A 143,435-nucleotide genomic window follows, 5' to 3' on the forward strand; every position below is an offset into this window, starting at 1 on the left:
CCGATCTGAGAGTCACGGAAGTAGAGACTCCAAAATGTGCCACAGAGCTTCTACTAGGTCCCATCTCGCCATCGTGCCACGATCTATTTAGTTATTATCACAAGCCTGCATTCAGATATTCTCTCTCTGTCTCGTGACCTGTGAGTCGTCTCGTGCCCGCCACCACACCTCTGGCTTTCGGCCCCCGTCAAATCGTTGCCTAGTCATTCCCGTGAAGCAGTTCGTCACTCTTACGTCTGCATTGCCAATTAAGGCTTAAGGTGGTGCTGGTTTTTCGAGTCTGGCACAGGTTTCGAAGGTATTTTGAAGCGCCATTGGAGCTGGGATGTGCACCTTCATTTTTTGGGTCTCCATTTTCGAAATCCGAGCGCCATTCCTTGCCCAGCCAATAAGGAGATGACATCGCTTTGGACTAAACTGCCTTGAATGAGGAAAACGGGTTCTGATCTTCATCTCCCAGCCAATCCAAAGATGCCAGCTCTTAGATGAGAGCTCCCTCCAACGAGTCAGACCTCGAGTTCAACACCTCTGTCTCTTATTAAATGCTTGACTCTCCTTCACCATTTCAGCGTGTGAACGAAATCTCCTTGTGGCACCAGAGGCGCATTACCTGCTCGTGTGCACTAACTCTAAGCAGACTCGGTTGCCTCCACAATTAAGAGAGCTCTCTCTCTCTCTCTCTCTCTCTCTCCATCCACAGTGCAAGCATGCGCGCACACACTCTCTCTTTCAAACTGATTGCGATAATTAGAATAAGTTTGGGCCTTATCTACAATATACACACGTCTAATAAGTAGCGCTCCATTTTTATAGCAAATGAAGGTTCACATGTACGTACGTACCTTTCAAGTCTCATTTCACATGTGCTATGAAAGGTATATAGCATTAGGTAGTGGCTCATTGAATCTCACATTTGCACTCCATATGAGGAATATTCTAGCTTCATTGCATCTTACAATCGCTTCTCTCACATGGATTATCCACTAGCCTTAAGTCTCTTTCATCATTCTTATAAGGGTGTGCATCTTGTCTAGATGTATAATCTAGCATGGATCTTCTTGAAAGCACTCAAGTAAGGTACATAATGAGCTTTCAAGAGTAAATTGTGTGGCCATGCAAACAAGAAGCTCAACAATTCCTTGTGAATCATTTGGAATTAGTCGTCCATTCAATAGCATATTATATTGTTTGTATATTTGTATTATTGCTACAAAAATATATATGTATACACACACACACACACACACATATCTATGTTTATGTATATATTCTCCCATTATATTTATTTTATGACAAGAGATAGTCATTACCAATGTCACATATTAAAATAAAATGTTCTACCTTTCATGGAAACATTTTTTTCAAGGCTAGACACTAAATGCTTTTCCTTTTAGGATCCATAATAATGATTATGTTTTATGATGATGGTATCCATTCATTTCATCCACTATGATGAGAAAGTGACATTATATTTAGCACCATTATGACTTCCATCTATGGATGTATAGTTTTTGTATAAGTGGGCTCTTGGAACTATTTCCTTGAGACAATTCACTAAAATGGCCACTATTAGCTCATTTGTTATATGATATGACAAGGTATTTCCTAATCAATGTGATACATATTTTACCCATTATTGACTTGTGAAGTTTTCAACATATTTATGATTGAATCATGGTTAAGTGCACAATTCTTTGCATTTTATTATATGGTTCGCCAATGTCAAAAGAGCCCTAAACATAGTTTTAATAACCATGTACTTTTATTTTCTTGTTCAATTATGATATATATTATTTTGATAGGAGGAGGAATTATTTATGTTAGTTACATGAATATATAAAGATACTATCATTGAAAGTATATTTTTTCCATTCACTTACCCAGTGCTAATCTAATTATCTGGCTATGAGTGGACTTCATCGCAATGAGATCTATATTTTCATAATTTAGGCTAGATCAACAAGCTGTTAGTAAATAAGCACCAAAATAGCAAACATATCAGTTGTAAGAAAATTTGGTTAACGAAGGATTCCAATTATGTATTTGTAAGATAACCAATTTATGCACTCATAGACGGGAAAGATAAATAATCAACAATAGATGGGAAAGACAAATAATTAACAATGATCTAAGTAACAAAATATAAAAATAATTCATACATGGATCCAATTGATACAACATGCATTAACTACCTCATCAGCTTATAAATGGGAGAGGAAATAGATGTATATATCCCACATATAAATAAAGCAAACGGATGCCAATGAAAATTAAACACAAAAGCAAAATGTGATGAGTTTCTGCCCTTCCAATCATGTCCAGAAGCCCGCATTTGGAGTTATACGCGAAATGGAAAGAATCAACCTCCCTTTTCTTGCTGGCTAGAAGTTCTGACTTTCCTATCAATCCTACCATAAATTCCCATCAATATCAAGGTGGGAATCCCAACAATAAATTTTATATATAATGACGTGTGTTTTTGCTTGGTTCAGCGGAATGCTCCTATGTGGTACAAACCCTGATGGAATATTGCAAAGTAGGAATAATGCTTCATCTCATTTTATTAATACTTATTATTATCTATAGAATAGAAATAGAAACATTAATAGTATATAGGTTAGTATGTAACGCTAGTGCATATTTGGAATCCTACAATGTTCATAAATACATTTCCTGTAAATGATATTGCTCTCCACACGACAAAAGGTATAACTAAAAAAAGAGTTGATTAGTCCATATTCCAATGATCGTTAATGTCTAGTATGAGAAAGTAGCCCATGGAATACACCATCTATCTTGAACTATGGACGAAGTAGTATTATGTTGATGTGTATCAAGAAAGACAGCTGTATATAGTGTGTAGTAAGTGAGCATGCAAATTTGCATATCGGTTAGAGGGTAGAATTGAAGGAAAATAGATCAATTGCAAGGAGAAAGCATAGTAGATTAAATCGCATCTCCCTAATAAAAAACGTAGCAACATATAAGGTTGGTGGAATTGTAATGGAACCTTGTAGGTGGGAGAACCAAATCAATGAAGTTATAAAACAAGGTATGAAGAGCAATAGAATCGACATAGAAAACCAAAACGTAGTCTTTCCAAATAGGAACTACATAGACACCATCAATTTTCTCATGAATGCCACCTCATGCTCACTAGCCTTCTTGGAGCTCACAATCGACATCTGTAGAAGAAATGTCTCTTACAATACATCGTTCCAAAACCAAGCAGCATTAAGCTTGCTGTAGAGAACAGACTCATAGAAGATGATTGCTTCATTCTCTAGATTCATTTTTATTTGCTTAAATGCTAAAAGATTGAATAATATTGGTGATTGATTCCTAGGTTTCTTATGCTTGAAATATTTGCATTATTGATTGATGTTGTGAATTGAGGGAAAGAGTAACTAATTGGGCGATGGCTGTTGGCGGTAAGCATGATTCGCCATAATTTTGTGCACATAAGGCACAACCAGTGATGCAGGGAATAAACATGGCTTACTTCAAAAAGCCTAGTTTTTGAAATTACAAATGCTCATGTACATATTTTAAATTTTTGGAAGATTAGAGGCTTAGCCTAAGCATATTAACTAAAGTGGGAAAAGCAAACTCTATTTCTAGAAAAGGCAAGGTATTTGGGAGACTGTGTGCGTGGCTTATCTCCAATTCGTGCATGGAGGAGATGTAAGCTTGTATCAGTTGTTGCTCACTGAATCAATCAAATACATAGGAAGTGGAAGACGAGCACCACTCCTATGGGGGAAGATTGCACCCAGTGCGCTTGTTATCTTTTCCTTTTGTGAGTTTTGAAAGATCATGCATAAATTTGTGTATAGTTTTCATTGTGTTTTTTATGATTTGCAGGTTCCGTGAGCGATTCCCGTTGTAGCTGAAAAAGTCCTATCTTTGAGTGAATCTCCTCATGTGGAAGTGTTGCTTTTGGAGACAAAAAAATTAGTGAGGGTTCTTGTTGATAAGACCTCGATAACACATGGAAAAGTCTATGGATACAAGTGAACTAATAAGGTTTGAAATTCGTGCCATTGATTTGCCAATGGTAAGGTTCCTCAAAGATCCTTGAGTTATAGCATTCCATTCATAAGAATTAGAGTGATTTGAAAGCATTCAATCCAATTGAGGTGTTGTTGGGTCCCAGTCTAGAGAGGTATATTAGTACTAACATCCCATCTTTAATGTTTTTTCAACAATATGTTGTTAATGAAAGGATTTTTTATGTCATTGTACCATCATGCTCAAGCACCAAGTTTAAGTTTGCTCTGATGACCTTGTATTGCCTTTGCCTTTTTAACTTGATGCTTGATGGTAATTCATGAGCTTTGAATAATGAAATTGAGGGGAACTAGCACCTTCAACCCATATGCAAGTCAAAAAGATGTGTGTATTGTGACGTTACAATACTGAGGATTGTTCATAGTAAGCTAAATGAACAATAAGGCAAATGAAGTGTCCCGAGAAGATGTGGAATATAAGAAGCAAGTTTGAGTTGCCTAAAGCATAAACACAAGACATAGGTCAAGGAGATTCAAATGGAGGTGAAAGCTCATGCACCAAGCTAAAGAATTGCACTAATTGAGGTGAACGCTCTCGATAACATGACCAAGAGAAAGAGTTGCCTTAAAGATTTGAGGGAAAAGAAGATTGAAGTGCTTGTTCAATCAGAAAAAGGGTAATAGAAATTAGAATGCAAATCATGGTAGGAGCATGCCAAGTTGCTTTGCAGTAGTAGTGAATGACATGACTTAGATCCCAATGCTAACCACCATGTTGGAAAATAGGTGAATTGGAAAGATTAAAAGGATGTAATAGCCGAAATTGTAATTGACATGCCATGCCCACCAAGTGAGCAACCATCATTAGAGCCTATCCACATCATGGACTCGAGCCTTATTTGTCTAGTAGTGAAATATGTTTTTCTCGAGAATAAATCGAGCTAAGGAAATTTTTCCTAGAGATATCCAAACTAAGAATGCTTTTGGTAAGAGATGCCAAGCTCGTCTAATAGTGGCAATGTCAGATTATGCCCAAAACAAAAATAAGAATTGGCTCAATTTCTTTAAGTAGGGCTATGGTGAAAGAAGAGATCGCTTTGCTTGGAGCATAGCCAAGTTTCTCTATGAGAATATAATTTTTTGATTTTGTTAGCCCACTGAGTTTATCAATAGGACATATTTCATGAACAAAGTGTTCCCAATACTAGCTCAAGAGTTTGTGCTGTTGATGCTGTTGATGCAAAGAGTAGCCAATAGCTACTCGAGATGAACCAAGTAAGCTAACAAGACATTAGAGGCACTCATAGAAATTACAGCCAATCAATGCTGAGAGGATGGATTTGGACTTTACACTATATGCAACATAGGGCCTCTAGGATTGGTTGCAAGGTGACCTATTCGCATAACCTTTTCACCCGTTTTGTTTAAAGTAATGGTCAGCTTATTTTATGAACTTCTTGATTCTTGTACCTTGTTCAACCCCTCCCATCATGACAAGAACTTGGTAGTTAAACTATAAAGTCTAGTATTTGAATGTGTCTTGGTAGTCAAACCATAAAGTCTAGTTTTTTAATGTATCTTGGGATTGAATGTATAGCATATACTTCTTGAGAGCATGTTGTGTTTTTGGGAATACGAATTGTACTTGAGTCCATAGCCTAAATGTGAGACCTGTAGGAGAGTCTTTCTTGGATCCCTCATTGGAAGTTGAGTTGGAACATCCTTTTGTTACCGTCACATCCTGTGTCAATGTGAGGTGACCCTAGTTGATCATGATGGATAAACATTTAAAACATCTTCTCCATTGAGGCCAAGATATCACGTGCAATCATATTCACCTTCATTTACTTCATCTCGTCCATCTGCTCTACTTTTTCTTCATGCAATTATACTCCAACTCCTTACTTTCAACTCCATTACTTTATTAACCTTGTATGTCCCATGGAGATAAAATTTGTGTCTTATCATACCACACACTTTGAATGGGTGGGGAAAGGCAAGATGTGAGACTCCTTTGGGTAGGACATGATTGGGTCAAGGACACAACAAGCCTATTCATTCTAGCTTGCTCTCTAAGAGCAATACATGCCATCACTAGAAGCATACTTTTATAAAAAAGAAGGTCTAGATGGCCTGTGGGCCATTCTCACTCACTCAATACACAGCTTATAAATTTGCACGTGATACTTTACTCTTGGTAGAACGTCTCCTTTTTACTTAATAGTTAAAGAAGCAAATTCTCCCTTGAATTACAACCAATCCTTACTTTCAGTACATACACATTTAACTTTTCATCTAATAATATACTTCAACCAATCCTTACTTTACCTGGACATTTAGCTTTTTAAACATTTGTGTAACACCAATACTCTTACAATAGTATAAAGGGGTTACTTTCACGACCTCAAGATTTGATTGGTTGAGCATGTAGTATCAAAATCACTTGGCATATTCGGGAAGCTAATAAAGGCATATTTATCAAGAGCCCCCAAATATATATTTCACACACACGCACACACACACACGCGTGCACGGGCAGGTCTAATAGTGATACGAATCATATTCAAAATATAATCACATCTACCTTGAAATGGAGTCAATAAGCAATGTGAATGTTTAGATGGTGGGATGTCAAAGGAGAAAGAGAAACGTGAAGAACTGTTTACACACTATAACCAAATTGTAGATCATATCACGACCCATGAGCAAGGTCAACAACCCTAGAAGGTGTTAACAACAAAAAACATTTAGTAGAGCTAGGCACTAATCTCCCCCTCACAAAAATCAATCTCCTCCTCACAAAACAATTAATCGTCACTAAGATACTCATTGCACCATATTATTTGTCATAGCATCTCATTGGTGAAGAATCTAAGCTAAAATTGAGGTGGCCACTACCCACTATTAAACAAATACAAGCATTACATTTGCGATTCAAATACATTCAAATTCTTTCAATAGTACATTAGAAAAATTGTTACTTTTGTTTCATATGTCAAAAAATTGCATGTCCCTAAAATTTGCAATTCATGAAAACCTTCTCTTTTTATTTTTTAAGGTCAATTCTCAAAATTTGTCATTCATTGACATTAAACCTCAATTTTTCATGAACACTTTGCCCATGTTAAATTTATCTCATGGTGATCCCTAGATACATGATCAGGATCTTTGTATAACATAGAGCCATAGATTAGCAAATTTGGTTCTTCACCAATGATTAGTTTAGTTTAAAGAGATCACACTTCATCATACAACAAGTATACTTTAGAAATATGAGTATTGCAAGTAGACATGAGAGATGGATCAACAAATATGAGAAGAGTGCGGAGGGCATCAGATGTGGAGAGGTAAGGGTTGGAGAAGAGGCATTGTTTTTTTTTTTTCTTTGGGTTCTGTTGAGCTCACACACATGATACTGACACAATAAGGAAGGAGGTGGGTGCAACTCTAGAAACAGGTTTGATTGTAAATATTCTTCAACATGGAAATAGGTCTGATTGTAACATTCCTCAAGGGATTCAAAAGGGCCAAAGCTACTTGAGGGTGGAGACACACTACCCACCACTGCCCACTACCCACCACTAAGAGAAGGGGTGGGTAGTGTATGCTTACACACATAGTGCCCATATGTGGATTGGGGGGGGGGGGGGATAGTGAACAAAAGAAGTTGCCCCACTTGGTTAAGGAACAATCCTTCCCAATGACAGCACAGGGCATCAAACCCAATGTTAGCGTGATTTTAGGATTGGAAGGACTTGGGTAGGGGTTGAGGTTGCCCACATTGATGGGTGTTGGCCTTTTTGTGCAGCTAGTGTAAGGATGTTGAGTGGCAGCCATGTCAAGGATGCCGTGCTAACCATCCTTGGGCGCTTGGTTTGTAAAGATCCTTAGGGAGGGTACAGATCGAGGAGGCAACAAAGGAGACCTTGGAAGGACTTTTGTTGCTATGTGGTGTTCACACAAGGGTGATAGAGACATGAGCATTTATTGCATGAATCTAGACTTGTTTGGTTATTCACTGTTTTGCGAAACAACTGTAGCTTGTTAAAGTCTCCAGTTGTTTCTACACCTCTTAACATTTGCTTGGGTGGGGGTGCGGGACCAATTACATGGTCCAATGAATGCCCCTTTTGCAAGTTCGATGTCCACCTCGTCTGAACCTAGCCTAAGTTGCAAGGATGAGTCCTTAATCGAAAACTATATTCTATTAAGGGGGTGGTAAACGCTGAGAAAAGACTGGTACAGTCTATAAGTAGGGCTTGATGCCCACGGCCTATGTTGCACATAGCTAGCATATCCCTTAACCTACGTAGTGCCACACCCCAATCTCGGCAAACCTTTCTCACTACTAAGATCTTGGAGGTTGCCCTTAATGAATAGGTTGGCGTGAACGAGGGCTAAGAGTGCTCTATTTGTGAAGCCCATGTGAATGTGCTGTTGAGAAACAAAAAGTTAGGGATGAATGTGATTGGAAGCCAGAAAAAATACAATAAAGTACTGTGCAAGCATAAAGTACAACGACACTCTTCTCTTCGCTTAGATAAATGAGATGCCACGTAAAGCACCGTTCTCCTTTTGCGTTGCTTTGCTTTACATTGAATCACGAACAAAAGTACAACGTCCCCAAAGTCGAAAAAAACAAAACTCTGTTCTTTTTCTCTCTCTCTCTCTCCTTTCTTCGTTTTTCCCCAGCACTCCTAGTCTTCTCTTTTCCCAGCTTCAGCTCCTCCCCCCCTTCATCCTCCATTCATTCATCCCACAATTCATTCCTCCTCTCTCTACCAGTAATCTTACATCTTACATTCCTTTGCTTCTTCTGCCTCACCTCTTCTTTCAACCTTTTGCATTTTGCTTCTCCTCTCCTCCGCCACCTCTCCTCTGCAACTTTTCGTCATCCTCCACCGATTCTTTGCTTAGTTGCACTGCCGTCGGCTGTTTTATCAAACAGATGACCCCGCAATTTGTGGAAGCTGGTTCCCTCTTCTAACAGGCCACCATGAAGCAGCACTTGGTCTCGTCGGCAGAAGGCAGCGGTCGCACTTTCGACCTCAACGCGATCGCAGCTGGAGCAAATGGAGCTCAGGTAACTCAATTAGCCCAAAATGTCCCCTCAATGGCTGTACTAACATCACTCGTTACCGTTGCTATCCCCAGTATTTATGGACACAACTTTTCATACCTCGTCGCGATAGTTTGGTAGCAATTCTTCGGAATGCCAAAGACGTTGGTTCAGGTTTCTGAAAGGGTTTGGGACCTCCAAAGTTCGTGAGCTTTAGAGACCCTTTCCAATCGAAAGTATCACTTGGATCCTGTTTCTCCAGCTACCCGTGCCTTTACGCTAATCGTGATCTGCACGAAACAGAAACTGCTTAAGCACGTTGCCAGAATAATTGCATAGACGCGATTCTCTTTACTCCAGCTGGTAATTCTTTTTTTACAGGCGTAATTTTTTTCACTCCAGCTAATTTCCACAGGTGATTTTTACAAGCACACTGTAAGAAAATCAACGGAGGCTGTTGCGCTTTGGCAGGAACAAAAATGCTGATCGGAACATTTGGATATACTTAGGATGCAGTCACGTAATTATTGTATGGTTACTCGCTGAATTTTTTTTTGAGCATTTCGTTGTGTGCGTAGGTCACGAACACAGAAAGAGCATGCCGGGTTACAGTGACGATCGACGCAGTCAGAATTTTGCAGAGGAAAATTACAGGTTCAATATTGAAGGATCCGAAAGTTAAAGTGACAGTGGGGGGAGAGTCTAGAAAATCCTCGGAGGTAAATTTGTGTTTCATGCCATTTCGTCAGCGTTTCAATCAAAAGACAGTCCCGCGAGCTATTAGAACAAGTTTTGCTCAAGAATCTGTTATCGTTTGCACTCGCGATGCCACTAAACCTTCCCCGCCCCCCCCACAAATGGTTGTTAGTGAGAGTTCGTAATTTAAAGCAGGCAATAAAAGAAACCTCAGAAACATAACTAAGCAAAAGAGAGAGAGTCGCAATCAAATACGAAACTAGGACTGAGATCTGTTAAGAGGGTAATCTGAAAGAAGCAACATAACCAAGCCTCCTCATACCTACAGGTCTTGTTGGAGGGTTACATGACAAGCAACCTATCGGATAGTCACAACGGCAACGAGCCATAACAATCAACAAGTAGACACAGATGCTAGTAGCCAGCCACGGGCTGATTAAAGTGTGAAGCCAGCCGATAGTGAGAAGATCTCGCCTGAAATGAAGGACCACAAACCACCAAAAGTGATCCAGCTAACAAAGCCTGCATGCATGCATTGCCACGTGCTCATCTGACCCATTGACTGTAGTTTTATTGACCCTGACAAAGTTTGCTCTTCTCAACACCCCGTCCTCAAACTGAAGGTAGGGGCTAACACACAAATTGATTAAAATGTTGCTACCGGAAAAACATAGCTGTAAGGCATGTTAAGACACAACACGTTAGACAAAATTCAGACGGGTGTCTAAAGTGTCTTAAATATAAGATACTTAAGACGAGTCATTTTATTGATAATTAAAAATATTAATGAAAAAAAAGCGTACTATATATGGCTTTGGACCTTGGTTACAACTTTCTAGCATAGCTCGCTGCTACAAGTGTGGTTAAGAGTCAAGACTCAACCTTAACAGCTAAAAATTAGAACAACAAAAATCTGAATTGTATGATTGGATATATTCAAGTCTTACAAAGGTATATTTTTCTATCACCTTAGTGGGCATGCAAATTCTTGGGATTTTCGTCCAAGTGGTAATCAGCTGTTCAACTATATTGAAACATCTTATGCGGGTGCAGAAGCCCCGACTGCTAAAAGTTCGAACAAAAAAATCTGAATTTGTAGAATTGGATATATTCTAGTTCTTACATGCCTGGAAAGCTAAAAAATCGAACAACAAAAATTATAGACTTACAAAGGTATATATATATATATATATATATATATATTATAGTCTTACAAAGGTATATATATATATATCAACCTTAAACTGGTTTGCAAGCTCAAAGTCCAATTTCCAATTTGAGATTTATTGCAAGCGTGTCTAGCTTGTATTCAGCAACTGAGCAATTCCCAATTTACGGGGCAATCAAATAGCTGACAGGCCCGCCAAAAGGCCAGCTCTCTCAGCCAAACAAATGGCCAGAAAGTCCAGCTGGTCTGGCCGACCAGATCTGGCCAACCAGTTGGCCGACCAGCTGGCAGGCCCACCGACCAGCTGGCAGGCCCAACCGACCAGCTGGCCGACCAGCTGGCAGGCCCACCGACCAGCTGGCCGACCAGCTAGGTCTGGCCTATAAGAGGCCTCTGCCCTCACACTTCCTGTACTGGACAGGACCTGCAGCTGCTCCTCATCTCCTCCATCTTTTGCTGCAGGCCCGCCTGCTCCATATACCTCTCCTCTCCACTTCTGCCTCCTCTGCTGCCTCCTCTTCTGCCTTTCCTTCATGCCTCCTGGCTGCTCCATCCTCTCCTCCAGATCTGTCACAACTTCTGCTCCTCTGCTCAGATCTGCTTCTCTACTTCAGCTCAGCTCCTTCTACTCCAGATCTGTCCCATCCTGCTCCAGATCTGTCCCCTTCTGCTCCTCTTCTCCAGATCAGATCTTTCTACTCCAGATCTGTCCCATACTGCTCCAGATCTGTCCCCTTCTGCTCCTCTACTTCAGCTCAGCTCCTTCTGCTCCAGATCTGTCCCATCCTACTCCAGATCTGTCCCCTTCTGCTCCTCTGCTACAGAACAGCTCCTTCTGACCCAGATCAGCTCCTTTTCTTCATCATATTGCTATTCCAGATAGCCTGAAGGTTCCTTCCTCAGAGCATGCTGGTTTCAGCCATTTCCTAGGGCAGCTCCAGCTCCCATCATCCTCGTCATCATTGAGCTACATGGAGGACTGCGTTACGCTCCCTCTGCTGCTATCTTTTCTACTGTCTCTCTACATGGAATCATCTTTCTGATTCACCTCAGCCACGGTCCTTCAGACACGACGGCTTGAGGTTCTTGTATTCAGTTTTTCATATTACCGACAGGCACTATGTTTTCTGAGTTCCGTTCTTCAGTTGTATCTGAGTATTGTCTATTTTCTGATCGCTCCACTGCAAACCCTATGGTTTCTCTATCGTTTCTCTATATGGTATCAGAGCCATGGTGATCTAAAGACCCCAGATCTCAGGTGATCTAAAGATCCTGCTTCTTCATGGAGGCCATAGGTACAGGGAGCATCACTCCTATGAACATATCAGTTTCCTCTTCATTCCGCTGCGCACTAAGGGAGAGAACTCCATCTTCTACTCCCATCCCTCCCTCCCTTTCAGAACTCCATCTTCTACTGCCATCCCTCCCTCCCTTTCTTACCTCCATCTTCTACTACCATCCCTCCCTCCTTTTCTAGGTTTCTGGCTTGACACTTCCCATTCCTTCGAAAGAGGGGGTCATGACACTTCACCTCTACCTCCATCAGCATCGACTTCCAGGATCTACAAGTTCTCCCTAGGCGGGACCCTTTCTGTTCACATGTGTCTAGATGTCTGTTGTTTCGAATCTTCTACCTGCATGGAGGCGGGGATAGACTCCTCTCTCCCGAGGTCCAAGATCGGACACACACTGGCTCACTGTTCAGCTCCGATCTCTTTGGATTATCAGTACTGCTACGACAAATTTGTTCTTTCCCTTTGCACTTTCCTCCACCTTTTCGGCGGTGAGAGGGGGTGGCTTATTCTCTCAAGCTTCACAGTGTTCTTATTTCTATCTGGTATCATACGTGTAACTACGACACTTGAGGAAGTGAACAATTCCTTTGCAAGGGCACTCCTCTTGTGATCTTCTAGTGGGCATTTCACAGGAATAGCCAGCACCACCATCGACATCCCTACACGAAGCTCCAAGCACACAATGTTTGCCCCTCAAAATTGGCAATTGAGAGGGGGTATTCAGCAACTGAGCAATTCCCAATTTACGGGGCAATCAAATAGCTCACAGGCCAGCCAAAAGGCCAGCTCTCTCAGCCAAACAAATGGCCAGAAAGTCCAGCTGGTCTGGCCGACCAGATCTGGCCGACCAGTTGGCCGACCAGCTGGCAGGCCCACCGACCAGCTGGCCGACCAGCTGGCAGGCCCACCGACCAGCTGGCCGACCAGCTAGGTCTGGCCTATAAGAGGCCTCTGCCCTCACACTTCCTGTACTGGACAGGACCTGCAGCTGCTCCTCATCTCCTCCATCTTTTGCTGCAGGCCCGCCTGCTCCATCTACCTCTCCTCTCCACTTCTGCCTCCTCTGCTGCCTCCTCTTCTGCCTTTCCTTCATGCCTCCTGGCTGCTCCATCCTCTCCTCCAGATCTGTCACAACTTCTGCTCCTCTGCTCAGATCTGCTTCTCTACTTCAGCTCAGCTCCTTCTACTCCAGATCTGTCCCATCCTGCTCCAGATCTGTCCCCTTCTGCTCCTCTTCTCCAGATCAGATCTTTCTACTCCAGATCTGTCCCATACTGCTCCAGATCTGTCCCCTTCTGCTCCTCTACTTCAGCTCAGCTCCTTCTGCTCCAGATCTGTCCCATCCTACTCCAGATCTGTCCCCTTCTGCTCCTCTGCTACAGAACAGCTCCTTCTGACCCAGATCAGCTCCTTTTCTTCATCATATTGCTATTCCAGATAACCTGAAGGTTCCTTCCTCAGAGCATGCTGGTTTCAGCCATTTCCTAGGGCAGCTCCAGCTCCCATCATCCTCGTCATCATTGAGCTACATGGAGGACTGCGTTACGCTCCCTCTGCTGCTATCTTTTCTACTGTCTCTCTACATGGAATCATCTTTCTGATTCACCTCAGCCACGGTCCTTCAGACACGACGGCTTGAGGTTCTTGTATTCAGTTTTTCATATTACCGACAGGCACTATGTTTTCTAGGTTCCGTTCTTCAGTTGTATCTGAGTATTGTCTATTTTCTGATCGCTCCACTGCAAACCCTATGGTTTCTCTATCGTTTCTCTATAGCTTGTCTTACAAGAGAGAGTGTGTCTTAAGTGTCTAATGTGTCTTAACGGTAGACACACGAATCTTAACGACCCTATTCAAAATAGTGAAGACACAAGGCAAAGAGTCTCACTTTACAAAAAGTTGAAATAGCGTGTCGTAATGATATAACCCTTAAAGAAATCGCCCTCACAACAACAGAGGCAATCACAAATAAAAATACTCTAACTTTGTAAACAGCAGTCTGGTTTGCCGAGACTTGAAGAGCTGAAGATGGACCGGATTTACACAAAAAACACCAAACCTAAACTACTGAGTATTAGACTATTTCGAAAGCGTAGTCATCATCACACGTGTCAGGTCTTGCGACACTAAGTCGGCATAGTCGCTCGTCACCATATTTGGTTTCTTAGTATCATTTCTCCTCTTGAAATAATAGTCTTCCATATGACTCGTCTTCCCACAGTGCTGGCACCTGAATTGCTCTCAGTTTTCCTTCTTGATGAATTTATTCTGACCAGTAGAAATCTTGCTGATACAAGCACGCTCACAACCTTCATAAGTCAGTTGATTGATGTCACTCCTCGTCCAATAGAGTTGATATCATCTCATTTCAACTACCCTCGTTGCTGACTCGCAATATCTTCACAATCTCTTGATAGGTAGGGGGTAGGACCGGGATAGTAGCACAGCCTTAAAATCGTCTTCTTCAGCCTGCACTCCAAGATCAGTCAGCTGCTTTGTGACTTAATGAAGTTTGCTTAAATGTTCACCAAAAGTCATATTCTCAGACATCTTTAAGGCAAACAACTATTGCTTGAGCATGACTTTAAATTTCTTTAATCTTGACCTGAACAAAGTGTCGATTGTAATCCAATTCTCACTTGCAAGCTTTGATAGATCAAGATGCTGGTTATCCTTACTTCCAAGAGCTCTACCAAGAATTCCAAGAGCTTTCTCATATTTCGATTCCACCGTGAGATCTTCTCCGAGCAGTGGCTATTGCCCAGCTCTTTCTCAGATCTAGTGACGACATACCACAGGCCTTTCTCCATTAGACAGAGTAGAAGCCTGAGCTGCCATGCAGGAACGTTGGAGGCGGTAAACTCCTCATCATGCATAGGATCCATTAAAGCGGTTCTGTTACCATATGTTGTTGAGAGTTCGTAATCCATGCAATAAAAGAAACCTCAGAAACATAGCAAAGAGAGAGGGAGTCACAATCACGCATGAAACTAGTACTACGATCTCTATTTAGAGGATAATCTGAAAGAAGCAACAAAACCAAGCCTTCTTAGACCTACGGTTCTTGTTGGAGGGCTACGTGATAAACAACCTATTTGATACAATGGCAACAAGCCATAACTGATATAGATGCTAATAGCCAGCCACGGGCCGATGAAGCATGAAGCCAGTTGATAGTCAAGAAGATCTGGCCTCAAATGAAAGACCACAAACCACCACAATGATCCAGCTAACAGAGCTGGTGTCCCCTCGTATCTTCCATGCATGCATGCATGTGGAACAGTGAGGGGTAACCAGCCTATTTATTTATACCCTTAGCGGCCCCACATGGCTCATTAAATGGTCTGCCAAGGAGTACGTCATCTGGCTGACCCTCCCGACCTATGCCTGGACAGTATGAACGACTAGTGCCAAATGATCATACCCCTTGCTTAACCGAAAAGTTGGTCGTTTGACCAACCTAAATGGGGACCAACAGGTGCATGTGAGTAGGCCTCAATGGTTCCGCAACCTGCCGAAACATCCCTGTCGGAGTTGTGCCCTGGATCTCAGCCCTCTCTTCAGTGCCTTCATAAGCACGTTGGACCATTGATTTTGGATGAGTTTTAACCTGCATGGGATGTGATGTATGATGTTTCCCGCCTCAACTGTGAGAAATAGGTTTAGTCCTTTGTTTGTTTGTGTGTGGCTGTTCCATTGGCCTTAGCATCCTGAATGCTCCCCGGTTCCTGAATCTTCTCAATTTGAATTAGCTTGCCATGTTGGTATGTCTCGCTAGTTATTCGACTCTTGAAGTTGTCTGGGTTTGCTGCAAAGAGTTGTCCAACTGGTACCATCATCTACTCTAAACTTCATCACCCATGTATTATTCCTGTGGTACATCTTCTCCTCTGCACACGATCTCTGCTGCACCGGATTATCCATGACCCCTGTCACCATCACAAGACGTGACTTTGCAGTATGTGCCAGATGACCTCTCTAATTGGCACTTTTCCTTGCCAGGCAATTCCTTTCTACAATGTATGACATAATGCTGCATTCTTATTTTTGCAATATAAACACTTTCCTTTCTTTGCGCTATGTTTCTTGATACCCCAATAATTGCATGAGCTATATGACCTGGAGTAACCACATATTTTTCATTCTGGGCAACATCACTGTCAAAAGAACTTAAAGACATGCAATGGAGTACTTGGGTCTACTTTCCTTGGCTTTGTTTTGTTGTTAGCCTGATCCTTGCCCTTTGATATTGTCGCTCTTGTAGAACCTGAGCCTCAGACCTATTGCTGAAGCAACCTAACACTGATCTCTTCAAACATTGCCAGTCCTCCAGTCTGAGTACAAGAGGTTTTGCAGGAATAGATTCTTTCCCTCGAGTAGTCCTCATTATAACTTCCATCCACCAGTGAACAACTCTTCTTCTTGTTCCACGATGAGTAATTTTCACCATTCAACTTCCCAGCCTCTCCAAAGTTTGGAAAGGGCAAGCTATGTGAAATGAAGTAGAATTCAGGTCAATGTTTGAGCTTTCTGAAAATCTTCTCGGATTAGGCTGATATAACATCAATGAATATGCTTAAAACAGCACATGAGTGTGTACGGGATGTGGATGTGAATGTTGAACAGATATCAAACGCTGCCCACCTAATGCTTCACTTGCTTACTCCTGGAGGATGACTTGTGGCCATCTGACTGGCTATATATAGGCTGCTGGCACCAGTAAATGGCAGCCATACTCAGGATAGATAGGCAACCAACTAAGGGCTGCCATGTGGCTGCAATTGCAGCCAACAGTGACAACAAAAGAGGATATTCGTGATGCGTGAGGTGGGAGCAAAGGTCTCTTCAAAATCAATGCCATGTTGCTATGCGTAACTCTTTGCAACAAGACGAGCTTTGAAGCAGCAACACTACCATCAACTTTCCATTTGACCTTGTAAACCCATTTTGTACCTATAGCACGCTTGCCTGCAGGCAAGTCACACAACTCCCAACTGCCATTTGCATGAATGGACTCAAGTTCAGCATTCATAGCATCCATCCATTCTCTGTTGTCAAAAGCATCCTTATGACATAGTGGCTCTTCATTACTGTACAGGCAGTGGCAATCAAAGCTACAGCCAAAAAATTGCCTTGCATTTGTTTGTGCACACCTCTAGGGCAGGCAAGCAAAGGCTCAGCATGCTTACTGTCCCTAACTATCCAAAAGCCAACGAGGGACTGATTTTTGTTGTCTCATGACAGCCCTCTCCACTTGAGCTGCTAGCTCGATAGCATGGCCATCTGGCGGTTGAAAATCAAGCTGAGCAGGAGTAACGGGAGGAGGATTGGAGCTGCTGGAAGCATGTGGCATGGTGATCTGTACTGTGTCGTTTGTATCTGTGAAAGGCGGAATAAAATCAAACACATCAGAGGCTTCCATTGAAGGCTCTATTTTACAGTCCAACCAAGGTAAAGGGGCATGCAATCACCACATCCCTACTGACAATCACCTTACCTGTGCTAGGCTGAAACAAGTTGTAACCTTTGCTTTGTGAACTGTAGCCAATGAAGATGCATTTGACAGCCTTATCATCAAGCTTATGCCTCAAGTGAGAGAGTACATGCACATACGCAAGAGACCCAAACACCCACATGTGAGAAATGATAGTTGTTAAAAAAACAGGTTTCTAGCGACAAAATGAGGCACTGGATTGAGCTGGAGCAAATTGGCAGGTAGGAGCAATGGCTGAGTACGAGGGGAGGACACCATTGTTGGGTGCGGGGAGCAATGGAGTGGAATGCAAAGGGAGCAAACAAGCTGAAGCAAACGTGAGTACTTGCAAATGGATAATGAGAAAGTACAAAGGGGTGGCCTCTATGGCCACGAAGTCAACCATATGGTTGACCAATGAAGTCAACCTCAGGTTTGACTGAGTCCTAAGACTAGCCTACAAGGCCATACCAGAGCTAAGTGCTAACAACAGATTCTTGTACAAAGACATGGAGACAACAAAAATATAGGATGGGACAAGAGAGGGGCTCAAGTGGATGGAGTGATGGGGTTACATGCTATGGATATCCCAAAGCATGAAGGGGGAAATGTGAGAGCTAGTCATGCAGAAATGGTTACAGAAATATGGCAAGACCTAGGAACAAGAATGGAATTCTACAAGTCCAATGGAGAAGTAAGAAATGTAGGAATATGTCAGCGAAGATATTTCAGTGTTCAAAAGACGTATAATTTGCAGAAGAAGAACCTGCTCCCATGATTTACAAGTGCAAGGTAGATGTGCTAACCGAGGCTTCCAAGGAAGGTGAGAATCTGTAAAATCCACCCGATAGGGGCAGAGAAAATGAAGAGCACACACTCCTCACTGAAGAGCATACGTGTATATGAGGGAAAGGTACATGGAAAAGTATAGTAGCAATGCCCTCAGCCTAAGAGCTCTTTTGAGTCAACCATCCAAGCAACTCGGTGCATACTTCAAGGAAAATTTGGGACACACTGCAATAAATTTTGGACATGGCCAACCGGCTGGCCAAGCACAGCTTTAGTGCCTAGTTCTTCTGTTATGAATCTCTATTGTACCCTTTCCTCTCTACCCTTTCCTCTCTCTTCCATTCCTCCTCGGCAAGTCTTGGGGCCCAAGTTTGACGTTTACAAAGAATCATTGTTTGTGCCAATGTATTATATAAGGAGTTTCTCATCTCCCAATTCCATGTGCTTTCATTCCTCCTAGAATTCTTCTTTTCGAGCAGGCATTCTATTTGTAGTTTTCTGTGAATTCCAGGCCTTAGTACTCATATCACTAAACCATGTCAAATACTCTACCCTCAAATGTGAATGACTTTGTTCACATTATGTCCCAATGATATGATGGTATTTGAGTCTGCTTGAGGCCTTGCAAGCCTATGGGACTAGAAACCACTATAAAAACCCTCGTAGCTCTTTACATCCGTCGGATATAGTTTCGTGAAAAATCCAAAGTTATTAGTATGTGACTCCCTTCCCCTTTTCCTAGTAGAGACACATTCATTCTTTTGTTTCAGCTGATGGATACCCTTTGTGGCAAGGCATTAGAAGCAACCAAACACGGGGGTTGGTACATGACATGAATTGAATGATGAAATATTGGGGGAAAGACTCGTCAAATTTTATTGTATATTGCCATCAAAGACCTTGCAACACAGAAATGCTCAGCCAAGGAATGGCATGAACCAAAGGAGAAGATGACCTCCCATAATCTCAAATGCACGTCTTATGGTAAGAGGCATTAGAGGCGTGGGGGGGTTCCTCTTACCCATAAGGGTGCTTAAAAACAATAGGGGTTGTGGTGGATGGGTTGTTGGGATATGAGGGGAGGTTATTGCTATTGGTAAGTTGTATTTACCAGTCATAAGAACGCAAGACCTAACATAGTAGACTCTTCTAATGTTCTAAACATGCACACTACCCGTACATTGATGTGCTTATGCTCTTAGCCTCTCTCTCTCTCTCTCTCTCTCTCTCTCTCTCTCTTTCTCCCATGGCATCTCCATCACTCCAAGGCATCTCCATTGGTCAAGGCTGTGGTCTCCTACTTAATATTCATCCATGGTCAATGTCTCATGCTCATCCATGCTCAAGTTCCCAATTTATTTGACGAGTTATGAGTCATATCATATGAGATTTATCAACTTTTAATTGTATTCAGACTTGTTATATGTATTGAGTGTTAACCTTCTTTCACCTTTATCAATGTTGTAGGGACATACTCGCTCAACTCAACTTTATTCCTTTTTGTTTTGGCCCATGGAGACTAATTAACGTATGTTTGTCCATGGTGTATATTTTATGCATAGGTTAATCTTTTAAGCTTATGTGGAAGAGCGGTGCACATTATATTTGTGGGGATTCGAACCCATAATCTTTTATTTCATACACTTGGGCACCACCACTAAGCTATAGAGTAGTATAGCATCCTTAAAGATAAATATAATATTATAAATGATCCTCCTCCCCTCCATGTCCCTTTCTCTTTAATGCCCCCTTCATAAGTGGTCCCTCCTCCTCTCCCCAATCTCACCTCACATGGCTCCTTCTTTAATGCCCCTCACCTCCATTATTCTTTCATTGAGACTCCTTCCCTCCCCCCTTCTATCCCTTAGTTTAATCATGGCCTTGCCATCTTTCTTCACCCCACAACTTATTAATAGGAATTTCCAAATTTTCAACATCTTGGTGCCACACTCACCTTAATCCTCATGGATCAAGACAATTTACATTTCTATACTACTAGCTGATAAATCATGGGTATGTTTCCTACGATTACATATACATGCCTTGTGAATCTGTATTAATTTTCTTATACCTTGTGAATCTGTAATAAATTTTAAGTATATACCCCCCCCTCCCCCGATCCCTTTTTTTTTTTGAAAAACTTAAAATCAAAACATGACTAATGCTTCTTACGCATCTAAATTTAAGAGTCTTGTACCTTGACCTGCCTCTTACAACATGCCTCCTACACCTCTTACCACTATGCACCTATAATATGAACCCTGAATCAATCCAATGCTTGTGTATGAATAACTATCGTATCTCAACAACAATATCTTTTTTTTTCAAGGATTTCTAATATGAAATTAAGGATCAGCTCTCATGAACTTGAGATTGGAACAAATAAGAGGATAGACTTTGTAGATTATGCCAATCAAAAGATGCTGAGTTAAACACCATACACTTCGTATGTGGGGGCCCAACACATCAGAGAGAAAAAGTTCCTCATCCAAGAGTCTGCATGGGTTTTTGGGCAGCCGTAGATATGATAGGGTTTTAGATAAAATAAAACATTAAACACCATAGTAAAGGTCTTAGACAAGGCACACATCTTAGTGAGATTGGTCATGAGCTCACACATGAAACTTCTTTCCCATAAATCCTTTATCCTATTTTACTAGCAGAGAGAAGGTCCAAGGATGATATGTCTCGAAGGGGACGCAATGTGCCAATACATGATTTACCTCAACAAGATTCAAAAGATGGAGGCAAACACGATCCCACATAGGGAAATGGAGGCCACAAAAACCACGGGATGGCATAGAGAAGGGATCAAATGGATGGAGCTGTGATCTTTGAATGGATGATCAAAAATAGCACCAAAGGCTTTACAAGGCTCAATATATATACATAAATTAAAAAATAATAGCCAATAAGGCTTTACAATGAGATGAGCAAAAATAAAACTATGATCCATCATTAACAATTACATTGTGTCCACTAAAACTCTGACTCTAATGTGTCATCTGTCATCTAAAACTTTGCTCATAGGGTTGTGTTGTGAGTGTGAAACTGCATGTGAACGTAGGACTGATGCTAATTAGGAACTAGTCAGGAATTTTTGAGCATGGATTTGATTGGTTGTTTTGGAGTTCTCTCCTCTGGATAAACTAATCTATGCTAATCTAAGCTATACCAACCATCGAATCGAAGAAAATGCAAGAAATAATTTCTTTTTCATATTCATTTTAATAGGTTACCTGCAAGACAAGAGTTATAAACAAATTTTGATTCTTTTCACATATAATTAAAGTATATTTAATTTAACAAAATATTTTAAACTAAATTAAATATACATTTAATGTAAAATGAATTAAAAATTAAAGATTAAATACAAATTACAAACTCATGAAATAGAGAGTAAGTAAACACATAAATTATAAACTAAGTTAAAATAATTAAAAATAAAATCATGAAATGATAGACATAAAAAAAATCCTTCATTTTTTTTCTCTTATATATATATATATATATATATATCTTAGATAATGTATTTATATTTCTAATTTTTAATTCATTTTACATTAAATGTATATATAGCAAAATGTATATATAGCAAAATGTATTTATATTTCTAATTTTTAATTCATTTTACATTAAATGTATATATAATTTAGTTTAAATATATATACATTTTGCTATATATAATTTAGTTTAAATATATATACATTTAATGTAAAATGAATTAAAAATTAAACTAAATTATATATACATTTAATGTAAAATGAATTAAAAATTAGAAATATAAATACATTATCTAAGATAAACTTAAATTCAAAAATACAAAAAAAAATTAAATTCATTAATTTTGATTTAAATAAAAATGATATACAAACTAATGAGATTAAAATTATGAAATGGTAGATCTCCCTCTCCACTGGACCGGGTCCTAAAATGGAGTTCTACAAGTGGAAAATCAAATTAATGGACAAATATGGAATCCAACAGTACCTTAGGGAGGGAACTATGGTCAACATGTTGACTTCGGTTAATCAAGGTTTTTGATTGCGCATTGGTTTGCATGGGGATACCCGCATAGACTATGATTAGCCTAAGTATTTTATTTGCATACGAAAGGCTAACAATAAATGGGTGCCATGGTTGTGCACTTTCAATTAATTGTTATGGGTTTTGAGAGTGGTTTTTTGTCCCAATTTTAACGGGGTCAGTGCCATCTTCAGGGCAAGTTCACCCTTGTGTGTGACCGAAGGCTAGGAAGACATCAAAAGTTGCCTACTTATGGCATGTAACTATGCTTAGTTTTAGAATGTGTTGCAAAGATGCAATTGCCAATTCAAGCACTGGGTTTTCAAACTACACGCAGTAGCTAAGGCTATGGAATCTTGTCTTAAAATTTTTCTTTGAGCAATAACAAATCCCTACGAGGGGTCCAATTGTTGGTTTTGGGCCCTAGTGTCATGCACCTTGCTCTCCTCTGGCCCAATCTTCACTGAGTTGCCAATTCAAGCACAGTTTTCGAACTCTCATCACATGCAAGAGCTAAGGCTGTGGAATCTTGTATTAAAATTTTACTTCGAGCAATAACAAATTCCTACGGGGGGTCCAGTCATTGGTTTTGGGCCCTAGTGTCATACCCCTGCTCTCCTTTGGCTTGATCTTCACGATGAGACCGGCGACGCAGACTCGTTTGAGTAGAGGCTACGCGTCACTTGCGCGATTGGAGAGACAGTGCTTCCACTCACATTTTCATGACCCTTAGACCAACTCTCCTATTTGACTCCTTGGTTTGAACAACGGGCATGTATGGCAGTCCTTGTTGGGGGCCAGACCTCTCAGACACAGAGTTGGCTCGAGTAGAGCGATTACAGATCCTCTTGCTCTCGCGGATGATCTGGGGCAAGCCATCAGTGCCGCACCATATCATCCAGGCCAGAGCCATCCCTCTGCACAGCTAGATGTCACCTTCCAGACTATCACCTATCTCCATCGAGTCAAATAGTATGGATGTTGCACATCGAAATGATGTAGGTTACCATGGCTGGCTCTGGCATCATCCAGGAGTCTCGTAGATGGAGGAGACAAAAGGGATTGATATGCTTAAACACGTAGGTGGTTCGAGAGACTGAGACTCCACATTGACAGGTTGCCTCCTTTCTATTACAGCTTAGATGCTCCATCCACCCCACTTGGGTACCACAAGGTGAATGAGGTCATTCGAGAGGACCTCCTGTAGCTACACACACTTTCAGGACTTGGTTGGAACCAAGGGAGCTTTCAGTGAAGCTAAGCTTCTACAAGGATCACTGCATCCACTTCTCGAAGAAGGGGGTTTCATTGCCCTCCCAGAGTACATGCAGATCCATCTACCACACTCATTGAGGAGCGCCATCGCACCGACTTCGTATCGAGAGTGGACAAGCTGAGTGGATCCCCAAGGAGGGCCGCATATGCACGTTGTGTGATCGACAAGAGATCGAGTCTAAGGATTCAGATTCCCCATTTACTATGAGATCCGTTGGCCGATATCACTGCCTCTTCAGGGACGGTTTTGGGCTCCTCACCAAGCTCTTTACATACCCAGAGCAGAGGTGTCTTGCTACCTTCCTTCACGAGGCACTTTGGCATAGAGAGCTTCTACTCAGGGCACGGAGGCCGGCTTCCGACACACAGTCCAATCTCTCTCGGAGCAGGATTATTGAGTTTTTCCATCTAGACAGTATGCACCACACAACCCCTACCAGGAGACGTAGTAGAGACCCAGAGACTGAGACGCGCCACACTCGACAATGGATGGACATGCAGATTACACTTGGCGACCTCCCCTCCTTGTTCAAACCTGGAGCATGACCCACAAGAGCTACAATATCCTTGGTCAGGAGCAGGGTCATCGTCAGGAGATCGAGACGGCCTGCACCGAGAGAGAGCCTCCAGTGCTCCATCACGAGTTACACATCATCACGATCTCGCCCTTCTCCCAAGTCCCCCTTGACACCTACACCATCATGAGGTTACATTGTACTTATGAGAACGATGTTGATGACCCACTGATGCTATATGCTATGTATTTCTAGGACTAAACGTTCAACATGGATGATGATGCTCACTTAGTAGCTCCACCCTTTTCCTTGTTTGTATCAGGCTTTTTATCAGTCTCATAGTCCAATCGGTACAGCCGTTTGACGGCTCAAATCATATTTTGAGGTGTCCCATGATGGCCATTAAGGTCATGACACCTTATCAAGAAAGGTTTGGTCGTAAGATTGATGTGAGCTTTTTCTGTACATTCGGTTGTGTAGCTTATGCACATGGGCCTCAAGAATTACATGGCAAACTTGATGACAAGGAGAAAAGTGCATCTATGTTGGCTACAGCAGTGAAAGCAAGGATATAGAGTATATTCCTGTGACCAAGAAGGTATCACTAGTCGGGACATTATATTTGCTGAAAACGCAAATCGACCCTTTGCTGGTTTTCATAGAAATCAGGGTTCTTTTGAACCCTCTGACAGGCTGCTGCCCATTTTCTTTGATACTGCACCTGATATGCCATTGGTGGAAAATCAGAATTTGCAGCAAGATACTCCAGTAGGTCATGCCTCAGTTCAGCAAATGGGTGATCCTGTTTCTCAGGAAGAGATTGATGATGCCATACCATGTGAAAGCAGGAAGCAAGATCAATACCTCGTTGGCTGCCCCGCACTCTTGAGGACAGCAAGCGTTCTACACCTCTTTCTAGCTGTGCACGGAGTGGCACTAGAGACATTGAGGATGCCCATTACTGTGAGTCTGCATGGGTCAGCAGCATACTTGTATACACGAGACAATGTGTATTGGATGCAGGCAATGCAAGCGGAGAATGACTCCATTAAGAAAAACCACCCTTGTGTGTTGGTGGTCTTGCCTGTTGGCAAAGAAGGCGATTGGCACGAAGTGGGTATACAACTCAGAAGAAAATCAGATTGGTCCATAGATAGGTATAAAGCTTGCCTCGTGACAAAGGGCTATGCACAATAGGAAGGCATAGATTTTGATGACACCTTTGCCACCGCTTCTTGTATGACCACTGTTAGGTGTGTGGTTGCATTTCTTGTGTTTCATGGATAGAAGATCCATCAACTAGACACCAAAACTGCATTTGGAATGGGGACCTTCAAGAGGAGTTCTATGTTTCTCACATAGTTGCAAGAAACGGCGTTTCGGCTGTCAGACTTCCATTTCCCTGATTTTTTAGGAAACCCTTATTGCGGGTTTTTGCACCGTTTTTGCACCTGCTACCTCTACCCTCTACCTGCCTGCTGCAGCCTGCTCTACCCTCCACTCTCCTCTACCCTCCTCTATCCTACTCTCCTACTCTCCTCTACCCTCCACTCTCCTACCTCTCCTCCACCCTCCACTCTCTTTTACCGTCTCCAATGCTGTCTACTCTCTTCTACCCTCTTTACTCTCCTCCTCCTCCTCCTCATACTCCCTCCGACGTCCTCGAGGAGTCCTCTCTCTACCCTCACTCTCCTCCTCCTACTCCTCATACTCCCACTGACTGAGTCCTCCTCTACCCTCCGTCTCTCCCCTCTTTAAGCACTATATTCATAATTGTATTATGTATAAAAAATTAATTTTTACACATAAATTGTACTATATTGCCGTTTCTTGCTTCCTCGTTTTGGCTCGGGCCGAAAACTCCGTTTCTGGCATTTTTGCCGTTTCCATCTCAGCTGGCAACTATGGTTTCTCAGCCCATTGGATTTGTGGAACTTGGCAAGGAAGATAAAGTATGCAAGCTAAGAAAGGCTTTGTATGGTCTAAAGCAAGTTGAGCTTGGTATGCAAAGATAGATGCCTTTTTATCTTGCGAGGGAATGCAGAATAGTCCGCATGAGAGCACCCTCTATGTCAGTCAGGAAGGAAGGCACTTGCTATCATATTCTCTATCGATGACATGCTTCTCACCAGTACTAATGCTGCAAAAATTGCAGATTTCAAGGATGAATTACAGCAGATATTTGAGATGTCAGATTTGGGGTTGCTTTACTACTATTTGGGCATCCAGTTTCTACAACATGAAAGAGGTATTTTGCTGTTGCAATGCAAGAATATTGGTAAGCTCTTGGAACGGTTCAGATTTCAGCATTGCAAGCTCAATCTCTACTCCTATGGAGCCGGGGCTTAAGTTGTCCATTCACATGGCCAGTGAACCTTTTGATGTCTCTATTGATAGCCAGGCTATGGGATGCTTGATTTATTTATGTGACATACGTCCTGACATTCAATATGCAGTGTCCTTACTGAAAAGTTTTATGCAGAGCCCCAAGACTTCACATTGGCAAGTTGTGAAGTGTGTATTCCGTTATTTGCAGGGCATCCGATCTTTGATTTGCTCTTTCTTGGGGGGTGGGGTTTGTTATACAGAGATCATGCAAGACCAGCTATGTCTAGTCACTTTGTCGGGCAATGACATGGTCACAAGAATGACACAAGTCATGGCGATGACATGGTCACAAGAATGATACAAGTCATGGCAATGACATGGTCACAAGAATGATACAAGTCATGGTGATGACATGGTCACAAGAATGACACAAGTCATGGAGGTGACATGGTCACAGGATGATACAAGTCATGGAGAGGACATGGTCAACGGGATGGCAAAAGTCACATGGGGACATGGTCATCATGAGGACATATCACCCAAGCACATGGCCATGCGTCAAGGGTCTTCATGTCATGAAGTCGCGCTTTGTCAGCCTCTGCAGACCTGACTCATAGGTGCCATAGATGTTTCATCCGGCAGCGCCTTATCAGATACAGGGTGGCTGTAGGTGGTACACATGGAGTAGTTACAACGCACCAACTCGGCACAAGCTGGCCATTGCAGAGGACATGAAGAGACTCAATGGCGGGATGGCTAAGGATGAGGGGACAACCAATAGGAGAGATCGAGGGGATTTTCCACCCGGAAGGCGAGGGTGAAGAGGCTCGCGTTATGCTCTTGTCTACTGCTTTCTCCGTTATCTGTCATCAGCGTTGTTTCTTCTTATCTCCTTTCTGGGTTCGTTCTTCTTGTTCCGATTCCAGCACCCAGCACTCCATAGCACCTTCGACTAGCGTTTTGTCATAGGTTGATGCATCACGCAGTATAGTGCAGTCGAGGTAGAGTTGTGTCATAGGTCTATGCATCACCCACTTCACGCTTCTCACATCAGTGGCCTTAAGCCTCCGATCGACGGTAACACCTCCGAAGTGAGCTTACCTCCCCCTCAGACAGGGTTCGTTGGTTAACTTTCATTTACGTACTAGTCAACTACCGAGTATCAAAATCACCAACCCAATCTGAATCATTGCAACTATAATTTTTTTCTTTCTTGGCCACTCATGCATTTCTTGGTAAAGCAAGAAACAGTCTACAATGGCCACCTCATCATGTGAGGCTGAGTACAGGGCAGCCTTAAGGACCACAATTGAGTGTATTTCGTTGAGTCGTTTACTGGGTGATCTTCATGCATCACATCGGAGAAGCCTACTTCGATTCTCATTGACAATCAGAATGCCATTGCCGTGGTGCAAAATCCTTTGTTTCATGCTTGTTCAAAACACATTAAAATTCATTATCATTATGTCAAGGAGCGGCTATATAACAGGACCTCAAGCGTCGTCAACTTGGTCTTTTACCCCACACAACAGAATGTGGCAGATCTCTTCACCAAAGCACTCCCTTGTCCAAAGTTTGAGGCTTTTTGCAACGCTTTAAACTTATATCTGTTTGGTGATTGAAATTTATCTTGTACATTGTGACATTGTCACTGGAGGGGGTCGTTATATTTTTTTAAATTTCCTAAGGCAGTAACCAATGTTACGTAATAAGGGGCAAGGGACACTTTTTTTCTTTATTAAGGTTTTCCATACCTAACCTCAGTTAGAAAGAAAGAAAGAAAAAAAGTCTATTAACGTCCATTGGAGATTCAAAGGTCTATGGGACAGCAAGAAACCCTCTAGTACATCTGCTTTAGGGACAGCACATGGCAGCTCCTAAGGAGTGCAAAAGCAACCCACATTATTTAGAGTACCTACATAATAGTATGAAAGAGTAAACAGCCATACATCAGTTTAAGACTGAGAGTCTTTTGGTTTTGATTTAAACTCTCTAATTAGGGCTAAGCCTTCACGGTAAACTGCCCATTTTCCATCCTTTCTGGCAACCCTGACTTTAGCTAATTCAATTGCCTTATTCTTGAGTTGAGGTTGTGTAAGCTCCTCAGCTATCCATACTTTGGTACCCTTCAGCTTGTAAGATTGTTGAAGAAGCTTGATCCGCATATCTTTTGACTTCAGTGTAAGGATTGCATGACCTTTATAGTGCATAATAAGCTAGCCTGGAGTCGTCGTCATCCTAATCATCATCATCCACCCATTCAATGTTGAGCAAGCTTTCTTGGATCTTTGTCAATATTTCACTATATGTGTCCTTCTCTTTGTACCAATCTTCTAGGAGCCCCCCTATGTCTAATCTTCAGCACATTATTACATCTAGCTTCGTGTTCTTTAATCTCTGCTTGAATATCAGACTTACTTGCTTTGGTGTCCACTTCCACAATCACTTCCTTCTTAGCAGTTTGTACTTTAATGTGAACAAGATCTTTGACTGTAGAGACTAGCTGCGGGGTAGGGGGGGAATCCTTACAAGATTTTACAACCTCATCAATTACTGCCTACTTACTAGGCCCTTCCAGAATGTGAAGTCGACCCTTTACTTCTACCAGTTCCAATCGTAGCTCTCTCGCTGCCTATTGCAGATAAAAAATATGATCCTGTTGCCCAAGGCTGGGTCGTTTTGAGCCTTCTTGTTGGTAATTCCGTGCATATGGAGAGGGTGTCATGGCTGCAACTAAAGAGTACCGAGTCCTGATGGGGGTTGAAGGAGTTGAGGGCGGCTTGGAGAAGAGGGTAGGCCAATCCATAATTGGCTGTCTGTTGAACCCCCTAGTTGAACCTAACCCCTGGGAGATCATACTTAAGTACCTCTAATTAGTTTCTTTATTGAAAAACATTCCAGAAGGGGGTTGTCAAATATCAAGATCATAAACTTTTTTCTTTCCATTCTTTTTTTATTGATCAAAGAAAGGGTTCCATTCGGGAGGGTCACAATACCTTCTAATGTGGGTGTAGAACATACCTGCATACATTCAGTCCGTGTCATCATATAGTAAGTGCTTCACCGGCATCTTGCTATTGGCACTTTGTGTAACAGAAATTGTCTTCCCTCCTCTAAGGATCTTTGATGGTCTCACCTGAGTATCACTTGTGTCCAAATGGACTGAACTTTCTAAAGATGGTTGCCATTCAATACTTCTTGGGGGTGCGGATTGTGTAGGTTGCAAGTTCCTGCTCCTTCCAAAACCTCCTCTCGTCTGCTGAAATCTGCCTCCTCGTCTTGAGGATCCTGCTCCTCTAGGGCTACTAAATTCGATGCCTCTGATTATTTTTTCCCATACAAATATCCACCTGAGGATGGGTGGGGAAGTAATGGCATAGAAGGGCTCCTAGCCAAATTATTCACTGCTGTAAGCATCAGTTCTCTGATATGCATGAAATTGATTGAAGCTTTTCCAAATATTGCCATGTCTGGTGTCTTCATAAACAGCAGGAAAGAGTTAAATGCAGCTTTCAGTGGTCTCCCTGGAAAAAAGGCTGTGAGGTTATTCACAATGTACCAAATTGCATGGTCAAACCATAGTGGTCGAGCCTTGCAATCCATCTTCTCTTCGTTACATCTGCATTTTACATTTTGTTGGTCCTCTTCTCTGTCTCAGATATCTTGCTCTTGCATCTTCCAAATACCCCCATGGGTGACGGGCATCTGCCTGATGCAAATAATGACATTGGTGGAAAAGCTGCTAGTGTATGGCTGTACATGATGGGGATGTCGAAATCCTGTGCTGTCTTCTTTGCTTCCGCTTTTACTGTTTTTGCAGCTTGTACCACTGTCCATTAAGAAGAGCCAAGTGTCCACGTGAAAGGGTGCAAGGAGGTTCATGTCATGCAATTCCCATACCTTGTTGTCATGGGCCATTAACTCTGCCTCCAATACCCTCGGTGGGAAGTACAGGTTTGTATACGTCAGGCCGGAGTTCTTCTTCATGTTGCAAGTGGGAATAACCATGACATCCGAGAACACCTTCTCTTGATCATCCTAGGATAGTCCTTCCAGGTTGCAGAAACTATGCTGAGGGGTGGAAGCCATGCTGTGTGGGGGGTTAAAGCACTTCAAGCCCATGTTTTCCACTGAAGCTGGGCTGATCGGGGGTGTAAGATTGTGACTCATGAAGAGGTTCTGCATGATTCCTGGGAATTTTCTGCAAAGTCAAGTAGAGCTTTGAGTATATTTATAGATGCATACTAGCCTTATGAAGGTATGTATATAAGTATGTATTGATGAGTTTTATGGATGCAGTCTGTCAGTATTTTGCATACGCTCAATAATAACTTTGGTATGGCATCTGAATCTGTCACTCTGTGCATGTAATGTCTAAGTGCCTTCATGTTCACAATGTTGAATCATGCAGATAAAAGCAAAGGCAGATGAACATGGTATTCTGAATATCAACCAAAGCTTTACATTTGATTTCAAAGATGTCAAGGTAATTTGAATAGTTCATCTTTGATCTCAAAGATATCAAGGTAGTAAAATAGTTCATCTTTCAAAACTAAACTGCTTTGTTGTTTGAAAGGATTCCAGTGCAGCCTGGCAACCATTAGCTCACTTTCGTTTTGCTGAGCAGAATTCAGTCTTGTCAGTGCATGTGTCTGCAAAAGGCTGGTTGGGAATGGAGTCACTTGGACAGTGCAAAGATATTGCAGTTGCAGATTTGTTGCAAGAACCTAAAGGTATGAGAACTTTAAAGAATATATTATATGGGAGCACATTTTTCACCCTAGAGAATGCAAATATTTTCTAATCTCAAATCCTTGAAATACTGTTGATCATAGCTGATTAACCAGCAAGCAGATTGCCCTGAGAAAATCTCCAATGTAAAACTTTCTTGCATGGAAGTATGCACTTCACTTGTATCTAATGTCGCCCACATATTTTTTCTTTTCAGAAGGGGTAGTTGATATTAATTCAAAATCTGAGTGGTATGAACTTTATTCAAGAGATGGGAAAAAAAAGTTTCCAGCAAAGGTATGCTATCCAAATATCCATGTTGAACCATTCGATACTCTGTTTAACTTGATGCCACCGGTTCTAATACTTCTTGAGCTGCTGATTTTATCCAATGTTACAACTCACGTGGCATTGCTATGCCAGGTCTTGATGCAAATTATGGCAGGAATGGCAAAGCCAGAGCAAAAGATACATGTTTTTGTTGGTACTTGGAATGTAGGAAGTGCTAGACCGGTGTGTTGTCAATTCCTTCCCCCTTTGGAGAATTATCTTATGCATGAATTAAGATATCTTCAAAAATTTCAAGTGAACTAATACTGACTTACCTCATATGCTGTCTTTCGCCTGTTGTTTTTGTATGGATAATGCATGGATTCCCTGGTCCTACTCCACTTGAGCTTACATTCTCATACTAGAAGCTATTATGACGACTTCTTAGTTATGACGACTTCTTAGTGATGCTATTTTCAGGCAGGATCAACACAGTCTACTGGATGAGGGATATTTGCACGAGTCCACACGTATAAACACCCTCATTCTTAGGAGCGCCTCTGTGGTCTGCTCAAAAAACATATCTGCATTTTCTATTTGCTAAATAGAAAGTTTGCTACAGTTTCTCAAGCTCAATCTTAACCAGATCTCTCTCTAACTTCTGTGATGAAGGGAACACCCTGCCTCTATTTACATGAAATCATTTTCTGATGGGGAAATGGCCCACAACAATCTAAACATTCTGCAGAATGTCTTCTTGAAATTTGTCAAAGATTTTATCTTTCCTATGACCTGAAAAGGACACAATGTCGGTTGAAAAGAGGCTGCAATCTCAGGAAATGCTCAAAAATACTAAAAAGATGATTCTGCAGTATAACATAAAATTGTGAAATGAGAGCAGCTGAATGTGGTCAGGTTATCAGACTGAAAGTCACACATTTCAATATATATCCGGCAGGAAATATTGCCAAGTGAATTTTAGGTTGCTCACCTATACACTTCCTGATGCATTGTGTAGTAAAGAGAGTCAAACCTCATTCCTCCAAATATGAATGAGCCTATAGACCATCAGAGAGCCTGAACATGTTAAAATGAAAATAAATATATATATATATATACTCATCTCTCTGTGTGTGTAGGTAGAGAGAGTATGATAAATGCTGAATATGCATGGACTGCCTTTACTCCTATGCAGTATGTAATTTGTTACTATGGGAAGAACTGCATGCACAGTACGGAGGATGTTGCCAAGGCTAAAAACATAGTCAGGTTTTGACAGAAACTAGTCACTTAGGGATTTATCTCCTATGGAGGGTGCTCGTCTATGTCATGACAGCTAGGCATCTTTACAATGGAATGATCACAAGAAAATCGGAAAATGAGAAACCAAGGCCAGGCAAAGAGCTTTTTCAGATAACGGCTGCTCGTCTAAGGAACTTTAAAAAGCCTGCATCATAAAAGACATTGTGACAACACAGGCCGGGTTAAAAATGCTGATGGTAACTGGACCATCTCATAGGCACAGCTAGCCAAGGCCTGCGTGAGCCACTATGCCAATCAGTTTGGGCATGTTGCTTTCCTGTCACCAGATGTATTGTTGGCAAAACGGGGGATTCTTGGGCATGTGTGTCCAATTATGTCTCACGATTAGGCCATGCAGCTTGAGGCACCTTTGGAGAGATGCAATAAGGTCATGTGGCAAATGGAGGTCTCTGGGCTGGGATTTAAAAATCAATGATGGATTGCTGCTGATGCACAGCATGTCTACGTCCATCCCTCCTCATTTGTAGTCCCCGTGAAGTAACCCACCATGTGACTAGTGCTTAAGACTGTATGTGGACAAATTGTAGGTAACCCTTGTCGCCATTTGCATGTGTGAGCGTACCAGTTCCTATGAACCCCTTTGCTTCCAATGCCATAGCTGAAGTCAAGGCTAGCCATAGTGGGTTACTTATTATAGTAGCCACCCATGGTGCTTAAGCCACCGGTTCCTCCCAGAGGCTACCCTCATCCGTCTACAATCTTAAGCCTACAAACTGTCAAATGGCGACAAGGGTAGCCTCTGGGGAGACCTGGTGGCTTCTCATTCCAAATACTGATACTAGAGACTCTATCTCCTGACCATTGTCCTATAGGAAAAACAAGATGCCATCGAGCAGGCGAAGTTGCATCCTATACCTTGGTATGGAAGACCCTCTGTCCTTGGATCTTGTAAGCTGGGGTGATCATGTTAATGGAGAAGGGGTGGCATCCCTCTGTTAGTAGGGTTGCCATACTCCATTTAAAGTCCTATTGCATCCTCTACGTGCAAGCCACTATTTGGAGGGTCCCCTGCCAAATCCTTTTGTGCTGCTCGGCAGCTCCAAAGATAGTGTGGAATCATCTCAAGGTCTCTATCCATGTAGCGATTGCACTCTTCATCAACACGGATTCTAAGGGGTCGTTGGGTAGACCCCCATGGGAAAATATCTAGAAGAAAAGTAATCTTTTGTGGTCGGCAGCTAGCCCACAAGTGCGACCAATATCTAGAAATGACCTCTTGGGGCACATGCTGCTCAACCCACTGCCCTCTCGCAAAGGGGTCCAAGAGGCTGCCTCCAATTGGAGGCGGCGGTTGATTCGTGTTGTGTACAAGAAAAAGACAACTCTGCATCTCTCTTTGAGTACTCTAGATGGCCAAAATCGCTCATCCCAATCCCATTAAACCTCTCAAAGGGGCCTATCTTTCACAACCAGAGGCACCATTATGACCCATCCTAGTTCTTTCGGAGGTTGGAGTCATCTTCTCACTAAGACTTAGGCATTGAGCGAGAGCCCTCTCCCACCTAAGGGAGGAAAGCACATGGATGCTAGACATAGACTCCACTATCTCTGAGTCTGAAAGGATGTACTTCATAGACCCTTAGCTCCCCCGCATTGGTATGGGTAGTTCTCCAGAAAAGAGGTGCCCCTAAGGATATAGTATCTACATCGAGCCCTAAGATCCTTCAGCTCTAGGATTATAGAGTTGGACTAGGGGGCTTCTCCATCCAATGTTATGGAGACCTAAATATGCATGGACATAGACTTGCTTTGAGTGGCACGGGATCAGAGAAGTTGGATGCTTGGGCAAGGATTGGACAATCGATCCAACATCAGTCACTTCAAAGTGGCCGGGCCATTGTCCCACTGCGCCCAGTTGCAGATATGCTTCCATTTTCCGAGCATGAGGTCCTCATGATCTCGAACCTCCGAATGCCAAAGATCTCGGACCTCCGAATGCCAAAGAAAGGGCTGGTGCAAAGGATTAGAGAAGTTGGCAACTTGAGCAAGGATTGAACAATTGACCCAGAACTAGTAACTTCATAGCGGTCAGCACGCCACTATCCTACCGTCGATATGCTTACGTTGTCCTAGCATGAGGTCCTCCTAATCCCGAACCTCAATATGCCAAAGAAGGGGCTGGTGCTCAAACTGCTCTCGGCACGGAGGGCTGATTCAAACGAGTCGTCCAGACAACCCACACCACAGCCTATGTAGATGCGTCATTAAGAGTGAGCCCTTCCGATGGGGGAGGGGGGCGGGGCTCTAAAAAGAGCCACTAATGAGATTGGTGCCACTGACCACCTATGCGGGGGATGTTCTTGAGAAGCCCTCATTGAAGATCCTCTAGGGCTCCAAAGGCTGGATTGAGCCCGTGCACTACTAGCTTGCCTAAAAGGCCTCCAAGCCTAGAGTGAGTCCACACACTACTAGCTTGTCTAAAAGGGCTTTGCTTTGCATATATGGGTTGATAATGCCAAGTCCTCCCTCTTCATGGGGTAGGATCACTGTTTCTAGGCAACTATGGCTCTAGTGTTCGTCATGCCATCCGATCTTGCCCACAAAAAATTGTGCACCAACACAAGGCTATGTACCAGACTCTGGCCAAAATGGCCTTGTTAGCCACGAGGTCTTGCCCTCCTAAGGACAATTTGGCGGAGCTCCAATACAAAAGTTTGCACTGCACACTCTCTAGCACAGGAGCACTCTACTGCTCCTAATGTTAATGCCCACTTGACAACCTAAGTACCTCACTACCTGACCTTGTGGGGTCCACTCTGGAAACCAAGAGTGACCCCGAAGTCCACGATCTCTTGAACCTCCTAGTCACTGAAGGGCCCTGAAGGGGGAATGAGAGCAAGAGGGAGATAGTGAGAGAGAGAGAACTCCAAGATGTGCGGGTGTGAAGTGATGAGCCACACCACAAACTCAGTTGTGTTTTATTAGGATTAGGTTTACCCTATGACTGTCTTAAGACAGTCATAGGTGTCCTATCTTTTAATGAAGGGTTGGCAATGTGCCTTTACCCCAACAGTCACCACAAGGAAGCCAACTAATTTGGTCTAGTTGAACTTGGCCCCAGATGCCTGGTGATACACATGAAGGACACCTTGACTCCCTCCCTCCACAAAAAGGACAATGTTGTTTGTAAACTTTGAGTCTAGAAGCTCCTCTTCCTGGCAAATTGGTAAGCGCATCCTAGTGAGGCCAGCGAGAAAGTATCTTAAAGCGTTTTCCATGAAAAGAAAGAGAAGTAGAGCTAGAGGGAAGCATTGTCTAATTGAGCAGAAGAGAGAGAGGGCCCTCCTGTGGCCTCAGATAAGCATTTGGCTGGCACTCCTCGTGTATAGGGCTGCAACTCCCTAAGTCTAGTGCTCTGAGAGGCCCATCCTCCTCATGGTGCCCTTCACAAAAGGCCATTCCACCATGCCCTACACCGTCTCAAAATCCAAGAGGATTGCAAAAGGCTGAGACTCCTCGCGTGTCGAAACACCTTCTCCCAAAAGGTGAAGATGTTGTCTAGGGTGTTGTGCTCGTGAACAAAACCTGAGTGTCATGATGATGTCAGCAAGATAGGGTTGCAACTGCAAGGTCAAGACCTTGGCTACGGTCTTGTAAGCGGTATGCAAAAGGTTGATCGGGCACCACTGCTTGATATCAGGTTGGTCTCCTCCTTTCGTGATCAGGAAAATCCAACCTCGGTTGAGCAGCTGGGAGAGCAAACCAGAATTGAAAATCTCTTGGAAGGCTAACTGCAAGAGAGCATGGCTGCACACCCAAAAGCACCCAAAGAAAGCCAAGGTCAAGCCATCCTCTCCCAGGCACGTCTAGGGTGGAACGGTCTTGAGGCCTATAGGTCCCACAGTATGTGGTAGTCGATAGAATAGAGTCCATGTCCATGGTGTTAAAAACCCCTTTGCTCTAGGCAGGAAAAGCTGACACACAAGACAAACATTTATTACAAATCTTTTGGAGGACATCCCGGGCAGAGGACCCCAAACAAAAAACTGAGTTAGAGGAATCCTCCCTCGCTTGGACCAGTGTCGCTGACGAGATGCATTTTACGACAATGCTTCCATGCGCTGTTCAACTTGCGGTCCGTGCGCAAATAATGACAATTCGGCCAAAGGAAAGCATGTTGAATTTTAGGATGATGAAGCTGCAAAATACTAAGGCAAGGCATGTTTCCAATCTCTAATTTCAGTTTTCAAAACTGAAAGACCATAGGTGCAGCCACTGAAAACAGGCATGTCTTTCTCATAACAAAAATGCAGTGCAGTATAGGGCCCGAGCAAATCCCGCAACTCTACAAAAAATTGTGTCTCTCTTCCACCGAGCAAGCTGCTTGAGGAGCTGCCAGTGCCTTCACTTGTTATATGCTTAACGTCATCATTACAACCCACTGTTGGAGATACCCATTTTGATAGTTCAGGGAGTTGCCTTTGAAATGATGAAACTGGTCTTTTTGTCTTGGGGCGAGCCCCAAGACATGAATATATCAAAACGATATTCTTGAACCATGGGCTGCCCCCGCCAGTCTTTCCCCTTCTCTTTTCTGCCATTTCTCCTTCCCTCCTGTTCTGTTTTTACCCTCTTCTGCCCAACGAAATCCTGCTCTCCTTCGCCCCCTTTTCCACCTCTTGTGTGGTGGGCTGCTGCCCACAACAGCCCTTCATGGAATGTCTTCTCCTCCTTGGCCTTTTCAAAGGCCCTCTCACGCCAAGAGCTATCTTACACAGTCCATCTTGGCCTTATTGACCTTTGTGGACTGCTGCTTAGCCCAATGGGCTTCTCCTCGTATCCCCTTCCCTTATCCTAACCTCTTGCTCCCTTCTGTGGCAGCCCCTTCTTTCCTCTCAAGGGCGCCCTTCCCTTTCATTTCCTTTCCTGTTAGTGGCTTCCCTCTTTTTCCTTCCACTCGTCCCTCTTGCCTTTGCCCTTTATATTTTCTCTCTCCAGATTTTGCTCCTACCCTTCTGCTTCCTTTCTTTTGGAGCTAGCCAATTTGCGCCTTAGTGTTTTCATAGTGGATAAGGTGACCCTTTCAGCTGTGGCCAGGTGAGCTCAAAATGGCAGCACCTTGGACTCAACCACAGTATGCTTTCACCTGAGGACATGAAGTAGGTCGAGCATGTAGTACAGGAGCTTAATAACAAAGCAACCACTAGGCATCTTGTCTAGCAAGAGATGCTTGGGGTGACCCCTCATCCAATAGACTCCCCTTGATGATTGGGCTAATTGTCTAGCATGAACGCCCCACTCAGGAGTCTTCTACATGGACTATTACATTTGTCAGCCGTACTTGGTCTTTTACAACATTCGCTAAGGAGGCTTGCTGCAGCTAGAGTTAGAGCTGGGAGACAGAGACCCAATGGATGATGGAGCCTTGGATTCACAAGAGTGACAAAGGATCAGAGTGGTTGGGTGGGCCATTGGAGAGGAGATACAGGCTATCAATCCTAGACCTTAAAGAGGTGGGCTTACTTAGTGGCGGTTATGGTTGTGGGAGGATTGACTGCTCCGGGAGATTTAACGGGACCCAAGGAGTGGTTTAGGCTGTTCATGATCAAGCATTCAAAGAGGATAGAGAAGCTGGGATATGTTTTTACACAAAAAAAGTACCATCTATTAGAAGATTTGGAAAAATATAACAGGTGGCATTCTTCTCGTACACTACATGCATCGGTAGACAGCTGCAGCAGGTGGCCTCGTGTTGGAGCAGCTATGATGTGGAGGATCCATTGGGTTTTCATGTGGGCATGGTGGCTTGGCTGACAGAGGGAAGGCATGCTTTCTCCATAGAAATGACCTCGCTGGCCTATTTGATAGAGGGAAAGCCCCAGTTATCAGCTAAGGTATTCATGGGGTATTCCCCTTGACTCATCAGCACCCTAAGCTCTCATTGAAGGAGAGCTTTTGGGAGACGGTTGCTAGCAGCAGATTCGACCTGCAGCTACCCTCGTCAATATCTGGCATGATATTGTTTACACCCCCGAAAGCAATATGGGAGTAGGGCAGAGAGAGCTCTAGGAAGACCGCTGAAAGGAGAGAGTACTTTTTGCAAGGCATCGCCTGTATGTATCTTCATGGATCGAGGTATCCGCTGGCTATAATCTCCACACTGGCTGTTGGCGCTTGCATCTGGGGTGCCCTAGGCAGTGAGCTGGGACCCTAAGAGGCTGGCTGCAGGACAGCCAGCTCTCTTTTCAGCGCCTTACGGGTTGCTCATTTTATGTATTCTTTTCAAATCTTCTAATAGATGGTACTTTTTCCTGGAAAATGGAAAGCTAGGAGAGACAGAAATATGTAAAGAAGAAGCAACATGCTGACCTCATCTGATGTGGACCAGGCTCGGGTGGGGCATTTGGGCCTGGCATCTGGACCTTCCAATTGGTAAGGGTGGATGATTTATGAAGCATCCAAGGGCTCATAGGTTAACCTCCTAGTAGGGGAGTCCTACAGACTGATCAGTATTGTTAATAATGAATGCAACGTTTGCACTTCTTATAAACGCTTTTTGGTCCTGTCTTTTGACCCCTAAATCAGGAACATTTCGTAGATTTTCAGACTCCTACAGTATTGTTAATAGTGAATGCAATGTTTGCACTTCTCATAAATGCTTTTTGGTCTGTCTTTTGACCCCTAAATCAGGAACATTTCGTAGATTTTCAAAGTGTATCCAGCTTAGCTTTGGTAATCTCAGCTTATAAGTTATGAAATAGATATACTTCAGGCTTGACCAGCTTGCATCGAACGCAAAGCTGAAGAAGATAGATGAAAGGGAACCTAAGGCTAAATTGAGGGGTTGCTTTGGAGAACAGAAAATAATAAGAGTCGATCTATAGATGAACTGCTTTCTCAGGTCTCTTTTTAGATTTTGTTTTGGCATAGGTTCTGCATATCATATATATGTGCTACCTTAGCCCTCAGGCAGATTCTCTCACGGTCACTAATTATTGCTTTTATGTGCTGAGATTATCGTCTGTCTAATATGATCAGGCTGCTACAGAAGCAATTTCATCAGATGATCAGATTAAACTCCATGACTTACTAGAACATCATTCACCTATGTGCAGGGGGATAACTTGTCTTCATGGCTACAAATATCAACAAGTCCTTTGTACGATATTGTTGCTATTGGAACTCAGGCATAATCTTGAACCGCAGTACTATTTTTAAATTTTACTACAGACTTAATAATTTCACTCAGTGTTTTACCCCCAGAAAGTTTATTTATTTCATTGGAGATATGCCTCTTACTCAATACTGAAAGGAAGGTGACTCATGTGATTGCGAAATTTCATAGGAATGTGACTATCAGGCCCGGGGCCCATACACTGACTGTTTGAAAGATTGGATGGCTACCCTGAAGTATGGATCCATCTTCCATGGCTTTGCTATAGTCAGTTGGTAAAGCTATTGATAGTATTGCAGTAGCAGTTTAAGTCATATTTTAAAAGCTGAGATTTTGGAAGGGTTATTAATGACTCAGCTATTCATTGTATTGCCACTTGAGTTTTTGTAGATCTGTGCTTGGCTCTTATTACAAAGTCATTCATGGCTTTTCAAGGGGTCATATGCGGATGGTTGTTTTTGTTCGTATTGATGCTGAGGCAAGTACTCGAGAGTCTGGGGTTGAAAAGTTTTATTCTCACTGGAACTAAAAAGAAATCTGAAATGAATGCACATGGGTCCATGGCTTTTACCATCTCATTTCTTTTGAACTTCTGCAGAAGGCAATATCTGATGTCCACACTGGGAGTGAAGCGACAGGTGTTGGCCATGTGATGCCAAACAAAGGAGGACTTTGTATTGCTCTTAAGGTTGGATGTGATCTAATTTGCTCTTCTTAAACAGATGTAGGATTCAAAATTTTAAGTATGGAAGCTCAAAATTGATTCATTTTTTGCTATTCAGCAAAAATCCTCGTTTCATACATGTCTGCTCCTCCCCTAAAACTGACTTGAAGTTGGTGCCAGTTTTGGGACACATCTCTGTGTTTTGTGAACTGCCATTTTGCTGCTCATGTCGGGCAATGCGAGGCTAGAAATGGAAACTATAGAGGTACGTCATTGAAGTGCTCTATCTCTATCACCAGTAGATTATCCCTGAAGTGAGAAAATGATGTGTGAAAATCGGATTCCTGAGACAGGCTTTTGTGAAGAGCACACTCTGTGCTGTTAAAGATTTACAATGTATACTTTTTTCCTTGCTGGATTGTTGATAAATTTCTGCAAAATGTTATCTTTTCTAAGGGAGAGCTCAGAACCCTCAAGTGTAAGGATATAGAATAAAAATGAACTCTTCCCCTTTAGCTTGAAGCAACAAATTTCACAATGTTCTCTTTTCAATAAGGGAGGGCACAGAAACCTTAAGTGTAAGGATACAGAATTAAAATGAACACTTCCCCTTTAAGCTTAAAGCAAAACATTTCATTGGAGAATGTCATATCATTCATTTAATTGAGTACTGAAGGTTGACATGACAGGCACGTCATCTGCTTGTCATTCATCCTTGTTTGAGTTGGGCTAGATTACATCATGTTCTGCCAAAGGATCGGTTTGTAGAATCTTTGACCAAGTATTCTTGTGCGTTACAACTTGCAAACTTCTTCCCAAGGCAATTGTGGAGCTTGCATTTTTTATGTCTCAAGACATTTGTTAGGGAGCAGAGGGGAAAACTTCAATTAATCTAGTCTAAGAATCAATTTAATGTGTTGTGATTACTGTGAATATCAAATTGGCTTTCAGCAATGTTGGCAAAGGAGTCCAGAGGAAAAGTAGAATCACTCCTTTGCATTTGAAGGTCATGCATGTTCCCTGCTTTGGATGTTAATCAATTTACAACACAATGAAAGAAATACGAGCACACAAAACAGTGGAGGCAAACAAAATCATTGTAAAGCAGACAGAGGGCACACGCACAATCCAAGCTGAAACACTACAATTGAGTTTATATGTTCAACCTTAGACCAACTCTAAAAACTTAGAAAGGGGGGGGGAGGGGGGGGGGGCTTGTGGGCTATCAATCACTTTCTTAAGTCCACGACAAGACCTTGGCAAAGGCTACCAGCCTCTAGCTACAACCTTTTCTTCCTAATTTGGTTTTAACACCTAGTCTGGTTTTGTTTAGGACTAATATTATCACCTTTTGGGAGGCCATGGCTTGGGCCTTATACATTTGTCAATATCTTACTATTTTGTTTCTGGATTTTCAACAAATCCTATGACAAGGTGGATTGGGAAATAGTTATATGTACGTGCGTGTGTGTGTGAGAGGGGGGAGAGGGGATCGGGGGCGAGGATTAGAGGTGTTCTGTCCTTGTACACCTCTGCTAGTGTAACGAAGGGGGAAAGTACTCTAGTGAAAGTTAGAGGGGATCGTGAAGGGGACTATATAAGTCCAAACTCACCACTCTTGTATCATTTTTGAATGTGAGCTCTAATCGTATCACCTGCTCTCCACATTCGTACTTATCAAGGATAACACAATCTCTATGGTCAAAAACCTTAAAAAACAGTAGCTGAAGCCTGGCAGACAATACAGAGCACCTATGTGTTAGAAAATAGAGATGGAAGTTGCTTGCTGTAGCCAACACTTCCACAAAATGGAAGATTGTTAAAATGTTTTCCTAGAAATCACGCATTGCTAACTCAAATCTCACTATTCTGTACACAATTGACTATAGATTGATGCAAACAGTTAATGAACCATGCACATGATGTTGCTCCAAAGATGGACAAAACCTTGCATCAGTGTGCACAGTGTGCTACCATCTAGTGTGTTAATAGCTTCTAGACTTGTAGGACAATTTTGTCAGCATCCTCCCACTTTAACTCAGCTACATGGTTGCCTCATCATTTAGGAAACCCGAAGGCAAAGCAAGAAGTTAGGTGGGCTAAAAACAACCTTTATGGCTAAAAACAAAAAACCAAATTGGAAATCCCTTAGCAGTCCTAAACAAAAGCATAACTTTACTTCTCAATGTCAAAATGATAAAAAAGATCATCATGATCACAATGACATAAAGAGGACCTTGCTTTTACTATGGGAAGCCTGGCCACTTTGCTTCCAAGTGTTGGAAGAAAATGACGGATATGGCTAAACGTGGTCTAAACCTAGTACTAAAGAACCACTAATGTAGCCATGTGCTAGACCAGTGATTTTGAGAAAGCCTTAAATATCTCAAGAGTCAAAACCAAATAAGTTTGGGCCAGGATGATGACTCATGGATCATTGATTCTGGAGCCTCCAGTTACTTCACTCCAGACACTCCCTTAGAGAATAGTGATAATGTTCATGTAGAAATACGGGACTCCAAACTTAATCAAATCGAGGGTCTTGGTAATGTATCAATACAGATGCTGAATAATGATATATGGGACATACATAACGTTTTATATTTCCAGGCCTGAAGAAAAAACTTCCATCTATTAGTGCCATTACTACACATAACAACAAGGTGAAATTTGATGAAGGGGAATGTCTCATTCGAGACAAGGCCAATGATTTCAAAATCACCAAGGGACTTGAGAAAGAAGGCCATTATAAAATGACATCATATATGCCTGACTTCAAGGCTTACATCTCTCAATTAAACAAGAAAAAAACAATGTGGCACGAAGGTTTGCCACCTGAACATGCAAAGCCTTGTTCTCATGAGGAAAGGTTTTGTGAATGCCTTCCCTCATCTTCATCTAGATAAGATGATTTGCAAAGGATGTATCATGGAAAAGCACCGCCGTCGAAAGTTGGCAGGGATGTACGCTTTGATGGAGGAACTGGTTATACTTGACAACAAGACACATCGTTCTATCCTATCACTGCACAAGTGGTGAATGGAGATTTTGCTGTTGAAAAACCTTCATCAGATACTCGTGAGGTTGAACTTGAGTTGAGAATAGAACTGAGATGGTTTTATGAAACCATCGAAGATAGTCATGTTATTGATGAACCATCAACTAGTAAGGAAGGACTTAGAAGATGTACAAGGATCCAAAGGGCACCCAGTAGGTCCAATGCCAGTCATGCATTAATGACCAATATGGAACATATAGCTGAATGAGGAAACGTATAAAGCCTGTTTGCGAACGGTTGAAGGCATTAACTATGATGAAACCTTTATGCCACTAGTCACACATAACGCTATTAGATCGATAGTAGTCCTTGCCACCCATTTACAGCTGGCCTCCTCTATCACATGGATGTCAAAACCACTTTCCTAAATGTTGATTTGAAAGAGGTCTATATGGACAACGACGTGGGTTTGAGGTTAAAGGCAAGGAGAAAAAGGTATGTAAAGTATGGTTTGAAACAAGGACCTTATGCTTGGTATTCAAAAATTGATGAATGTTTCAATGAGAAGGCATTCAATAAGAGTTAATTAGATTATAGCTTTTATACAAAGCATGAAAATAAACATAATAACGTTATATAGTTCTCATGTCTTATATGATGATGACATCAGCCAGGGTATGGACTGTACAGACAGCCACGTCAACATGTACAGACAGTTTTGGTGCAGGCCTGTGGGCTGTAGGCAGTGCAACAGCAGGAAGAGAGGCGGAACAGTCACATCAAATTTTGGCAGGGTTTGGGGCAGCATAAGGCCCCTAGCCTTGGCTGGTATAGCCTAGGCCAGTGGCTGGATGCCATATGGCTAGGCGGGCCAGCAAGAGCCTCCAAATGGGATGCTAGTAGGCATTTATAGGCCTCCCCCTCCAGTTGGCTGGTAGGGGGGATTCTAGTCGGCCCATTAGGGAGCTGGTCGGTTTTTTGAAGGGGGCCTTGAGCCCTATAAAAGGGGGCCATTTGGCTCGTACTTGGCATCACTTGGAGCAGCAGATCTAGAGCAGAAAGAAGCAGCAGCAGGGCTTCCCTTGCGCCTACATTCAGGAGGTGAAGGAGGCATCCAAAAGGCTGCATACTTAGCTCAAGAGAGGCTTCCCACCTAGGCTGACTACCCGGGCAGTAAGGTGGAGGGATCACTGGACAAAGAGTCTACATAAGCTCAAAGGATCACATGGGCTCAGAGATCTAGAGGTGCCAGGCAGATAGTAGTAGAACTTCCGGTAAGATCAGAGGACCACAGTTTGGTGGGACTCTAAATCTTTTTGTATTGTGCCCGGTTTTGGATAGACGGAAATATATAACTGTCTATTTACTGGCTTGCGCACACATATAAGGTTGTGAAGTACACACAAGTAAAGTAGTGAAACAATTCCGAGTGGTATTCCTGGCGACGCTCTACCAGTCTTCCGTTGTGGGATACCCTCTGGTGAGATTTTATTTCAGAAGACTACCGAGGTTGGTACTAGAGCATCTATACGACCAGCTGAGAGGAGGGTTATCATTGCCCGGTACACATGCACGTCTCGATGGTTTCACATCCAGGGTATTCAGATGGACCGTCTCCCCCTTTCAGTACAGCTTGGATGCCCTTGATCCCTTGCTCCCACGGGGTGAGATCACGGTATTATATGGTTTGACCTGCTATAGCTCTATACGCCATGGACTTGGGGGAGGGACTAAAAGTTCCCACCAAGATCCAGTTCTACCGTTATCACTTCTTGAGATTATTGGAGGATGGAGTGATTATCAGACCCCGGTATCTGGAGGACAGGCGAGTCTCACACGCCTTGAGGATTGCCACTGGACAGATGCAGGTCTCGTCCCATCAGCTGAGGATGGAGGCAACGAGAGCCACAAGTATGCCTAGAGAGCAACGGATATGTAGACTACACGTTGGGGGAGGTGAAAGATAGAGGAGCACTTTATGTGTACTTGCCCATGAGATTTGAGGATGATACCATTGTCTCTATCAAGAAGGGCATGGTTCTGGGCCTCTCTCTTGGCTCACTTCCAGGACCAGGTTTGTATTGGCCTCGATGTAACTGAGATGCGACGACATAGAGAGACTCTATTGCATCAGATCAGATAGCAGGAGAGGATATCACCATAGGAGACAAAAATGGATCAAGCTCAGTGACACATCACAGATTTCCACGCATTTGAGTCTTGCCCCAGATATGGCGGAGTAGAGGAGGAGATAGATGATATGAGGGCAGCATGGGTCCCTATGATGAGATGACGACGAGGATGGATGCAGCCAGAAATGCAAGGACCACACATGTTACAGAGACAGACCAGAGCACGCACGATGGAGGTTCAGCCCAGAGAGGGGATCGCCGCGAGGTGTCACTCTCGACATCCTACCCCCCACCCATAGAGAGAGACGATCCTGCAGACTCATATACAAGATATTTTTGCAGCTCACAGGAGAGCCACCAGGGCACTCAGTTATGTATTTTGACTCGGAGAAAGAGTACTAGTTTTGAGCTTTGAGCTTAGTCTAGTATAGTACTTAGCAAAGGGCCTTAGTGTGCCCTTTGCTTCAGCCCACAATGGCTTGTATGAGTTACTCTGTGATTATTCTTTGTCTCATAGGCCCCCGAGGCCTTCCGAAGACAGTAACACATCTTTCTTTCTTTCTAGCGCAGCCAGTCAGATGTGGCACAGACATTCACTCACCATCTCTCTCACTCTAGGGCAGCCAATCAGATACAAGTATTGCATCTAGTGCATGTGTTTGGTGCATTCTGATTGGACACTCTATGTTAGTGTGCCACAAGGATGTAGAAGCCATTTGGAATTTTCTCAGGAAGCTTCTCCCCCCTCACCTCAAACTTCTCAGGAAGCTTCTCCCCTCTCACCTCCTCAGCTCCACACCTCCTCAGTACAGTTTGCTATATTTGGGGTTTATTGTGTGTCTGCAGCTTAGTTGCTGCACATGCAGTTGTATGCTTTCATTCAAGCCAGTGCTGGCATTCCAGTTTGCAGCAATTCATGTGTGCATGTCCATCTATTCCCACCTGTGTGTGGAGGGCACTGCAGTCTAGCAGCCTCCTGTTTCTGTTTTCTTTCAGCAGCTGCCTGATGCATCACAAAACTTGTAGATATCATTTGATGCGATAGGAAAGCAGTTTTTTGGGGCTGGATCGGGGATTGTGCAACTTGTAGAAATTGTTTGATACAATAGGAAAGCAGTCTCTTTGCGACAAAGTGCTCCAAAACTGATTTGAAGCAGCAGCTATGCAAAATTTGGAGCCACTGGTGTGGGGAGTTGGAGGGAGGACGAGCTACTGTGATACCAAATGAAGGCAAAAAAAGTACACCAAATCAGAAAACTAAGAGCGCACAAAGTAATGAATGAAGAACAGAAGATGAAGATAGGGCATATGATGTGCAGTCTTCAAAGACAAGCAGCCGACTGAAGGCAAAACTCATACCGGGTTTACTTGCTCAATCCTAGAAGCTAGCACAAACAATGAATGACATCAAGAGCTAGTTGCCAATAACAACTTAACCATGTGTGCGTACATGTAATTAACATGACATATGCCTTGACACCTAATTACTAAAAAGTATGCACTACTGTCTTAGAGAAACTTGATTGCCATTTTACCAAATAACGTCTTTTAGCTGTCTACTTATATTATTGTGAAGAAACTGATCACTTCACAAGTTGATTGGCACCATATTTTCAAAGAGGTTGTCTGATAATTGTTTTTTGAATGCTCACAGAAATTGTTGCGAATTTACGCATTAGTGTTCAGAACATGGATATACTGAATCAGTTCCACCATGTGTTTTGGATGGGTGATTTGAATTATAGACTTGACTTTGGAGCACCTGAGGACAAGCAAATGACTCCGGAGTAATATACAGAACATCTTTCTCTTGTTATGCGAGAAAACTGTTCAAGAATGTTACATTGACTCAATACGTGTGATAGGAACATAAAAACTAGCTATGATGCTTCTCTCTGTTTCTATCTTTTAATCGAGTATCAAACAGCAGGACAACTTTATGGAACACAGTAGTTGAGCAGATTCAACAGCGACATTTCCATACTTTACTCCAGTCTGATGAGGTAAGGTTCTCAACATCAATGTCAAAGGGATTTTCTTTCTCCTCCTATGGAAAACTATGGAGAGCAAAAAAATTTCCTATAGAAGCCAAAAGGGAACACCTGAGAATAAACAGCGATACACTGAGGATTTGAATGCTCACAGCTCCGTAAAGAACAAACTGCAGGAAGGGTCCTCCATTCATTTAAAGAGGGTGAGATAACGTTCCCTCCAACATTCAAGGTAATGATTCCATCTTGGTGTTCTCGTATGTCTTAACTAGCTCTGCTGAATATTCAAAAATCTGAACAGTAACTGTAATCATAACGTTCTTCACTGTGGCTTTATAACATCTTGGAAGATGAAAAGGGACTCAGAAGATGAATATGATATGCAACGAATCCCAGCATGGTGTGATCGTATTCTTTGGTCATCACTCCCTGGTTGCAATGTAGACCTGCTCTCCTATACATCAGCTCCCAGCATTTTAACCAGGTAAGTTGTGTTTTTCTGAAGAATTTCTGGCTCTTGTTAACGTTAAGTACTAAATGTATATCCGGTCGTGACAGTGATCACAAGCCTGTAGCAGCAACATTCACATTAACAGCCTATGCTCTGCCCTGCAATTCATTGGACCCATTGGATGAGGATGACAAAAGGTGGCATGTTCGAGTAAGTCTTATAACAGATTTCAGAAGCATTACATGGATGATTTCTTGCACGAGCATTGAATAGTGTGCTAAGTTGTCTATCTGTAACTTCAAAAATAACTGCAGGACAAGAAGTACAAAAGCCTCAGTTTAGCTAGCATAACATCTCATGCTGTAGTCTTGTTCCTCTATATTTGCATTATAGGTCTACTGCTTATATCTTCCATATTCTAATCAGCTGGAAGCATTATGCTGTATTATGATTTCTGTGTTCAACTTGTTGGCCACAGTTTACAGCTTTGCGAGCAAAAAACTTGCGTGCATCTGATATGAGTGGATATTCTGATCCGTAAGTCATTCTAACATTAATGACCTCTTGAGATTTTGAGAAAAGAACTAAAAAAGGAATATATGATTCTGTTGTAGCAGATTTACCAAAGTATTTTAGTACGTTTTGGGATCCCTGCTTGAGTACTTCTTGAGTACTTTGTTGGGTGCTCCTTGGTGTATAGGTACTCATGACCTCCCTAATAAATTATATTAGAAATGGACAACATCACAGCACATAAAAACCCGGATATTTAAAGAGCCACGCTAGGCCATGTATATATTATAATATGATTCTGAAGGTCAAGCAGGAACTTCAGTTTAAATGTGCCCACTCGCATCACACACCTTCTCAATAACAAAGGAGGAGAGTGAAGAATCAGTGTGTTTATTTGCACCCAATTGGCTGAGGCATCCAACATGCGTGTGTCCTGCATGCAGGGCTGCTTTCTGGAGAACTGAACGAGCAAAGATACAAACTTAGAGCTGAGTCAGTGACCAGTCACAAGCAGGACAAAGAAATTTCTCTTTTAGCAGAAGCATTGAAGCTGCTTTGCAGTTGACTTCCTAGCATCTTGAGTCTTTCACCATCTGAAAATTCTGACAAGGAAAAGCTTAACATTGAGGCTGTAAGGTGCTCCTCACTCATTGCCTTGGGCTGCCATCACCCACCTCCCTTGTGCCCCCAAACTTTCCCCATTCGTGGCCAGAGATTATATAAGTTCACGCTCATCCTACTCTTCCCTTGCCACATGTGATTTTCACTTTGTTTTGGCTCCTGCAGTTTTTATGTCTTCCCGCCAGGAGTATTACCTTGAGTTAAAATCCTCTGACTGCTCAAATCTCAGATAGATGCAAGTAACACAAAGAATACTAACCCCTTAGGGTCAAATTAGCGAATGTGCCGCTCAGCAATAGTTTCTCTATCTCAAACAACCCCTGACCGTGAGGCCTAGTGTTAGAAGTCACTGACCCACCTGTGAGCCCCCAAATGAGGAGGACAATGGATCAGTAGAGTGTAGGGGGTTGAAGTTTACCTGAACCAGATGATTGCATAGCAGCCTGATCTGTTTGGAGGACTGTCTGCATGGAGAAAGGACCCTAGATCTGCCGTGATGAACGAGGACAGTCTGCATTGCAGTTGGACAGACGGACATCATATATTGGCCACTGCCAGGATCTATTTATAGGCCTGGCCGTGGGTGTGGCAGTCTGCAACAAGGAGGTGGGTTTCACAGACTGGGATTAGGGCAAAGCTGGTCGGTGCATCCTGCAGTTCCAGTCGCGTATCCAGTCGGTTATCCAGGGCTATTTCTCAGCCTATATAAACCCCCTCACTTCTCCACATTGAGTACAACATTCGCTGAAGCCTTCTTGCTGGCAGCATGGACTCGGGAAGAGTGTGGAGTCATCTATTTGAGCGTTCTCAGCAGTGCAATCACCTGGATTGCTGTTTTGTGCCCAGCCCCTTTGCTGCTCTTTTGTGAGCTGTTTTTCCTCATCAGTGGATGCATAAAGTCCGAGTTATCTCTCTCTTCTTCTCTTCTATCTGCTGTCTGCTTTCTGCAGTGAGGCTGGAGGTGGTCAATAAAGGTAATTCAGCCACCAAAAAGAGAGTTCATATCAGATGCTTTAGAGGAAGATAAGAGGAGGAACATCAAGCTTTGAGTGTACATGCCATAGGGCTGGCAGTGGGCAACACCCCAATGGGGGATGCTGAAGCTTTGGTTAACAAAATGGGCATGTAGGCCATTCTATGGGCTATCCATAGGTGCCACTCATTCCTTGGTATGTGCCTTGTAGGCCTAGTTACAGTCAGTTAGGTCAGTTGGTACAGTTAGTACATGTACCACTTAGAACACTTCGAATACTTAGTCCAGTTAGGTTTTTGTGCAAGAAATTTGCATTTTGGAGCACTTGCTTCGAAGGAGGACCATTTTGGGGGCATTTATTGCTGCTGCAGTACAAGCCGCCTCACACATGTGGTTCCATACAGCCGTACGGACTGTACAGACCATTTGTGCCTGCATTTAATGCTCATTGGGGGCTGTATAGACCTGCTGTACTGCATTTAAGACCTGTACGGAGGTGTACGGGACAGTTTACAGCACTCCTCATTCACACGTGTGGTCCGTACAACAGGCCAATTTCCTGCTGTACAGACTTGTTGCTGCTGATTTTTGACCTTTCAGAGCTGTTTCGGTGCATTTATGACCTTCCAGACCTGCTTCAATATTCGTGCCAGCTTGTTCGGAGCTGTTCATGTTGTCTCGTGCTGCGTGCCGGTCTTTCAAGACTTTTGGAGCTTGTTGCTGGAATCCAGAGGCCTCTCCTTGAGCCCATTCCTTCTCATTTGGCTTCCCTTTGCCTCGGGCTGCAAGTTTCTGTCCATTGGATCAGTCTCCTTTCATTTGGAAGTGCTCTCCTCCTTGTGGGAGCTCTTTCTCTTGCTGTAACTCTCATTTCCAGCCTTCTCTTCCTGTCAAAATCAAAAGGCAAAATTCTACTCAAGCTTCAAAGCTTTTCACTACAAAAGACTTTGTTGTCTCAAGGTATACCAGCAAAGAAAAGACTGTTTTGCAGAAAATGGAAAGAACCAATGCAACAGTGGCTTACCCAATGATGTGGCCCAAAAATACAGTAGGGAAAATGCTTCAAATGTAAGCAGAGAGATTCAACCTTGAAGGAGAGGTGAAAGGACAGCAAATGGCAATGTGAGATGCCAAGTTGCCCTTCTCTCATTTGCTTTGCCAGTTGGTGCTTTTGCCTTGAATTTCAGCACTATGGCTAGCAACAAGGCTGATTTGTTTGGGATGCTTGGGGCTGAGGACAAGCTTGACGGCACAAACTACCCCATGTGGGCATAAATGAATGGACATGTTTTGGTTGTGATTCCAAAGCACATGCCTTGATTGCTCTTTCAGTTAAAAGGGTCATTATCTCTCATATCCGGTCTTGCAAGACAGCAAAGCAAGTGTGGGATCAGCTTGCATCCTTATATCAAGTGCGGAATGAGGCGAGGGTTGCCTATCTCTGCAAGTAGTTAAAGGACGCGAAGCTTGAAGAGGATGGTAATATGGATGCCTATCTTAGTGTGAAGGATTTGAAAGAATAGTTAGCTAACATTGATGAGGAGGTGCCTGATTCTCAACTTGTTTCTATTACCCTTGATGGGTTACTTGACTCCTACCAAGGTTTTGCTATTACATTGAGGTTGGTTGCACATGGCAGTGCCAACCATTATTCCTTTGACCAGCTAGTTGCCCTCTTACTACGGGAGGAACAAAGCTGTGCAAATAGAAATGCTTCTATGGCTAGTGATCGAGCCTTTGCTACCAAGCTTAAAAACAAAGGCAAAGGCAAGGTTTCAGCTGGTAAACCCCCTCAATTACATGCTGGTCACTCCCATGATGTCTCTTCTTCTAGGAAGAAGAAGAAGAAAAAGAGATGCAACTATTGCAAGAAATGTGGGCATGACATTTCTAAATGCAGGAAGAGAATTGCATTTGAGAAGAAGAAGAACAGTCTCGTCTTGCAGTATCTAGTTCTTCTAGTCCAGATGATCGACATGAGTCAGCTAATTTTGCACATGACCAGCATTGGGCTTTTCTTGTTACATGTTAGTATAACCTTGATGTTCATGATGTCCATGATACATGCATGACAGTTTCTGATGTAATCTAATGCCTGGTTCTTTGATAGTGGTGCTAGCAAGCACATTACTTCTTGCCGGAAGTTACTCAACTCACTTGAGCATGCATCTAAGGGGGGGACAGTTACAAGTGCCAATAATGCATCATATACAATGAAAGGCATTGGGCAAGTTGCCATTACTTCTATTTCTAGTGGTTTAGTCACTCTAGACAATGTGCTTTATGTTCTAGGCATTCCCAAGAACCTCATCTCTGTTTCAGCCATAGCTACTTGTGGCTATCAAGTTCTCTTTGATGGTGTTCGGGGTGCAGTCTATGATGCTACACATGCCTTTACCATGGTGTTGACTGAGGCATTGACTAGAGGGCTGTATAGACTTGATGCCTATGACAGATGCTTGGATGATGCTGGAGTTGCAGATGCAGATGCAGAGGCAGATGCCTATGCTGTTGATTTCTCTCTCTCTCACTCTCTTGCCAAGCGTCCTTTCTCTCTATGTCCCTCTTATGATTGGTCGAGAGCCTTATTTTCTAAACCCTAAAAGGCCCCAAAATGAGCTCCCTTTTTTTCTAATGGCCCATCACCCGCCTAGCCCTACGTCAATGCCTCCGTCACGTAGCGTAGCCCTCGACTATGCCGTCTCGCCTAGCCCTTCGTCAATGCCCGTCACTCGTCACCCGTTGCTGAGTCGCCCATCACCTGCCCTCAACCATGCTGGCTGCACCTCCACATCCCCCTGCACGCCTCCATTGCTCCCCCATTGCGCCTCCCGCCTAGCCCTCTGCCATCGCATGCACTTATTTCTACCGCCTGCGTGTGGGATCTTCTCCGCCTGTGCCAATTTCATCGCCCCTTGCTTCCTTGCAGAACTTTAGATTAGCTGGTTGGTTAGGTTTAGTGACCTTGGGTCAAATTAGTTAGTTGAGGTTAGGTTGGGTCAACCTAACTAAGGTTAGACTAAGTCATGGTTAGGTAAGGTTAGACTAACTAAGTGTCCTAACTGTCCTAGAGGTCTTTAGGTCAATGAACTAACTGTCCTAGGTGAGTTAGGCTACCCCCCCTCCCAAAAAAAAAGAAGGGAGCCCCTTTAACACCCCCTTTTGAAGGCCTTCCACAGCCCCATTTGGGCTCAATCGGGCACCGTTTCGAAACCTCTTTGACGACCTTCCTCCCAAGCTTCTCCATCGACATTCTCAGTGATTCTCAGCTGCTCATTACAACAGGATAACAGGAGTCAGTTTTCGAAATGGAAAAGGGGAGAAAGACAAAGACAAAGACCAAAACAAGAAAGAAGACAAAAACCAGCAAATACAATTAAAGCTCGAGGATGTGAATGCTTAAGCACTTCAACCGAAGTGGACTCGGAGTGGATAGCAAAGCAATTCATAAGACGGGATCTACCTTAGCTTTAGCTTCAGCTCCAACCTCAGCCATAGCCACGTCTACAATCACACCCACTCCAACTACTTCTTCAACTATAGATATACCCATGACAAGAGGCGACATCGACCGCCTCCCCCTCTCCCGCGACAAAGGGGTCGACACCGATTTCCTCCCTCTCTCCTTCTCCCGCTTCAATTATAGTCTCCTCATCCGTTTCATTGCCTATGTCACCTACATCGCAGGTGTCATACAATGTCCCACAGTACTCCTCGACTTTTCTTTATCCACTCCCTCTCAGCCAGCCATCTCTCCCACACCCAACTGGTATCATTCCACTCATGCCTTAGTCATCCCCATATCTCACCCAACTAGCCTAGTCGTCGCCCACCATTTTGCCCAATTCTCCTAGTTTTGTACCACAGCCTTTTCAGTTTCAGCTTGGGCAAGGACTAGCTGACCCACCACCAAATGCCTGAGAGTCTCTGGTCATGGAGGTACACATCATTCGTGTACACGAGGTGGATTTGAACCGCTTTGCACAGGAGCAAGCCCGCTTTACCCAAGGGCAGGCTCGTGCCATACAAGAGCAGGCTGGCCTCATCCAGGGGCTCAGACAAGACATCTTGCTGCTCCGACAAGAGGTCGCAACCATCCATGCAACCCTAAGGAGTACACTAGTGATCAAGGCACAGATTACAAGCATGCAATCTGTAATCGAGGAGACATCCAGATGGGTAGATGTGGCCAAACAGGAACCTATGAAGGCAACTGGTTTCGCGACTCTCATGGAGCAGCAGCAAAGAGCCCATAAGGCTCTCAACATCAAAGTCTGTGCATTCCACACACCGAGGCTACACTGATGAGCGATGCGAAGGCATTTGTGGCCACTATTCTTGGGGCAACTGAGCATAGGATTGAGAGGGCATGGCGGGTGGAGACAGACCCCAATCAAGAGCAGCCCCTTATCATAGGATTCCATGATGCTCACACACGACTCTCAGCTTTACGGCCTAGATCAGTCTTACGAGACCAGCCATCGATATCCATGGATGAAGATCTCACCCCCTTACAGTTTGAGGAGAGGCGCACTCTGATACAACAGCGGGATCAGGCCCGCAAAGATGGGAAGTGTGCAGTAGTTAGAGACAGACGACTCCTTAAAAGTCCCCGTCGGGCATCTGCACCACCTCCTCCCACATAGGGAGGTGGGGTATATGAGACTCAGCCTACCGAGACCCTGTCCGGTACCATTTGGGGACTGTAATGGTAGCTTATGGTCAAAACCAGGGAACTTCTCAGAATCTTATACAAGTCGTGACATAGTCTTTTATACAGACACATCAGAGTCGAGAGTGCCCACTACCAGTAGTCAGCGGGTACACATGGGAGTCTACTTACAGAGATGTGACGAGGGACACAAGGGGAGTACGAGGATCAGGAGTAGTAGTTCTTTACAGGTCCGTCATTTTGGGGACCATCTCAGTAGAGCAGAGAGATACACACTCCAGATTTCTCTAGATCCGGGTCTGACACAGAGACAGTCAGGATTTGTTCGTTGCAACAGAGGGTTTATTGCTACTTCGTGGACTTCCACAAAGCCTTTGATACAGCTCCGAGAGCCCACCTCATCAGGCGTCTGCAAGACTCGGGTTATGACCAGAAAATTATTTAGACTGTCATGGCACTTTACAAGAGGATCTCAAGCAGAGTTCGAATAGGGTCTGGATGGACAGATTAGATCACAAGTACTATTGGGATCAAACAAGGGTGTTCTTTATCACCAACCTTGTTTGGCCTATACATTGATGAGCTTGAGACAGTTACGCAGACACTGGGGGGGATCTTAATGGCACTTTGATTAAGATCTTGTTATACACAGATGACGTGGCACTCTTATCTTCCTCGGCAGAGGGTCTCCAGAGACACCTAGATGCACAACAGTCCTTTTGTGATTCCCATGATTTGAAGGTCAACCTTGGTAAAACCAAGGTCATGATCTTCAACACATCCAGAGCCGCTATGCACCCGGAGCAGTTCACTTTCGAAGGGTCGCCAGTTGAGGTTGTTTCATCATATAATATATAGGGGTTCTCTTCTCTGGACCTATCTTTACTATGAGACCGGCGATGCAGGCAGGGCTGAGCAAAGGATACGCTTCATTGGCCAGATTAGAGAGACAATGCTTCCACTCACATTTTCAAGACCCACGAACCAAGGGCTTACATTTTGACTCCTTGGTCCGCCCAGCAGGGATGTATGGCAGCCCTAGTTGGGGGTCGGATCTGGACATGGGGGGTGAATATATGTCAAAGGAATTTGCTGATTTTTTGGCCTCACGTGGCATACATCATCAGTACACTGTGCCTTGCACTCCTCAGCAGAATCCCATGGCTGAGAGAAAAAATAGATCAGTAATGGAGATGGCCAAGCATATGTTGAAAGGCAAGCACTTGCCTAACAAGTTATTGTTGGATGCCATTATGTGTGCGAATTACATTTTGAACAGATGTCCCACAAAGGCATTGAAGACCATCACACCTTATGAGGCTTGGACAGGTCATAAGCCCAGAATTTCTCATATGAGGACTTTTGGATGCTTGGCATATGCACATGCGCCTTCTCAGACGCGCACGAATTTGGATGATAAAGCTGTCAAATGCATTTTTATTGGGTATAGCTCAAAGAGCAAGGGCTACAAGCTCTGCTAGCCTCACACGGGCAAGGCTTTTGTCAGTAGGGATGTTGTGTTTGATGAATCTTCCTCTATGCCTTTGCTGGATTGTCAACAACAGCCCATTGTTGATGCTCCAGATCTCTTTGACAGCTCGATGCCTTTGTTTCCATCAGATTCTCATGATGATATCACATCTGAGGTTGCTCCTCCATCTGTTGGTCATTTGCAGCCACATGTGCAGCCTGAAATTCAGCATGATTTACAGCCAGATATGCCTCAACTTGATCAGGATATTGTGCATAGGGCTCTTGACCAGGAGAGAGCTGAAATACAGGATCCCAAAACGGTCCCCCTTCTGCTCCTTGACAGATTAAAAGACAGGAAACACAATACTCCCCTGCCTGCCCGTACTAGAGCAGCTGTTCGAAAAGAGCATGCTAATTTGGTTGCGAGTGCATTGGTTGCTACAGCATGCAATGAAGAACCATTATGCCATAAGGATGCCTTTCAGAATGAATGTTGGTTGAAAGCTATGCAAGCTGAGTTGGATTCTACCTATCAGAATAGCACTTGGGAGTTATGTGACTTGCCTCCTTGCAAGAATGCCATTGGAACTAAGTGGGTTTATAAGATTAAACGGAAAGCTGATGGTTCAGTGGACCGTTACAAAGCCCGTCTTGTTGCTAAGGGCTATGCTCAGCAGCAAGGCATTGACTTTTAGGAGACCTTTGCCCCCACTTCCAAGATCACTTCAAGATTGTTATTGCCTTTGCTGCCCATTTTCATTGGGAGGTACATCAGCTTGATATTAAGACAGCTAGGACAGATTTGCTGATTCTAGTACTCTATGTGGTTGACATGCTTTGTGACTGGGACACATGCTGAGCAAATTGCAGCTTTTAAGCTCGACTTGCAGAAGACATTTGCTATGTTTGATCTTGGTCTTTTGCATTACTATCTGGGCATTCAATTTGCTAGCAGCGAGGGGAGCATTTTGATGTCACAATCCAAGTATAGTGGACAGCTTTTGCAGCATTTTCAAGTATCCACACCATTCGACCCTGGTTTTCACTTCTCATCTGAGGATGGCAGCAGTGCATGTGATGTCACTCTCTATCAGTAGGCAGTTGGTTGTTTGATTTATTTATGCCATACTAGACCCGATCTTCAGTATGCTGTCTCACAGTTGAGCAGATATATGCACAGTCCCTCTACCATTGACAGGCCGTGAAGTGTGCCTTCCTTTATGAGGATGATTCTTCACTTGTTATGCATCAGTTCACCGATAGTGATTGGGATGGCTGTTCGGACATCTGTGTGTCACATAGTGGCAATTGTTTCATGCTTGGTACTTCATGCGTCTCTTGGTTCAGCAAGAAGCAAACTATAGTTGCTACTTCTAGCTGTGAAGCTGAGTACAAAGCAGCTTTTACAGCTACAGTGGAGTGTGTTTGGCTCCGGAAGCTACTGCAGATCTTCATGCATGTTAGACTACTCCTACTGTCATCTTCACTGATAGTCAAAGTGCTTTGGTTGTTGCACGGAATCCAGTTTTCCATGCCCGCACAAAGCATATTGAGGTTTACCATCACTATGTCAAAGAGAGATTATCAACAGGTGATATTCAATCGTCTTATATTCCCGATGAAGACAACTTGGCATATCTTTTTACGAAGGCTATTCCTTGACCTAAGTTTGAAGCTTTCGGGCAAGCTTTAAAGTTAGTACCTTTTGTGACTTGACCTGTTGTACTTTGTACAGTCATAGGTTGTACAGTCATAGGTTGCTATATCCCTACAGGATGAACATGTGTAACCATGACATTTAATATTTAGGTATTCTAAGAGGTGTCCAAGATACTTCAGCCCATACCATGGAGGAGGGTTTGTAGGCCATTCATTCTATGGCCTATCCATAGGTGCCACTCATTCCTTGGTATGTGCCTTGTAGGCCTAGTTACAATCAATTAGGTCAATTGGTACAGTTAGTACATGTACTACTTAGGACACTTAGTCTAGTTAGGGCACTTTGACCTAGGGTTTTGTTATATTGACTCTCTCTTGCACTTTCACTTAGTTTTGCAGCAATTCATTACAGCAGCTCCTTTTTGCCTCCATTCCTTGCATTCTTGAGCTTTCCTTGCTTGCCCTAGTCTACAAGGCATAAATCTGACTTTCGAGGCAGCTTGGAGAGTAGGCAAGGCTGACGCACCAGCAAGGCCAATGGTCAAATTCAGAATTGCAGCAAAGAGAACCTTTCATGGGAATGGGGGCGACTAGGGCATACCTAGATGATGACCTCACACTCTTGCAACAAGAGCACATAAGGGAGGGAAATGGGCTGCATACAGAGAACGTAAGGTGATCATCCAAGAAAAACGAAAGAGGAAGGGAAGGGATAAAACAGCACGACAGTGTTGAGACACGTGAAGACCCCTGAGAGAGGGCTTACCCATAGTGACGTACACCTGGGAGTCGACCCACAGGAAGGAGATGAGGAGAGATAGCAAGGTACGAGGTTCTAGGGTGTAGTAGCTCTTTTCAGGGACACCTAAGGCCGCTCATATTTGTGCTGGGAAAAGAGGAGCATGCACGACACATGTGGATACGAGTTCAGATCTTGACGTCTTCGAAAGGCCTCCCAGGCCTATGAGACAAAGTACAAGCAAAATAGTCTTCATACAAGCCACCATGGGCTAAAGCAGGGCTCACTAGGGCCCTTGTTGAGTGCTATACTAAAAAAAAGGGCCCAACTAGAACTCAAAACTCAAAATCTCGGTGGAGAAGTAGGAGATATGATCTGGTGCGGTGGCAGTCCTTCGATGGGATATGAGGGTATCTTGTATCTGCCTCTGTCGGATCATCTCAAGCTATAGTAGGGGGCGAGGCCTCTGTGATCTCTATATCTGGTGGGCATCTCAAGAGTGATACCATGGCTCTAATGGTCTCCTCTAAGTAGGACCGAGATGAGCCAATCCTCCATCGTGCGTGCTCTAGCATGTCTCTGCTCTGTGCATGGTCTCTGTGGCTCTAGCTCCATAACTCTCGTCGTATCTTTCCATTAATCCATGCTGCCCTCATATCAGCTACCTACTCTTCCACACCACTATGTCATGGTGCCGACTCAAATGTGTGGAAGTCTATTACATATCGCTATGTCTGACCTAGCTTAGTCTCCCGTGTCACCATCATGTCTCACTGTCTCGTTTGTCGAGCACAGTCTCTCTGTGTCGTTGCATCTCGATTAAGCAGAGATCGGTGCAAACCTGATTATGAAAGTGGGTGAGCTGAGAAATTGGTCTGAACCCTTGTCCCTCTTGGAAAATGCAATTATCTCGTCCATGGATCTCATAGTAGACAAGCATGTACATAGCAAGTGCCCCTTTGTCTTTATCTCCAATGTGTATATCCTACAGATCATGGTTGTAAGACACGTTAAGACACGACACGTTAGACATGCTTCAGACACGAGTGTCTAAAGTGTCTTAAAGATAAGACACGTAAGACACACCATTGTGATTATAATAATAAATATTTAATTAATATATGTATAAGTATACAAATGTACAACTTGCTAGCATAGCTCGCTACTAGATTCTAGAAGTACAATAAGCTACACTTAAACAATGCAAGAAGGCACTTGTACAATGTAGTTAAGAGTCAAGACTCGTCACTCAAGACTTAAAACTTAAAGTTAAGACTCGCGACTCAAGAGCTCGCAAGTATTCAGTACTTAAAGGTTTAAATGGACAATTGAATCTTGTCACATGTGATATGAATGAAATCTGTATCTCGATACATATAATTGAAAGGAAACTTTCGACTCTCAAGACTCAAATCTCTAAAGATTCATCCTAATCTGAATCTACGAGGTCACTGCCACTGCTAGATCCAAAGTCACCATCGATGATAGCATGGCTAAGTCAAACTCAATGTTGTTGTTACCCCCCACCCACCCAAAAAAAAAAACAAGAGTGTCTAAAGGTGTCTTAAGGTAAGGCACGTGTCTTAAGTGTCTTACGATAAGACACGAGTGTCTTAACAACCATGCTACAGATCCGTTGCTCTCGAGGTGTGCCTGTGGCTCTCCCTTTCTCGATCCTCAGTTGGTGGGAAGAGACCCGTAGTTAGCCAATGGCAATCGTCAGTGAATATGAGACTTCTGTCTTCCAGGTACTATAGTTTCATAATCATTCCATCCTCGATATTCTTAGGAGGTGATTGTGATATAATTAGCTCTTAGTGGGGAACTCTTGGTTACGCCCAAGTCCATGGTGTATAAAGCTGGAGTAGAGCTAACCATGTGATATCAAACCGCACACTCGATCTTTATTGTAGTGTGCTACTTTTCCTTAGACACATTGTCCTATGCACATGAGTTCATCGCGGACGGCCAAGGTTCATATAGGATGATACATGATGACAGCTTGGAGTTTTGCATGCAGGGGGAGACCCTTCTCCTAGGATATTTCACGAGCAGACAAGTAGACCTACGGCAGGTGATTGGATACGGCGTTACCTACTAGAGAGAGGAGCGGTACATGACTTGAGTATCTACGATGGTGTTTTGTGATGGCTGTTATCTAGAGGGCAGACTTATTTCCACATGGTGGGGGGACAACTATAGTGGACTATCGGAGGGGGTTCCCAACCTTTGTGTCGCATGTATGTGACTTTACAGTCACCCCCCCCCCCCCTCTTTCCTTTACTCTACACTAACCATTCCTATTTGGCATTTGCCATCTCAGCTATACACTGGCCCTGGTTCCCCTGCCACCACCCATGTCTAGATACACTTTGACCATGCCTTTGATGCGGTCTATGAGAGCCAATTATCTCGTGAGTTGTGAACCATCTCGAACAAATGCCCCGATCTCCCTACACCACCCACATCCAAATACACTTTGACCATGCATTCGATGCACTCTATGAGAGCCAATTGTCTCATGAGCTGTTGACCTCCCTTGGAAATGATGCATACCTCACCCATGTGTCAGACACCCTCGTATCAGTGGTTCAAGATGCGGCCTCCAGAGCATTTCCATGTATGACTCAATCCACAACATGTTCCCTAGCCACAAAGATGTCCCCAAACATGTGGTTTTGATGTTGAGTGTCGAGAGCTGAGATCTCATCTCATACGTGAGCTAGCTCTTGGACATTTGATGTCGTTCGAGGCGCGGCAGAACTCATGATCCCAACACTCATGATCTAGGAGGTGCTAAGTCTTTATTAATCAATAGAGGTAGAGTATGAACTCTGGGTGGCTCGTTTGATTGGATTGAGAGCATAGATTGGAGTGAAGCAGGGATGCACACTCTCATCGATACTTTTGGCTCTACATTGATGAGATCACGACCTTCATTGACCACCTTGGAGGTGAGGAGTCACTACTTGCCAACCTGATGATAGAGCTACTATTATATGCAAATAATATCGCCCTCATATTCTCCTTGAAAGCAGGCTTATAAAGATGTTTAGAGGCCCTAAACGTGTTTTGCAGGGAGAGAGACTTGACAATCACTCTTAGAAAGGGCAAGGGTACGATTTTTAACACCTTGCGGGCGGTGTTGCATAGACATAGTTTAAGTCATCGATCGTAGACATTGCAATGCCAAGGAGAGCTGATGGAAATAATGCATACCTACACTCACCTAGGGGCAACTTTCATAACACCAATATGTTCACAACCATCCACTTATGGATGCCACGTGTCACATTGGGAGTTATCTCATATGCATAGGTGTTCATATGTGTGTGTGTGCTCTATATAAGAGTTGTACTTTGTCTAGTGTCAAATCAATCAAGTATCAAGCTACAAGCTCTTTGGTCTACATGTGAGTACTTTCATTTTGGTTCATTGCTCTAGTCGTTTCATTTCCATTTCATTATGTCTCTCTTTGAGTATCACTTCCTCTCTCTGTTGAGATATCGAGCTCCACTCGTGATATGCCAGGGTGACCGTTGTGCATTTATGTCACCGACTTGTTAGCTGCAAATGCAGTTGGTACACCACCCATGAATAATAGCTGGATGACAGCTATCTTTATGTACTCTAGTTAGTGGCTCAATTAGTATGCCACCTTAGTTAGCTGAGTTTGATTTAAGACCCACATATAGGGTTCACCTATTCTTTTGTACTGAGAGTTCTTTTGGCTTTCACAACTAAGAAGAGGAAAACTGTTTTCAGCCTCCACCTTTGTCTATATTCTCCCATTGTGTATGTGAGAAAGCTGCAAGTGAGACTCCTTCCTACTCTCCCACTCTCTTCACATGGTATCAGAGCTCAGTTCGTGGTAAGAAGCTCAAGAAAGCAAACCAAGTTCGCAGTGTCCTAGTAAGAGAATCAGTGTTGCTTTCCTTTTTTTAGGAGCAAATCTTTGCAGGTAGCACAGCCGAAAAGTGCAAGAGTACACTGTCTCAGATTGAGACGTCCTTCGCGGTGTGGCGAGAGGGTGGTATATGCTACGGGAGAAGGCTATGTCCCTGGTGAAATTATTTTTTTGATTCGAGGCCATTTCGGGGCCCGTTTTGGTGGCGAAAGTTTTCCGCAGGCACTCAGAAAAGTGTCCTGTTTTCGCTGTGCGACCACTGTTCTGCAGGCCGGTGAAAACTTATCGCAGAAATTACATCGTATGTTTGTGCGCAGAGATATTGGGAGTAACAGAATCATTCTTATTGCCTATTGATGCATAATCGTCACTAGGAAGTGACTGTGTGGTCAAATACCACTCTCGTCAGTTTTGCAGATTTGTCCTTGTGAGGCAGAAGTTGTGTTTTTTTGCAGTGACAAAATATTTTGCAGTGTTCTCACTGAAAAGCTTGACAAGAACAACTTCCAAGCATAGAAGTTTAGAATGACGAATTTCCTTAAGGAAAAAGGCTATTGGGAGTTCATTACTGAAGCTGAACAAGAACCAGTTATTCCTAATGTTAGAGTGGGGTTCAGATACAGTTGCATGGATACACTGATGCTGATTGCGCTGATAGTATTTTTGATAGACGATCTACCAGTGGATATGTGCTCTCTTTTGGGAGTGTTGCAGTCACTTGGAGCAGCAAGAAACAGCCTACAGTTGTCTTGTCGAGCACAGTGGTTGCATAAGCTACTTTATGATATGCATCAATCTACAAATGGGCCAGTTGTCATTTATTGTGACAACCTGAGCAGTATACACTTAGCAAATAACCCAGTCTATCATGCTAGAACAACGCACATTGAGGTGCATTATCACTATGTGCGGAAGAAGGTTCTAGTAGGTTTTATTGATATAGTTTATGTCAGCACAGAGGATCAGGTAGCTGACCTATTCACGAAGGCATTGGACGCAGAGAAGCTGCGTAAGTTCAGAGCCCTGCTTGGCGTCCAGAAATTAAAATTGAGCTCGAGGGGGAATGTTAAGATATCGAGCTCCACTCATGATATGCCAGGGTGACCGTTGTGCATTTATCTCACCAACTTGTTAGCTGCAGATGCAGTTTGTACACCGCCCATGAATAATAGTTGGATGACATCTATCTTTATGTAATCTAGTTAGTAGCTCAGTTAGTATGTCACCTTAGTTAGCTGAGTTTGGTTTGAGACCCACATATAGGGTTCACCTATTCTTTTGTACTGAGAGTTCTTTTGGCTTTCATAACTAAGAAGAGGAAAATTGTTTTCAACCTCCACCTTTGTGTATATTCCCCCATTGTGTATGTGAGAAAGCTGCAAGTGAGACTCCTTCCTTCTCTCCCACTCTCTTCACACTCTCCCTAGCCTACCCTCTCTCTCTCTCCCTCTCCACCATGTGCCTTCATGTGGTATCAGAGCCTCCCTTCCTACCTTCTTCTTGCTCTATCTAGAGGATGAGAGAAGCCCGCAAATGAAAGCTCTCCCGCGGATGCGTCAATTTTACGAGCAGAAACCTATGAGCAAGTTTATACGAGCGTGTTTTTCAAGAGATTTTAAAAATAGTATTTCTTTAGGAAACATGGTTTTTACACTTTTATTTTCATTAGAACTAGATCGCTTTATCATAAAAATATACAGACTAGTCACTCAGTCATTTTTACATAACATAAATCTTCTTATTCATAGACATCCCTTTGTACCCTTGTTATTACCTTGAAAAAGTATTGAAAAATAATTCATTTAAGAAACGTCCCTCATAATCACTCTCAATATAATAATATTATACATAAATAATTACTTATTAAACACATTTATATCATATGGCAATATCTTTCAAGTGTTTTTATAGTATTAATAACAAGATATTTATAGACATGTTTCTATAGAAGTTTAAATTACTGTAAATAAGTATTAACTTGGGCTTATATATCACTCTCATAAAATACATGTAATATTTAATACTATATATGCAAGGTTTTCCAAAATATAACCCCATAGATGTGCTCGAATGGGGTTTTCCGATCAATTTGAGTGGTTGAATGACTATATTTGGACATTGGATGTGAAAGTTATGTCAGTTTTAAAAGTGCTGTCCAAGGTAGTTTCGCCAGCGAAACTACCTTGAAAGACCTTGTTCAAAGGAGTTTCGCTGGCGAAACTACCTTGATGGCTTGCTTCAATGAGTTTTCTTTGGAGAAACCCTTTCATGAAGATAGGTTGAGAGAAGTTTTTCAATGTCACCCCCTATTAAGTAAAAAGTTGTAAGAAGGATCATAAGGGAATTTGCATAGAGAAGTCTACTCTACATGTGGATTTCTTCAAAAGCCATCCCATTATGTTCTCGCCATTCCCAAAGATTCACATAAATATTCGTGTATAAAATAGACATTCCTATAATACTTTTCATATTTCTAAGTGAAACTATGTTTTCTTCTAATCCTTTTTTATCATATTTTTGCATAGTTGGAAGCTTTTTTTTTCCTTCGCTCGAACGCTCGGAAGATTTCGCTCGGAAAATGCTCGTCCCCCTCTCCCGCTTGCAGCTTCGACTTTTTTTTTCCCCCAACAGCTCCGACCTGCATTCCCTTCTTTGCCCGTTGCTGCCTCTCCCCCTCCATAATGAAGGGAACGGGGGGATGAGGACACGAGACTAGGCGGGAGACCCTTCGGTTCAAATTTGCATACGCGTGGAGATGGGGAAGGGGAATGGTGACAAGGGAAAAACACAAAAGCAACTCAATCTGGAGGACTTCAACAAACGCAGCAACCGGAGCAGTTTGACAGTGGACAACACCGTGGCCCAGAAGAAAGGGGTTCACCCAAAGGCCATGCCGCTCACCACATCCTCGACCTCTATGGTTACCACCACTATTTCACCACCATCATCCGCCTCACCATCTACGCCACCTCTCTCCTCCCCCTCTCCTACATCATCATCACAGGTCTCCTCTCTAGTAGCCTCACCACTGGCTCCACAATACTTTTCCCTCGTATCACCTCTATCTCTCAATCAGCCACCCTTCATCACCTCCTCCGGCCTCGCTACTCCTACATACCACTCCCCCACCCAGTTCATGCTGTCCCCACCCTCAATACAACCTTAGCAGCCCACCTTCATTCCAAACCCTCTCGAGATCCAGTTCCCACCTGGACCAAGACATCTTAGGTCCCCACCAAATGCTTGGGACTCCCTATTGGCTGAGATACACAACATCCGGGCCCATCAGGCAGAATTGACACCTTAAACCCAAGAGCAGGCCCAATACACCCAAGAGCAGACCCGCATTATACACGAGCAGGGCACCCTTATCCAGGGACTCAGACACGACATCACACAGCTTCAAGAGAAGCTCAAGACCCTCAGAGCAGCCCCTGAAGGGACCCCAGTCACAGAGATGGAGGCACAGATAGCCACAATATAGTCGGCTATAGCAGAGACGACGACTAGATGGGTGGACGTGGCGAAACGGGAGCCTGCAAAGGCAACCGTTTCAGCCGCCATATAGGAGCAGCAGCAGAGGGCTTCAAAGGCCCTCAACATCCGGATACGAGGGATCACGCCAAACAGCACCAGCACCACTACGACGCCCATGGAGGAGGCGATCACCATTGTGACCACCACCATGGGGGTCCCCAACCATGGCATAGAGGGAGCATGGCGTGTTGGGAGAGACTCCAACCGAGAGCAGCCCCTAGTCATTCGCTTCAGAGATTCACATGCTTGACTAGCGACACTCCGACGTCGAGCTGCTCTACGAGAGCATCCCACCTTGTCCATGGATGAGGATTTGACACCACTATAGATTGAGGAGCGACGAGTTCTTCTCCAGCAACGGGATGTTGCCCGCAAGGAGGGAAAATGGGCCGTGGTCCAAGATGATAGGTTGTTGACCCGCACCCGTCGGGCTTCCACCCGTACCCCCTAGGGGGACAGGGCCTATGAGACTCAGGTTTCTGAGACCCTAGCCTACACCATTTGAAACTGTAATGGTACCTTATGGTCAGACCCAGAAACTTCTCGTAGTCTTATATAGGACGAGACATAGTCTTTTACGCGGAGACACACCAGAGCCCAAAGCGTCCACTACCGATAGTCAATGGAGTCAGCATGCTGGGAGAGATCCCAACCGAGAGCAGCCCCTAGTCATTCGCTTCAGAGATTCACATGCTCGACTAGCGACACTCCGACGTCGAGCTGCTCTACGAGAGCATCCCACCCTGTCCATGGACGAGGATTTGACACCACTACAGATTGAGGAGCGACGAGTTCTTCTGCAGCAACGAGATGTTGCCCGCAAGGAGGGAAAATGGGCCGTGGTCCGAGATGGTACGTTGTTGACCGACACCCGTCGGGCTCCCACCCGTACCCCCTAGGGAGACGGGGCCTATGAGACTCAGGTTTCCGAGACCCTAGCCTGCACCATTTGGAACTGTAATGGTACCTTATGGTCAGACCCAGGGAACTTCTCGAAGTCTTATACAAGACAAGACATAGTCTTTTACACGGAGACACACAAGAGTCCACAGCGTCCACTACCGCCGATAGTCAATGGCTACACATGGGAGTCAACCTTCAAGGATGAGACGCGGGATACAGGAGTCTCAGGCGGGGTCGCAGTAGTATTGTACAGGTCTTCCCTCGCTGGAGCCATCTTTGAGAGGAAGGACACACACTCCTGATTCATGTGGATCCGGATCCGACGCACAAACACCCGTGACCTTTTCATAGCAATATGCTACTTCCCGCCAAACACATCCCACTTCGCCAGAGTGGCACGAGAGGAGGGTGAGACATCGCCATATGCACCCTTACATCAAGATATCCCAGACCTTTCAGCCTGCGGGGAAGTTCTCCTTCTTGGGGACTTCATTGCCAGGACGAGCACGCGCCAGACACCACTCTTGGACTTCCGAGACGACTCTATCATGCTACCAGACATGGACCTAGACGGAGCAAGCATGACCAGGACCTCATCGGACCGACACGGGCCTATTACACCATATGGACACGCGCTCCTTAATCTGGGCAGGATGCATGATCTCATCATCTACAACGGGCTTGACCTATGGCCCTCCTCAGGTGGTTTTACTTGGTTCCCACATGGGGGGGGGGCACTAGTGTAGTAGATTACATCATGGGATCCCCTACCTTCACTTCATGTATCACCGACTACATCGTAGCACCACTCCCTCCAGGAGCTGATCACACATACCTATTCTTCACTATCGCCACCCCACGCTTAGCCACACCACACACACCACATAGGAAGCATGACACCTACCACGACATACACTTTGATCATAGCCTCTCACCGGCCTACTGTGGATACCTAAAGAGACTCCTAACCTACATCAATCACATACCACTCATAGAGGACCGTGCTGCCCTGATTAGTCGCACACTCCACGAGGCAGCCCTCCAAATCTTTCCCCACACCACACGGTCCACTAGACCACCACCTCTTGGTTATGTACCCTGCAACAACTGGTACGATGCGGAGTGCAAGGCTTATCGCCGACAGCTCCGACTTGAAACCAGATGTCACCTCCCGAACACACCAGACACGGTACACAAGTACCGACATCTCGTACGTCAGAGGAAGCAGGCATTTCGTCGTCAAAATGAGGAGCTGCTGAACATCTTGTACAGCAACAACTTTAAGGATTTTTTGCGGAGATTCCTTGAGCGCAAGTCTCCATCACCCCTCACCGACATGAGTCTAGCACACGTATGCACACCATCTATATGATGTCCCACACCAGCGCACTCCAGATCTCAAACACACCTCGCCCCACCACTTGCACGTTGTTTACCAGAGGGGGAGTCAAGGACGCGACATTGAAACTACACAATGGCTGAGCTAAGGATCACGAGGGGCTATGCGCTGAGTTTATCGCATATGGGATCGACACGTTAGCCCCAATTCTAGCAAAGCTATTCAATGACGCTATTTGCCTTGGCTTCCCCCGCACTTGGACACTCAACACCATCACCCCCATCCACAAGACAAGGGATCCCATGGACGCGAGTAACTACAAGACTATCATGATTAGATATGTGATGTCCAAGATCTATGCAACTGTATTGGATGCATCGGTCAGCTTGTGCACAGAGATGAGAGGGCTCAGAGCAGAGGGTCAGGCCGGTTTCAGGCGAGACCATGGGAATATGGATCACATACTCACACTCAGGAGTCTCATTGAGGAGGCCAAATCACGGAAGGAGAGGGTGTATTGCTGCTTTGCAGATTTCCGCAAAGCCGTTGACACAGTACCTTAAGCTCGTCTCATCACACCCCTACAGACATTGGGATTTGATCAGGAGATCATCTGGGCAGTCACGGCACTTTATCAAAAAGTCTCAGGTCGAGTTCCGACAGGCGCAGGCTGGACAGATGAGATCTTGAGTACCATAGGGGTCAAACAGGGTTGTCCCTCATCACCAACCCTATTTGGCCTCTACATCGATGAGCTTGAGACTTTCATAGGGGCATTCGGAGGGACCGGTTGCTCACTTGCCAGGATCATCATCAGGATTCTTCTTTATGCAGATGACATGGCACTCTTGTCGTCCACACCCGAGGGGCTCCAGCGACACCTGGATGCACTACAGGCTTTTGCGATGTTTGACTGTCCCGAACAGTCAAATATCATTTCTCTAATCTCGGTACACTTCGGTGACCGCCTTGATTGCTGCGCCATCTGATGCCGTCTACTGCTGCTGCTCCTGTCCTCGAAATCCATGCCAAAACTTGCTCGTGATTTTGCCATAGATTGCCTCTCTTACCGCCTTCATTCGAAATTCCCATTGGTCTGGGAAGCTCCCTTGAGCATTTGGTGACTCTCCGATCGGCATATTGAGAGTCATGACGTGACCTCCCTTGGTAGCTGCTCCTATGGCCTTCATTGACACACCATTCAAGGGCATCCTCGCCTAGTTCTTCACCGACATACCTCTTTGCACCAGGATGTGCACACTCTTGTGCGGTAGCTACTTCGGGCTCATGGGTTCTCTGCCCTTGCTATGCATAAAATGAATGAAATCTTTTATATTATTTTATATGTTAAAGTTTAAGGTTCTTTGCCTTGAGTAGTCTCTAAAAAGAATGTTTGAAGAGTTAATAAAGGTCCTCTGCCTTGGATAGTCCTCCTAAAATGATGTATTTTCTCTTATATGTTTGGTGTGTGACTCCATGTTCCTAGTTAGTCCATGGAGTCAAGAGGGGGATGTACTGTGGGAGTAGAGATAGGGTCTAGTTATCAAGCATGGCATATGAGTTCCAAAATGTTGGTGCATTGGTCTTCTAGACCTCTGAGTTGTTCATGCATCCACACTGAAACATTAGCCTCTGAGTCATGTTTCAGATGTAATGCCATGTGAGTGCTCAGTTCGACCTCTGAACCATGCTCAGACTTCAGCCTCTGAGTTGGCATGGGAGCCATGTCTAGTTCATACATTGCGCAGTTTAGTAGTCCTGTCACTGTCATATTCAGTCCTTGGTTCCATTCCAGTAGTCTCTCACCTTGCTTTCATGGGGGGATGTTAGAATATGAAGCCAAGTTGAGTCAGTTTGGTGTATTCTAGTATGTTCTAGTGTGAGTTCTAGTCTAGTATCTCCTATGGATGCCACGTGTCACAGTGGGAGTTATCCCATATGCATAGGTGTATATATGTGTGTGTGTGTGCTCTATATAAGAGTTGTACTTGTCTAGTGTCAAATTAATCAAGTATCAAGCTACAAGCTCTTTGGTCTACATGTGATACTTTCATTTTGGTTCATTGCTCTAGTCATTTCATTTCCATTTCATTATGTCTCTCTTTGAGTATCACTTCCTCTCTCCCTAGCCTACCCTCTCTCTCTCTCTCCCTCTCCACCATGTGCCTTCAAGCGACTAGCGGACAAAGGGGTTAGCATGACCTAGCATGCACATATATGCAAATGGTTTGCCAACCAAGGCATTTAGATGGATCGGCTCTCGTATTTTCAATGCAGTTTGGATGCTCCCCCTTCTTTTGAGATAAACCTTAACATAGGGTTGTGTCTACTCCAGCTCCCCACCAAGCTCCATTTGATGAACAATATTGAGATTTTGTAATGTTGCCATCAATCATGAGTATTTGATGTACTTTTCAATGACTTTCACAAAAAAAGCAATATCGATGACTTTCATAGAAAAAGCAATACAATGGTTTCAATAATACGCTATTGTTAACGTCAAAAATTAGCCCACAACTGAGAGATGCATTTCTAGAGTTGCTTTAACATAAATTTACTAAAGAACATGAGATTCTCAAATTCACAAGACCCCTACCACTATGCCAATCATCAAACTCAAGAATCCCCTCTTTTCCCTATTTGTCGGTTGTTTTCTCGCCACAAGCTGTGCCCTAGGTCTTGCATCTTCTTGTTCGTTTCTGACGCTTTTCTCATGTAAACAATTATTCTGTCACGATTACCTCCTGAGAGTATCTGAGAACGGAATGATTATTAGAACCCAATATTCGGAGAACAGATGAGTCTCAAATACACTAAGGATTGCCATTAGACAATTGCAAGTCTCGTCCCATTGATTGAGGATTGAGGCGAAGAGAGCTGAAGGCACACCTAGAGCAGTGGATTTGTAGGCTATACACATTAGGGGAGGTGGAGATACTTTGACTCATAGACCTGTGAAGCCCCTAGAAGGTGTGAATATATCTTTCAGTCCCCCTTCCCCATTCGGTGATCTCCCCCCCCCCTCTCTCTCGCCCACTCAAAGCTGACCATTCCTACTTGGCATCTGCCATCTCAGTTACATTAGACAAAAGCCACGATACTCCTGTCACCATTGAGATGTAGATACACTTTGACCAAGCACTTGATGCGGTCTATGTGAGCCACCTGTCTCGTGAGCTATTCATCTTCCTTGGAGATGATACAGACCTCACCCACCTCAGACACTCTTGCATCAGTGGTTCGGGATGTTGCCTCCAAATCGTATTCCCATGCACGACTTGATCCACAATATGCCCAATGACTCCTTGTTGGGAAGATGCCCCAAAACTCATGGTTTGATGCCAAGTGTCAAGTGACGAGATCCCACCTCATACGCGAGCACACTTTGGGGCATTTCACAACATTCGAGGCACAATAGATCTCAACCATCTTACATGCCGTGAGAGATGGGCTTTCCTCTTACATAGGCTTGATAAGGCAATCCTCTCTTTTTAAGAGGAGACCCCACCATTGCATGGGGGCCTTCTATTAGAGGGGAAGCCGCTCATCCCCATCATAGACTTGGCAATCTCGCACACATACGCCACATTTGATATGCCCTCCTTGCCCAAGCCTAGCATGTCCACTTTGCTTACCACATGGAAAATGTGTGAGCTACATTACATCGACTCCATAACAGGGGAGCTGAGGACTATGAGGGGCTACATACGGCGGGGCACTTCGCACATGGATAGGAGGCCTTGGCCCCGATCGTAGCATAAATGCTGAATGCCACGGCTTTCCCCTGCTTGAAGTACTATCACCATAATACTAATACTCTCCTTGATCATGAACATACCACTAACCTTGAGCAATACAAATACCTTCATTAGGTTCATCTAGCTGTCTCCCTCATAAGCATAAGGACAGCCAAGCACCATGCTCTTGGAGCCTGTTTCAACTCATCACCATTTTGGCAACATCCACAATCAAGAAACACACCTTAGTAGTGAGATCCTTGTGGCTCCTCCACTGGATCCCCATCACCAAGTGCACTTCTAGAAGTCTGGGATCACCCTCCCGTGATCTCCAATCACAAGCTCCATTTTGAGCAACCCACGCGTAACAGCATACTCTCTTGATTTGTTGATGTTTCCGTCTCTTCCAATAAACCCTTTAATAGGTTCACCCTTTTTGCTCCCAATATCTTGTAGTTGGGCAGTGAAGAAGTCTCCACAATGCATGTCCATGTTAGCAACTCAATTGAAGAAGTCGTCGTTGATCTTGACAGAAGTCATGCAATAGACATTGATGGCCTTTGTAGCAAGACTTCCCCAGAAGGCTTTCACTCTCCTTCTTCCATTACTCCAGAAAAACAAGGTGAACAATGTGCCCAAAACAAGCTATTGAAGTTTGATTGGGTACATAAAGTATGATTGGATCCCCTCATCCAGTTGCTTGCCTTGAAAGCAAGTCACGTACCTCTGGGAGACACCCACAACATCCATGTGTAACATTGCATTGCAACATTCAGTGCCCTTGCATGCATCTAACCCTAATTGATCTTGGAAGTCCTTCCAAACACACTTCCTTCATGCAAGTGGTGTCAACCTCATTCTCATCAGAACAATCTAAGCGACCAATGTTGTCCCCCACCTTCATAAAGGTTCCTGCTACCTCTGGCTTATTGGACCATCTCTCATCAAGGCAGTTCACATAGGTCCTCATACCTAATCTCAACCACACTTGCACTCGTCAGGAAGAAAAGCTTTGCTTTTTCTATTACCACGTTTACTGATGATTTTAACTTCTTTGTCTCTTGCTTAGATTTCCTCCTCCTTTCTTCTTTTTGTAGTCTCTCAGATAGTGTTGAAGCTCATCATAGTACAAGCATTTCTTCTTATTCTTGCCTCCATCACTAGAAGAGTCCCCATCGTTATTAGACTTGCCATCAATCTTCTTTTTGTTTGGACTGCCATTGCTAGGAGCTCTTGCCCTTGCTCTATGCAACAAAGGCCTTGTCCTTGCCTTCTCCATCATAAATCTTTGCCTTGGCCTCATCCTGTACCAACATAGCATTCAAACCCTTAAGATTGGTCTTGACCTTTCTCGAGGCATAATGGTGGTCACACAAGATTTGAACCTCTATGGCAAAACAAGCATTGGCAATTATGAGGATCCTCATACGTTGTTTGTCACATACATGCCCTTCAAGTTGTCCCATGCTCCTTTTGGAATACCTACCAATTGATACCCCATCTGTTGTCATTCCAATGATCATAGACACTGCCTCAACATCATTTTCCTTCCACTCTTCCACCTCATCTGGATCTGCAAGTTTGAAAAACCTTTTTTGTCGCATCCACTGTGTCCTGGGGTTCAGCTCTCCTCCTATCGTCACCTTCCACACCTTCCTTGCTAACGCATGGCTCCGTAGCCTCACTTTCCAGGTTGGATAAGCGCCCCCATCTAGTTTGCCCCCATTTCTGAAGTTCAGAAAAGGCATTCATGAAGCCATTGGAATTAAGATCCTGGAACAGACATGACACCAAAGATACAACTGATTCGATCTCTGCAATGCATACTTCACAAAGGCAAACTCATCTGAATCTAGGTCACCTTCCCTCTTTCAAAGAGTCTTGTCCTTCAGATGCTGGAGTCAATCTCGAATTCTGCAATCTTTGAGCTGGGTTCACCTTCCTTTCAAGCAAAGGTTCTCTCCTCCAGTCAGCAACACGCTTGTGAGTCTCCCTTGGATCTTTGATGCCAAGGACTTTACTTCCCTGGCTCTCATACCATGCCAAAAAATAGAGTGCCATTTGCTGTACCCTACTTCCCACAGTGGAAGACTTATTGCAGGGTTCAAGGAATGAACAAAGGAAATCTCACTCCTCTGTTGTCCTCACAAGTACACACAAGTAATGAAATAGAAACAAGTCATAGATCTTGATTAATGCATAGATAAATAGATAGCCAAGAGAATGCTTCAAATGGTCAATGTGCCACCATCTAGCAGCCAATGTGCTGCATAGATATAGACCCTTGGCAACTCGTTGTGTTGCCTTCTACCTCCATCTGGAACCTTCACAAAACCTGTCAGCCTGCATGCTTGCCAAGTGCTTCAGTGGGCTGGCTGTAGTGATGCGTTTCTGGCACTTCTCCTTGCTCTTTCTCTGGTGGAGACCTGCAGCCTTGGGTGCCCAAACACATGGGATCCCTGGACCTCGCTGCTCCTGTAACTGCAGCCCAACTTGAGGCATCAGTTAATCATACCAAGAACCCCCAATGAAGGGCTAGATAGCCCCCCATCTTGCAGACCAAAACAAACTGGGCCAATCCAATTTGTGCACATGCTGACCAGCCACCCATGCCACGTGGCACCTGTACAGCTGACCAGTCTGCAGTCCTTGCAGACTGCTGACTGTCCTCTGTTCCTGCCGACCTGCTCAAGCATCGGCGAGTACCTGGGACTCCTTGTGGCACCCCTTGCTACTGGTGTTGCCAGCACCTCTGAGACTCTTCTAGGGTCTCTGCTGATCCTGTGCAGCCCTTGCATGCAGTCACATAAACGGTACTTGCTACCCACATGGAAGCTTGCATGCTGGTCATGTGACAGCGCTTTATTTGCTCCCTGACCTACCCCTGTGGCAGTCTTTTCCTCTGCCCACGTGGCTTCTCTCTCAAGCCCTTCCCTACCCCAGGTCATCCTTCCCCTTGCCCTCCTCATATGGGGGCTCACAGGTGGAGAGGTGACATCTCTATCTCAACAGCACCTGCCATGCATACTCAATCACTGTGCTCCAATTCCATCTTGAAACAGCTACCCAAGGAGGCACATGCGTCCAAAATCTGGGGAAAGCCCGATATGAATAATGAACTTGATATGGACCTGTGTGCATGGGCCCCCAAACCCTGCCGCCTAGCCACTCACTCAACCTCTATTCCCACTTTCAGTTAACTGGAGAGAGGCTCCATGGACAGCACTTTACTAGGAGTACGACCGGTAGTAATCCCACTACTGTAGATAGTAAAGCATTTACCGGTGGTAATATGCTAAATATCAGCAGTGCTCTACCCTTGCCACCGGTAATACTATTAGAATGCTGGCTTAATATCCCGCCGGCAGTAATAGTATATGCTACTAGTGGTAAATGCCTTTTTACTGATGGTATATTTTATCTTTACCAGATGGTATTAGTATTATTACCGGTGGTAAGTTGCAATTTCCTGTATTTTGGAACTGGTCAGGTTTTCCCATCATTGCCTGCATCATTTTGTGAAAAAGACAAATCACACAAAAAGTGCAAGTATGGGAAATTTTGAATGCCAGCACCTACTCAAGCAACATAACCCTCTTATTCACGTTTTTCCACCACACCACAACTTTTAGCACATTTCTGCGTGTGAGGGGAGGCTATGCCTCAACAGATTCAGTTGATTACTCTCGAATGGCAGGCATGCTGAGACAAGCAAAAACAAACGCTTGATATTGAAGATTTCTTTTAAAAGATTGTAATGGAAACTTTCTAGGTTTGATAGGGATGAGAGACCATAGCACCGGGTCTGCATATCCAGGGTTTCCTTTTTCTGTAATGCGAGCAATCCCACCAAGTACTAGTGCGGTGGGATGGTGCCCCTGTCCCCTTCCTCCTCCTTTCACCTGACCTTTCTGTAGGAAATCCTCTACTTTGAAACCCAATCTGCCCCAAAAATGTGCCTGGTCATTTCCAAAAGTCATTAAAAACAGAGCGTCTGTTTTCGCAGTCTATTTATGTAAAGATGGAATACAGGACTTTGTTGCTGCTAATGACAGATTTTTGTGTTCTAGATATGTTTCATTCGTTGGGCCAAACTTGTTCCAGGAAGTCCATACCAAAGTGAGGTTCCAGACACTGAACCCAGTCTGGAATCCTCTAAAGGTGCACGTGCATTTCCACTCATTTTGCAGCAAGCTTTTGGTTTGTGATACAGTCGAAAGGATTCCTGTTTTGAAAGAATAACCGACAATTGAGAGGGAGCCATAACCATAGGTGTAACATGCAGGATCTCCCAACTATAGTTTTGAATACATTTGCAATAGAGCGCTTAGAAAAGGAGTACCTCATGGTCCGTGTGATAGACTATGACTACACTTCAACAGATGACACGCTTGGTGAGTTTATGAAACTGGTAGTGTTATACTCAAAATCGTGGTGTACAATGATGTTATGACTATGTCAATCCAGCAGAAAAAAGTCAGTTTTGATCTTGCCTCTTTTCCACTGGTTGTGGCGTGACTGCTCTATTACATTTGTTTATATGTCCAGGGTATGGTGTGATACCATTAGCAGATGCAGTGGCTGAGTTTAGGAACAAGGGAATAGCTGAATTCAATGTGGCTCTTTCACGTCATGGATGTCCCGCTGGAAGCTTGGAAGGGGTGATGAAGTTGACGTGGGAAAGAAACGTGACAAAGAGGAGGTTGAAATTGGTTAGTGAGTTCATGGGGAGGTCAAAGAGTGCACAACAGCAACTCAAGAAGAAAATGATGTCTAATCGCATGTTCTAGAGAGGAGAAACTATTTAGATGCAGGGCTTATCGCACTTCATACAAGCAGAATCATTCTTGTAATTCACTATTTCTAAGAAGTTGCGCACAAACAGAAGATCCAAACGAGATGGTGGTTCATGGTGACAACTCAGTATACAGCGGGAATTCCAGAATTCTGTCCAACGCACGTTCCGGGGAAAAAGAGAGATTACGCCTAGACATGACTAGACAATCCGCTCACCGCCTCGTATGTTTGAAGCGCGTCAAGAAAGCAAGAAATGATGTCCAGTGATACAGTGATTTTCGTAGGCATGTTTGCTTCGTGTAAGAAAAAATTTTCAAAAAAATTTACTTCAAAAAATTACCTCTGTTGCATCTTGACCTCAGCACTGAAGTACATTCTTTCAGACTCGCGAATTGATTGTTCGAGCTTGCAGGGTAACAACGTTCAAATCATCCAGGGAAGCCTATCACGCGTAGCAAATGAGTATCCATTTTTGCGGGAACTGCATTGAGTCGAAGAAAGGAGCAACTCCTTTGAATACACATGTTATTACATCGGCTTTCAGGCTGGTATGATCCTCTCTTTCTGGTTCTTTGACTCTCGAAGGTCGGAAATCGCTTCAGATTATCGTGCTGAGGGTCCCCTTCATGATGTAAGCGAAGGTCCAGGATGTGAGGCCATAGCCGATGGTCCAAGGCGAGAGGTAGAAGGTTCAGCAGTGTGAGAAGTGGTTGGGTGTGCAGTAGATAGTGAATTAGGTCCAGTCAACGTGGTGCTATGAGGTGCTACACCCATGGACCTTTTAGGCCTTTTCGGCCTAACTTTCGGCCAACTTCCTCCACACGGTCAAAACCCAACAAGAAGGGTGTCAAGAAAATCCTCTTGGAGCTTAGTGCCTAAGGACTGGCTTGAAGCACTATACCTGCTGCATCTAGGGATTCAAAAACAACCTCAAAGAAAACTCGACCAAGCAAACAAACATCTGTGAGCTGCCTTGCAAGGTTTCCAAGTAAAGTGGCAACAACCAGCCGCTGGCCTATAGCCTAGAAGGGTGGGACCCATGGATGCGAGCAAAGAGCGATGTCAAGCTCTCCTACTCTGTATCTTTTTTGAGCTGCTACAACTTGTCATGATGGTTTTTACGACCGATGGAAGTGGGGAAGGTTTGGCTGAAGGCAGAGCCATCGCCAATCGGGTGGGAAGGCCAACTCAAACACTATTGAGCTCCGTCCAACTAAAACACTGCTAGGATAGAGAAGAGGATGAAGGTAGGGAGGGGCTAAGGGGGCGAGGGAAGGGGGCTAAGAAGGCAAGGATAAGGAGGTGAGGAGGGGGCTGAGGGAGGCGAGAGAGGGGATGCAGGGAGGGAGGGAGGAGAGAGGGGCTAGGAGGGAGGCTGGGAGAGGCTGAGAGAAGGCAACAAGGGGAGTTGGGAAGCAACAGCAGTCATGAGATTCTATGTGTGGATTTTTCATGCAATAGCATTTGCTATAACAAGTCTAAGATTTAAAGTCAGATAAATTTTTACATCATGAACTTGTTTTAAGAATGGAGCAAAATATCATACTAGTCGCAACTTTGAAATCCTACATAAGCACGTCGACTAAGGGTCTTCACAAAAATTTAAACCAAAGAGCACAATCTTATAAGTATTTTTCTATTCAGATTTCTAGATCAAAATTATCCCATCAACATAATGGATGAGTAAATTTGTCCCTAGATTTTTGGTTGCAAAATTTAGCTACTGGTCATGGATCGTCCAAAAGATCTTAGAAGTACATGTGTCACTATCCCAGTGACATGTAAGTGAGAACGAAATATGTTAATTGGGAAAGACAACCTTCAATGGACCCTAAACATGTTATAGATGTCACGAACATCAAGCAACAAGTGAGGCAACAAGAGTGCTATTGATAAGAAATTGTTTTAGCAGGCTAGAGCTTTGCCATTTCTCTAAGAAAAATTGTTAGATACCTTGAATTTCTATCAAGTAGTTACTTTGATAATGAAACCATAACTTGTCAAGTGTGTGTGTTAGGTAAGGGAACAATTGAAGTCATTGGTATAAGAGTTGTCCAAAAGTTATAGAAAAATAGATTAGCATGTAAATAGGAAATCGTCAAAAGAAAGCTACTTTTCTTTTTGAAAAACGGCTTTAAAATATCTCGACGTAAGTTCTTAAGTGACTTCTCAAGTCAAATTCAATAGAGAGATTGAAATTAGCTCTAGGCAAGGCTAACCAAGCTAAAATGAAAAGGTAAACATCTATAATTACATAAAGACCAAGTTGCATAAATTAGTTTAGCAAAAGGTAGTTATATAATCCAAAGTTTCTGAAATTTGAGGACAATTGACAATTAATTATACTACATCATAACCAATGCAAACTGTATCAAAGTGACTACTATTTTTGGACTTATTAAGAAGTTATAAATTCAAAGAAATTAAGTGCATTTTCCCACCTAGGGTTATGTTATGTTTGTAAACTTAACATAATAGCTACTTTAAAGTTATCCTTAACAATACAATTGCATTTCTATTGCTATACATTATAAGTGGTTGTAACAAAAAACCTGCATCTCTTTTCACACAAATGGCATATTGTGGTTTAATCTCTAAGCTTAAACCACAAAGACTTTGTTTACCTCTATTGATGTTTTGGGGACTTAACATCAACTAAGGGAAAGCTCACAAACTAAAGGATGAAATGGGTAGCTAGAGCTTCCGAACGAAGAGTAATCTACCAAAGAATTTGGCAAAGTAGGGAGTAGCTTGAATCCACCCATGAACATTATATGTAGAATGCCCAATGCATAAGCAGTGCTAGGTGACACATTAAGTGACACTATTTGAAGAAGCGGTAGGGAGTAGCTTGAATCCACCCATGAACATTATATGGAGAATGCCCAGTGCACACGTTAAGTGACACTATTTGAAGAAGCAAGTGAATGAAGGACCTCAACAATCAAAGGCTTGTAGGTGGGTGCAACAGAGGAGTAAAAAGGACTTGACAATGAATCAACCCATGGGACCAAGGACACGGTTAGAAGTTTGCATGGCGGATTAGTCTGAGCATAGTCTATTAGTCTAGATGGATACAAAGTAAAGGCACCTACCTTTTGACAAGGGAGGTGCGAATCATTGTAAATGCAGTGGGTATTATCCATTGCAAACGTCAGTCAAGAGACTTGTATATAATGTTCTAGCATCACAAAATTTGGGGTCATTCTTGCAACATAGGCAACTTGGTTGTGTGAAGTGTAGTGAAGAGTTGTTTGTATTTGAGCTAATTTGGCTTCAATTATTGGAATCTCCTCTCTCTCTTTCAATAATTTTTTTTTCTTTGAGTTGTTTGTTTCCCCCTTGACCCCATGAAGGGCATACGTTTCACCTCGATTCACATGTGCTCGAATAGGGTGATGCCCTTCTAGCCATCTAGAGAAAACAATTTCCTTAATTCTATGAAGTATGAAGCACCATGACAAACTGATCAACCAATGGCACCATCACCATTAAAATTTGGTGATCCTGTTATGGAGTGCAAAGTTTACACATAAGAGAAGGCAATGGAGTGTTAGCAAAATGATGTATAGTGAATGACAAAGCTAATGGATGCAAGAACAAGATAACTTCCACAACAAAGAGGGGAGTGGATCGCTAGTCTCAAGCCAAGACAAGAAGGTGAGACAATTATTGAAGAAGATGAATCCTTTATCACGGCAGGTGAGTTGGCCAACGTGTCCACTAGCATCAATGTTGAACAAAGAGATGAAGAAGGACACGACCAAGAGAGTCAATGAATTCCAGCTCCAATGAATTTGCGTGAGTTTTGGCAAAAACAAGGGATCAGAATCTCATCACCATAAGGAATAAGATTGAATCAAGAGGAGAAATTGGAATGGGTACACAACAAAATTTGGAGAAACTACGCCAGTGAGTCCATGAGTAAGCCTATGCTAAAGAGCCAATGGAGCAAGAGGACTAAGATATGAATGAAGTCTTTTGTGGGAACAAGGGTGAGAAACCCCAATCTCATGGTTAGAATTTTCAAAGAACACCTTCAATATTGCAAGCACTCATGAGGAGAGTACTTCATGTACTTCCCCACCACTTCCACTAACAAATTCATTGGATGCTACGAGCGGTACCAGATGCATAATTTTGCCACGTGGAATGAGTTGAAGTCTGCATTCTTGAAGAGGTTCCAGCACAAATTTAATAAGGAATTCAGCATAAACTTCATCAAGGAAGATATATTGCTAAATCTCAACTGACTCAATCAAATGAAAGGTGAATCTATGTATGACTTTGTACGTGAATGACGTGCTGACCAATTAGCTCTACAACATGCAAGATGAAAAAATGTTGTAGCCTTGGTCAATGAGTGGTCTCACTCGAGGAGTGGGCTGCACAACATCGAGATTACATACCCAATGAGTATGTATGACGAATTTCTCAACAGAGCAATTAGAACACAGAATCTTGAAAGAAAATAAGGAGCTAATATGAGAAGTGAACGATAATTGGCCAAGTTGAAGGTAAGGTAAAAAATAACAAAATGTATATTAAAAAGGTGAAAAAAGGAAAAATTATCAATTTGTTTTCTCTTTAGAAATCCAAGGAGAATAATTTCTAAGCAAAGAGAGAAATTACTGTAATAAAAATAAGAAGTTAACAGTATACACATTCCTCAAAGTTTTTGTCTTATTAAAGGAAGAAGTGCCTAAGTTAAACAATTCATGGGATAAAAAAAGAGAAGTTAAGTTAAAGCTCGCTCAAGCAAATAAGAAAAGTTCTCAAAATAAGTAAAAGAGAATAACGAGAAGGATCCATGCACACTAGGGTGTATATTCTATTGGCAAGAACCTAGTACTATGATATTAGTATGCTTTTGAAAGGAAACTGGAGTTATTGCATGCACAATTCCAATGTAACAGTTGTAGACTCTTGCAAATCCAATTTTCGTCATTCTGAATTATGAACTTCATTAGGCCGGTTCAAGCTTTCATTTTTTGTTAGAGAGCGAATGTTGATTTAACATATGTTCACTCGAAAGGACAACAACATGTCGGCCAGAGAAAGGTCTATGTTTGGTTTAATTTTTCATCTTTGCTAGACAAAGAAGCAGCGTACATGGGCCCAAGATTAGTGCAGATTGGCCAGAGTAGATGTTCAAAGAAAGCAATGCGCGTTGGCCAGAGAGCAAACATTTGGTTTAAGCTTTGCCTTTGTAGGGCCTGTCAAAAAAAGGTACCTCTCTCTCTCTCTCTCTCTCTCTCTCTCTCTCTCTCTCTCTCTCTCTCTACTGGGGTACTCAGAACAAGAAGTCGTAAAATATTTGCCTTTCTTATAACCCTTATGAGCCACTTGAGCATAAGGAACAACACTAATGCCTTGCTAAAGTTTCTTGGGCTTCCTAGTAGAATGAGGTGTATTAGAAAATTGGTTTTCCAACAATCCTATACTCCTTTAAAGTGACAATATTTTTTTGTAGATTTTGAGCAAGTGTTCGAGTTTTCTTCTTTTAGGACCTTTGCCTTGGCATGCAACTTTGATGATTTCATAGGACTAAACTGTAATCCTATTCAATATAACTTTTGCTTTTACGTATGACTGAACTATAACCTTGTTTGAAACAGGTTGAAACATGTCTCTGAAAAGAAACCTGAGATCACCACGAAACCAAAAAAGTCCTGACAACCCCTCCTAGGCTCTTTCCATTCCAGTCAGGGTGAAGCCAGGCTGGAAATTCTTCCTTAAAGCTAAACTAAGACTATACAATGACATGGAGGACTAGATGCAGGAGACTTGGGGAAGCCAAGACAAGGCAAGCCGTTGAGGCTACCACATTGTTAGTCTAAAGGAGTTTTATGAAGACTTTATGTGTGTATATAGAATGATATACCAATCGACTATAGTTATGAACAATGAGATAGGCACGGTTTTGGCCCGAGCATATGCTATATCTACTAATGGCATTGAGGTGGATTGGAAATATTTTTCCCACCATCGAGAAATGAATCTGAGGAGTGGTATTCAAGATAGCACATATATCAAATAAGAACATGCTGTAGGAACCCCTTGGAAGCCACTAAAAATGAACACCCTCAATACTGCATTTATGCATTGAACAAGAAAATGTGATATCTAATTGGATGAGGAAGGTGGAGGAGGAGAGAATAAAACTACTTTGGAATTAGAGGTAGTTGTTACCAGTGAGTCTGAAGCCTTTAAACAAGTTGACTCTATTAAGCATTCCACAGAGTGGGTGCATAGAAAACTTAACAATTTGTAGCTTTAGTGAGATAAGGGAACAAGAGCTCTTAGCAGATTTGGAAAAGTTGGAAGCAGAGTTGAAATCCTTAAAAAGTTTGAATCATCAAGAATCCGTCATGCCGAATCATAGAGCAACTGGAGGTAGGAGTTCAGTTCAAAAATTATATACGGGACTTGATGGAGGATCTGACACAGTGTGGGTTGTGATCCGAGTACCAATACAACATCTAGCATGCTTTGGACATATTCTAGTGTACATTGAAAAGTAAGATAAACTTTTTATAAACATAGTTTGTGTTTTATCTTAGGCCTAGCTCCTCACATGTAGTATGTGCTAAGTTCTAACCCTTTCATACATATGTAGGTGTGTATTGTGTTCTATACTTTGTCGGTGCGGTGTTTGCACCATGTTTGCATACATGCCACATGGGGTATGCAGCAGTACAACTTTTGAGCATACCCAGTGCATCTATCTGCCCTACGAGAAATTTGTTTCAGGAGATTGGGTGGCTACCATGGGATTTAAGAAAACTAGTAAGTTTGCTTTCCAAGTTGTGCTTTTGTATACTAATGGTGACGTGTTATATCTAAAATTGGCACTAATATAGTACTAACATTATACAATTTTAATATTAAAATAATCGACTACTATTTATTTCTAACCCAATAATAATATATTAAAGCACCAATATATTATTGGGTATAGTACGAATATAAGACTCATCTAGTACTCATATAGTGCTCTTGTAGTACTTATGTAGTACTCATATCCAAGAATAATATAGTACTATTTGTTTTCATTCAATACTAATATAGTAGAGCACTAACATAGTATTGATATAGTACTATCTATTTTTGTATAATACTAGTATAGTAGAGCACTAACAATACTAATATAGTACTATCTATTTCTATACAATACTAATATAGTACAACACTAACAATACTAATATAGTTTCTATAGTAGAGTAATAATATGGTATTATCTTTTTTTGTATAATACTGATATAGGAGAGTACTAACAATCTAATATAGTTTCTATAGTAGAGTACTAATGTAGTACTAATATAGTACTATTTATTTTTGTACGATACTAATATAGTAGAGCATTAATGTAGTACTAATACGTACTATCTTTTTTTGTCCAATACTAATATAGTACTATTTGTTTTTGTATAATACTAATATAGTTTCTATAGTATAGTACTAATATAGTACTAATGTAGTGCTAAAATAGTACTATCTGTTTTCATACAATACTAATATAGTAGAGCTCTAATAGTCTAGTATAGTTTCTATAGTAGAGTACTAATATAGTACTATCTATGCAATACTAATATAGTAGAGCACTAATAGTACTATTATAGTCTTGTCTACTACTAATATAGTAATCATATATTTTCTATAGTAGAGTACTAATGTAGTACTAATAGAGTATTAATATAGTACTATCTATTTCTATACAATACTAATATAGTAGAGCACTAACATAGTACTATTTGTCTCTATTCTCGTCTTTATATAGTAGAATGCTAATGTACTATTTGTTTCTATTCTATTAGTATATGTTACTATTGTAGTACTACCAATTTCCCTTTTACAACTACTCTAGTGTTTACACTTGGTTTAGTACTAAACTTGTTTCTTGTAGTATTCAATGCTAATGTATGTGGTCTTTAGTTAGTCAATACTTGGTAATTGTAACTACATTTACGGGATTTGTGCCTATTTTGGAAATAGATAATATTAAATTATTTTTTAAATTTTGTACTTTGTGGTTTATTACTAAACCATTTCCCTGTAGTATTGAAAGAAAAGGTAAGCAGAGTTCATGCTACACAAGCTTTGAAGAAGTTTAGAAGAGTACCTATCCGAGATGATATTTTTGAAACTCCTACCACTACAATAGTGTTTCAAAACTCCTACCACTACAATAGTGTTTCCCAATGAGAAGAAAGAGTAGCATGGATCCGTGCAGGCATCCTATTGTAAACCCACCAAAGAGAACATGGGTGGCCGCTTGGAGAATGAAAACATTCTTGATCCTAACTTGGTTGCTACAAAAGGGAGGTAAGTACTGTGATTATAATGAAGATGATGTCTTGGAAAAGGTGAGAAGGAAGAGGGAAGTAATTGAGGCAAAGATTGCAAAGGAAGATTTGACAAAAGAGGGGGATACGAAAGAAGAGATGGAAGATGTGTCCTCCGATGAAGGTAGGATATGTTATTGGCATCCTTCCCTTTTTTTGTGTTTCTCCTATTGCATTACATATGGAGTAAACACGTGGAATTGGTTATCCATTTCAACTGATAAGATTACGTTGAAAGATGAGGCTAGTGGTGTGATGAAGGGAGGACTAGAATCCAAAAATAGAAGTGTTACAAGGTCCTTATACAATAGCAAGAAGAAAATAAATAAAAATGGTATGTAATTATATTCAGATATTGTGAGACTTTTATACATGATTAAATTCAATTGTAGCCCTAATGTAAATTAACTCAATTTTAATTAACATTGCAGACAATGGAAACTAAGACACAAACAATGCTGCCTATCTTGAAGATGCATCAAAAATATTGGATGCCATTGCATCAGAAGCCAAGAATCTTCTGAATGATGACATAGAAGTTCAGGTAGAAGACATCCCAAAGTGGTGAGAGGATGTCCAGGATACCTTAAAGGACAACCACAATACCTAGAAGGATAGCCCTAAAAAGCTGGTAGAGGCTATAGAAATAATTTCTAATATTTTAACTTCTAGCTATGTAGAAGAAAATGTGATGGACGACACCATTCTCAGTAGATCTCTCCGACCTGGCTCAAAGAAATGAATGTGGATTGGGATGGTAGTCTACACTCCTCTTGGTCATGCTACTACACATAGCGAGTAGCATGACCAAGAGGAATGTCGATCAAGAGGAATGTGGCTTGGGATGTTGGTCTAAGTTGTTTCAAGCTTAAGTTTAACTTTTCACAAGATGAATGTTGCACAATGGATGAATATTGCCATCCAACGTGATTGAATGACTTGTGTTACCTGAAGCCCTTCAGCACAATATCTAATCATGGCATTGAGTTCCATCTAATGCACACTTTGCTCATTGATGACATACCTCTAATGGCAATGTTGAACCCATTTAGAACATGCATCACTCCAAACAAATTTGATGGAGATCCCAATGATGAGGATTTCTTAAAGTTCTTGTTACCATACTTAGGGCAGGTAGCAGGTTTCAGGGAAACTATCCTAGATTTTCCTCTATAAGGCATCATTATGACATCTATATCATCGATGTCTTAGCACATGATTATGGCGAGCATCCATTTCACTTGTTCAATGCATTTTTAGAGACTATGGTGAAATGGATGATGCTGAAAAAATTATAAGATATCTAGTGTCAGATCCATTGCCTAAGGCTGGTATAATCTATAGCAAATAACCTCATCTCTACCAATTGATGTGTTGAAAGAAATGCTTGCACAAAACCCATTTGCTAATCACTATCCTCCATTCCTAGGAAGATAGCTTGTACATGGTTATGTTATAAAAGTGCCGTTGTCCTTGTAATTTTATTGAAATGGTTACTTTTTTTGTTAAATGCAGAGGCATTAGAATAAACTCAAGTGGTTGTAGGGTAGGTGGACCCAGGGAATGTGGATGTAGGGCTTTTTTAAATAACAAAGGTGGATTTAGATCAGATGGATGCTAGATGCATAGCAAGTGGATGCAAGGAAGGGTTCAAGGTAGGTGGATGAAGGGTAGGAGGATGCAGGGAAGGTGGATTCAGGGCAATTAGATGCAAAGCATGTCAATGTAAGGAAGGTGTATGCAGAGATAGAGGATACAGAGCCAGTGGATGAGGGAAAGTGGATGCACAAAAAGTGGTTATAGGGTAGGAGGATGCATATTGTTTTGTGGTGTAGCATCCCCTCATCATCATCCTTCAACATCCCCTTTCCACCATCATCACCCTGTAAGGATCCGTCATCATTGGGCTGCAACATCACCACTCCATGAAGAGCCTTCATTCATCAACCCCTGAACCCTTGCTGGTGGAGCCAATCATGAGGTGGCACCCAAATCATCTCGACAAATGCCTTGTACTTGACATGAAAATTCTTCTCTTGTATATCTATAACAAGTTTAAAAATCAATTCTATCATGGAAAACTTCATAAGGTAAAGGTTTTCAATGAGCCTAAAGATGTCATGCATATATAAGTAGAAAATTATATACTAGGTCATGAAAAGGATGGCTCCTCATTCTAAAAGTGGGAAAGGAACTCCAGGTGGATTCTTGATAGAGAATGGTGATTTGATTGGGATGGATTCTCTGCTATAACGATGTAAGATGTGAAATGAGCAGCAACATGTGAACAAAGCTACGAGTAATAAATAGTGGATCATGAAAAGTATGGCTCATGAAAGCTCCTTTAACTGCAGAATGAGTCTTCATAGATTAGGAATCTAATAAGGCATTGCTACATAAGACCTTAGAGAGAAATAGCTTTCCAAATAGTCTAATGAGGCATTGCTACATAAGACCTTAGAGAGAAATAGCTTTTCGTACTTACTACATAGAGATCTAGTTCTATTTCAAGTGCCCAATGTTTGGTATGAGGTTTGCAAAAAGCACTCAATGGAGCAAATAAGGAAATCTATGGAGGGACCTTCATCGATACATGGGTGGATAAAGGTAGAAAATTAAAGGAGTGGTTAAAATCTACAAAACTAAACCACTATGAACAATAGAAACTGTCCTTTAGCAAAACATCATCCTTCCAACGAAGGAGATTAATGAGTGAAGATCAGAGCTGGCATGATGCACGTCACACAATGGAGTAAGGGCACTGTGACTTATGATTGTTTATGCAATCATTCATCCACAATTGGAACAAGATACATAGACAAAAAAGAGCCATCACCTTAATTTAGGGCACCTTGCTCTGCTGTAATCAGAGATTTGTCCATGTTTGGATTGGTACATCATGCATGGATGACAAAGAGTTGCTGCCTCAGTTCAGTCCAACTTGCTCTATTCATCATTTGAGAGCCACCCACCACCACTCAGTTCATCCCTATGACCTATGCACCACTTGCACAATGGTCAAGTTGATGCCTTGAACTGAAGGTTCTCCCATTGAGGATGCTTTCTACCCATGTGCCTCTCAGTCATACAGTCTTCTCGTTGCGATGTTCATATATCTCTCCACCATGCTGATTTTGGTTGTTGATGAAACCATTCATCTTCACTTGGAATCAAATACATATACAACAAGGAGGTGTAGGTACTCAGTTCATTGCACCTTCCTCTATTCATTATTTGATAACCACCCACCATCACTTTGTTCGTTCTCATGACCTACGTGCCACATACTAAATGGCCACTTGATGCCTTAAACTCATGGTCCTCTCATAGAGGATGCTTCTACCCATATGTAGATTGTCTGTGCAATCGTCACTTTGATGTTCATATATCTCCACCATGCCACTTATGGTTGTTGATTGGAAAATTATACATAGAGAAGAAAGAGCCACTACCTTAATTCAGTGCACCTTGCTCTATTGTAATATGAGAACCTTCAAAAGGATAGGGCCTGTATCTATGATGGCATTGAAGCGACGGTCAAGTGTCGTGAGTGCAGGCTGTGGGAACCCTTTGCACATCAAATGGTCATGGCTGAGCTTTCGTCAAGGTTGTGGCACTCGCAATTGTAGATGAAGGTACAAAGGTAAGAAGCGACTGGCTAGGACATAGCTCAAGAGGCCCGTGATAGGAGATCCGTGGAAGAAGCTGTTCGTAGTAGATGCAGGTGGAGTTGATGAGCTGGAGGCATAGGGAGTATATACACACAAAGTCATCAAGGTTTAGCTCCTCCTCTTGGCTAGTTTCAGATGTGATGAAGAAGCTTTCTGAGTTTTCCAAGGCGAAGCATGAAAGCGTTCGCTATGCGAGCGGTAGGTGCAGTCTCTTTTGTGAGGCTCAGTAGCCACCATTGGAGCAGTAGTTGCGTTGGTTGAGTCGCCTTTGAAGAGTCGCTAGAGCTGGCCATTCGAAGCTCATTGCGATGCCAAAGGTTGATGAAGTTTGAGGGGGTTGGCCTTTGGGCTACTATGATGATGGGCTAAGAATGCGGAATTGTGCTATGTTGCATGGTTGCGCTGAGCCGTTGTCTCAGGAAAAGGCGCATTTGATCAAGAGCTGTTGGCTACATGGAGCCAGTAGCTACTTAGGAGCAGAAGGTCGGCTGTGAAGCTTTCGTTAGAGATGGTGCAGTAGACATTGAAGGTGGAGAACCAACCACTACAGAGTTGTTTGTAGACTTTGTGGATGAGCCTCAACGCTTAATCATTGTTGAAGGGTCGATGGTAGAGGCATGTGGGATCTCATAACCTTGTAGAAGCTCTAACTAGACTCTCACACCTCTCATCTCTCAAAAGCAATAGAGAATCTCTCTCTTAGTGTAAAGCAAAGAACTTCTCTAAGATTTTCTCTAGGAGGCAATCAAAAAACTATGAAAGGACACTCAATCTTTCTCTCAAGGAGGATGGTGCCTCAGTGGAAGGCAGAACCATGCTCTGATACCATGTGAAAGCGAGGGATCAAGGAGGATCAAAGCATTATGAGAGAGACGTAGGGTAGCAAATAATCTATTGCAATGTATATGATCAACAATACATGGTAGGCTTCTTATATAGAGAATAGTTAACACTTGTGGGATCCTCTGATCCACATCTCTCCTTGTGGATGCCCTCGATCCATATCTTCACATCATGTAGTCCACATCCTAGGGTGGCTACTTTAATGCATTCCTACACCATACCTTAGCCTTTAATCTATGTGCACATGGCACCATGTCTCAACACAATCCTCTCTCTACAAACTTGTAGAGCAGGGCCATACACTGCAAGAGGAGTCCAATGCATGATCCAAGTAGGAGGCAATGGAATGAGAGGCTAAGGAGGCCTCCTATGTAGCTTGGCTCAAATGATGGAAATAAATATCCTATGTTGAATAGAAACAAATAGCTAAATTGAGGAAGCAAGAAAGCGTAAGGGAGATCTCAAAGGGTAGATGATCAACTTAGACTTGGAGGATTTCTTGACGCAACCATCCCCACCAATGACTTACCAACAAGGGAAATAGAAAGAAATGCAAGGAGGAATCAACAAAGGGTAATGAGTTGTCATCTCCTCCCCCTATCTCACTACTATTGATTCCTTTAACATAGAGAAAGTGTGGATATGAGCCATTAGGTTACGGATTGATTGAGCAAAAAGAATCTGCAAGGTGGTACCAAACCACCAAATTCATCAGTTGACTCACTTTCCAGATTAAAATCACTCCGGGATTCATGAAGCAAGGATGATTTGATCATCTAGGTGAAGTGAGCAAGGACATCTATTATAGAATGAACATGATTTTTATCATCGAGGCCCAAAATATTTACGACCTATTCCATGAATGCATCATCCCTCCAACCTTTCTAGGTGGTGAGGTAGCACCCAATAATGCATTTATGATCAGACCTGATAGATCAGAGCCATAAGGATGCGGCTCAAGATAGATTTGAGGCGAATGTTGATCTTAAGAACCAATGTTTTGTGGATAAAATTTGGACAAAGGAAAGCTTGTAAATTAAAGGACAAAGCATGGAAATTAAGCTCTTAAGAAAAGAATGGTTAGAGCTCCTATCAAAAGACTTGGCAAAGAGGGGATTGGCTCAAACCTCCCTGTCAACATTGTATGGACTATATGGAGCACTAGATGACCCAAAGCGAATCGACGAATGACCTAGGGGTTTCTTAAAAAATGCCATATAGCTTGTGTGAGAAAGCTTGTATTAAAAATCCTCCCATTCTTGCATTTCTTACATTTTCTTGTCTAACTAAACAACTCACTCTTTCCAATATACTTTTTTCATTCTTAAAATTTAGATGCCCCTCTATAGATACACACGTATTGATTACATGAAAATGATATTTTATAAATCGCCTCATGCATGTAAACCATGTTAAGTGGGCCTATTGTAAAAATAACCCTTCATACACCAACATGCTATCTTACATGTTTATGAGTACCCCTATCAGATAAAGGACCCTGAATGATGGTAGGTGCAACAAACAAGGTAAGAGGACTTGACAACTAGTCAACAAACCATAGGACCAAGGACTCCATCAAAGGATGTGCATGAAGGATTCGTTTTGTCAACTCGAACAAATACAAAGTAAAGGCACCTTCCCTTTTAACAAGGGAGGTGCGAATCATTGTAATTGTGGTGGGTAGTATCCACTGCGAATGTCAATTAGGCCTCTTGTATAAATAAGGTTTTAGGGTCCTAGAAGTTAGGGTCAAACCTGCAACATAAGCAAATTGGATGTGTGGAGTGCAGCTATGAGTTGTTTTATCCAATAAGTCATTTCAATTTGAGTTGTTTGCTCCCCCCTTGAACCCACGCTATGCATATGCTTCACCCTTATTCATAATTCCTCGATGAGGGCTAACAAGTTTTTTGCCATTTGGAAAAGGCAATTGACTCACATACTCATAAAAACCAAGAGCCATGCATGACAAATTGAGAAATCAATGCCACCATCATTAGAATTTGACATTGAAAGACTTCTTCTTAAGAGGTTACAAATGAGTACCCATATTCTATAGTTTTGATTTGGTCTTGACCCTCTAAAATACTTAACAAAAATAATAAGAAAAGTAGCATTCGTATGTCCATAGCTAACCGTCATTTCCTATATTTCAACTTGTATTCCTTCCCAAAATTCCCTTAAATACTAGTTTCCTAGGGGTCAAACTTTCAAGAATTAACATTCCGTTAAGAGATTTATAGAACTAGACCATCTTGAATCCCAATCAAAATGCACACCTCATTATAATCCTTAACTAGTCCTTCTTAACTAGTAATGGGAATAGGCCCTAAATGTAAAATGGGACATGAAGAAACCCAAGATAAGAAATTTTGTAGAATAAAATTTGATTTGCAAATGAGTAAACTCCGAATGGACATTACAAGAATTGATAAATTAATTAAAAGGAAACCATCACAGTGGAGATATGAGCTATATCAAAGAATTACGATCCAAGTCAATTAGCTCTCACAGAACTTGAAAATAGTTGCTCCCACACTAATTTTTAAAAATTAGGTCCTTCATTAGTTTAAATAAATCACGATTAGCCTAAATAAGTTAAAGGGTGTATTTGAGATTGCAAGGGAAGACTAGCATAGTACGACAAACATAATAAAATTATGGTGACTAGTGATTAACAAACACATGCATTACAATATGTGTACATAATATAAGGTATAGTTATATTAATATAAAGTACTAGAGAAAATTTATTGAGCTAAACTTATTAGCTTCACAATATTGAGAAATAATAGTAGGGTTTTACATTATTTATTTAAAAATTTGAAAGAATAAATGTAAATCTTGGTGAAACACTGAAATTTGTAGATTAAAGTTTCAATTCTTGGCAAAATTTTCAAACTTTTATTTTCATTGGGGCATATAAACTTTGGAAACCAATATTAAGTTTTGTTTCTTTATTAAATAATATGCAAAAATCATCCAGTTATGAATTAGATCTCAACAAGAAAAATATTAAGTTTTTGTTTCTTGATGAAATAGTATGGAAAAATCATCCATGGTTATGAATTAGATCTAAACAAGAAAAGGAACAAAGAAACACTAAAGTCTGATAAGCAAGCAATAACGTACTACTTTGCTAGATTATGCTAGTGGAAAAACTAGTTCATTACTTGCAAACTATAGGAAGGAACCACATAATAACATAAGAGGGGGGACATAATATGTAACTAGAGAAATAGAATTTGAGTAGGGATGGAAATCCATTCCTTATATCATAGGAGTGTGTGGGCAATGCAAGTCAATAATAATTCAAAATAAATAAACAAAATTTTGAATTTACCCATGCAATAAAGTGGAATAAAGTAAAAGCAAGTCATTAAAGCCACACAATAGAAGAATTTAGTTGACTTGAAGGAGAAAAACAAACATGGCATGAAATAATGAAAATAGAAAAGGGGACTGGAGGATGAGATCCAAGTTAACCTTATAGTTCATGGAAAACGTTGGAATAGAGCAAAAGGAGTTTTGAACAAAAGATCATTTATAAAGCATGGAAGAATTCATAAAGGTAAGGAATACAAAAAAAGTTTCTAGTGCTAACATTAAACAACCTCTTGCATCATTGTCTTGCTGAAGAGTTGAGCTAGGAAGGGAAGGTTCACAAGAATAATAATGCCATATATGCAGCCAAGTGGCATTAATTTAAGCATAATGAAGGAAGATAAAGTTGCATCATAGCATGTACCCATTAAAGGTCCATTACTATTTCTTTAAAAAATTAAAGATTCAGTACTCCTGGTAGTAGTATAGCATAGAAGGGGCATTTTGGTAGCCAAACAAAGTTTCAATAGTGTCTAATATGAAGAGACGACAAGTGCCTTACATGGAGTGGTGATAATGAGGATATTCTTATTTAAGGTGGTGGATAATACCAAGGTAAAATAAATTAACATAAGACCATAGCAAGAGCATGGTTAGTTTAGTAAACCAAAAAAGGGTACAATTGAACGAAAGCCATTCAAAATGGAACATTGTTAGACTTAATTCAAACCTTCAAATAGAAAAACATTCAACTAAAGCTAGCAAAAGGAAGTCTAATAATAAAACTTTCTCTCTTTCTTAGATAATTGGCCAAGTTGAAGGTAAGGTAAAAAATAACAAAAAATGTTTTAAAAATATGAAAAAAGGAAAACTATCAATTTGTTTTCTCTTTAGAAATCCAAGGAGAATAATTTCTAAGCAAAGAGAGAAAAGTCTATAATAAAATAAGAAGTTAACATTTTACACATTCCTCAAAGTTTTTGTCTTATTACAGGAAGAAGTAGCTAAGTTAAACAATTCATGGGATAAGAAAAGAGAAGTTAAGTTAAAGCTCGCTCAAGAAAATAAGAAAAGTTCTCAGAATGACCAAAAGAGAATAACGAGAAGGATCCATGCACACTAGGGTGTATATTCTACTGGCAAGAACCTAGTACTATGGTATTAGTATGCTAACTGGAGTTATTGCATGCATGGATTCTCATGTGACATAGTTGCAGACTCTTGCAAATACAATTGTCATCATTCTAGATTCTGAACTTCATTAGGCCAGTTTAAGCTTTCATTTTTTGTTAGAGAGCGGATGTCGACTTAACATATGTTCACTCCAAAGGACAACAACATGTCGGCCAGAGAAAGGTCTATGTTTGGTTTAAGTTTTCATCTCTGCTAGACAAAGAAGAAGCGTACGTGGGCCTGAGATTAGCGTGCATTGGCTAGAGAGTAGATGTTCATAGAGAGCAGTGCATGTTGGCTAGAGTGCAGACGTTTGGTTTACGCTTTCGGCTTTGTAGGGCCTATCAAAAAAAGGTACCTCTCTCTCTCTCTCTCTACTGGGGTACTTAAAACAAGAAGAGGTAAAATAGTTGCCTTTCTTATAACCCTTATGAGCCACCTCAGAATAAGGAACACCACTAATGCCTTGCTAAAGTTGCTTGGGTTTCCTAGTAGAATGGGGTGTATTACAAAACTGATTTTCCAACAGTACTGTACTCCTTTTAAGTGATGATTTTTTTGTAGATTTTAAGCAAGTGTTCGAGTCTTCTTCTTTTAGGAACTTTGCCTTGGCATGCAACTTTGGTGATTTCATAGGACTGAATTGTAATCTGTAATCCTATTCAATATGACTTTTGCTATTACTTATGACTAAACTGTAACTTGTTTAAAACAAGTTGAAAAATGTCTCTGAAAAGAAACCTGAGGTCACTTGGAAACCAAAAAAGTCGTGACAATCTCGCCTTTAGTCCCTTTCCATTCCAATCAGGGTGAAGCCAAGGTGGAAATTCTTCCTTAAAGCTAAGCTAAGACTATACAATGACATGGAGGACTGGATGCAGGAAACCTGGGGAAGCCAAGACAAGGCAAGCCGTTGAGGCTACCACATTGTTAGTCTAAAGAAGGAGTTTTATGAAGACTTTATGTGTGTATATAGAATGATATACCAATCGAATATAGTTATGAACAATGAGTTAAGCACGATTTTGGCCAGAGCATATGTTGTAGCTACTAATGGCATTGAGGTGGATTAGAAAGATTTTGCCCACCATCGAGAAATGAATAAGAGGAGTGGTAGTCAAGAGCACATATATCAAATAGGAACACGATGTAGGAACCCCTTGGAAGCCACTAAAAAGGAACACCCTCAATAGTGCATTATGCCGACCTTGACTGTTGAACAAGAAAATGTGATATCTAATTGGATGAGGAAGGTGGAGGAGGAGAGAATAAAACTACTTTGGAATTAGAGGTAGCTGTTATTAGTACATGTGTGGATGAAGGTAGAAAATTAAAGGAGTGGTTAAAATCTACAAAACTAAACCACTATGAATGGTAGAAACGGTCCTTTAGCAAAACATCATCCTTCCAACAAAGGAGATTAATCAGTGAAGATCAGAGCTGGCATGATGCATGTCACACAATGGAGTAAGGCAATGTGACTTATGATTGTTGATGCAATCATTCATCCACAATTGGAACAAAATACATAGACAAAAAAGAGCCACCACCTTAATTTAGTGCACCTTGCTCTATTGTAATTAGAGATTTGTCCATGCTTGGATTGGTACATCATGCATTTGAGAGCCACCCACCATTACTCAGTTCATCCCATGACTTATGCACCACTTGCAAAATGGTCAAGTTGATGCCTTGAACTCAAGGTTCTCCCATTGAGGATGCTTTCTACCCATGCACCACTCAATCATACAATCTTCTCGTTGCGATGTTCGTACATCTCTCCACCATGCCGATTTTGGTTGTTGATGAAACCACTCATCTTCACTTGGAATGGAATACATAGACAACAAGGAGGTGTAGGTACTCAGTTCAGTGCACCTTCCTCTATTCATTATTTGATAGCCACACACCATCACTTTGTTCGTTCTTATGACCTATGTGTCACATACTAAATGGCCACTTGATGCCTTAAACTCATGGTCCTCTCATAGAGGATGCTTCTACCCATGTGTAGATTGTCCTACAATCACCACTTTGATGTTCATATATCTCCACCATGCCCCTTATGGTTGTTGATTGGAACATTATCCATAGACAACAAAGTGTCACTACCTTAATTTAGTGCACCTTGCTAATATGAGAACCTTCTATGAATATCTTTCTTACTCATGCAACATTTTAAAACATGCTATCCTTTATATCTTCAAAGAGCTAGGGGAAATTAGAACATAGATAAGATTTGAACAATTCACATCATGAATTGGAATTTGGAAGCTCTTAAACATAATTTTAAAGAAACCCATGCAAACTCAATAATAGGAACTATGTCTAGAAAAGATCATCGCTAATCATCTCTTTCAGATCGTTTTCCACATCCTTGAGCATGGTTGATTTCAAAGTCATAAACTACCTCAAAAAGCATAATTAGACTATTACATTTAAAAAGGTGACATTAATGACTTTATAGCTTCCACATGCTTTGCTAATTTTTTTTAAGTAGCCGACATTAATGACTTTATAGCTTCCACATCCTTTGCTATTTTTTTAAAAGTAGCCTACTCGAAAGGGATTATAGATGCCTACTCCAAAGGAGGAATTATAGAAGATAAACAATTTCATGCAATGTGATTTTTTAAGGGAAAATATTTCTCTCTTCATGTTCACATATAATTTCATGTCATTTTGTGCCAATAGTACTTTAGCAAAGTAGTATCATGCTCTTTTTTTCAATTTTCAAGAACGTTCTGACATAGAATAGTGTTCAAAGACCATAAAAAAGGGACAACATTATAGTAGTAGATAGGGCAATCCTTGATAGTGTTATCTAATGATTGTTACTCATTTAAGACCCTTCAACAAGTTCAATCGCTTTTGAGATTCTTGGACTTATTCTAGAGCTTTGTACGTATACACTCTTGCTTTATAATTCACTCTTTCTCTTCATCATGGATGTTTCAATATTAATGTAGCTTCTTGAATTCACATTAAGCTATTCACTTACTAAGATAATATAGCCAATTTACAACCAAGGTAAAAAACAAGCATGGGAACGCATTTATGAAAGTGTAGATCAATGGGCACATATTTCTTCATATAGAGTTCTAAATAGTACCCTTGCTACCTTCTTTAGGGAGAATTGATCAAATTTGAAGTTTTAAAAATTAGCCCATATCTTGGGTGAATTTATCAAATTTTGGAGCTCTTAATATCAGCCCAACCAACCTAAAGAAGCCTCTAAATTTGCCATGGGGCTAAAATTAGCCCCTAATTTTTTCCAGGTTACAGCAAGTATAGCTAACCAAAGTAGATAACAATGGCATGCTCGTTTCAAGTCCATGTTGAATGATACAAGTTCAAGGTATTAATATTGAGGGAGTATTGAATTTGACATGATGTCATTCTATGCTTCCAATCGTAACCCACATGTGAAAAGCACTAAACAGTGCAATATCGAACATGGATTTACATGTATAGGTCTACATCATGTTTTCATGTCCTTGATCCATGAAAATACTAATAGTTACTTGTAACACTTTCAAATTTGTGGTCATAATTTGTTTTTGTAAAGAGCTAGTCAAGCCATTTAGCTTTTTCCCATTGATGCTTTTGTTCTAGTAAATTTACATTCAACTTAAAAAATGAAATCAAAGAAAATAGACTAGTACATAGGAATAAATGCATTTTATTTAGTTTCAACATGTAGGAAAGTTGAAATTTTATAATTCTATGATAACTTGAGAGTAGCGTAATTGCTCTTTAGAATACAATCCAATAGATGAAACCTATGTTAAAGCTTTAATTGGATGTTAAAGACTACCTTACACATGATAAAAGTTACTTTTTGCTATCAAAAAGGTAATTCATCACATGATACCCCTTAAGGAGCTCTACAAATTCAAAATTCTAGCTTGCCATATGCCAAGTACAATGATTTGAGGATAAGATATTTGTACAAAATAAAAAGAAGTGTCATTTTGTTATCGAGAGATCCTTCATCCATGCACTATAATGTGCAATAATGTATTTGCAATTTAAAAAAACAAAAACACGAAGAAGTCCCAAATTCCTAGGAAACAACACATGTGCGAAAGGCTAAAGGCTCGCTAAAGGACACAAAGACGGGCTGAGAGCTCAATCTATATCCATGACTACGTTATTTCATGAGAATACAACAATCAAAGTAACACAATGTTGTGTTTGATCAATGATGTACGAAAGGGTAGTTCCTAGATGCATTCTAAGTGGCATGAACATGTGCACTGACATATCGAAAATGTCAAGATGATGGGAGAGTGTCATCAACGGTATGGGTATGGATTCCTTCTTTTTTTCAAGCTTCATTATATTTGGTTGGTCTTGCAAGTGTGAGTGCACGTGTGTGTGTGTTGCATGTGTACACACACACCACGCACACACACATACACACACATGTATATGTACATATACACATGTACATATAAATATACATATGCATCTACATAAATACACACACACACACACACACACACACACACATATACATATATATAGAGAGAGAGAGAGAGAGAGAGAGAGATGTACCTAGTTTGATGTCGCTATATTCATGAGGTTCAATGTATAAATGGGCCCTTTTGAAGCAATAAGTTGTTGTAATGATGGGTTGTTGTTTTGTAGAATCATGCCTTTCTTTGGGAGGCAGGTGGGAAACAAAGACATAACACTCCAAATCCATACAAGAGGGTCCACGCGTATGCATGGAAAGATAAATATGCTAGTCTTCACATATAATTCATTGTTTCAATTATACATCTTTAAGAAATATGTTTCTTAAAGAAATATGCTAATCTTCAAAGATAATTCATTGTTTCAACGATACATCTTTAAGAAATATGTCTCTTAAGTTTATAATATAATTATTTTTAGATGTAGGAGAACTACAATGGCAATGAGAAGGAATGGATGGGAGCATATTTTATCATTAGGCATTGTTTGTTTCTTTTGTTTCCATTCCTATTGAATGGGTGGGAAAAGGAATTTTTTCTCGAAGGAGGGCACTTGTGATTTTTGTCTCTAATGTGTGGCCATTTTATTTGTTTTATGGAAACTCAATATATAAAGTAATAGATAATGGAGTTTATAAGGAAGAAAGAGAGAAGTTTGAGTTTGACACATTGATCTCTATTTTGGAATTGATAAAACAAAGACTTGTCTTAGTATGAGAGAGTGTGTAGGTGATGCATTGGGCTTTTCAAACAATTTTTAAGGGCATTTTTGGTGTTGCTTGCTGACATCAAAGTGGGGAATGGCTAGTGGGGAGTTCTGTCGTAGGGTGGATTTGAAGGCGTCATTGTCTATTAGTTGGTGATAAGGAGTTTGTGGAGGATGTAACCATAGGTGATGGGGAGGGAGGGTAAGTTGGTTGGGGTGCTTGAAAGATTGGTTTTGAGGAGATGTGTGTGTGTGTGTGCGTGTGTGTGTGTGTGAGAGAGAGAGAGAGAGATTTCATGTCGAGGTACAAATTGGGAGTTGAGATGACCATGAGATGCTCGTAAAGGATACACACACAAAACAATACGAACTAAAGCCCGAACTACCAAGCTCCATGTAGGTTTACAAAACTTGGTGGGGAAGGATGGCTTATATGTGGAGAGAGAAAGGGAGGTTTTGTATCACGGTACAAACTCGGAGCAGAAACGACTCATGAAACGGTGATATGTATGAGAGAGAGAGAGAGAGAGGATTAGTCAAAAGAGCACTTAAGTGGAAAAGCCACGTGGAAGGGAGAGGAGGGAGTATAAGGGGAGGGAGGAGGGGGAGGAAGGGCAAAACGAGAAGCTGTTGTTGAGAGAGAGCCTTTACTGGTGCGTCAAATGCAGCGACCGCCGAAAGGGGCGGAGCGCCGGCCAGGAGGGGCGGCGCCGCTCCTCTGTCTAATCCTAGCGCCGCTCTTTCTACGCCTGTGCGGGGGCGGCGCCACCCCTCCATCGGAGGCAGCGGCCCCGTTTTCGTTTAACGAGTGCGGCCAAAAGCCGAATGCCGCCACCATTTTCCTCTCCGCCGGCAATTTCACCTTGGGCTGCCACCCCTCAACCTCCTCCCGGAACTCCTTCATTCTCGCCATCGCCTTCTCCTCCTCCCCCTTCACCCCCGCTTGGATCGCCAACCTCCTCCACCCCCTCCCCCCAAACTCCTCCCTCTCCCTCTCCCCCCTTGGCCTCCTCTCCCTCTCCCATCCCTCCTCCTCCCTCCCCGCTTGGCAACCTCCTGTCTCTCATATCCACCTCGTCTCCCTCCTCCCCTCTGGCAATCTCCTCCTCCTTGACTCCTCCAATTTCACCCTCTGGCAGAGCTTCGATTACCCCCAATCTCTCCTCCTCCCCCTTCAATCCCTCCGCCCCCCCTTGCACCTCCTCTCTGGATCCTTTTCTCTCGCCCTCCTCCCCGCCGGTTTTGTTTTTTTTGCCACCCTCTCGGATTCGCTTGCTCCCCTCCCCTACTACGTTCGTGGTTTTGATTCCGATCCTGCTTCCCTTGACTACGTCCTCAGCAGCAGCAGCACCCCTTGCAACCAGACTCTCCTCGAGCTTTCCGCCGATGGGTCCTCCTTGTCCCTCCAACAGACCGGCACTTCCCCTCAATGCAATCTTTCCAAGAAGATCCAAATTACCAAGTTCGGATCTCCTCACGAGCAGGTCACCATCGATTTCCTCCGGCTTGATTCCGACGGAAATCTGCGAGGCTATAAATTTGAGAATGAGGTGTGGAATGCGAGATTTAGCCTGTTTTCTAGTAATGGACTTGGAACTTGCCGTCTTCCCGGTGTATGCGGTCCTTACGGCATTTGCACTTCCTCTTCGAATGACGCTCCGGAATGCAGTTGTCCCGGGAATTCGGCTTCAAATCAAACCGCAGATCCAATCTTCCTCCCAATAAACAGTTCTGATCCGAGACAAGGGTGCTCCCCGACCCGTCCCCTTAATTGCACTCTCCTCGGAGAAGAGTCACAATATTTCTTAGAAATCGAAAGAGCAGACTACTTTGCCAATGATGCACTCTCACAGAACTTGTCGTCCAGCTCGCAAGAAGATTGTATAACGTCGTGCGCATCAAATTGCTCTTGCACAGCGGCGTTCTACAGAACCCAATCCAAAGCATGCTTTCATTACGAACAGGTCATGTCGATCATTCAGTCGGCAAACTCAAGCTACCTCGCATTTCTGAAGGTTCAGAATATTTCCGGACCTCCCAGCGTCGATATCAGTCCTGGACCGGGCCACGCATCAGGCAAGATGATGTTTATCGTGGGCATCAGCGTGGGCTGTACTGCCGCCCTCGTTTGTCTTATTTCGTCTGGGCTCTGCATCTTCTGCAGGAGAAAGAAAAAATTTGGCACCATGGCACTGGAACAGAACAGTTTTGTCGGTACTTTGCATGGACAGCCTAGACAGTTCACTTTTACGGAGCTGCAGCAGGCAACAACGGAGTTCAATCGCAAACTTGGTAGTGGCTTCGGTTCGGTGTACAAGGGCACTCTGTCCGATGGTTCGCACGTCGCGGTCAAACAACTGGAGAGTTCCAGGAAAGGATTGAAAGAATTCCGAGCCGAAGTGACGGCTCTCGGCAACATCAAAGACCAGAATTTGGTGCGCCTGAAAGGGTTCTGTGCCGAAGGATCGCACCGCCTGCTGGTTTACGAATACATGGCCAACGGATCACTGGATGGTTGGATTTTCCAGCGGCCGAAGGAAGCGCCAGCTGGTCTTGGGCTAGATTGGAACGCTCGATTCCAAATAGCATTAGATGTTGCGCGTGGGTTAGTCTTTTTGCACGAAGAGTCGAGGGAAAGGATCATCCACCTCGATCTCAAACCGCAGAACATTCTTCTGGACGACAAATTCGTGGCGAAGCTGTCAGATTTTGGGCTGTCGAAGCTCATGGATCCGGACGAGAGCCGGGCCGTGATGCACATGCGGGGGACGCCGGGCTACATGGCGCCAGAGTGGCTACTACACACCTGTGCGACGGAGAAGAGCGATGTATACAGCTATGGGATGGTGCTCTTGGAGATATTGAGCGGGAGGAAGAACGTGGATTTGTCGAAGCACAGGGAGAGCTGGTATTTTCCAGCGCTGGCAGCGCGGAGGTACAAGGAGGGGAGGGTGAGGGAGGTGCTGGACGAGCGGCTACAAGGGGCGATGGAGGAGAAGCAGAACGAGGAGGAGGCAAGGAGGGCGATGGCAACGGCGTTCTGGTGCATACAGGAGGAGCCGAATTTGAGGCCAGCGATGCGGAAGGTGGTGTTGATGTTGGAGGGGAAGAGGGAGGTGAAGGAGCCACCGCTGGAGTTCCAGTTTGGGGTGAGGTCGCAAGCGACGGATCATGCATTGCAGAATCCGTCGTCGTCTCCGGCAGGGTCTCTCAACATGTCTACGTCCAAATCGCTGGAGATTTGGAGCGGAAGCAAGCTCGACGATTGCAGCTTGCTCCTCTCTCCCGGTGGCTGATCAAATTCATCCATCCATTTTTCCATTCTCGCCAGCTTCCGGCATCGATCATCCGCTAACCAACGTGCAAATCAGCAGCTTGCCGTTGACGAACTAATTTCACGTCGTAGACGGAGCTTTTTCAGTGTTCACGTGACGGACTTTTCGATATGTTTTTTCTCATTCGACGGACTTTTCGATTGCTGCTGCAGCACGCCCATCATCAACAATCAATATTGGATCAACGTTCGCGTACGTAGCTGCTGTTGCTGTGTGCATGCGTTGCGGTGTGGCGGTAGCCGGTCCGCATTCGTGGCTGTCTATTTCGTCATTGAATATCTGTCGGCAGGTGTAATTTACTTTGTTTGAACTTTGGAGGCTTGAAAGGTTTGGCTATGGCAGAACGTCGTAGGAAGCATTATTATGAATTCAATTGAATTGTTGCCTACTCGTCTCCAGCCATGAATGCCTTTTCTGTTGCGTCTCACGACTAATTTTCAAATTTCAGATCCACATGATTCAGCAAACAAATATATTATTCTTCACAAAGAGCACTGAACTCTTGAATATTACAATAATATATTATTTCTTGCTTAAAACTTTCTCCATGATCGAGAAAAGCGGAATCTCGTCATGTTGAACATTTTGTTGGCCGGCCTGTCTCGCACGTACTCTTGCAACGCTTTGTTCTCAGTGCTCACTAAATGTGCACTCATAGTATTTTTTTTAAACAATGTGTTGAGTATTTTACGGGAAGTTCTAATTGGAGGCTCTATAGAGTTCGAGATGAGAAAAATACTGTATTTTTGAAATTAGCATTTTGATTTTTATAAACTTGCTATCTCCATCCCTTTTTTTTTCTCCCCTTTCTCTCTCTTCCGTCCCATTTTTTTTCTCCCCTTTCTCTCTCTTCCCTCTTCTCTCTTCCTCTTCCTATTTGCATCCCATCTCTCTCTCTCTCTCTCTCTCTCTCTCTCTTCTTGGGCAGGCCACATGAATGAAATTCATCTTGTTTTCCTCTTTTACACACGCATTTCCTTGTCCCGCCATGTCCCCCATACATAAAAATTTACCCAAAATGACAATAAGATTTGTCTCCAAAATGTTTATTTTTAAAAAAAGGAAGTTAGTTTGCCTTAAAAACATAATAACCAAGGTTGGCTTCTATTAATAAAAACAACTTATTACAAAATTAAACGAGCTAAGGAGAGGGCAAATAGCTCGTATCCTACTTGTTTGAAGCAGAGATACCACTAGTAAGTTTTTTAACCCAGTACAGACTCAGATCCATGAGAGAAACACTAGACTCCTGGAGTCCTTCATGCTCAAAGTAGTCTATCAACAAAGTCTTCACTCGGCCGAGTATGAGGTATCTTTCCTAGACCTCTAAAAACAATTTGTTCCTCATTTTTTAGATTGCCAGAAACACGGTTGCCCTAACGAATAGCCAAATAGATGCCCTTATAGAAGTATACCCTTGTGGATATCCAGTAAAGATAGCTCACCATCATGACTTAAAGTCCATCATCAAGTGAGACTTCTCACAATTCCATCTTCCACCAATCTCGCTTGCCACATGGCGGCTCCAAAACAGATGCCGCAAGGGTTCCACCGCCAACCCACACATTGAACAAATCATGTTTACATCAAACAACTTAGCCAACTCCCTCTAATCAGGAGCCACTGGTGGATACTCTTCTAGATGATAAATGTAACCCTACCTTATTAACATGACTTCCATATGTTTAGCAATCTATCCCTCCTCCACAAAGCTCCCCTTTTGATCTTCCAATTGGAATTTAAAGCTTTCACTCGAGACCCTCCATCCTGTAAAATACCTCAATGACCATCACTTTGCTCAACATGATCGTACTACCCACCAAGCCTCTAAGACCATGTAATTCGTCTGACAATCTTTCGGGATTAGAACACTGTAATCAGCAACAAGCACTTTGTAGGAGTGAAACGAAAATTGAGGCTCAACTCACTTATCTACCCAGAACTAGTCCATAGGCTACTCATTCCACAACTACTTCCCCTTTCAAATCCCCTTACTTGGGAAGATCTAGTCCAGCTAAAGGTTTACCATCAACCATCATTGCCCTACTCCCTTCCCCCAAGCTAGCATCCCCATAAACCTACACGGCCTTTCCAAGAGGGGCATGAAACAACCCTTTCCCAAGCTCTCACCAAGTTAAACGTTATTTCAGAGCTAATAATTTTCGTTAATAAAGAAGAAAAGTAAAGCAACATTTCTAGACTAGGGCATCTTGCTTCCATCTTCAACCCATAAGAAAAGCCAAAACATTCTTTCAATGAAAACATGGTGCTTTTAAAAAAGGACAACTCTTAGCTCATGAAGACAGAGAATTTGTCTTTTCTACAAACACCATGTTTACATTCCTAGCTCCATCTCTAGACTTTCTTTTTCAATAATCACCCATATTCTTTAAAAAAATCATAAACAGAAGCTTTCTGAAAGTGCATTTTGAGTTTCATTGTTATGTCAAAACACTTATTTTCTAATGTATTGAAATGTTCATCTTTGCAAAGAATTTATAGGAATTCTTAACACAATGCTAGGAGATTAGAATATCTTCAAAAAACATTTCCATTATTACCCCTTACGTGGCTTGGTTTGGAAGTGCCTTTTCTATGCCCTCATGTACTCTCTTACACGTTGGGTGTAAGAAGCAATGGAAACGGAGTAGAATATAAGCGAGTAGAATGGAAACAAAGTAGAGTGTAAGCGAGCAAACAACAAGCTGAAGAAAACGTGAGTACTTGAAAAAGTACAAAGGGGTTGCCTATATGGCCCTGAAGGCAATCATTTAGTTGACTAATGAAGTCAACCCAATGGTTGACTAAGTCCTAAGACTAGCCTACAAGGCCATACCAGGGCTAAGTGCTAACAAACCCCCCTCCATGCTATGACTGAAGTATCCTGGATACATCTCAGGTATACCTGGAAACTATATCATGGTTGCACATATTTGTCCAAGATGGATATAGCAACCTCTATGATAGTACAGGGAGATCCAATCACGTAACAAATGGTGCCAAGTATAAGGCATGTCCAAAAGCCTCAAACTTGGGCCGTGATAGAGCCTTCGTGACGAGATTAGCTAAGTTATTCTCCGTGAAAATAGGACAACTGTATGCCTCCAGCTGACAATCGCTCTCGAACATAATGATAATGAACCTCAATGTGCTTTATATGCACATGAAACATTGGGTTTCTTACAATAGCCAAAGCACTCTGGCTATCAGTGTAGATGGTAGTAGAAGCTGGCTGGCTGATGTCAAGATCTGCGAGTAACTTACAGAGCCAGACACACTCGACTGTAGGTATGAGGGCCGCCCTGTATTCAGCTTCACAACTGGAAGTAGCAAGTGTAGGTTGCTTCTTGTTGAACCATGAAATGCATGAAGATCCAAGCATGAAATAGCTAAAAGTGTGGGACGCTCTCGTGTCATAAAAACGTGCCCAGTCACTATTTGTGAAAGCATGCAAGATCAATGGAGACCCATCACCATGGAATAGTCCCAAATTTAGTGTGGCCTTCAAGTAAAAGAAGACCCGCTTCACTACTTGCCAACGTTGTGTACTAGGCATGTGCATGTACCTGCTCAACTGAGAGGCATCATAATAAAGATCAGACTAGGTATTACATATATAAGTAAGGCAGCCTACAGCCTACTAAGAAACTTTTCCAATGGTGTAGAAACTGGCTTGCAATCTGCAAACTGGAAGCAGAGTTGTCCAATGTACTTGGATTGACTCATCATTATACCCCCTTCAATATATGCAAACTAGATGCCCTAATAATAGTGCAACCGGTTTATATCTGTCATCGCAAAAGATTTTTGCAAACCTACCTTGAAATCCACAATTTTTTGCAAGTTTGGCCCACTAATAAGCATGTCATCCGTATATAGAATCAAAGTATTAAATTTTGATTTACTCTTCCAAACATAAAGAGTAGCCTCCGTAGGGCTTCTGAAACTCAAGGCACAACAAAAAAGAATGTATCTTGGCACACCATGCCCGTGGTGCCTACTTCAAACCATAAAGGGCCTTTTAAAGCCGGCATACCTTACTTTCAGTCCCTGGAAGTTCAAATCTTGGTGGTTGAGTGACACAAACCCCTTCCACTAAATCCCCGTGAAGGAAGGCAATCTTGAAATCCAACTGATGGACCTCCCAATGCCTATGAGATGCAAGAGCAATGACACACCAAAATGGTCGTGATGTGTGAAGTGGGAGCAAATGACTCTTCAAAGTCAATACCATGCTGTTGGGCATAACCTTTCGCAACAAGGCAAGCTTTGTAGCGATCAACACTGCCATAAACTTTGCACTTCAATTTGTAAACCCACTTTGTGCCGATGGCACACTTGCCTACAGGAAAATCACACAAGTCCCATGTGCCATTTGCTTGAATGGAATCAAGTTCAGCTCTCATGGCATGCATCCATTCATAACTTTCAAATGCATCTTTGTCACATAGACCTCCTCATTACAAGCAATGGCAATCAAAGCTACAACCGATAAATTGTCTTACATACGTTTGTGCGAGCAGCAAAGGCTCAGCTTGCTTGCAATCCCTAAGGGTATCCAAAACCCAATGAGGGACTGATTTTTGTTGTCTCATGATAGCCCTCTCCTCTTGAAGTGCTTACTCGATAGCATGGCCATCTGGCAGTGGAAAATCAACTGAGTAGGAGCAACGGGAGGAGGATTTGGAGCTAGCAGAAGCATGTGGCATGGTGCTCTGCACTATGGTATCTGTATTTGTGAAAGATAGAATAGCTTCATGCACAACATAGGCTTCCAATGAAGGTGTGTTTTATAGTCCAGCCAAGGTAAAGGGGCCTGCTCAGCAAAAAACACATCCCTACTGACACTCACCTTGCGTGTGCTAGGCTTAAACAACTTGTAACCTTTGCTTTGAGAGTTGTAGCCAATGAAGATGCATTTGACAGCCTTATCATCAAGCTTATGCCTAAGCTGAGAGGGTACATACATATACACAAGATGTGAGAAATGACAGGCTTACGACCTGTCCATGCTTCATAGGGAATCATGGTCTTCAATGCCCAAGTGGGTGCTCAGTTGAGCACATAGTTGGCACATATAATTGCATCCAACAATAATTTACTGGGAAAATACTTTCCCTTAAGCATGCACCTACCCATTTTTGTTTCTATCCTATTCTTGCACTCGGCAAGTCCATTTTGTTGCCAAGTGTAGGCCAGTGTGCATTGATGAATGATACCCCAGGCTACTAAAAAATCAAAAAATTCTTGGGGCAAGTAATCACCCCCTGTTAGTGCGGGAGGTCAAGAGTTTCTCCCCACTCTCATTCTTTGCCAAGGCAATCCAATGCTTGAAGCAAGAGAAGACATCTGACTTCAGCTTCATGGGATATATCCAAGTGAACCTGGTGAAGTCATCTATATAAGTAATAAAGTAATAGTAGGCCCCAAGTGATGTCGTTCGCATCGCGGTTTGCACACATCACTATGTACGAGATGTAACTTTTTGGATGCACCAAGTCTCGTCCTTGGGAAATGGAATCCTATACATTTTGCCCAACAAGCAGCCCTCGCGTACATGTTTTTAAAGTGCATGCATGGGTGGAAGATCTCCGACCATGTCATGTGAATCTTCACCAAACTGTTGAAGTTAAGATGTCCCAATCTCTCATGCCATATTTGTGTATGTGTAGTGGGTCTCAGCAGTGACTCATGTGTCATGGGGTAGTTGAAGATATGTCGAGGAAGCCTCCACTCCTAGCTACTCCTTGTGGGAGCAATGCATAGCACGAGCCGTTCGCAAGTGTCACTCAAGCGGCCTTTGGATCGTTGCAATGTGATTTCACACGAGGAAGAGGGAAGAGGAAGAGGGGAGGGGAGAGGGAGAAGGAGGGAAGAAGGAGGGAGGAGGAAGGGAAGAAGGAGAAGGGGGTGAAGGGGGATAGAGTAACATTCACAAAGGCACTACAATGGAAACAAGAGAACACCCAAAACACTCTCTTGGAAGAGAAGAGGGAGCTTGTATTCAAACTTGTGCAAACAACAATGAAGACAAAGTCAACGATTTGGCCTTTTATACAAGTCAACTTTTGAAGGGAGGGCCAACCCTTTTCCTTTTTAGCACTCTCCCTCACTTTACAACCATGGGCTCTTGGGCTCGTAGGGTGCCAAGGCATATTGTTATTCTTACCAACTCTCCCTACTAGCGGAAATAGCGCTTGTGTTAACCATATTAAAGCGCTTGGGACAAACCTGGTATTAGGAGGTGGTCCTAATCAGTTCCCAAATAGCGCTTGTGTTAGCCTCGCCACTCCTAGGCTCGAGTAATTTGGGGCTCAAACTCCCTGAGTGCCCTCACACCTTCATCTATTTGTGGTGATGCACAATGCATGAGACTCATACCTAGAGTGGCAAGGCTCAACTTTTGCGAGACACTCAATGGTAACCCTGTCTTGGGATGATATTCAGGGAACAAACTCCCTGAGTTTGAGCTGTACTCCTTTCATGGCTTTTTTTGTTGGCGTCGCTATTTCCTGTGGATGTGGAGCGAAAAAGTGCAAGGCGCATGCACTCCTCATGGCCCAGAAGTGTGCATCTCCTTGTTCTCGGTATGCATCTCCTTGTTCCAGGCAGTGGTAGCTAGAACATACAGCCTGTGCCTAGGATCTTTGAATCCTTAGACTTTGGAGCGGGGGTCTGGGGGTATTTGGGGATCAAACTCCCTGAGTTTGAGCTATACTCCTTACATGTGTACATTGCTTGTAATCGCTAATCTTGGTGTATTTGGGTATCAAACTCCCTTGAGCTTGTTCGTTGAAGTAGATCATTCGGCCTGGTCACCTTTACTCACTGATAACCCTACATTTGGCGGCTGTACCCTATGGGTGTTAACATGCCCCCTTTCCTATTGCTAATCCGCCATCCTCGGGTCAGCTGCTGGAGGAGGTTGGTGGTGAGAAGGAGGATGGCGTAGTGGTCTAGCTGCCTTGACGTGAGGCGAGCGAGGTATGAGTGGTTCCAAAAATGGGTGGCATGCATATCCTCGTAAGTGCGGAGGTGATGCCCTTGGAGGTTGCCCACACGGAGGTAGAGACGGAGGTCTTGGAAATGAGTTGGACCGACGTCGAGGTTGAAGAAAATCTGGTTGGTCAGATTCTAAATGCAATCGTCGATGTGGCGGCTATGGGCAGGAAAGTCGCAGAGGAGTAAGAGGATGAGGCGATTGAAGTGGACGGCTGGATCTGCTGGCACTGTGTTGGAGGCATTAGACGAGTACTCAGGCAGTGTTGTCCGAGGGAGAGGAGGTTGGGCAGCTTGTTGGGTGGGTTGGGCAGGATCTGGGGGAGGTGGTAATGGAATATTTGTAGGGGGGGCGGTGGTATGAAAGAGGGTGACTACATTTTGTCCCTCGTCCTCGGTTATTTCCTCAAGATATGCTATGTGAATTGTTTCAAAATTGCTCACAAAGGACTCAAGTGAGTCTTGGAGAGCTTGTAGCACCCTATTAAAGAGTATTATTATTCCGAGGTGTTGGTAGGTGGTGGACTGGTAGGCCACAAGGTGTCCTTGAGCTTAGATTGCCGAGACAGGTCTGCATCCAATTTATGTCTGCATGCAGACTTTCAGGACTGCAAACCTAAGGTGTGAGGCTTTGCGAGTTGCATCACTTCATCATCCGTAGGATAATTAAAGGACTCATCATCCATAGGATAATTAAAGGACTCAATGATGACGCGGCACTAGGCTTGAAAATTAAGAAGAATGGGATGGGCAGATAGGGTTTGGAGATCGGAAGGGCGGAGAAGAGATAGGGAAGTGGGTTGAAGATCAAGACAGAAATAGGACATGGCTAAGATGAGGCGGCAATGGTCGGGATTACGGCAGAGAATGGTTTGGAGGGCGTTAGGAGTAGTGAGGTCTAGGTGGAAGATAAGGTTTTGTGCGCGGAGTGCATTGAAGTGCATTTGTAGGGTTTGGGCGATGGTGCATGATGCAAGTGTGTACATGGCTAATTGTGCAGACACTTCCCTATACATCATGAACTCCTACTGCTCATGGTCTTCCAATCATGACTCCTTAGATTAGCCAATGGCGCATTGTCTTTTGATTTCTTCTTGGAGGGAGACCATGAGGTTCCTCTCTTGTGCCAAAAGATCCTGTAAGGAGTGGATCTGTTGGTCGTGTGACTCCTATGTGCTGGTCCTTGCTCTCTTGGGCCTTATTTCTATCTCTTCCTGCTCGGTCTATATGGGACTAGTGGTTGATTTCTCGATGCGGCCGAAGCCAACTGGCGGATGCTAACTTTTCAAGTAATAGAGGACCGGCATGTACAACATGGGATTACTGATGACATCCCCATGCTGTGGGAGAGGAGAGCACACACAAAGGGATAGAAGACACCAAAAGTGGTGGAGCACGGAAGATTTGTGGAAGAAACTGTGTGCCACTTATGAGAAGGAAACTGCCTCTAATAAAGTTTACCTCATGAAGAGGTTGTTTGAGCTGCAGATGAAGGAAGGGGTCTCCATTGCTTCTCACTTGAATGAATTCAATATTATTTTCAGCCAGCTTCAGGCTCAGAAAATGAATTTTGATGCGGAGACTAAGGCAATATTTCTCTTATGTTCATTGCCATCCTCATGGGATACCTTCCGTACAGCTGTCAGTAACTCTGCACCTGGTGGAGTACTGAAATTTGATGATGTTGTGGGTAGCTTGTTGGCCGAGGAGATTAGACGGAAGTCTATGGATGGCAACAAGCAGGATGCAGCCTTAAATGTGCAAAGGGGCAGATCACAGTTTAGGGGGAAGTCCCAAGAAAGAGGGAAGTCACGTAGCAAATCCAGGGCACGGAACATTGAGTGTTACCACTGTGGCAAGAAGGGCCATATGAAAAAGGATTGCTACAAGCTAAAAAGAGAGCAAAGGGATAGAAGACACCAAAAGTGGTGGAGCAAAAGCTACTCCAGCTTATTCCTCTATCATATATATATGAGTATACATGGGCATTGTACAAGTGGGTGGGCACACTGCCCTTTACCCCAACAACCTCCCACTTAAACGCAGTGTGCCTTTAAGGGAGTATAGTACACATATAATACAATCAGCCATAGGCTGAAAACAAGATGACCACACCGTCATCCTATGCCCATCGGCACTTTACAATGTGCAAAGTGCATAGAGGATAAGCTGCTAGCAGACATCAAGTTTGCAGGATAGAAAATGACAAGCTGTAGATGCCTGTCAACCAAGATCTCATGCCAGATCTCACTGGGAGAGTGAACTCTCACCACCACGTGCTCCTGTGCTAAGTCCATAGCACTCGAACTATCACTGTGCAGAGAAAATGTCTCTGTACCACCTGTGACCATAAGCACATAACCTACAATAGACCTCTGTTGGTCTACCCAACCTGCATCACTTGCATGCTGCTCCTGGAAGCATAAGGACCTGATGTCCACAACCGCTTCCCTACTGCCAAAATCTACCATAATCATGCTACCAACTCCCACTGCAACGGAAGCAAGAACTGGAAGTGTAGCCCCAATGGCAAACATGTGAGAACCAAGTCTCAACACAGTCATGGATGCATGAAGTACTATGGCTGCCATATCAACCATAACTTGCTGCTCAACTGATCTGTGATCGTCAAACCTACTGTGTTTCAAGTATGGAGCCAATACAAGCAATGCAGTACTCAATAACTTCCCCCTCTCCATACTGAAACAACCAAGTATCTGACAAACATCATCAAGGCCATGCAGCTCCCACTGCAAAGCATCCCTGTCCATAAGGAACCATATGGCAAGTAACCTCAGAAGGATAGCGACCTCCTGAATACTGAGACCATAACCTGTCTCACTGCGCATCACATCCTGAGCTCTCGTAACGGTATCAAACCTATGAAGCCAAGCTCGAGGGGATTGCTTCTGGCCATGGAGGCACTTACGAAGTAAACATATCAATGATTCCTGCCCATGCGCAATATGACCCGAGTCAATAACTGCAGAAACCACATCTGTCCTGGCATAACCAGCCAATGGATCATACCGGGCATCATTAGCCAAGGTATCCTCCTCACCATGCATAGCCTCATCCTCATTTGCAAGAGGCACTCCGCATCCTGAGAGTAAACTGTAACTGTCCATAGAAGATGCATCAACAATCTCCATAGGAGTATAAACCTGTGGAATACTCGAGACATCTGATCGTCTCTGACCAAAATCAGGACGTAATCGTGGCTGTCCCAACTTTATAACCTGCTCACCGTGGGAAAAACCTCCCACTCCAAGGCATATCGGCTGTCCCTACATAGAATTCGGAGGGATGAGTGCACTTACACCCTCCTGGAACACCACTCTCCTGCTATCCACAGTCCTGGGCTGTCTAAACATAGCATCCTCTCTGAAATAGACATTATGGCTGTGTATCAACTCTCTAGTTGAAGAATCCCATAACCTGTAGTCCTCACTGTGGACTCACTGTATCCAAGGAAGATACACCTCCTCGATTGGGAACCATAAGCATAAGCCTCACAGCCAAACACACGTAAATGCTCATAACATGGTGCCCTGCCTATCAAGAAGTCAAATGGCACTCTACCATTCAGAGATCTCCTGGGTGACCTGTTAAGCAAGTATGCAGCTGTCTTACATGCCTCAGCCCAATAGCATTCGGTAAGACCTGCATATCGTAGCATGCTACCAATCCTGTCCAATAGAATCCCATTTATGCCTTCTGCCAAGGCATCATGAGCAGAAAGAGAAGGAGTGGTCAACACCCTCCTGATACCAAGTGTATCACATAGATGCTGAAATCTAGAAGAGGTAAACTCTGCATCACCATCAGCCATCAAGCTCAATAGCTTCTTTCCTAACTGATTTTCAGCATTACCCAAGAAGCACTGAAATGTATCATATACATCATGCTTCTGCCGAATCGGATATACCCATATGTACTTTGTAGCAGCATCAATAAATGTCACAAAGTAAGAGGCGCCACTCAGTGAAACGGTAGGCATAGGCCCACAAACTGCACTATGAACCAATTGCAATGGCTCAAGATACCTCTCACTGACTGCCTTCCTCACAAAGGAGGATCCTGACTGCTAACCATCATCACAATCATGACATAAAATTTGAGAGACATCCATAACAGGAATGTATCTCAATGTTGTAAGGGCTTCCATACCTGCAGTAGACATATGTCCAAGTCTGGCATACCATAAACTAGCTGATGGCTACTTACTAATCATAAGCATCTTATCCTGGACACCTGATACATGCAATGCATAAGAGAATCCAACCCGTGATCCCCTAGCCATAACCAGATTGCCTTTAGCAATCTTCCATGCATGATCACCCAAAGAGACATGATAACCTGCCTCAACCAACTGTCCAGTACTGGTAGCAAGTCCTGGTATATGTCTAACCCTTTGTAGAACAAGAATAGAGCCACTAGGCATAACAAGGTGGATATCCCCATAACCATAGACATCCATAGAATGATCAATGCCCATCAAACCACTCTCCACAATGCATTCCTGATATGCACTGAACCATGACCTATGAGGGGTCATATGACATGAAGCACATGGATCTAACATCCAATCACCGAGAATGGGTACATCAGTGGCCAAGAAGGAGGTGTCAGACATAGACAAAAGAATGCCTTCATCACTGCTACTGTCAGTGGAAACCCTGGCATCCACGCCTTGAAGCTCAACATGCTTCTTCTCCTTCTTCCTATCATTCTTAACCTTGCTCTTCTTCTTGCATTTTCTTAGCCATTTCCAGCAGTACTTTTTCATGTGGCCATACTTTCCACAATAGAAACATCTAACACAAGTCCGAGAGCTAGACTTGCTCCTGGAATTCCCCCTTGAACATGACCTATTTCTACCAATTGATCGACCTTTGGAGTGCATATCAAGGCTATATTTCAGCCCATCAAGACATTTCAGCCCATCATGCTGTAACATAACACTATCATGGTCATACATCCGGCATATACAAGTATAAAACTCATATGCATGGTAGTCTACACCCTGTACACCATCCTGTACCTGCAAGTAGACTGACTTCGAGAGTGATGACTGAATGATAGAGCATGCTTGCTCATCCATGTCATCCCAATCACTCTGTTTAATGCTATTAGGCTTAACACCTTTGCATTGAATGATCTTATGCTGCCTCTTCTGCACTAACACATCATAAATCTGCTCTTTCCAATACTGAAAGTTTGATCCATCCAACCTCTCAATATCAAAGAGGGCACTACCAGCTGTAGATGTTATATCTGTGGCACAATAGGTCACAACCAAAGAGGAGTATAGTGCAATAGGCAACCCAAATGACCAAAAAATATAGTGTTGTCCAGACCAATCAAGTCTCCAAATAAATTGGCTGATCCAATGCTCAAAATCACTCAGCCATAAAGAGGCAAAAACAAGTATGTATGCAGCCCAGTAACCTGCCAATGCCTAGCAATCCAAGTAAGGAATGCACTGAACCAAATGAGCAATGCCTGCTCAACCAATGGCAATAGGAGCCCAGCTCAACTATCCATAAACATCAGTGCGGCATCCACCAATGCAAATCCATAATGCATTGAAATGGCATTTACTGCATCACCAATGCATCACCTCAAGCGCGCAATCCTTTGGCAACAAAATCAAGCATTCACCACTTGCCAAATGTGCCAAAGTGACTTGCCAAAATGCCAATAATGCCCTTGGACTGAAGTGAGATTCCAATCACTTTCTGTAATTTACTGTGAGTTCCCAATTCACTGTTGTGCAAGAGAAATTCCTACAACAATACCTCACAGCCACTTTGGGCAGAATAACACGCTGTCCCTATTTTTGAACAGCGATATCTTTTCACCAAAAGACCGAATGCCAAAGCTGTAAACAGCAAAGTTGTAGCTGGTAGAAAGATCTACAACTTGTCAGTTGACTTCAAGAGCCAAATCCTTTTGGATTCTCAGATATTCTCACCTGAAAAATAGCTTCCTGCACATTGGTCACAAATAGACAGTAGACTGCAACTTTTTGTGGTTTTGCAGAGGCTGTAACTCCTGCAGCTTATATCGGATCAACTTGCTTCCAAAAGCAAAGTTGTAGTATTTTCTGTGAACTACAACTTTCCAGTTCGGCACAAAGTGCAATTCCGCACCAGGAAAGAGATATTCAGTCCTGAAAATGACTGTTCTATCATTTAAAAAAAAAAAAAAAAACAGCAGCAACTATTCAATGACCTGTCAGTCAAGAATATCAATCATTTTCTCGTGGGCTTCAAAGCATAACCAGATATTGAACATCTAATTTCTGAGCAAAATACTTGCATATACTGTGGCATCCAATGCATAAACCGCTTTCTGGAAATTGCATACCAGAGAATAAAAAATGCCTTTCAAGAGTCCCCAAAATGCATTTACTGCATGTATATGGCCTCATTATATTGGCATTCAAGTGAACATCAAATTGTATGCATTTTCCACTCAGTTATGCATCCAAAATGCATCACCAATGGCATATACCAAGTGACATTTACTGCATCATTTTGCCAAAATGCATCAACTTGCCAAAGTGCATCAACATGTATGCATTTGCCACTTTTCAAGTATCAAAAAAACAGCATATGCACATGTGCCAAAAGAGCTTCGAAAGAAGCTAGATCCTAAGTCTAGGAAATGCATCTTTCTGGGTTATGGTGAAAGTGGAGAGATGGGCTATCGTCTCTGGGATCCAGAAGCAAAGAAGATCATACGCAGCCATGATGTGGTCTTCAATGAGAAGAAGATGCATAAGGCACCCATGAGGGATGTGGAAATGAGGAGAATCACTTTCCAGGATGTGAATCCACTTGCATATGTTGATAGACAGCAAGCTGTCCATGCACCAAATGTGCAAGAAATGGTACCACCAAGTACTCCCACAGGTATACAATCAAGGGTAGATGATGGATCATCTATTGGTGGAAATGATGAGCCAAATGTGGCTGATATGCAGGTGGGACAGCAAGCTGAAATGCCCTTGAGAAGATCATCTAGAGTGTCTAGACCGCCTGATAGGTTTGTTCCAAGGGTAGACTATGTGATGCTTACTGATTGCGGGGAGCCTTCTTACTACAGAGAGGCTATGATGCGTGAGGATAAACGCAAGTGGGAGTATGCTATGCAATCAAAGATGAGTTCACTTATGAAGAATAAGACTTGGGACTTGGTTTCTTTGCCACATGGAAAGAAAGCATTGCCATGTAAATGGGTCTACAAAATGAAGGTCACAGGTGATGATGTGCCCAGGTACAAGGCCCGTTTGGTTGCTAAAGGGTTCAAGCAAGAGAAGGGTGTGGACTTTGATGAGATATTCTCTCCGATTGTGAAGATGACCACACTTAGATGCATGCTTGGACTAGTGGCAGTAGAGGATATGGAGCTTATGCAAATGGATGTCAAGACAGCTTTCTTGCATGGGGATTTGCATGAGGAAATTTACATGGTGCAGCCGGAAGGCTTTGAAGAAAAGGACAAAGAGCATTTAGTTTGCAAGCTGAAAAAGAGTCTCTATGGTCTTAAGCAAGCACCTAGAGAATGGTATCAGAAGTTTGATGCTTTCATTCGGTCCCAGGGTTTTAGAAGGAGTGAAATTGATCACTGCCTCTACACTAAAAGGGCTAAGGATAATAGCTTGATAATCTTGGCACTATATGTGGATGATATGCTATTGGCTAGCAAGAATACTTATGAGCTAGATGCATTAAAGGCCAAGTTGCATGAGGCCTTTGATATGAAGGATTTGGGACTTGCAGGTCATATTCTTGGTATGCGCATCACGTGTGATCGGAGTAGGAAACTCCTTTGGCTTTCACAAAAAGAGTATGTTACAAAAGTATTGCAGCGTTTCAATATGGAGGGGGGGAAGGCAGTGAGTACTCCATTGCCTCCATATGTGAAACTGAGTCATACAGATAGTCCCAAATCAGATGAGGAAAGGGCCATGATGGCCAAGGTTCCTTATGCATCAGCAGTTGGGAGTCTTATGTATGCTATAATAGCTACTAGACCAGACATTGCATTTGCAGTGGGAGTTGTTAGCTGGTATATGGCTAATCCAGGAAAGAGGCATTGGGAGGCAATTAAGTGCATCATGAGGTACATGAAGGGTACCAAGGAGATGTGCATCTGCTTTGGTAAAGGAGACATGCGTGTACTTGGGTACACAGATTCAGACTATGCAGGGCATGTGGATAGTAGGAGATCCACTTCTGGTTATGTGTTCACCTTTCCAGGTGGTATAGTGTCATGGATGTCTCGTGCACAGAAGTGCATGGCTTTGTCTACCACAGAGGCTGAGTATGTTGCAGCCACAGAGGGTTGCAAGGAGGCTATATGGCTTGATCGGCTAGTGGGAGTTTTGGGGATTCATATAGGTGTACCGACATTGCATAGTGATTCCATGAGTGCTATTCAGCTAGCACGGAATCCGGTCTTTCATGCAAAGACCAAACACATTGAGGTCAGGTACCATTTCATCAGGGAGGTACTTGAGGACAAGCGCATAGAGCTTGTCAAGGTTCATACTGATGATAACCCTGCAGATATGCTGACGAAGAGTCTACCTAGTCAGCGGTTTGAGTATTGTCGTGTATTGATGGGCATTGGATAGTATGTTCACTGGTCATTCTCCCTTAAAGGCACATTGTCCTTTAAGTGGGAGGTTGTGGGGGTTAAAGGTCACTGTGCCTTTACCCCGGTTATGTACAATACTCAAACACATATATAAATGAATGAAAAAGAAGATTAGGGTGGTTCTGCACCCACCAAACTTGTGTGGCTCTCTATCTCTCTCTCTCCTTCTTCCGTTCTTGCTTTCGTTGAGAGCACTCTCACGTGCGTGCTGGGATCATCTCTCATCTAGCTGCAGTAGTGGTCAGCCCAGTTCGTCTCCTGGAAGTTCACCATTCTCAACAAGATATTGGGCACAAGAGACTGATGATGGTCCATGTGCTTCACTTGGGTGAGCCATTGCAAGGCTCTTGCTGGTCACTCTACTTCGGGCTTGTGGATGGTGGTGAACTGGATGTGGCCTTTGCACTTGTGGCAGTCGTAGTGACAAACCGTCTTTAGGGAGTTGAGCTTTTTTTTTCTGCTTTGAGTATTTCTCTGCCACTGCTAGCAGGTTGAATGCTGCCTGTACCGCATTTTGATTGATCTGGTAGTGGTGGGGGTTGCTTGCTGCATCTCGTAAGACACCAATGTTGGTGTTGTTGTCGTATGTCTTGAGGAATTCCACCAGTAGAGTCATGTTCAGGTGGCACGAGAGATGGGCTGTGACTCTTCCCAAGCCTGCAAAGTTGAGGGCTTCCACAACTGCCAAGTCCTGGAGAGCGGCATATGCTATTGCGGTGTGGTAGTGGAGGGTGTAGTCTTGACCCTCGTAAGCAAAGCACAAGTGGATCATGCAAGCATCTAGCTCTTAGTCTCCCAATGGTGAGTGTGCTTATGAATGCACGATCTTGTACTCACCTGCGGTTGGCACCAGGGTGCATTTTCGTGTTCGCGTGGGGGGTGTGCCTGTTGTAGCTTGCTCTTCTTGAGTAGCCTGTCTGGTGGAGAGGTCTTCATCCTGTAAGTCCTCCACGGGTATTTCAGTCGGCATTTGAATCATGGTAGGAGTGCTCTGAGAATTTGATGGGCCAGTGGCCTCTAGAATAGGGCAAGGGTGGAGACCCACGTCAGCTTCAAATTCAAAAAAGTCATGTCTGAACTCCATCGCAAACAGGAGGGGAAGTTGAGTGACGAGGGAATCAATATGAGGAAGAACAGGAGGACATAAATTTGCTAGTGGGGATGTAGAGAAAGTGGGCAAGAAACTGTTAGATTTTTGGATAAATTTTGACAGAGTTTTGGTGTAACAGCTATGGCGACAACCCGGTAGGGTAGGCCTGCTTTTATAGATTTCTATCCCCCCGACTAGTGGGATACTGGTATGGCAATGGTCAGTGCTAACTTTGATGGCAACAGTCAGTGGTGAACCTCGATGGCGACGGTTAGTGTGGAGTGTCAAGCCGCGATCGGTGTGGTACTCGAATGCTGATGGGGCGGTGCTATTTTGGACGACGATGACCCGATGGGGTATCGTGATCACGACAGTTGGCGGCAAACATTTCGGCAATGGTTGGTGGTGCAATGGCTTGGCAACAGTCGGCGAAAAACATTTCAGCAATGATCGGTGGGGAACGTGTCAGTGACGGCCAGTGGTAAACGTTTCGGCAACGATCGGTAGGGAACATGTCAGGTGACAATCGGTGGTGAACATTTTGGTGACGGTCGGTGGGGAATGTATCGACAACGGTCAGTGGTGAACATTTCGGCGACGGTCGACAGGGTAGTGACTATGTAAAAGTAGGGAACATAGAAGGAAGGAGGAGTGGGGTGGGGAAAAATGTGGATTGAGTGGAGTGCACTTGTGTGGTGCAACGTGATAGTGAGTTCAGTGTGCAAGAACATGAACACTTGTAAAAATGCAAGAGCGGACTCTAATCTCCTGGTGCTGACCGTGTATGCACGTGCGGTGTATTCGACAGGGACTAGTGGGTTGCAGGTGCGTCGGGTGAGATGCCTACCGTACTGACTCACTTAGACCTAGATGCTATGATTATGATGAATGCGGTGGAGGCAAGTGCCATACTACAACATAACGAGTGAGGAGCCATGTAGAGTATGCGTCCAGCTTGTTCCTTACCTTGGATGCTAGAGGCACCTTTGTGTCGGACTTTGTTGTGGTTGTGGGGTTTGAAGAAACGAGCTTTCGTGAATCTATCCGTGCGGCTGGCCCCTACTTGTGTGAGTAGGGCAACGCTATTTCAAGTGTCCATTCCCAAGGCGAGGTTCTTGTGTATCTCTTCGTGGGGTGGAATTCAGTTCCTGCTGAGTTTCTCGACTAGTGGTGGCGATGTTTGTGTTAAGTCGGACGCATCAATGATTTTTTCATGTTAGTTTCATTAAGAAGTGAAACTTTTATATTGGTATCCAAAGTTTGTATGCTGTAATAAAAATAAATGTTTGAAACATTCGCCAGGATTTGAAACTTTCATGCAAAAAGATTAAAGTTTCGCCAAGATTTACATCTTTTGCTTCAAAACTATGAAAAAAATATATAAAATCATACCATATTCTATAAATAGTATGTGACTAAAAAAATTACCCTAATAAACTTTTGCCAAGATTTTATATTATTATATAAGTATAGCTTTGATAAAAACATCCATGGTTGGATAGCCCTTGGCACCAGTGCATATTCGATACCTTGAGATTGGCCTACTGTGTCCGGTTTGTTGGTAGGTTCTTGTGGTGCTGTATCCTAGAAAGACAGGTTCTTGTGGTGCTGCCCTCAATGCCATCGGGAGTTGCCCTATCTTTTTTGGGATCCAAGCGACTTTGTTGCCTTGGCCGCCTGCGAGCGATGTTGCTCGAACTGTTGGCGATGCGTGGCGGCAGATGAGGTGTGAGCTCGCGGTGCAACTTTCTTTAGGTAGTGAATGTGTGTGGGCAAAGCGAACTTGAGATGAGTGGAAATGATGTTGTAGCATTACCGTTCTCTGGGCGTCAGTTTTGATCGAAGTGACATTGGGCACAGAGGATAGCATGTTGTACTTGCAGCTCTCGGACTTCCTGAGCGAAGGATGGTAGCGTTGGTTGAGCGTGCAATGGCATTGGTTTACCAATGCAGCCCTCGGCCCACTATGGGTCAGCTAGCTTTCTCCTTTGGCACAAGTCAACTCTAGCTTGCATCTTTAGCAAAACCAAAGGAGACTCTAGGCAACTCATGTTTTAAGGACAAGCATTGTGTGACCAGTCTTCAAGTTTTTCTTTTGAAAATCTAGCCAATCCCCTCAAGAAGATGAAGAGATGAAGATAATCTTGAGTTTTTGGAGTGCTTCTTTTGGTGGCTGCTCTTTCTCTTGGCAACTACACTTTGTGCATTCCATTATCCTCTCTACGATTGAGAGCTTGCTTGTGGAAGAACTCTCTTCTTCTCCTTCTAGTTTCTTGCCTTTAGAGGGAGGTGCAATTTATTGCTCTTTGCACCATGATTGGGACTTTTGGTGGCAACCTTTGGTCTGGCCAGAGGGGCTCTATAGCAACACCCTCGATGCCCCTAGCTATCAAAGTTATTATTTCACATGTGGCAGATAAGCAACACATATAGCAAGCAATGCACCTCTTATAGGACAGGGCAATCATAGGTAGGATAGTTGGCCTCACTACCTTGAGGAGACAGATTAGTAGGGACTTCCAAGCCTACTTGGCACTAGATGGTGACCATGTTCAGAAACCATCTCAAGATCATGTGTTAAATATTGTGCATAGCACTAACACATAGAGTGCTATAAAGGAAAGTGTTAGATGTCCTAACTCTAACCCCAAAAGGGTTTGTATATATTCTACATTTTCAACTAAATGTAGTGTACAGTTAGTCATTTGTGATGTGCTCTCTAGTGAGATGGTGGGGCAGGGACAAAAGGGGACTGCGGAGAGGGGGCTGGTGGGTCCAAGAGCGACAGGGAAGGTGGCTGTGCAGTATCTACCACTATCATAGTAGAAGGTTGCAATAGTGGCACCAATAGCCTTTGAGGCTCCTCCTCCAAATTGTGAGGAGGGTGATTCAGGGGGGCCATGGGCAATGGTGCTTTGGGAGTCTTTGGTGCCTTCTCCTACTACTATGGAGGATCCTGTGGGCAGGCAAGAAGTCTCTTCTCCAAAGGGTTCTGAAGAATGTCCTAAGGCCGAGGGTGCTCTCTCTCAATCAGTGATATGCTTGCTTATGGGTTACCACCCTGTTAAATATTGTGCATAGCACTAACACATAGAGTGCTATAAAGGAAAGTGTTAGATGTCCTAACTCTAACCCCAAAAGGGTTTTGTATATATTCTACATTTTCAACTAAATGTAGTGTACAGTTAGTCATTTGTGATGTGCTCTCTAGTGAGATGGTGGGGCAGGGACAAAAGGGGACTGCGGAGAGGGGGCTGGTGGGTCCAAGAGCGACAGGGAAGGTGGCTGTGCAGTATCTACCACTATCATAGTAGAAGGTTGCAATAGTGGCACCAATAGCCTTTGAGGCTCCTCCTCCAAATTGTGAGGAGGGTGATTCAGGGGGGCCATGGGCAATGGTGCTTTGGGAGTCTTTGGTGCCTTCTCCTACTACTATGGAGGATCCTGTGGGCAGGCAAGAAGTCTCTTCTCCAAAGGGTTCTGAAGAATGTCCTAAGGCCGAGGGTGCTCTCTCTCAATCAGTGATATGCTTGCTTATGGGTTACCACCCTGATCCCCCTCTTCTGATTGGCATGCTGTAGTTGGTTTTTTCTCGCCCATTTACTTCGCTTCTTTTTCCCCACTTTGGTCCACCTTCCCTCCAAAGGCTCTCAACCCAGGGGGTCTGGGACTCTGGCTGTTGTTGTTAAAACTATTGGTGAGTTTGCTTGGATGGCCTCCAAGTCACATCCTCTCACGCATCACTATGCTATCCTTGTGTCTCTTATGAGGAGGGATGTACCCTCTTTGGGCCTCTCATACTATCTCTAGATAGGTACCCCTTCTGCCTGCACATCAAGCATTGACCTGGTAAACCAAAGACCTCCAATCTCTAGCAAAGAGTACCTACCTCCAAGGTCTCCAAGAGAATTATCTCTGGGAGGGTATCTGGACTCTCTAGCAGTGGCCTAAGTCATAGAGCCTCGTCATCTATTTAACATTGCCATCTTTGAATCTAAAGGGTACTCCAAAACTGTGCCAAAAGCTCACACAATGGAAGGAAGTATGGACCTATATTCCCTTATAACCCTCGAGAAGCGGAGCATCACTGGAAAGTGGGGAACATGGTGAGTCGGCGGGTCCATGTCCTCCACTATGAATCCATGATACTAAGGGATAAGATACACTAAATGAGGGCCTAGGAGAAAAGGGTTTCCCTCGACAAGAGCCAGAGTAGTATCCAAGGAGCCAAGCTAGAGGAGTAAAACACCACGTCCATAGATAAGTGACCTCCTAGATGTGGTCTGAAAAAATATGAAGAGAGGAGAGGAGAAGAGCACACCACAAAATATGAAGACTGGACATGAGGAGAGAGGGCACAACTAGAGAGCACACCACAAATTGAATAATTGTACACTAAATTTAGTTGAAAATGTAGAATATACACAAACCCTTTTAGGGTTAGGGTTAGGACATCTAACCCTTTCCTTTATAGCAGTCTATGTGTTAGTGTTATGCACAATATTAAACACATGATGTTGAGATGATTTCTCAACACCTTCCCTCAAGATCAACATCATGAAGTAGGCCTTCCCTCAAGATGGTGATTCTAGGGAATCGAAGAAGGACTGATCATTACATTCCATCACACCCCTTTAATGGGAATATCCTTCCTTTGAGTCAAACCAAGAGCTTTTCGGTTCTTCTCAAAAAGATCTTTGCCAAGTGGTTTGGTAAAGATGTCTGCAACATTTTCTTTGCTATCACAATGCTCTTCTCGGGGTGTCTCTGGCAATTCTTACTCTTCTTCATCAACCATTTTTGTAGATGAGTGAGTTAGCATTCTAAGTTGCTTGGTGTCCATTCCCATCAGAATCCTCTTACGAAATTGTCCCAATCTCTTGGAGAGTTTCAAAGGATGGATTGAACTAGAAAATCCCCCTCCTCTATGGAAGACATCGAAGATATCCCTGTGTGGATGGATGAGAGAGATGACATACGCAACATCACCATGCCTTTGATCCATAAAGCATATGATGAAGTCCAAGCCATAGTGGATGGTGGAGCGGGTGTGAATGTTCTATCCAAGCCACCATAGTGGATGGTGAAGCGGGTGGATCTCTATGATGAATGGGATCTCCCACCAATGCAAAAGGCTAATTTCAGCATATGCCTTGTAGATGATTCACATGCAAAGCCATTGGGAATAGTGAATGGAGTATCCACAAAAGTCGCAGGAGTCTGCTTTACTCTTCAATTCACAATCTTGGATCTTCCTAAGAAATCTTATCAAATCTTGCTTGGACATCCTTGGTTGCGTGAAGCATTAGTCCTCCATGATTGTGGAATTGATAGATTGACAATCAAAAATCGCGACACTATAGTAAGAGTCAATGTGGGGACAGGAGTAATAAAACCCATTGTGCCTAAAGCGTTGGATGAAACCTCTTCAATGACTATCTCAAGCAAATCAGCCCCCCTGCAACAACATGCCTTAGCGGGAGATACACAAAGCAATGTCAACAATTGGATCAAAGCATTGGTGACCATTGACAACTACCATACACTAGATCCCATCTTCGTGCAAATTGATGCTAAGGTCATGTAGGTAAAACGTCCACTCACACATGAAGAACCAATCGATCCAAAAGTGCCATTCTTTATGGTTGACCTTGAATGTGAAGAAGCTATCCATGATAATAAGGACTCATATTTTCCTTCGGACCTTGAAAAACAGAGGCTGAAAATTTGCAGTTAGAATACCATGCCTTTGACAATGATTTAACCATTCTCCATGCCCTAACGGCCGTTGAATTTCCAAAAGTTGAGACTCCAACACTGAATAATAGTGGAAGATCCCACAAGAAAACAGGAGGACATTGCCGCCGCAAAGCCAAGGCCGCGATCACTTCAATGAGTTAGAACAAGTCCAAACCGGGATCATAGAGTTGTATCTTACCAAGCCAACTCTCCCAAAATCTGAGCCACCTCATCTTGAATGTTCTTTTGATGGACTTGGAGGAGTATGAATAGCAAATGAACCATTACTTGGGAATACTTTGGTAGTGGAAAAGCTACCTCACAATTTCTCCCAGTTCCCAATGTAAGAAGTTTCAAAAGTTTAAGCCACATGTGCAGATGAAGCTTGATAATGAGACTTCAAAAAAAAAAGGGTCCATAAGAGCCTAAAAATTTGGTTTATGATCCTACGCCCCCAAGTGTCCCTAGCCCATGTACAACTAGTTCAACATCATTAGAGGCTAATCTTCGAGAAGTGCCATAGAACTTCAAGAACTACACAAGTGGTAGTGCCCCCATAGCAATGCCAAGGCCAGTAAGAGAATCTAAAGTGCAAGAAACCGCGATAGCATTTGAGAGACTCCAATCTATGAGGGACCGAGCCAAAACTCGCACAATAAACCTCGCCCTTGAAGGGGAGGAAGAGAAATTGGTATTCGTTGGGAAACCACTCACACAAGAAGAGGAAACAAAGCTAAAAGCACTCCTAATGGAATACCGAGACTATCTAGCATGGTCATACAAGGAAATGAAGGGAATTTCACCAAAAGTGGCAGTATACACGATACCTATTAGGGAAGATGCCCACCCTAAGGTATGTGGACCTTATCGAATAAATCCAAAATATGGCACCATGGTCTATGATGAACTAGAAAAGCTCTTAATTTCCAAATTCATCTATGAGATAGAGCATACTAATTGGGTTTCACTCATTGTCATCATGGCTAAATGAAACAAGAAGCTAAGGATATGTAACTTAAAGAATGTGAATGCTACCATAATCAGGGATCACTATCCCCTACCCTTAATAGAAACAATGTTGGAAAAGGTGGATGGATCAAATATATACAGCTTCTTGGATGGCTTTGTGGCTATAAGCAAGTGCAAATTGCCCCCACCAACCAATCAAAAATAGCATTTGCTATAGAATGGGGCATATTTGTCTATAGAGTCATGCCATTTGGCCTTTGTAATGCCCCAGCCACATTCCAGAGAGTCATGTTCCTCGCTTTCAAGTCATTTCTAAATAAGTTCCTACTGGTGTTCTTGGATGACTTATGCATCCACTCAAACAAGAAAAGCCATTTAAAATGTCTTGAAGTAGTTCTAATCAAATGCAAGGAGTATGGCATCTCCCTAAATCCAACAAAATATTGGTTCATGGTCACCCACGGAGTTGTTTTGGGATATATCGTTTCTCAACATGGGATTGCAAGAACTGACATGGACAAAATCAAAATCATCATGGATTGCCTCCTCCTACAAATTCCAAAGGCGTATAGGTCTTTATGGGACATGCTAGCTCCTATAGAAGATTTATCTTGTGGTATGCCATGATAGCCAGACCACTTTACAAATTATTAGTGGAATTCTTATGGGGATAGAAGAGTGCAACCAAGCCTCTGACCTTTTGAAGTAGCACCTGATCACTACACCCATCCTTATATCTCCCAATTGGGATATTGATTTTCATGTACATGCTGATGGCTCCAGGTATGCAATTGGGAGTGTGCTTTGCCAACCTAGTAAACATAAGAAAGACTACCCATTCTACTTTGCCAGTCGACACCTTAATGATGCAAAGATCAACTAAACCACCACAAAAAGAGAAGCCCTAGCAATGGTGTATAGTGTTAAGAAATTTTGACACTATTTATTTGCAAATGATTTTGTCTTCTACACCAACCATCAAAGCATGCTTTATCTTGTGAATTGTTAGTGTACAACAGGAAGAATAGCCAAATGGATCCTCTTGCTTCAAGAATTCAATTTCAAAATAGTGGTCCGCAAAGGTGCCCAACACTACATTGTCGAGCACATGTCTTGTGTCAAGTTAGGAGAAGAAGCCACTAGAGTAGACGATGATTTGCTAGATGCCACACTATTTCAGATAGATGATGTTCTAGATTGGTGTGGAGATATCATTGGGTACTTAATGGCAGGAAGACCACCTCCTGAAATGAAAGCAGTGGATGCCATAAAACTAATTTTAAAAGTTGCACCCTATCAACTCATTGCAGGACAATTATACAAGATGGGCAAGGACCAGGTTTTAAGGAGATGTGTAATGCCATATGAGATCATGCCAATCCTCTATGAAGTCCATGAAGGCATTGCTGGAGGACGATTCCAAAGGGAAGCAACAACAAGAAAAGTCCTCCTCACAGGCTACTAGTGGCCAACACTTTGGACAAATGCCTATGAATATGTCAAAAGTTGTGATGTATGCCAACAGATGCCAACAGACTACTAGACCACAACATAAGGACTTCAATCCCCTAACAATAATCGTTGCAAAATAATCATTTGAAAAATGGGGAATTGATTTTTGGGTCCCATCCATCCAACAGCAAAGGGAACACAGGCACGCTACATCATTGTGACCACTGATTACTTTACCAAATGGGCTGAAGCTAAAACAGTCAAAAGGTAGACGACGCCAAAAAGACAACAAGGTTCTTATATGAGAATGTGATCACCCAATTTAGATGCCCCATTGAAATTGTGCTGGATAGAGGCACGCATTTTGTCAATGAGGTTATCCAAGAACTCTTGACTGGCTTTATGGTAATCCATAGAAAAAACACATCCTACTAACCCCCAAGGGAATGGACAGACTGAATCCACCAACAAAATATTATGCATTATACTCACCAAGGTAGTTGCACCAAAGCATTCTGATTGGGCAGAGAAACTAAATGCATCCTTATGGGCATACCGAACCACACTCAAAGTCAGTAAAGGGAATGCACCATTTCAATTGGTGTATGGCCTTGAAGATGTGGTCCCATTGGACATGCAGAAGGAGTTCGGCCCCCCAGAGACACAAAAGAACTACTTTTTCATCAATAACATATAAGATTTGAGGAGACGACAATTTGTGGTATCCTGAACGGATGTAGCTGCTTGTCAAGACTAATACTATGAGCAGAGATTCCTATGCTACCCTCAATGTGGCTAAGAAGGGAACCAAGATCTCATGGGCTCATTTGCTACACTCTCGACTGGAAGATGCCCAATACTCAAAGGAGGAACTCCTCCTCCCTTCTCCTCCCCCATGCTCTTACACATTTTTCCTCTCCCACTCCTATGCTCCTCCTAAACCCTTCTCCCTTAGATTAGCCCCTCAACCCTTGACCTTCATGATCTACGAGGGAGACGAGTTCTCCACCATTTTCAACACTGGAAGAATTATAGTCAGTGTTACTTGGTGAAGAACTCTGGACTCAGGCCATTCAAGCACGCAAAGGTCATTTTAATGATCAAGCATTCACAGCTTCAGACAGAGGTAGAGGCAGAGGTAGAGCATCTCAAAGAAGCGGTTATTAGCATCACAGTCATCATCATCAAATTCAGCATCGACAATAACATCCACAGTAGTGTTAGCATCAACATCCAAGAGGAAATCATTCCAATTGAGGGAGATTTCAAGGAAGTGGGAATGCATCCACCAACGTGTCAAACATTCATTCAGTGCAACTACTATCATAATTTTGGACAATATGAACGAGTTTCCACAATAGCGATATGACTGGTCATGCTTATGTTATTCTTGACTCATCAAATCGTGTTGATAGTGTGGGTACACGAAGATACAATTTGTGGTCAATGGGAAGGATGTGTGTTCAATGGCATGGTATAAGATATATGGCATCCCAAAGACCTCATTTTACACATACAGAGGGTAGTATGAGCAGGACATAGATCCTACTTAGAGATGTGCATACATACAAACCATACCCAAAATTGGAATAGATAGCAAAACATGGCAACTAATAACTAAAAACACGTCCAAGAAAGGAATTCAAATGTATCACAAAGTATTGCACTCACAAACCACACTATGTGGACAGCAAGGTGCTACCCATTAGTGCTAGATAAGAGGTACAATGTTTTCCTAATCCACTGCTCTCGCCTTTTGCTACGCACTTCTATTGAGGACTTTAATGGCAATGGGTGAGCCCAAAGATTTACACCAACTAGCACCCTTTCTACCAAAAGTTGGTTTTCTCACTAGAGGAGATCTTCACACAAGATTAAGGTTGCTATTGCCAGCTGGTGGCTCTGAGACTCCCTGTTGGTGCCTCTCTCCACTTCTACTCTAGTGTTTTAATGCATTCCTACTAGCTAGAGTAGATTCTAGATCAATGGCCATGCCTACTGCTACTTGTTCTGCCTCCTCTACTATCTACTATACACGTCTAAAGGGTTGGAACTCAGCTTATAGATGGCTCTCGTGGAAAAATGTGTGCCACAAAATAGTGCACTCAAAAGTCACACTATGTTAATCCACTGCTCTCTCATTCTATGATGCACCTCTATTGAGGACTTCAATGGCAATGGGGGAGCTCAAAGCTTTGTACCAACCATCACCCTTCTGCCAAGGATGGTTTGCTCACTAGATTATCTCTCCACACAAGCTCAAGGATGATGTTGCTACTATTGCCTCTAATACACCCTAGTGCTGCCTCTCTCTCCACCTTCCCTAGTGCTCTAAAGCACTCCTACTAGCTAGAAAAGATGCTAGATCAATTGCCCTATTGTTGCTACTTGTTCTATGTCCTCTCCGTTTGTTATTTACTTTTGAAGGCCTAGAACATAGCCTGTAGATGACTCTCATGGAGCGATTCAGATTGTGTGCCACAAAATAGTGCACTCACAAACCACACTATGTGGACAACAGGGTGATATTTGCTTGTCCTATGAAGGCTTGAGACTTCTTTAATAGGTGTATATCCACATCATTTGAATAAAGTCACCGAGAGAGAGAGAGAGAGAATTCTCATGATATTTCAAATAACTATAATTTTCATGGGTAAGAAGAGAAAGGAAGAGAGATAATGTTAATCATATGATACTGGAATAGGAACCATGGTGATTGAAAATGATAGATATCAAGGTAGTTTACAATCTATTATATTGAAAAACATCAAGGGCGAGCATGATGAATGGATTCCTCGGCTCTATAGGAAATATTATTGGATCACATTGCAACTCACTAATCGTGGGTGTTATAAAGTGGATCGGAAGGATGCAAAGGACATCTCCAAACATTGGAAAGGTAGAATCATGGATTTTGAGATGTCTCCCACCAACAAAACAGTCACTCATGTATATATTCAACATGTATTTACCCATTCGGACATATACGTGCATCCAAATGTAGGCCTTCCATATTGTAGGCCCAATCTTTAGTACTTCATAGTGTATTAGGGTCATGGTTTAAAGTATTTGCATTTAGCTAGGGACACTGACACAACTTTCTTATCCTTCCATTTGATCCAATTACAAGTAGTGGGAGCTTGCAACATGCACACCTAGGGTGTTGCATGTCCTCCATGCTGAGATCGGTAGTCTTCAGTATGAAGGTCACACACCATCAAAGTTGAAGAAGGATGGGACCTTCTTTTATCACTCAATATTCATTGTGCCAAATCCAGAAGGCCAGTATGGAAGATTAGAATCTCTCCCTTGCCTTCTTTTGACAATGCAAAGTGGCCGCTTCTAAGCACAGAGATCAACGAATCATATAGAAATAGAATGTTCAATGATGTGAGAAATGCTATGAAGCCAACTATTGGTGGAAGAAGTGCTAGGCTGAGTCGGTTTCTTCCATTCCCATGCTTTGTTGATTTCTGCCAATTGTACATAAGATAACATAAGCATAGTTCTAGTTAAGGGTTTGTTTGGATGGAAGGAAAACAAGGAGGCCTGACATGGTTAGGCGAGGCCTACAAAGATAATATTTTATTATGAAGCACCAATGATATTTTTGGGAAAAATGTGGAATTTCCCCTAGACTTGGGGAGCCTTTGTTACATACAAGTCCACATGGCATAATCTCCTTGATGGATTCCATATTCCCTTATCAAGGCCTTTATTGAATTGGTAAGACCTTTGCAACAACCATCGAATTTTAAAAGTATGATGATAGTTTAAAAATGAAATTCATCATTTGTGATGTGTTGAGTTGAGGGATTTTTTGCCATTACAGTGATCCCTCCTTTCCTGTCACAAGTATGTGATATGCTAGGGCCAACTACATGTGGATGGCCTCACTCTAAGTTTGGAGGTCTCAAAACGTTTCACCCATCCCTTACTTGCAAGTAGCACTCATTGAAAGTTTGGTGAACCCTTAAGTGAAGCCTCAACATATGCTACTTGTAAAGAATTGCAACCCACTGCTCATAAAAATTTACCTCCCAGCTAAACGTGCACTTGGAAGTGAGAAACCTTAGCATATGCTACACAAAGAATTATAACCGGTGGCTCACGCTATCTTCAATGCATTTTTTATGTCCTTTGGAAATGCCCATGGGTGAGGATGGCCCCAAAATTCCAATTTCACCACATCTAGATGCACACACCAATTTATGGCGTAAGGTTGGATTCACACCACCCGATGACCATCCTCCAAAAGGCGGTGTAGAGGGTTGCCATCCTAGTTGGCCCAATAGGAGGAACATTGCTACCCTTCGCTACATGATTGGCCCATTCCATCTCCTCCAACCGCTACACAAATCACACGTTGATGACATAAATTAGCAGCTTGATGACCGTCGGATGGTGTGAAATGCTCCGACACGCAAGGTGGGTTCAGACTAGTAGCCTACCCATGGATGAGGAAATAGAATTGGGGGATGGTGTGGGGTGAGAAAAAAGAATTGGAGTATGGCGGTCGGGTACGTTGGGTGTGGTGGAAATAGAATTGGAGGATGGCGGTTGGTTGCGATGAAGATGGCGGTTTGGTGCATCGGGTGTTGGTTCAACACACTCGACACATCTGACCGCCATCCTCCAATTCTATGTCCTCATCCATATTCACCACCATTGAACCACACCCGACCGTCGCCATCTTCACCACATCCGACGAACCGGACTGCCATCTTCCAATTCGATTTCCTAGGCGACCACGATCCTCCAATTCTATTTCCTCATCCATGGTCTGAACTGAACCAATGTAGGCCAAGTAATAGGAGACCCCTTACCGTAGTGAGGTTCATCTTCTCTCTAGCGGTGAGGCATATATCACGGCTCGGGATGATTGTGATGAGGACACTTGGGAGTGAAGCTCCTCTTGGAGCTTGGATTTGAGCTCTGGTTATGGTGATTTCGCTTCAATCTCCGGCTATGGCCATTTGGATTCTGCCCGCTTGCACACATGGAGGCTAGCCCCCTCGCCTCCTCTCATCTGAATTGCATCCCTTCTCGGATCTGCTAACTCTCAGACGCGTTCTTCCGCTCCACGAATGCTGCAGGTTCCTTCTCTCCACCATTTTCGATTCCCAGCTGCTTTCTTTCTAGAGATTTCTCTTGCTTTGCTCTATCAGTTGCCCCCTTGCGGCCTCCCGTTCTGCTCCGATTCTTGCCTCGCTCTTATTGTGCTTATTAGTGTTTCGGTTCTTTTTCAGAAGCTATTTTCTCACAGGTTTTTATTGTTTCCGTCAGACTAGAAGAGATGGAATGTAACAAGGATGAAGCTGTCCGTTCAAGGGATATTGCCGAACAGATGTTTTTGCAGCACGATTTAGCCGGCGCCAAAAAGTTTGCACTGAAAGCCCAGCACCTCTTTCCGGACCTCGAAGGCCTCCCTCAGCTCATAGCGGTTTTGGATGTATACACGGTAGCACAAGACAAGGTTAATGGAGTAGAACACAACTGGTATGCCATACTTCAGACAGACAGTACAGCTGACGATGCGACAATCAGAAAGCAGTACCGAAAGTTAGCTCTAATTCTCCATCCCGACAAGAACAAAGCAGTTGGTGCAGAAGGAGCGTTTAAGCTCCTTTCAGAGGCTTGGGGAGTGCTCTCTGACAAGATGAAGAAAGCAGCCCATGATGCGAGGAGGAGAACCGACATTCATCACAGCGGGTGGAAGTCACCTAAAAGTAGAGGAGCCCCGGGGAACTCAAATGGGTTCTATCACTTCACTCGTTCTAGGAACGCTAATTGGTCGCAACCAAAGCCTAAAAAATCATACACCTTTTGGACCGCATGTTCCTTTTGTAAAATACAGCTCGAGTATTTGAGGGTGTACGAGAATCAGAATCTGCCTTGCCCATCTTGCCATAAATCTTTTGTAGCGACTGAAGTTCCTGCAGTCGGTGGAGATGCTTCTTGGCATGCTCCAGAGCAACACAGTTTCAGGAGGAAAGCTGGGCCTTTGCATCATCAAGCAAATGGGGCAAGCTTAAACTCCTTTTGTAATCTCCAATTCTCGGGGGGAGCTTGCAGGACCACTGCATCAGACCATGCGGCTGCGGTAGCAGCAACTGCAGAAATGGTGCGCCAGACATTCGAGACAGTGAAGAGAGAGAGGATTAAAGCACAGAAAGAAGCTTGTGAAAAAGCAAGAAAGGAGCGAGTTGAATTACAAAAAGAGGCTATACACAGGGAGCGACACCGAAGAAGGAGAGAGAGAGGATTCGAAAGGAAATGCAAAGCTGCTGCGCAGGTTAGAGAAGCACGTGATGAATTGTTGGCCAGTGCATCCGAGCAACAGCCTTCCCCTGAACAATTGATAAAGGAATGTGAATCCACAAACAGTTTTCAGACAGACAGGAGATTGAATGCATCAAGTCACTCTTCATCAAGTAAGGTGCTGAAAAATGGTGGTGAAACCGTGAAGTTTGAAGAGGATCCACCGAGGTGTGAACATAGTAACGAGGAGGAAGTTCTGGTTTCTGAAACAAACCCGTTCCAGGTGCCAAATGCTTTCAATGCCTCCTCGGGGTGCAAGAGGAATATTTCTGTTGTATTTGCGAGTGGTCATGATAGTCAGGATCCAAAGAAGCCAAGGATAGATGTACAGGAGCCATCTTTTTTAAAAGGGAAAAATAAACCTTTTTTAAGCGGTGTGTCTTCGTCAAATTTCTTTGAATTCGACACCAGGAACAGTAAACTAAGGGTGTCTGAAGAATATAAGCCAAATGGTTTTTGTACTGTAGGAGATGTTGTAAAGGACAGGACTTGTAAAGAAACACTGGATCATCCGAGCATTGGTGATGCAGGTTATATTCCCAAATCTCATCCATGTGAAAAGAGTAAAGCTGGTTCGTCCAAACTGTCAACCGATGTTGATAATACATATGTGCCAGATTCAGACTTCAATGACTTTGACAAGGATCGTACCGAGCTTCATTTTTCAGTGGGCCAGGTTTGGGCGGTCTATGATGATGATGATGGAATGCCTCGTTATTACTCACAAATCAGTGAAATTGTTTCAGTAAAGCCTTTCAGGATACACATGTCTTGGCTTGAAACTTGCTCTCCTTCAAAGGAGATCTCTTCCTGGTTAAATTCTGGGTTTTCTTCTTCTTGTGGAGAATATAAACTAGGTGAATCAACAGTTACTGAACATGTTAACATATTTTCACACCAGGTAAGTTGTGAAAAGGGCCAAAGGAGCACTTTTATGATATATCCAAAACGGGGTGAGATTTGGGCTTTATTTAAGGACTGGCCGGTCAGATTGAAAGCAGCTAGTGCAAAGCATGAGTATGCATTGGTAGCAATTGTGTCGGATTTCATTGAAGAGAGGGGCATGAGTATTGTGCCTCTTGTCAAGGTTGAAGGCTTTAAGACAGTCTTTCAGCAGGCCAAAACTATTCAGCATTTTCTTACAAAAGATATGCCAAGGTTTTCACATCAAATTCCTGCCCGGACATTAATGGCAGGAGAAACTTTGGGGGTCTTGGAAGGATTCTGGGAACTTGATCCAGCTTCAGTTCCCATCGATTTGATCTAGACAGTAGAACATGATCGTCTTACCCCCAAATATGGGGAATACTGAGAGCTCTACATGGGGATAGCATATGAATTATTTGTAAAATGTACAGGAGGATGTATTTTTCAGCAGGCAGCTGCCCCAAGGGTTCGAGCTTCTGTATGATAATCATATTTAAAGTATCTGAAAAGTTTGTCATCTTTTTTGTTCTGTATGGCGCCTTGCCAAAGGTGAACTTACTGTTGCTGTAATGGCAAGGAATTCGGATTCCAGATGATATAACATTGCTCTTTCTTATCACTAGGTGAAAGCTATCATGCAAGGCCCTCCATTGGTGTTTTGCTTATTGATTGGATATTCAATTATTGTAGCTTCTGTAATACTTTGCCATATGGGTCTATCTACACGTCAGATTCGGGCAGATGTCTTATTTTTTTAGCTTGAAAAGTAAATAGTTAAAAAAAAAAAAGCCAGGTTCGGCACTTGCAATTTCTGGTTCAGTTCTTGAGTTGCATTTTCTGAGCAGAGTTTATTTAGTCATTTCTTTTGGACGCTTCTTGTGTTGTACCTTGAAAACTATATCATACAGTTATGTATGTATGTATGTTTGTTTGTTTGTTAGCACTGCCCCTCTAGGGGCAGGCTATAGCAATGAGAACAAGTTGCGTCTTAAGCAGAGGTTTCTTTTTTCGTTGAGCTTGCGAGATTGGTTGTTGGCGTCACATCCTGGTTTTGCTCTCAGCTCTTTCTAGCGCTCCCTCCCTCTCCATGTCGCTCCAATCTCCTCTCCCTTCTTCAAGCAATCTAGCCTCAATTAGTTTGTCTAATAGCTTTGTTGTGCGATTGTTCGTGCTTGGTTGACTGCTAGTTTACTATCATAAGCTGGTTCATCGCTTCAAGCCTGAGTGAACCTTCAATAGATCCGTCCGTGAGTTGTACATGAACTTTTCTAAGATCTTTGCCAATCTGACCTTCAACTTCTTCATAGCTCCTTTTAGAACTACTCAGCCATGGGTGGAACTTCTATTCACAGCTTTTGACATTTGTGTGCAGCTTGGCCTTGCCATTTCAGCTTACTTTGTTGCTGCTCACCTTTGTCTCTGGCTACTTTCATTTGCAGGTCGTCTGTAGCTCTCGTAACGAGCTATTCATCGTGGGTTGAAACCTCACGAATCTCACCTTTACCTAGAATCCAACTTATTTATAGGTTCCCTTCCCCTTGCTCCGATCCAGCTTAAAAATCTTGAGACGATGAACCTTACAGTGAGAAAGGGCAGTGCTCTAGGCACACCACCATGCCTCTTGTTTTTTTTTTGGGGGGGGGGGTTCAATTCCCCAAGAAATAACCTTCTATTTGTGGTCTTAAATTGCATTCAAGATCAGCTGTCCCCAAGAGCGTTGTCAAGCAAGAGAGATTGACTGTTTTGCTGGGGTTGCAGCTCACTGCCGAAGGAGGAGCTGCCAACAAATGGTGGACTAAGTAATCAATGGATTCCTTGATCCGTGTGATTGTAAAAAGTTCCTATATGCCAGGCTTTGCAGAAACGCTCATGACTCAATAATCTTCCTAGAGCCCTTGTCACCCTGTTCCCAAATTGAGCATAGGATAAAAATACTGACAAGGGTTGCTGCAGGTCGAGTCGATCTTCTGGCACACCATTGAATCTTCACTCACCAAATATGCTCACCTCAGCGAAAAGACTGCCGGCCCTCCATGAGCCAGGCTACCATTCACCAAGTAGACACTCAGCACGTGCATTGCACCAACACTAGTAGATATCCTGGGCTGCTGAAGCCCAGACAGTGCTAGGTCGACTTCTGGACCCTTGTTGTGCAACAATGATGTAGGCCATCTCGTCCTATCCGCTCGAGCTATGGGCCCATGGTGAAACCTCCATGGGCCCCAAACCACCATAAGTAGTAGATCTCTTGTGGGCTGTGGCTAGACTACAGCTGTCCCCCAACACTTGCGGCGGTGTTTCTACGAAGGGGTCCCTGAGAGGCTGCTAACTGATGAAAATGCTGCTCACTGAGAAGAGGGGCAGCAGGCTCCCACTTCTGCCCAATCAGAACCACTTTCGTAGGCTCCCGACTGAGTGACATGGACACAATAGATTGACCAATGGAGTAGGAAAGCTTGGCACACAACTAGCACATCACTCCAACAATGCTAAATGTGGCCCACTAAAACCTAGCCTAAATCTAGGGTGGAATGGAACCTTCAGGTTAGTGGAGTATTTTCCAATGGGACACTCCAATTGGTCGATTTGCAAAGGAAATTGTTCAAAGAAAGTAAGGTAAAGCCTAGGAGTCACACTTCGAGAGCTCCACTTCATGCCATCATTCAATAGTTTACTCAATAACTTGCATGTAAAAAGATGAAGCACGAGATTTCACAATCAAAATAGCTTATTGTGTTGCAACAACTTATTTCTTGTATTAACCTCTGTCATCTTAGCCATATTCTTGCATTCCCCACTTGCACACCTTAAGACCCTCTTCCAGCTTTATACAATGGCTTGTTTGATTCCCACCCTTGAGTCGTGCATCATGAAAAAGAGCATCACCAGGCTATGTTAGGAATCTTGCTCCCTGCCCCATTGACTAAACGCTAACTAGTGATGGCCTACAACATAGCAACGGCCTTGACCGGATAATGCAATTGCCATGGGATGCACATTTAACACCAAAGAAGTGATGCATAAATTGAGAAGCATTTGCCCTCCAAATGGGGTAGAAGGAGTGCCCACATGAGTCTATTTTTGCTATTGACAACTCTACAATGCTCATGCAATCCACAAACTACATATGAATGCATAATGCCTCATGCACACATTCCATGCATATGAGAGGTCACAACCTCTCACGCCTCTTGGGATTGACATTTTATGCCTACCATTAATTAATGCATACCCATGCATTCCTACCCAATCCTATCCTAGGACCTACATGTGTGAGTGCACCATTTATTCCATATCAATTAATATATACAATACAGTATCCATATGGCATTTAGCCATATAAAACTACCTAGCGTACCTTCTAGTTAATACATTTGATCATTCTAGCCTAATACATTCTAGGCTACAAAATCGTGTCGTGACATGCCCTCTTGCTTGGGACATAAATGTCCTCATCTACCAGGTATTCTTCTTTGTCTTCATGGTGTTTAGCACTCATTAGGTTCCTGCATAAACTTCCATACAACATCTTCAATGTTTCATCTTCATGTTTAGTACTCCTACCAAACAAGTCCAACAGTAGTATGTTCCTTTAAATCAAATTTCCAAATAAATCAATAAGAAAGACAGTACTTATCTTTGATGTTGTGTTGTCCATATACTCCTTTGCTTTGGACATTCCTACAAAGACTAATAACTTTATCCATTAGGGTTAGTAGAAATCTATTTCTGTTCTATTTTTCCTTTCCAATAAGATACCATTTCCTAATCCCTTTCTCTCATATGCACGCATTGGTCCAAGTTCCAAGTGACTAGTTTGGAACCATTAGTTTTAGGTTGATCAGACCCAAAAGTTACAAGATAGGCCTAACTTATTCTAGACCACCAGATCTAATTGTGGATCCACCCATAGTCATGCGTCCATGACTTACCAATTACTTGAGACCTCTTTAAGGTTGCCAAACCTTACTAAGCGCTTACATATCCACCACCTATGGCCATGTATAGCACCCTCTTGCTTGGGAAAAGCCCAAGTACTACCTTGGCTCATCAACCCAACCTAAGAGAATGACTTAACCATCTCTAGTACTCCAACTTCAAAACCCTTAGCACCATGGATGCCTTCCAAAGCCCAACTTGCCCAACGTCTTTGTACGATACCATGTTTTTTTATATTTAAATTTCTACTGTATGATCCTACATGCAAATGCATTTATTATCCTAAATGCTCATCTTAAGTTTAAGTAGATCAATCCTTTGACCCTTGTCATCACCATGCAATTGTGTATTCCATTCTTTTCTAGATGACAAGTCACTTTTGTAGCCTTCATTCGAGTTTCCTCCAACTACTCCAAATTTGTTCACCATGCAATTGGTTACTCGTCCAAGTTGATACATCACTTGTTATGTCTCCTTTGTCTAGGATTCATGATCTCTTTCCTTGTAGTGTTTTGTTTTTTTAATAGTAGTGTTTTGTAGCAATCCACTCCTTGCTAATGTGAAGCGACCACGCTTCATCTATGGTACTCCTTGATTTTATGTTCTCATAAGTTCTATATCGTACAAATTACTTCTTTGCCCTTCCTATAACGTCACCATTACCCAATGTTGCCTCCTCCTTTATCACCACTTCATTTCCCTTTTTAAATGGTCTTTCTCTTTCTATTTCTCTTACTATTATTATTTTTGAATCCCAATTCTTTTTATTTTCTTTGATATTTCCTCTAACCCCCCTTTTTTTAAAAATAACCTTTTCTTATTTTTGTTTCTCAATAATCTCCTTTTTTTTTTAAAATGATGTCTTCTATTTTGTTTTCTAACCTCGTTTTTATTTTAGCTCTAAAGGGTAGATAAGGAGAGGGAGGGGTGATTTTTTTTTTTGAAATACGAGGGGAGGAAGGGGGAGGGGTTTTTGAAATGGCAAAGTAAGGTACTTAGGGAAAGGGGAGGGGGGTTTTTGAAATGGGGGGGGGCGGGGGGGGGGGGAATGAGAGATGGCCCTTAAATGCCAGGGCGGCCGACAGACTACAGTCTGGCAGAGGCGGCGGTGGCAGAGGGGGCAGAGGCGACTGCACTCGTGGTGGCATCGACACATGGCAACCAGAGGCGATGGCGAGAGATAGGCTGGCGCCATCGACAGTGCCTTCATGATGGCGGCATGCAGGATTCGAGGGAGATTTGCGGGCGATTGGCAGCTACAGGAGGTGACAAAGGGCAAAGGTGACTGCTGCACGGCTGGCGGGTCTCTCGGTGCATTTTTTGATGCGGCTCGTGATGCACGACCCAGCGCAGAGGTAGCGGCTGCAAGTCTACGTAGCCTGCAGTATAAATTTTGGGATGGGGGGGCGGGGCAGATTTTGGGAGGCCACATTACAAGGTCCCCCCCTATTACACAAAAGTCCTTGCCCCCCCCCAATTAAAGAGCTGGGCGACTGGGACAAACTAGATGGCTGAATAGGGCAGAGAGCTAGAGGCAGCGAGCGATGTGGATCGCGACTGGCTGGTCGTGTGTTGGGCCCCTATTAATGAAAAACACAGTTCTTTTTTCAATGTAAAAATTTGACTTTCAGAGAGGAAAAAGGAAAGCCCCTTGGTGAATTTATGTGTTTCTCCTCGATTACTTCACGCCGATGTCAGGGACTGTGGCACTTCCACATGGCAGGCTCCCACAGTCAGAGGATCTTGGCTCTGATACCACTTGTCACGTACAGGTTAGAGGATGAACATGTGTGGAATAATGATGCATAAATTGAGAAGCATTGGCCCTCCAAATGGGGTGGAAGGAGTGCCCACGTGAGTGTATTTTTGCTATTGACAACTCTACGATGCTCATGCAATCCACAAACTACACATGAATGCATAATGCCTCATGCACACATTCCATGCATACGAGAGGTCACAACCTCTCATGCCTCTTGGGATCCATACCCCATTATTCTACCCTTAGCCTATGACACTTTATGCCTACCATTAATTAATTGCATACCCATGCATTCCTACCCAATCCTATCCTAGGACCTACATGTGTGAGTGCACCATTTATTCCATATCAATTAATATATACAATACATTATCCATATGGCATTTAGCCATATAAACATACCTAGCCTACCTTCTAATTAATACATTTGATCATTCTAGCCTAATACATTCTAGGCTACAAAATCGTGTCATGACAGCCTAATGGCAGCACTCAAGCCAACTACACAAATATTCCCAGACTACTTCACCAAACTACTTTGACAATTTGAGAAGCTCCTTGCCATCAACCTCATCGAGTCTCGCTTGATGTGGGTGCACCTTCGGCTTGTCCTACTCAAGAAATGGCTGAAGGGCCACACTAGGCATAAATGGGTGCAGCTCAAGTTCATTCATCTGGGCATCATCCATCCAGATGTCGATGTGATTGAACAATGGAAGGAGGAATGATAGTTGTACGCGAACGCACACATGCAGATCAAACCCTTGGCAGCCCAAGGTAACATCAGCAGAGCGTGACCCCATCTCCCCCTTACCACCAAGCCAAGCACCTCATTACCACCCCACTAGGGCCAACTCAACGCTTGCTGAGCAATAGAAATTGTTAGGGCAACAATGCCTAAATAGATTTACACCAATTATGATTTCAAGAGTTGCCTTCTCAACTGTGTTGAACTTATTTTTGCATGCATAAACATGTGATTGACATAGAATATTGAAAAATCCAATATCCTATTAGATTGTTCAAAGACACAACCAACAATCCTAATGCATCAGCATGCACATGGAATATTAGGCCCATCTTGGCTATCATAAAGCATCAACATGAACATGAAGGATCACATTCCAACGCACCTAACATAAGATACTAAGCTTCATGGAGATTTCCTTGAGCATAATGAGTGCTTATTGCCTTACAGTAGTCAACTGAATTATTATTCCTGCTTGGATAGTTGGTGTAGTGGTTTTGTTCGCTTGTCAACAAAAATTATCAACATATTGTGGAAGCTGAAGAACCCTAGAAACAATCGTACTTGTTTGAGGCTCTTAAGTTCCATGGTGCTCTTAACAACTATTATTTTGAATTCCCCATCATGATCTCATTTTTGAGATAGTGTGTCCCAATCAGACTCTTGAGAATGCACAAAATACATACTTAAAAAAATAAAATAAAGATTAAGCTGCTGATTATATTAATGGGGTGGTCAGCCGCAAGAAATACCTTGTACACAATGCATTGAGGGAGATTTTCAATTCTCTACATTTTTTGAACTTTTGTTTGAGATGATATGTAGGTTTGTGCTTCCAAATGCCAAGGAGTTATCAAGTAAGATAGTTAAGAAATCATCCAAGAACTCATAGAACGGCTTTGTCATCAACCTTTGAAATTTGAGCGGAGCATTTTTCAACCCAAATTGCATTAGCCATTTGAGCTCCATATTCAATGATTAATGTTGTCTTCTCTTTTCTTCTTTTATCTACATCTACCATAAATATTTGATTTTATCCTTTATACCAGTCCATGAGGTTGCAATAACATCTCCTGGCCTACTACCTTTGGATTGCCTCCACAAGTTTGACTTCTACAATGCATTTCTCCCACCTATTTAACCATATTGATTCTCTTAGGCATGCAAGCATTAACTTGGCATACCTTTAGACGACTTGATCTCGTAGCTCCTATCCAAAATATCTATGATAATCATGTGATAGCAAGAAAGTTCATTATAAGACTCGGGAAAAGTCATGCGACTTATCAATAGGCGTATATATATAAAGTACAAAAGGAAGGCCATTGACAAAAGTGAAAGTGAAAGAAACATATGCAAAATACTATCGAAGTGCAAAAGAGTGGGTACCATTCTTAACACATAAAGTGTAAAAAGTAGTGGCACGCAAGATGTCAAAAGCTAAAGCTTCAACAATGTGCAACTGCTTAACAATGACCTTATGGAAACCTCAAAGCCTTGAAGAAGTATTGATTCCTTAAGTGCAACATCACACCTCGAAACTAAACATGCACAACCTTAAAAAGAAACATGCACACCGTTGATGCATGTCATGGGTTCAAATCTTAAAGGCACCAAACTTCATACTACGTTTAGCATGAGCCTATGGTAGGTTTCACAAGCGTCCGTGGATATCCTGTTGGACGCATTATCAACCAATCAAAGAAGCTCCTACTCAATGCCTTTCACAAGCGAGTGGATGCGAAATCAAACATTTCTAACGT

The 143,435-nt window shown here is 42.9% G+C and overlaps 3 protein-coding genes across 3 annotated transcripts; all 3 read left to right on the forward strand.

Annotated features, from left to right (window-relative positions):
* Positions 1-8,642: 8,642 nt before the first annotated feature.
* Positions 8,643-77,741, forward strand: LOC147904323 (uncharacterized). Its single transcript, XM_087394003.1, has 20 exons — positions 8,643-9,093; positions 9,648-9,788; positions 31,046-31,120; positions 31,262-31,367; positions 31,583-31,662; positions 31,789-31,878; positions 40,014-40,085; positions 40,244-40,308; positions 40,463-40,550; positions 40,671-40,760; positions 40,917-41,001; positions 47,521-47,653; positions 47,797-47,869; positions 48,012-48,089; positions 48,208-48,341; positions 48,416-48,518; positions 48,787-48,845; positions 76,452-76,542; positions 76,667-76,775; positions 76,930-77,741. The coding sequence occupies exons 1-20, from the start codon at positions 9,007-9,009 to the stop codon at positions 77,169-77,171; spliced, it is 2,001 nt and encodes a 666-aa protein (XP_087250129.1). The 5' UTR covers positions 8,643-9,006; the 3' UTR covers positions 77,172-77,741.
* A 22,618-nt stretch (positions 77,742-100,359) lies between these two features.
* On the forward strand, positions 100,360-103,505 carry LOC147904324 (G-type lectin S-receptor-like serine/threonine-protein kinase At1g34300). Its single transcript, XM_087394016.1, has one exon. It carries the CDS (start codon positions 100,384-100,386, stop codon positions 103,015-103,017), a length of 2,634 nt encoding a protein of 877 aa, XP_087250142.1. The 5' UTR covers positions 100,360-100,383; the 3' UTR covers positions 103,018-103,505.
* A 29,381-nt stretch (positions 103,506-132,886) lies between these two features.
* LOC147904325 (uncharacterized) lies at positions 132,887-135,889 on the forward strand. The gene is made up of 2 exons (XM_087385838.1): positions 132,887-133,071; positions 133,262-135,889. The coding sequence occupies exon 2, from the start codon at positions 133,272-133,274 to the stop codon at positions 135,561-135,563; it is 2,292 nt and encodes a 763-aa protein (XP_087241964.1). The 5' UTR covers positions 132,887-133,071; positions 133,262-133,271; the 3' UTR covers positions 135,564-135,889.
* Positions 135,890-143,435: the final 7,546 nt, after the last annotated feature.

Source organism: Dipteris shenzhenensis, chromosome 2 (genome assembly GCF_047967505.1).
Source record: "Dipteris shenzhenensis isolate YYH24624 ecotype China chromosome 2, Dip_SZ_1.0, whole genome shotgun sequence".
NCBI lineage: Eukaryota > Viridiplantae > Streptophyta > Polypodiopsida > Gleicheniales > Dipteridaceae > Dipteris > Dipteris shenzhenensis.

Bases quoted from the DNA above. Each gene is read 5' to 3' on its own strand.
- LOC147904325 (XM_087385838.1), top strand. From the start codon at position 133,272: ATGGAATGTAACAAGGATGAAGCTGTCCGTTCAAGGGATATTGCCGAA.
- LOC147904324 (XM_087394016.1), top strand. From the start codon at position 100,384: ATGCAGCGACCGCCGAAAGGGGCGGAGCGCCGGCCAGGAGGGGCGGCG.
- LOC147904323 (XM_087394003.1), top strand. From the start codon at position 9,007: ATGAAGCAGCACTTGGTCTCGTCGGCAGAAGGCAGCGGTCGCACTTTC. The intron at 48,519-48,786 runs GTAAGTCTTATA...TGTTGGCCACAG, and splicing joins ACAAAAGGTGGCATGTTCGA to TTTACAGCTTTGCGAGCAAA. The intron at 76,776-76,929 runs GTGAGTTTATGA...TTATATGTCCAG, and splicing joins TTCAACAGATGACACGCTTG to GGTATGGTGTGATACCATTA.